Source organism: Helianthus annuus, chromosome 6, assembly GCF_002127325.2.
Source record: "Helianthus annuus cultivar XRQ/B chromosome 6, HanXRQr2.0-SUNRISE, whole genome shotgun sequence".
Taxonomy (NCBI): Eukaryota; Viridiplantae; Streptophyta; class Magnoliopsida; order Asterales; family Asteraceae; genus Helianthus; species Helianthus annuus.
The window spans coordinates 31,470,164-31,592,407 of NC_035438.2; the positions used below are offsets into that span (position 1 = coordinate 31,470,164).

Consider the following 122,244-nt stretch of genomic DNA (forward strand, 5'->3'; position numbering starts at 1 on the left):
TCGTCCGGGCCAAAAAAACGCTTATTTCTATTAGTTATTTACATTTTTATGTTTTTTTTTGAAGTATTTTGGACATTTTGTTTTTGGGCTTGTGTTTGGCCCGTTGTCTTTTTGAGGCCCATTTCGAATTTCGGTTTCTATTTATATGTCCCTCTAGTAATATGAATGGGCAGACTTGAATTTTGACATAATTGATTTTTCACTTCAAATTCCGTGCCTTTTGGGTGGAATCTTGGGGGTTGGGGAAGAACACACGGGTATTCTTTGAATCAACGTGTTTGATCTTCGTTTCCGTATCACGCGCTACATCAGTTGTCCTCCAAAAAGGACTGCTCGAGCGCCTATCCGGCGTGTGGTGGCTCAAAGCTTCGACCCACGACTCACAATCTTCTTCGGTCCACACAACGGCTCTCATCCTCGGTTTTTTTTTTTTTTTTTTTTTTTTTTGTGAAGTGGAACGGCATTGAGAGTTTGTATAAATTTAGGTGAAGTGGTGGAGTTTGTAATTTAAAAATAAAGAAGTGGGTTGTATTTATAGTGGTAAAATTAGAATTTTTAAAAAAAGGTAAGTTATTTTTTTTTAATTTTAAAAGTTAACCGTTGGGGTTAAACAAACATCCACGTCCATTAACCACATGCCACGTCGATGCCAAAAACTCTTCCACGCCGGTGGAGATTCCCTGGCCTAATCAATAACGCCGTGGACGGGACAGTGTGAACGACGTTGAGCAGCAACAACGCTTTTTTTTAAACGCCTACACCGTGTGGTCTTAGGGGTATCCTTGTATTAATTTAGGGGTATCCTTTGTATAAAACCGAAAAAAAATAAAAAAAAATGCACAACGAATATGGACTTGGGCCGTAGCCCGTGCTACGGCTAGATTTATATTAGTTCTGCCCCTGGTTGGTTTCATTTAACAAAACATTAACTTTTCATTATTATCTTCTAGTATGGCGTTTTATCAAAAATGACATGTTAAGAGACCTTGAGCCAAAAGCCTATGCCTTCCACTTTTATGTTACCAAAAAGATCAACCCAAATTTAGGACTTATTATTAAGCTACCCTTAGGGGTAGTTTGCTCGCTTTATCACCCAGGGTATTTTAATCAATTTAGTCCATTTCCGCATAATGAACGTGCTTTGGCTTGAATGACCGTTATACCTAAAATGCTAAATACATTTCACTTGGGTTAATCTATTACCCAAATTTGACTCATCCCTCTTTAGTCGAGCCATAAGCCCCTACCGAAGGCATAACCTTTTATACTTACCTGTCACGAGTCAACACCATTGACTCGTTATCCATACCTTACGACTTTTATTTCTTTCCAATTTGTGGCAATGCATGCTCGTACATTACGCTTACCTATAAGCATGAAACTTGACAAAACAATGCATTAAATAACGAGTTCAAATGGTGATCACCATTGACCCGCATGACACGTTTGTCCTTTTGACCATTCTTGATTCGCCATTTATGGCATCTAAATCAATCTTTATATTGACCCTTTTGGTTCGCGTCAGCAATTATTTACAGCACAACTCATTTCTACTAGTTTTGGTTCGTGTCAGCAAATGTTTATACCACAAACTCATTTCTATTTGTTTGAGCCGTTATGGCTTGCGTCATAAAGTAATCCTTTCAAAACTCTTGTTTACCACCAAAATACTGTTTCACACCGACTTATAAGACCCATTCTAATTAAACGCTGACTTTTATAGTAATTTGCATATTGACTTTTAAAGTAGTTTGCATACAAACATATTTGCATATTGACTTTTAAAATAGTTTGCATAAAAACATATTTGCATATTCACTTTTGTAGTAGTTTGCATACAAACATATTTCCGTATTTCGCGTCAGCGAGTATTTATACCAAAACTCATTTCTACTAGTTTTGGTTCACATCAGCGAATGTTTATACCAAAAAATCATCTTTACTTGTTTGACCCGTTTCATGGTTTACATCATGGGGTATCGTCTTAACAAACTTTCATTTATCACGGACATTATGGGGTCTCCTCTTAACATTTATTCGGCTAACCAGATCTTAACTAAAATACTTCCATCACATATATTGCGATTCTATTTTAGGAGGTGTAAGCTTTACTTATCTTGCATCTGTTCAAGCTTCCATGCGTAATTGATTTGTTTCACCCGTTCCTTTCCAAACTCTCATCTAGCTTGTCAAGAGTTAAACTGTCACACCCCGATTTCCACGTGTCTCACCGGTGGGCCCGGTGGGGGATTACCGTGACGATGTTGGCAACAATATAGTCAAACCACACAATTATATAATGCACAGCGGAAGCATAAGATAAATATATAAATTTCAACCTCTGATCGTAATATCAAAATGTATTACAGGGGTTGAATATATCCACAGTGGATCGTAAGTAAACATAAAGTATTGTTCCATCAGATACTGCAATCAAGCTTGCGAGGCTTATCCCGAAGCTAGGGAGCTAATACCAGCCAATTACGTTTAGGTACCTGCACTTAATCTTTTTGGGGAAAATACGTCAGTTTACACTGGTAAATACATTCAACTGACACATTTGAAAATGTTTATTAAAATTGATTTGAATGCACAAGGCACAAACTCTTTTATAACTTGGGAAAATTCATAATGATCTTGTGAACGTTTTACATGTTCTTTTATGCGTTCAGTAGCCCGGGTCGTGCCGGGTTAAAGATTTATAGACACACCACGTTTGCGTAAAACCGTAGTATAAAAACCAACGGCTACGTCTTTTAATTTTAATGTCGACACTTTATACCGGGTGTACGCCTACACCGGGATGTCGATGGTCGTGGCCATTTCGTAAAATGATGCCAAGGATATCCGGGACAACGGTCATTAAACCCCCCAAAGGCTTATAAGCAACAAAACTGTTTAAATGAGCCAATCATATTTAATCAATTAACCACCTAAGCGATGGAATTATATAATGCTCAATCAAGCGGTATTAATATACCGTAACCCAAGCCCATATAGGGGAAATAAGTTAAAGTATTTACCTTTGCAAGTATTAATCCTTAATTTAGATCAAGTCACCGATAGCTTTTACTGGGGCTCCTAATCTGGAACGAAGGTTTTAATTAACCTCTTAGAATCCTAACGGTCCTTGTATTAGCCGTAGCTTAAACCGGTTGATTCCGATATATAGATATGGTTAATTCGCACTAAAAGGCGAAAACCGAGAATGGAGTATGATTTGGACCCAACAAGTTCAGTGACTTGTTTTATATGGGTTTATAGTTCATACTCTGGATTTTGGGGTTCAAATAATATAATTTGACCCATATCGGCTATTGCACGAAAACTAGTTCCATGGGCCGTACCGTGTGCGCAAATAGGCGAAACGGTTAACCATAAGTGTCCTACGCTTATTTCCTAAGTCAATATGCCTTAAAAGTATTTTGGTATCAGTAGGATACCTTCCGTAATGCCCGTAACGAGTTTAAGTTAATATTATGCCCCGTAGGGGCTTTTCGGTCATTTTAAAGACTTTAAAAGGGCTTTTCGAGTTCTACAGGAAATCTGAGTTTCCCGAACAGCTTATAAAGCTTAAAATACTTTATTTATTATTTAAAACCAGTAGCAACTGGAATCGGGTCAAAAGACCTTGTAGAACTCCCGTTTTGGCAAAAAAGGGCATATTCGGTATTTACCGAACCGTAGCCATAACCGCAGGTTATGAGCAAGGTAAAAATTATTAAAAATCTTTAAAATTCCCAAAATATTATTTTACCACAGTGGGTAAAAGTTTTGGTGACGAAAACTTGGGTTAGATGGGCGTTATGCTAATTGCGCCGTTAATTACAAAACTTTCTTAAAAGTGCGCCTTTTAGCATAACTCTCATTCTAGGCCTCGGATTGACGTGAAACTTTAAGGACATGCTTATAATTTAATAAGCAAGGTTTTGGTCCGTTCACGTGTCCGAAATACTCGTTTTAATTTTAAAAGGCCGTTACGGTCAACTTTTAGGCGAATGACGGAAATACGTAAAAGACTCGGATAACTCATGAACCGACCACAGAGGCGTATACCAACATGTGACCTGGTCCTAAGAGAGTCCTAAGGTATATTTATACCTCACTAAAACGGGTCAGAACTGAAGTCAAAGCAAAAGTCAAACTTATGCGACTTTCGGCTCCGAACCGGTTCAATATAGCAAATGATCGATTCAAACGAGCGCAAACATGTTTATATACTTATTATCATGTTTTATGATTATCAAAACAGGTTCCATAACATATATATTACAGATTATGCATAAATCACTAAAATAGCTTTCTGTTGACTTTTTAACCGCACGTTTGACTCGACATTTGACATAGTTAGAGTGGTGATCAGGGGGAACCATTTTAGAGGTTTATTACCCACATAAATACCAACTCATAACCACTTTTGATTCGTCATAAGACTGAACCATTACTGATTTATTGTAAAGTCAAACCGTAGTTACGACGGTTTGGTTCTTAGCCATTTACTAAGGAAATGTGAAACCACAAAGGGTTGGATCACTTACAGAAGTTGTGTTCTTGCTTATGGAGCAGAGAAAGATGCTTGGAGCTTCTTAGAATGGTCAGTAGTTGTGTTTTGAGTTGTGTGAATGTTGTAACTACAACATTGCTATTTATAGTGCAAACCAAGCTCCAAGATCATCACACATTGGTCTATAAGTGACCATGGATGATGGGCAGGTGGCCTAGAGTGTTATGGGTCAATTGTAGGGTGCCCATGCCTCATTGATTGAGGTTTGATCGTTCAAATGGTCCAAAGGCCAAGTAGTTACAACAATTCTGCATCTGGGCACTTTACGCGGCCCGCATGGGAGTTCCCATGCAATATAACGCGGGTCGCCTAAAGTTCAAATTTCAGGCGTGTTATTTAGGAGGCTCGCGGCCCGCTTACACTTAAGCCTAACCTTCACGCGGGTCGCGAGAAGTCTGTTTTTCAGATTTTTAAAATCTTTTGTCATGATTATCAGAATCCGGTAATTAATAACGAAATCTTTCGTAATGATTTACCTGACCTTTCGGTTTTGAAGGGGTAACTTTGCGGTTTGGCCCTCGGTTATTTACCGATAGGGGCCTCGTGTTATTTACCCGCATTATTAAGTCCCCGGTTTATTTATTAATTATATTGGAAAGCCTTAACTTTCACTGTTGACGCTTTTAACCCTTCTTCTACGAATTCGATCGTAACTTTCTCGTTTCATATCGAAACTTCGCGAAATTCATATATATTATTTTAGTGAGGGTATAATACCGTTACAAAGTCTTTGGAACGTTAAAGGGTCACTCAGAGGTATTATTAAACATGTTGACACAGTTAACCCCTGTAGTTTGTAATCTCTCACTTTCTTCCGCGTTTTGTTTTTGTACGATCTATAATTTATTCGTTAGAAGGTTTAAGCATCATTTAGGGATACTATACAGTATATTTACCCTTGTTGACATTTATAACCCTCGAATTTATATACTTTCAAGGTTTGTCAAAATTAGTCCTTTATTTATTATAGATGCCACGTGTAAACAAATGACACGTGTTAACACATCATTGGACACAAAATTTCGAGGTGTTACATCCTCACCCCCTTAAAATAAATCTCGACCCGAGATTTACTCAAATAAATAGGGGTATTTTTCTTTCATTGTAGCTTCGACTTCCCACGTATATTCAGGACCTCTACGAGCATCCCATTTGACTTTTACAATCGGTACGTGCTTTCTGCGAAGCTTCTTCACCTGTCGATCTTCAATCGACAAAGGTTTTTCTATAAATTTTAAGCTCTCATCTATATGCACATCTGTGTGTGGAATCACCAATGATTCATCGGCGAAGCACTTTTTGAGATTGCAGATGTGGAACACATTGTGAATTCCATTGAGCTCTTCGGGCAAGTTTAACTTATAGGCAACTGATCCGACCCGTTCAATGACCTCAAAAGGTCCTATGTATCTCGGACTCAGTTTGCCTTTCTTGCCGAAGCGCATCACCCCCTTCCAGGGTGATACCTTAAGTAATACTTTTTCACCCACTTCGAAGTGAAAGTCCTTACGCTTTGGATCAGCGTAGCTCTTCTGCCTATCGCGGGCAGCCTTGAGACGTTCCCGGATCTGGACAATCTTGTCCGTCGTCTGGAAAACAATCTCTGGTCCCGATAATTGGACCTCTCCTACTTCCGCCCAACAAACAGGCGATCTACATTTCCTACCATATAATGCCTCAAAAGGTGCAGCCTTTATGCTGGTGTGGTAGCTATTATTGTAGGAGAATTCGATCAGGGGTAGGTTTTTATCCCAGTTACCACCTAAATCGATCGCACATGCACGTAACATGTCTTCTAGCGTTTGTATAGTACGCTCACTTTGACCGTCTGTCTGTGGATGGTAAGCCGTACTAAAGTTTAAACGCGTGCCCAAAGATTGCTGGAAACTCTTCCAGAAGTGAGATGTGTATCTAGTATCCCTGTCGGAGATAATAGACACAGGTATGCCGTGTAAGGCTACAATCTTATCCACATAAAGTTGGGCTAACATATCGGAGCTATACGTCTCCTTGATGGGTAGAAAATGAGCTGATTTAGTCAGCCTATCGACTATGACCCATATTGTATCGTTTCCTTTCCTGGTCTTGGGTAACTTGGTTATGAAGTCCATAGTTACGCATTCCCACTTCCACTCGGGAAGTTCAGGCTGTTGTAGCAAGCCAGACGGCTTTTGGTGCTCGGCTTTGACCTGAGCACAAGTCAAGCACTTTGCTACATGGGCGGCTACAGACTTTTTCAAGCCTATCCACCAATAATTTGCCTTTAAGTCTTGGTACATTTTGTCAGCACCAGGATGGACTAAGTATTTGGAACTATGGGCTTCCTGGAGAACAACATCTCGTAGTCCTCCATAAATCGGAACCCATATACGTCCGTTCAGTCTAAGAATTCCATCCTTGCTAAGAGTCAACTGCTCCTCAGTTACTCCCAGCTTTTCATTAGGATAATTAGCTTCCAACACAGCCTCACGCTGCGCAGCTAATATCCTTTCCATCAAATTATTCTTAACCTCAATGCTCTTGGCATTGATTCGAATGGGTTTTACCCTTTCTTTCCTGCTCAAGGCATCGGCGACTACATTCGCCTTACCGGGATGGTACCTGATTTCACAGTCATAATCATTCAGGGTTTCCATCCAACGGCGCTGTCTCATGTTCAACTCCTTCTGGTTGAACAGGTGCTGGAGGCTTTTGTGATCAGAATAAATCACAAATTTAATACCATAAAGGTAGTGCCTCCACAACTTCAGTGCAAATACAACGACACCCAACTCCAAATCATGGGTGGTGTAATTCTTTTCATGCACCTTTAATTGCCTTGAAGCATAGGCAATCACCTTGCCCTTCTGCATAAGCACACACCCCATGCCCGTATGTGATGCATCGCAGTAAACCACGAATTCATCTGTACCCTCAGGTAAGGTCAACACAGGTGCGTTGCTTAGCTTCTGCTTCAGTATTTCAAAGGACTCTTGCTGCTTCGGGCCCCAAATGTACTTTTCTTTCTTCTTGGTCAAGGAAGTTAAGGGCGCAGCAATCCTCGAAAAATTTTCAATAAATCTCCGGTAGTATCCTGCTAACCCCAGGAAACTACGAATCTCGGTAGGCGTCTTTGGCTCTTGCCAGTTCATGACTGCCTCTACCTTAGCGGGATCCACTTGGATACCACGCTCACTCACAACGTGACCTAAAAACTGGACCTCTCGTAGCCAGAATTCACATTTCGAGAATTTGGCGTAGAGTTTCTCACGTTGTAGTAATTCGAGAATGCAACGGAGGTGCTTCTCGTGGTCAGCTTGGTTCTTGGAATATATAAGGATATCGTCGATGAAGACTATGACGAATTTGTCCAAGTATGGCTTGCAAACGCGATTCATGAGATCCATGAACGCAGCCGGTGCATTTGTGAGCCCAAAAGGCATCACTAGGAACTCGTAATGACCATAGCGAGTCCTAAATGCAGTCTTGTGTACATCTTCATCTCTGACCCTTAGCTGATGATAACCCGACCTTAAGTCGATCTTGGAGAAGTAGCTTGCTCCTTGCAGCTGATCGAATAGATCATCGATCCTTGGTAAAGGATATCTATTCTTTATGGTAACTTTATTCAGTTCTCTATAGTCGATGCACAACCGCATCGATCCGTCCTTCTTCTTCACAAATAGGACAGGAGCTCCCCAGGGGGATGAACTAGGTCTGATAAAACCTTTCGCCAGCAGTTCATCCAGCTGGGTCCTCAGTTCTTTCATTTCCGTTGGCGCTAATCTGTAAGGTGCTCTTGCTATCGGAGCTGCTCCAGGAATGATGTCAATTCTAAACTCCACTTGTCTATCTGGTGGCAAACCAGGTAGTTCTTCAGGAAAAACCTCCGGGTATTCAGAAATGACAGGAAGATCCTCGATCTTCGGCTTTGGTTCTTCAATTATCACTTAAGCCATGTAAATTACACAGCCTCTGTTCAAACACCTTGAAGCTTTCAGCATAGATACGTCTTCGGGCAAACCGTAGTGCGTATCCCCTCGAATGGTAAGAGATTCACCACTCGGAGTCTTTAAGACTATTTGCCTCTTGCCGCAAATGATTTGGGCCTGGTTATGGGATAACCAGTCCATGCCTAGCACAATGTCAAAACCCGCTAATTTGAAAGGAAGTAGAGATAAAGGAAAAGAATGGTTCCTAATGGATATTTCACATCCTTCTAGAACAGTAGAGACGGTTTCTATCGTGCCGTCTGCTAACTCTACTTCGTATTTCACGTCAAGGGTTTTGATTGGCATATTTAGTAGTTGGCAAAATTTCTGGTCTACAAAGGACTTATCAGCGCCAGAATCGAATAGTACTCTTGCAAATATATTATTTACGAGAAAAGTACCTGTAAGCACATTGTCGTCCTTAACCGCTTCCTTTGCATCCAAGCGAAAAACTCTCGCATTTGATTTCTTTGTCTCTTCCGCCTTCTTGGCATATTTCGGGCAATTACTCTTTATGTGCCCCTTTTCGTTACAATTAAAGCAGGTTGCATCCTCTATCTTTTTGCACTCCACTGTCTTATGATCCTTGGACTTGCATAGCCCACAGGGTGAAGTCTTTTGTTGCGACTGTGAACCAGACGCAAACCTACACTTCCCGGAGTGAGGTTTCTTGCAGACCTTGCAGTGAGGTCTTCCATCAGCTTGCCCCTCCTTCTTTGCCTCCGACCCTCTCTTGCCTTCACCGTTTCCACGGTGCTTTTTCCCAGACTTTCGTGAGGTATCATCCTCACGTTTCCGCTTTTCAGCCTCCTTGCTCCTTTGTGCCCTCAGACGGACAGCATCAAGTGTAAGAGACAAGGAGAGGTCAGTAACTGACCTGAAGGTCGTCGGCCTAGAGGCCTTCACACTGGCCTTGATCGCCGGCTCTAAGCCCCCAATGAAACGGGCAATCCTTCTAGGTTCTGGTGTCACCAGGTATGGCACCAGTCGTGACATAGTGTTAAAACTTGTCAGATATGCTTGACAATCCAGGTTTGTCATCACCAGTGAGACAAAATCTGCCTCAATCTTCTCAACCTCGTGCTGAGGGCAGTAGTTTTCTTTTATGAGGGTAATAAACTCCCCCCATGACATCTTGTATAAGGCAGACTTACCTGAAGCCTGTACCAGGGCTCTCCACCACGCCAGGGCCTCGCCCTTGAACGACTGGGACACAAACTTAACCACGTCCCTCTCCGCGCACCCGCTAATGTCCACTATCGTGTCCATCTCGTCTAGCCAGGTGATACAGTCAATAGCACCTTTCTCCCCTGTAAATTCACGGGGCTTACATGATACAAAGTATTTGTAGGTGCAACCCTTAGCACTCGACGCATCAGTATATTCTCTATCGCGATGAACGCTGTGCTCAGTAGACGAATGTTTGTCGTCATCTTTCTTGGGTTCCGAGGGTGGTTTGGAGTGTGTCTTTGGTTTAGAGGGTGGTTTTGACACAGTTCTGCCTTGAGACTCAGTATGTTGACGATCAATAGCTGCCTGAACAGCATTGGCAATCAGAGTCTTCAGTTGTGCGCCTGTCAAATGCACTGACGCATTGTCATAGTCATCTTCATTCGTGTGGCTGTTCTCTCCATTGGGATCCGCCATTGTAACTTGAATCTGTTACAGAAGATAACAAAATTTTAATTTAGGAGATTATTATATGATTGTCTTTTATGACAATTTGTCAACCATGGTACAGAGACCATATTTGGTTAACTTTTTATTTCATTAAATATTAGGATTTGAATATATCCTATTTTAACTATATAAATAGTATTGGCGGCATAAAGCCTAATCATGATGATGTTTTTGTAATATTAGCCGAGATTTAAGAGAATCAAAGGCATAGAGATTCGAACCGCAGTTCTTTTATCTCTTTCTGACAGAGAGTCATAGACTACCACTGCCTTTTGTCTTTATAAGACAATTATCATGGCTCATAGGCACTACACCTCTAATGGATGTTTTAATAATATTGGCCCGTAGGCACTACATCACTAATGGATGTTTTAATAATTCTGGCCCGTAGGCACTGCATCACTAATGGATGTTTTAATAATACTGGCCCGTAGGCACTACATCACTAATGGATGTTTTAATAATTCTGGCCCGTAGGCACTGCATCACAAATGGATGTTTTAATAATACTGGCCCGTAGGCACTACATCACTAATGGATGTTTTAATAATTCTGGCCCGTAGGCACTGCATCACTAATGGATGTTTTAATAATTCTGGCCCGTAGGCACTGCATCACAAATGGATGTTTTAATAATACTGGCCCGTAGGCATTGCATCACCAATGGATGTCTTTATAATATTGATCACCTTCATTGGTGATTTAACCCACGATTTATATATCATTTAGTTGGGTTTTGAAATCCTTAAAGGATTATTGTATAAGAATGACGTGCGTGATTATAATGAATCACATCTGCCATGAATGTTAACATGCGTACAGAGGTTAACAGGGAATCAGAATCTTTTCAGTTAGGTCGTACCATCTTGACTAGATCTTAAAAGACCCCAAGCTAGGTTTCACCTTTTAAGATTCTTTATTTAGGCAGATCAATATAAAAGGAATGGTTTTGATTTATTTTATACATATTAAAACAAAACTCATAACATACATTCCAAAATCTCAAATACAATTACATATTGCCCTAAACGGGTCTTTCAAATAGTACATACCTCCAGAGAGGTTTTTAAAATAAGTGACAAGTCCACGCAGGGACTAGTACAAGATAGGTGTCCATGCAGGGACTAAAGGTAAGTCCACGTAGGGACTGAAATACGATAAGTTGTCCACACAGGGACTTATTTCAAAGTAGAAATTACATTCGTACTACTATTAAGGGCTAGTGGTCACGTTTCTTCTTTTTGCCCTTTAGTAGATTCGCCAAGCCTTTGAGAAATCCTCGGTGGCTTTTTTTTTCTTCCTCGAACTCTCTCTCCACTCGATCTAGTCGATGGAGTATTTCTTCCTGTTCAGGAGGAGAGAATCGTGGTTGTGGCGCTTGATGCGGAACTGGAGGTCTGGGAGGTATTGGATACCCATGAGCTGAGTAATCCGGTGGTCCCATGTTTCCATGTGCTCCGTCAGGGTAGCGCGCATTATATCTAGCCGACACCACATAGGGGTCGCGCTCATAGCCGTAGTTGTATTGTGCTTGTGACGGTTCGAACGGATTGTAAGCCGTTGGACCCGTATAAGCAGGTATGGGTTGGTCATACCCAAATGGTGGCGAATTTCGTGCAGTAGGTGCGGAGTTCGCCTCCTGTATAGGACTTGAAGGTCCTTCTTCTTGTAGTGGCGGATAGTGGCTACTACTAGAATGTCGAGGAGTGCTGAAGTGGATACCCCCTCCTCCTCGTGTAGACATACGAGCATTTGTCCTCCTACGCCTCGGCGGATCAGGTATTACTGGTTGCGCCGGTGGCGGAGGTGGTGGCGTAACTGCCTCAAAGCGTGAATCCTCAGAGGGATCCTGTGGATGTCTCGGTTGTTGAGATGTCTGTTGAGATGGCGTGTAGTACCACTCGTGTCGGTCAAACATCGCTTGGAAACTGTCAGGTCCTTGATAGGGCGTTCCATGGAAGGATGACCCATCAGAAACTTCTATCGGATGCGTGGGCGTACCACGAGCTGGTTCAGTAGGATCCTCATCCTCCTCCATAGGATCTTCAGAAAAATGGTCTTGTGGCCCTAGTGGAACAAAACCTGAAGGTTCCTGTATGTAGTCAGCCGGATTAAACTGACCTATGTAGTATGGAGTAGGGTCGCCATAACTTCGGTGCGAAACCGAACGTTGTAGAGGTATGAAGGAAGGTTGTGGGTTGTTGGGATCATTTTCTGAATCTGGCCCAAAGGAGTGCCGGTAGGATGGCGTCGAGCTGTGCGAAGTGGAATGCCTCGCGGGTTCGTAAAGATCTCTTCGTCGTTGTGGCTCTTCGCTCCTTGTCATCGAAGGATGTCTTGTACCAGATGGTCCAGCCTCGTTATCGTGATGTGTCACGATTTCTCCTCGGCCTCTTCTTCCCCTTCCTCTTCCTCGGAATATAACAGGTGGCATTTTCCTGCTCCAAAACTTATTAAAAATCAAATCGAAAATAAAGACAAAAATGGAGTAGTAATCCGAATTTGTCCTAAGTTCTTGTCTAGACTCAAGTATGTGCAATTGTGTCACTGAGATTAAACACAATAGGATAGTGTTTAATTCACTCAATGTTGGCTCTGATACCAACCTGTCACACCCCGATTTCCACGTGTCTCACCGGTGGGCCCGGTGGGGGATTACCGTGACGATGTTGGCAACAATATAGTCAAACCACACAATTATATAATGCACAGCGGAAGCATAAGATAAATATATAAATTTCAACCTCTGATCGTAATATCAAAATGTATTACAGGGGTTGAATATATCCACAGTGGATCGTAAGTAAACATAAAGTATTGTTCCATCAGATACTGCAATCAAGCTTGCGAGGCTTATCCCGAAGCTAGGGAGCTAATACCAGCCAATTACGTTTAGGTACCTGCACTTAATCTTTTTGGGGAAAATACGTCAGTTTACACTGGTAAATACATTCAACTGACACATTTGAAAATGTTTATTAAAATTGATTTGAATGCACAAGGCACAAACTCTTTTATAACTTGGGAAAATTCATAATGATCTTGTGAACGTTTTACATGTTCTTTTATGCGTTCAGTAGCCCGGGTCGTGCCGGGTTAAAGATTTATAGACACACCACGTTTGCGTAAAACCGTAGTATAAAAACCAACGGCTACGTCTTTTAATTTTAATGTCGACACTTTATACCGGGTGTACGCCTACACCGGGATGTCGATGGTCGTGGCCATTTCGTAAAATGATGCCAAGGATATCCGGGACAACGGTCATTAAACCCCCCAAAGGCTTATAAGCAACAAAACTGTTTAAATGAGCCAATCATATTTAATCAATTAACCACCTAAGCGATGGAATTATATAATGCTCAATCAAGCGGTATTAATATACCGTAACCCAAGCCCATATAGGGGAAATAAGTTAAAGTATTTACCTTTGCAAGTATTAATCCTTAATTTAGATCAAGTCACCGATAGCTTTTACTGGGGCTCCTAATCTGGAACGAATGTTTTAATTAACTTCTTAGAATCCTAACGGTCCTTGTATTAGCCGTAGCTTAAACCGGTTGATTCCGATATATAGATATGGTTAATTCGCACTAAAAGGCGAAAACCGAGAATGGAGTATGATTTGGACCCAACAAGTTCAGTGACTTGTTTTATATGGGTTTATAGTTCATACTCTGGATTTTGGGGTTCAAATAATATAATTTGACCCATATCGGCTATTGCACGAAAACTAGTTCCATGGGCCGTACCGTGTGCGCAAATAGGCGAAACGGTTAACCATAAGTGTCCTACGCTTATTTCCTAAGTCAATATGCCTTAAAAGTATTTTGGTATCAGTAGGATACCTTCCGTAATGCCCGTAACGAGTTTAAGTTAATATTATGCCCCGTAGGGGCTTTTCGGTCATTTTAAAGACTTTAAAAGGGCTTTTCGAGTTCTACAGGAAATCTGAGTTTCCCGAACAGCTTATAAAGCTTAAAATACTTTATTTATTATTTAAAACCAGTAGCAACTGGAATCGGGTCAAAAGACCTTGTAGAACTCCCGTTTTGGCAAAAAAGGGCATATTCGGTATTTACCGAACCGTAGCCATAACCGCAGGTTATGAGCAAGGTAAAAATTATTAAAAATCTTTAAAATTCCCAAAATATTATTTTACCACAGTGGGTAAAAGTTTTGGTGACGAAAACTTGGGTTAGATGGGCGTTATGCTAATTGCGCCGTTAATTACAAAACTTTCTTAAAAGTGCGCCTTTTAGCATAACTCTTATTCTAGGCCTCGGATTGACGTGAAACTTTAAGGACATGCTTATAATTTAATAAGCAAGGTTTTGGTCCGTTCACGTGTCCGAAATACTCGTTTTAATTTTAAAAGGCCGTTACGGTCAACTTTTAGGCGAATGACGGAAATACGTAAAAGACTCGGATAACTCATGAACCGACCACAGAGGCGTATACCAACATGTGACCTGGTCCTAAGAGAGTCCTAAGGTATATTTATACCTCACTAAAACGGGTCAGAACTGAAGTCAAAGCAAAAGTCAAACTTATGCGACTTTCGGCTCCGAACCGGTTCAATATAGCAAATGATCGATTCAAACGAGCGCAAACATGTTTATATACTTATTATCATGTTTTATGATTATCAAAACAGGTTCCATAACATATATATTACAGATTATGCATAAATCACTAAAATAGCTTTCTGTTGACTTTTTAACCGCACGTTTGACTCGACATTTGACATAGTTAGAGTGGTGATCAGGGGGAACCATTTTAGAGGTTTATTACCCACATAAATACCAACTCATAACCACTTTTGATTCGTCATAAGACTGAACCATTACTGATTTATTGTAAAGTCAAACCGTAGTTACGACGGTTTGGTTCTTAGCCATTTACTAAGGAAATGTGAAACCACAAAGGGTTGGATCACTTACAGAAGTTGTGTTCTTGCTTATGGAGCAGAGAAAGATGCTTGGAGCTTCTTAGAATGGTCAGTAGTTGTGTTTTGAGTTGTGTGAATGTTGTAACTACAACATTGCTATTTATAGTGCAAACCAAGCTCCAAGATCATCACACATTGGTCTATAAGTGACCATGGATGATGGGCAGGTGGCCTAGAGTGTTATGGGTCAATTGTAGGGTGCCCATGCCTCATTGATTGAGGTTTGATCGTTCAAATGGTCCAAAGGCCAAGTAGTTACAACAATTCTGCATCTGGGCACTTTACGCGGCCCGCATGGGAGTTCCCATGCAATATAACGCGGGTCGCCTAAAGTTCAAATTTCAGGCGTGTTATTTAGGAGGCTCGCGGCCCGCTTACACTTAAGCCTAACCTTCACGCGGGTCGCGAGAAGTCTGTTTTTCAGATTTTTAAAATCTTTTGTCATGATTATCAGAATCCGGTAATTAATAACGAAATCTTTCGTAATGATTTACCTGACCTTTCGGTTTTGAAGGGGTAACTTTGCGGTTTGGCCCTCGGTTATTTACCGATAGGGGCCTCGTGTTATTTACCCGCATTATTAAGTCCCCGGTTTATTTATTAATTATATTGGAAAGCCTTAACTTTCACTGTTGACGCTTTTAACCCTTCTTCTACGAATTCGATCGTAACTTTCTCGTTTCATATCGAAACTTCGCGAAATTCATATATATTATTTTAGTGAGGGTATAATACCGTTACAAAGTCTTTGGAACGTTAAAGGGTCACTCAGAGGTATTATTAAACATGTTGACACAGTTAACCCCTGTAGTTTGTAATCTCTCACTTTCTTCCGCGTTTTGTTTTTATACGATCTATAATTTATTCGTTAGAAGGTTTAAGCATCATTTAGGGATACTATACAGTATATTTACCCTTGTTGACATTTATAACCCTCGAATTTATATACTTTCAAGGTTTGTCAAAATTAGTCCTTTATTTATTATAGATGCCACGTGTAAACAAATGACACGTGTTAACACATCATTGGACACAAAATTTCGAGGTGTTACATAAACTATCACATAATATCCACAAGATGATTAAATTGTCATCAAATACCATGACCATCACCCTTATGGATTTATATATCACATTTACCAATCCATTCTACTTTAGGTCATCAAACTGCCAATTGACATACATGGATACAATATCAAGTTCAATAAAACTCATTTAGGCATTTTATCAAACACTTGGTGGACATCACTTTTAGGCCATCGTATTTAGCTTAATTTTCCAACCAAAATCACCATGTATATTTCAACTCAACAAGTTCATACACTTTCTAGCGTCAACTTAACATAACTTTCAATTATCATAAGCTAATTCATCCTTTTGGCCAACATAATTCACGGGTTCAACTCTTATGTCAAAACCCACTTCTAGTCATTTAAGAATACTTATCAAAATCCACAAATTATTCAAGTAATTCACACATACAAGCAAGTATGATAATTATGAACATCTATTCATCATCAATTTCATCATACTAACAAAAATATTAAACTCAAGGTTACAACCTTCAAGTTCCTCCATATACTACTCATTACCAAAACATAAATTACTACATACCTTATGATCTCCAAGCTTAAATGATCACTAATTTATGTTTATGCATGTGATTTGATCCCAATTCACCTTTCAATTTGTTAGAACAAGATGAACTAGGGTTTTTCCCCTCTTTTCTTCTCCTGGTTCGTGTGTGTGTTTTTTGTGAACTTTGCTTTTTAATAAATTCAGTTTCAAATTGCCCCACTTTAGTCACTCATGTTTTGGCTTTGTTATAAAAGACCATCACTTAGTCAATTTACTAACACACGACAGGTTTTTAACTAGGTTAATATTTCTAGTTTCCTACTTCCCGTTAATTATCAACGAACATAATAATTCTATTTACTAAGTTCGGGGATGATACAACCCGACTTAGATTATGTGTCGATAGCCCGGACCTTTTATAAACCTTAATTATATAAAAAACATTTACTCGCTTTTATATAACATTAGGTTTATTTATTTAAATCCTAATGTTTACGAGTTAACTTTTGCCACTAACGGTATTTTACCCGCTCATGCCCAATTAATTTGGTTTAATTATCAAGTCCGTTTTTTGGGTGTTACATATAATCGATTTTCATATTTCATAATGTCTCTTTCATCCCATACTTTAAGAATTATCTTCGAGAGAAAGTATATAATCGGAAGATGGTTTTTTATAGGAATGTGAAAAAACATTTTAGACATCGGATTGTAAAATAAATGACTATGATTAAATGTGTGAAATTCAACAACTAAAAAAACGTCTGCGTTTTAAGAGGTATTATGCTTTCTCCAAGTGGAATAAATTCTCTCTCCTCAATTCACAATGGTAAAACCCATATTGTATTCGAAAACCTAGGTTGTAAAACGCAATTCACAATGGAAAAACCTAGATCGTAAAGCGCAATTCGAAAACCTAGATCATAAAACGCAATTCAAAAACCCAGATCATAAAACGTAATTCAAAAACCTAGATCGTAAAATGCAATGATTAACGAAATTCTTCAAATTTCTAACACAGATTGAGGCCACTTTCTTAGGATGAAACTGACAAACATGACCAAATCTCACAGACAATTTTGGCAATTTACTATTATTTTTATTTTCATTATTAAAAAAACTATTATATCGATTTTATTATATAATTCATAAATCAAATTGTCGGAATCGGTACCAACATTTTATCGCTCTAATGGATGCTGATTTGCTTCTCCACTATCATCGTATTCATCGCGTATCGAGTATACCCGTTAGTTTTTTTAAATATATAATTTTTTTAATATTTGGTATATAAACTAGATTAATTCAACCTGTGTAATACACGGGTTTAAAAATAGCTTTTTTATTATTTACTATACAAAAGTACATTTATTCATGTCACACCCCGATTTCCATACGTTTCACCGGTGGGCCCGGTGGGGGATTACCGTGACGTAGTTGGCAACAATATAGTCAAACCACACAATATTTAAATGCACAGCGGAAGCATAAAGATAGATATATTTCAACCATCAAATGTAATATCCAAGTATCACAAGTAGTCGAAATAATCCACAGGGGATCAAAATAAAATAGGAAATATAATGTTCAACAGATAATGGCATCCAGGCTTGCGAGACTCTAACGATGCTAAGGAGTGGCCAGCCTATTTCGTATAGAACCTGCATTTAATCTTTTTGGGGAAAATACTACAGTTTACACTGGTAAATACATTCAACCGACACTTTTGTAAAAGGTTTAATAAAATGATTTAAATGCACAAGGCACAAACTCTTTATAACGTGGGATAATTAATCAATTAAATCTTGTAAAAGAATTACATGTTCACTATGCGTTCAGTCGCCCGGGTCGTGCCAGGTTTAAGGTTAATAGACACACCACATGGCATAAAACCGTGGCGGGAAAACCAATGGTTATACCTTTATAATTATGGACACATTTTCGGGTGTACGCCTACACCTACGTGTCAAGGTCGTGGCCATTTCGTAAAATGCTGCCAAGTATATCTGGGACATGGTCATTAAGATCCCAAAGGCGTAAAGCCAACAAAACAAATTTTTAAATGGGTCTCATTGATAATACCCAACTACTAATGAATTAGGGTCAATTGCCCGACCAAGCGGTATTTTATATACCGTAACCCAAGCCCGTATAACGGAAAATAAGTTAAAAGTATTTACCTGAGCAAGTAATAACCTCAATAAACAAATGCAAGTATCTTTTACTGGTCTCCTATTCTGTAACGAAGGTTTATAACAACCTATTAGAATCCTAACGGGTCTTTAATTTAGCCTTAGCTTAGACCGGTCAGTTTCAAATGATAAATACGGTTTAATCGCATGAGAGGCGAAAACCGGGAATGGAATGTGGTTTGGACCCAACAAGTTTGAAGACTTGTTTTATGTGGGTAATATAAACACATTCTGGATTTTGAAGTAAAAACGATAAGGTTTGACCCGTTTCGGCTAGTTTATGTAAACTAGTTACATAAACCGAACCGTACGCGTAAAGGCGTATCGGGTAACCGTAAGAGTCCTACACAGGTTTCCTAAGTTAATATGCTTAAAAGAGGTTGTGGTATCAGTAAGATACCTTCCATTATGCCCATGACGAGTGTAATCCCAATATACGCCCCGTAGGGGTATTTCGGTCATTTTAAAGATTATAAAAGAGGTTTCCGAGTTCTACAAGAAATCTGAGTTTTCCGAACAGGTTATAAAGTTCAAAATACTTTATTTAATATTTAAAATCAGTAGCAACTGGATTTGGGTCAAAATACCATGTAGAACTCATTTTACGTCCGAAAAGGGTATATTCGGTATTTACCGAATCAATGCCATCACCGTAGGTTATGAGCAGGGTAAAAATAATTAAAAATCTTTAAAATTCTCAAAATATTATTTTACATCAGTTTGTAAAAGGTTTGGTGTCGAAATTTGGGTTTAGATAGGCTTTATGCTAATTGCGCCGTTTAATTACTAAAGTTTCCTTAATTGCGCTATTTAGCATAACTCCTATTTTAGACCTCGGATTGACATGAAATTTTATGGACATGCTTAGAAATCAGTAACTAAGGTTATTGTCCTTTCACATGTCCAAAATTCTCGTTTTAAAGTCAAAAGGGCGTTATGGTCAACATTTAAGCATATAACGGAAATGTGCGAACGACTCGGACAAACAACGAACCGGTCACAGAGGGTTATACCATCATGTAACCTGGTCCTAAGAGAGTCCTAAGGCATATCTAAATCATACCATAACAGGTCAGAACTGAAGTCAAAACAAAAGTCAAAGTTTTGCGACTTTCGTTTCCGAACCGGGTCAAAATAGTAAATGGTCGGATCAAACAAGCTTAGACCAGTTATAATACTCAACAGTGCTTCTGTCCGACTTTTCTGCATCTGGGGCATTGACGCGGCCCGCGTAAAGGTCCTCTTAACCTTTACGCGGCCCGCCAGAATCCTTCTGACAGAGCCCGTATCTTCTACTATCATCGCGGCCCGCGTAAAGTCCTTGCAACCTTTACGCGGCCGCCCTGAGACCTGTTTGCAAGATTTTTCAAATCTTTTCAATTATTACTGTTGGCCTTTGGCGATTCGAAGGGGTAACTTTGCACTTTGGGCCTCTTTTATTTACGTATAAGGGCCTCGTGACTTTTACCCGCGCCGTTAGGTCCTCGGTTAGTTTATTACTACCCGAAAAGTCTTAACTTTTATGTTGACGCTTTTAACCCCTCGCATACGAATTTGATCATAACTTTCTCGTTTTAAAACGGAACTTTGCGAAATTTATGTCGTATATTCTAGTGAGCGTAATTTACTATTACAAAGCCTCGAGTTTGTTAAAGGGTCACTCAGAGGTATAACTTAAACATGTTGACACATTTAACCCCTGTAGTTTGTAATCTCTCACTTTCTTCCACATTTCGTTCCGTACGATCCATGATTTATTCGTGTGAAGGTGCGAGCATCATTTAGGGTTACTGTACAGTATATTTATCCCTTGTTGACATTTTGAACCCTCGGTTTCACATACTTTCTATGTTTGTCAACTTTAGTCCTTATTTAGCATTTATTACCACGTGTAAACTTATGACACGTGTCAATACATTATAGGACGCAAAATTTCGAGGTGTTACATCCTCACCCCCTTAAAAGAAATCTCGACCTCGAGATTTATTGAAACAATTGAGGGTACTTTTCTTTCATCGTGGATTCTACTTCCCATGTGTACTCGGGACCTCTACGGGCATCCCATTTTACCTTCACAATCGGTATATACTTCTTGCGAAGTTTCTTAACCTATCGATCCTCGATCGACACAGGTTTTTCAACGAACTTTAAGCTCTCATCGATATGTACATCTGTATGCGGTATAACTAGTGATTCATCAGCGAAACACTTCTTCAGATTACAGATGTGGAACACATTGTGGATACCACTGAGCTCTTCCGGTAAGTTTAATTTATAGGCAACCGATCCGACACGTTCGATTACCTCGAAGGGTCCAATATATCTCGGGCTTAACTTGCCTTTCTTACCGAATCGCATCACCCCCTTCCAGGGTGATACCTTAAGCAATACCTTGTCGCCTACTTCGAAATTGAAAGGCTTACGCTTCAAATCTGCGTAGCTTTTCTGCCTATCTCGGGCAGCTTTCAGTCGATCGCGAATTTGGACAATCTTGTCCGTTGTTTCAAAAATTATATCAGGTCCTGTCATCTGGACATCTCCAACTTCTGCCCAACAAATGGGCGTTCTACACTTTCTACCATATAAGGCCTCAAAAGGCACAGCCTTAATGCTCGTATGGTAGCTATTGTTATATGAGAACTCGACTAATGGTAGGTGGTTATCCCAACTACCACCTAAGTCGATCGCACATGCACGAAGCATGTCTTCTAACGTTTGGATTGTACGCTCACTCTGTCCGTCTGTCTGAGGGTGTTAAGCCGTACTGAAGTTCAAACGTGTGCCCAAAGATTGTTGGAAACTTTTCCAAAAGTGTGACGTGTATCTGGTATCTCTATCAGAGATAATAGACACAGGCACGCCATGAAGGGCTACAATCTTATCTACAAACAACTGGGCTAACATATCGGAGCTACGAGTCTCCTTTATGGGTAGGAAATGTGCTGACTTGGTCAGTCTATCAACTATTACCCATATTGTATCGTTTCCCTTCTTTGTCCTTGGCAACTTGGTGATGAAATCCATCGTCACCATCTCCTATTTCCACTCGGGAAGTTCAGGCTGTTGCAGCAAGCCTGACGGCTTTTGATGTTCAGCTTTTACTTGCGCACAAGTCAAACACTTTGCTACATAGGTGGCTATAGACTTCTTCAAGCCTATCCACCAAAAGTTTGCCTTCAAGTCCTGGTACATTTTATCAGCTCCAGAATGAACGGAATATCGGGAACTGTGGGCTTCCTGAAGGATAGCGTCTCGAAGACCTCCGTACACAGGAACCCATATCCTTCCATTTAATCTCAGAATTCTGTCTTTGCCATAGGATAACTGTTCTTCAGTTACTCCTAGCTTTTCGTTAGGATAGTTAGCTTCTAACACAGCTTCCTTCTGTGCAGCTAACAATCGTTCATTCAGACTGTTCTTGATTTCAATGCTCTTTGCATTGATCCTTATCGGTTTTACTCTTTCCTTTCTGCTCAAGGCATCTGCGACTACGTTGGCCTTGCCTGGATGATATCTTATTTCACAGTCATAATCATTCAGAGTTTCCATCCAACGTCGTTGCCTCATATTCAAATCTTTCTGATTGAACAGGTGCTGGAGTCTTTTGTGATCAGAATAGATCACGAATTTAATGCCATACAAATAGGGCCTCCATAGTTTTAGTGCAAATACAACGGCACCCAACTCCAAGTCATGGGTGGTGTAATTCTTTTCATGCACCTTTAATTGTCGTGAAGCATAGGCAATCACCTTGCCCCTCTGCATAAGCACACAACCCATCCCGGTGTGCGATGCGTCACAATACACTACAAATTCTTCCATTCCGTCCGGCAATGTCAACACAGGAGCATTGCTTAGCTTCTGTTTAAGGATGTCAAACGCTTATTGCTGCTTAGGGCCCCAATTAAACTTTATATTTTTTCTAGTTAAAGAAGTTAGGGGTGCAACAATTCTTGAGAAATTTTCGATGAAGCGTCTGTAGTATCCTGCTAGACCTAGGAAACTGCGAATCTCTGTAGGCGTCTTCGGCTCCTGCCAATTCATGACGGCTTCAACCTTGGCGGGATCCACTTGGATACCACGCTCACTGACTACATGTCCAAGGAATTGAACTTCTCGTAGCCAAAATTCACATTTAGAGAATGTGGCATAAAGCTTTTCTTGATGAAGCAGTTTAAGAATACATCGAAGATGCTTCTCATGGTCAACTTGACTTTTTGAGTATATGAGGATGTCATCGATGAAGACAATGACAAATTTATCCAAATAAGGCTTACAAACGCGATTGATGAGATCCATGAATGCGGCAGGTGCATTAGTGAGCCCAAAAGGCATCACTAGGAATTCGAAATGACCATAACGAGTCCTAAATGCAGTCTTGTGCACATCTTCGTCCTTGACCTTCAATTGATGGTAGCCTGACCTTAGATCAATCTTGGAAAAGTAGCTTGCTCCTTGCAACTGATCGAACAGATCGTCGATCCTGGGCAAAGGATACCTATTCTTGATTGTAACCTTATTAAGCTCTCGGTAATCGATGCATAGACACATCGAACCATCTTTCTTTTTGACGAACAAGATTGGCGCTCCCCAAGGAGATGAACTGGGTCTAACAAAACCTTTGGCTAGCAGATCATCTAGCTGCGTCCTCAATTCTTTCATTTCCGTGGGTGCCAATCTATAAGGTGCTCTTGCAATAGGCGCGGCTCCTGTAATGATGTCGATACTGAATTCCACTTGCCTATCTGGTGGCAAACCAGGCAGTTCTTCCGGGAAAACTTCAGGATAGTCAGAGATGACTGGGATGTCTTCGATCTTGGGTTTCTCCTCACTAATAGTCACCTGTGCCATATAAATGACACATCCTTTCTTCAAACATCTGGATGCCTTTAGCATGGACACTTGCGCAGGCAATCCATGCGGAGTATCTCCCTGAATGGTAAGTGGTTCTCCAGACGAAGTCTTGATCACCACTTGTTTCTTGTTGCACACAATTTGGGCCTGGTTATGCGATAACCAATCCATACCCAATACTACGTCGAAACCAGCGAGTTTAAAGGGTAACAGGGATAAAGGAAATGAGTGATTCCTAATGGATATAACACATCCATCTAAGACAGTTGAGACTGTTTCCAAAGTCCCATCAGCTAACTCTACTTCAAAGTTCACATTCAAGGCTTTAACAGGCAATTTTAATAGCTCACAAAACTTATTATCCACGAAGGATTTATCTGCTCCAGAATCAAATAACACTCTTGCGAATACATCATTAATGAGAAACGTACCGGTTATGACGTTGTCGTTCTGGATAGCCTCTTGAATATTCATCTGAAAGACCCTGGCATTGGTCTTTTTCCCTTCTTCAGCCTTCTTTACCAGCTTCGGGCAGTTAGTCTTGATGTGCCCTTTTTCGTTGCAACTATAACAAGTTGCATCCTTGAGTTTCTTGCACTCAAGAGTCCTATGCTCAGAGGACTTGCAAATCCCACATGCCTTCGGCTGGGATTTCTGTTCATACCTGCACCTTCCGAAATGGTGCTTCTTGCAAACATTGCACTTGGGCCTATCGCCCGACTGTCGGTCATTCTTCTTGGTCTCCGATCCCTTCTTGTGGTCACGATTTCCCCGATGCTTCTTGATTGACCTACGTGAATCATTATCTTCATGTTTCCTCTTCTCAGTGTCAGCATTTCTCAGAGATCTCTGTCTCACTGTATCCAGTGTGAGAGACAGAGATATATCTGCCACGGATCTAAATGTAGCAGGCCTAGAAGCCTTCACGCTAGCTTTGATCTCCGGGGCCAGACCCCCAATGAAACGTGCGATCCGTTTAGGTTCCGGGGTCACAAGGTACGGAACCAATCTTGACAGGGTGTTGAAACTTGTGAGATAAGCCTGGCAGTCCAGGTTCTTCATGACCAGTGATAGGAAATCAGATTCTATCTTCTCGACCTCGTGTTGAGGGCAGTAGTTTTCTTTGATGAGAGCAATAAATTGCTCCCATGTCATGCTATACAAAGCAACCTTCCCAGAGGCTTGAACTAATGATCTCCACCACGCTAGGGCTTCACCCTTAAATGACTAGGATACAAACTTCACCACATCCTTCTCAGCACAACCACTTATGTCCACAACAATATCCATTTCGTCCAGCCAGGTCATGCAATCCACAGCGCCTTTTTCCCCAGTAAAATCTCAGGGCTTGCTGGAAACAAAATACTTATACGTGCAACCCTTGGCGCGAGGTGTATTATCGAACACTTTATTCTTAGGACGGATACTATTCTCGTTTGATGAGTACCGATCGTCGTCCTTCTTAGGCTTAGACTGGGTCGAGGGTGGTTTGATGTGATGTTCAGAATGGGTTCTTGGTTTAGAGTGTGGTGCAGATCGGGTCCTGCTTCGAGACTCCCTATACTCTTCATATTGCCGATCTAAGGCCGTCTTAACAGCGTCGTCTACTAAAGCTTTCAATTCAGTGCCCGTTATATTATATTGGGCGTTATCATTGTCATCCTCCTTTGATTGACTATTAACTCCATTTGGGTCAGCCATTGAGATCTTGCTCTGCTACAAGGAATATGACAAAATTTTATTTAGGAGTTTATTATGGAATTGTCTTTTATGGCAATTCATTAACCATGGTAAACACAGACCATATTTGGTTAATTTGTTACTCACTTCTATTTAGGATTTGAATATAACTTATCCTATTTACAAACAATATTGTTAGTGGCACAAAAGCCTAGTCACATGGACGTTTTATACATTATTAGCCAGGATTTCAGAGAATCAAGGCATGAAGGTTTGAACCATAGTTCTTTTACCTTTTCTGACAGGGAGTTATAGGCTACAACTATCTTTTGTCTTATATGACAATAAGTATGGCACGTAGGCACTACATCACTAATGGATGTTCGATAAGTAATCATCTCAATTGATGATTTTACACCCATGATTTATAAATCATTAATTTGGGTTTTGGAATCCTTTGAAGGATTCTTATATAAGAATGACGCGTGTGATTTTAACGAATCACATCTGCCAAGAATGTTAACATGTTTACAGAGGTTAACAGGAATCTGAATCTTTTACTCAGGTCTCACCATCTTGGCCGGATCTTATAATGACACCAGGCTAGGTCTCACCATTAAGATTCTTTATTTATTAACTGGTAGGCAGATTAATTTAAAAGGAATGATTTTTGATTTATTTATTTCATATAGTTATGCATATAGTGACAGAGATGAAATTTATAAATTTAACATTCCAGTATATATAAAAAGTTACACACTGCCCTAAACGGGACTTTTAAATAGACAAAATACCTACGCAGAGGTTTACAGAAAACAAGTCCACGCAGGGACCAAATACAAGGATAGATGTCCGCACAGGGACAAAAAGATAAGTCCACCCAGGGACTGAAAGGCAATGGTCCACGCAGGGACTAAACAAATAAATGTCCACACAGGGACTAAAACAATTAAATGTCCACACAGGGACTTGATTACAATAGGAAATACAATGGTACACCTAGAGACTAATGATCTCGCTTCTTCTTCCCCTTTAGCAGGTTTGCTAGGCCTTTGAGGAATCCACGATTGTTCTTACGTTCTTGCTCAAAGTCTCGTTCTACCCTATTTAAACGGTGGAGGATTTCTTCCTGCTCCGATGGGGAAAAACGTGGCTGCTGCGACGGTTGTTGAACCGGAGGTCTAGCAGGTGCTGGATACCCATGAGCTACGTATCCTAATCCCCAAGGATTTCCATAAGGTCCTTCGGGATGGAGGGCGTTGTAATTGGCCGCTACCAAGTACGGGTCGGCATCAGCATAATTATAGTGAGTGTGAGTTGGCAACTCAAACGGGTTATATGCAGTGGATCCGGCGTATGCTGGTATTGGGTTATCATAGCCGAAAGGTGGCGGAGGTGGTGCAACTGGTGCAGAATTCACCTCTGCAGGGTGACTCGAAGGTCCACCCATTTCTGGGTCTTCTGGCAGTGGCGGAAAATGACTGCCGCTGGAGTGTCGAGGGGTGTTGAAAGGAAAATCTCCTCTTCGTGCGGATATCCGCGCGCCTGATCTCCTACGCCTCGGCGGATCCGGAGGTGCTTTTTGCACTGGTGGCGGTGGAGGCGGTGGCGTAACTGCCACTAAACGCGAATCCTCGGAAGGATCCTGCTGCTGCTGCTGCTGGTGAGGTGAAGAATGTTGAGAGGGTGTAAAGTACCACTCGCACTGGTTAAACCTCGCCTGGTAACTGTCTGGACCCTGATAGGGTGTTCCATGAAAGGATGACCCATCAGAGATCTCTATAGGATAGTTGGGGGTACCTCTTGCAGGTTCAATGGGATCCGTGTCCTCGTCCATATCTACCGCATTGTCTTCGGAGAAGTGGTCCTCTGGTCCTAAAGGGTTAAAACCTACTGGTTCTTGGACATAATCAGCCGGGTTGAACTGGCCTTGGAAGAAAGGAGTGGGATCGCCATAAGAACGGTGCGAAACAGAACGCTGGAGAGGTATGAATGAAGGTTGAGGGTTACTGGGCTCGTTTTCTGAGTTCGGCCCAAAAGAGTGATGGTATGAAGGCGTCGAACTGTGTGAGGTAGACCGTCTAGCGGGCTCAAAGAGGTTCCTCCTACGCCTCTGAGGTTCTTCACTCCTTGTGCTGGAAGGAGCTCGCATTTGTGAAGGTCCGGCCTCGTGATCATTGTGAGTGGTGATCGGCCCTTTGCCTCTTCCTCCTCTTCTGATTGCTGGTGGCATATCTCCTGCTTAACAAATATTAATTCAACAACAACAATAAAAGACAAACTAGAACCACAATTCGAAGTTGTCCTATGTTCTTGTCTAGACTCGAGTATGTGCAATTGTGTCATTGAGATTAAACACATAAGGATAGTGTTTAATTCACTCAATGTTGGCTCTGATACCAACCTGTCACACCCCGATTTCGATACGTTTCACCGGTGGGCCCGGTGGGGGATTACCGTGACGTAGTTGGCAACAATATAGTCAAACCACACAATATTTAAATGCACAGCGGAAGCATAAAGATAGATATATTTCAACCATCAAATGTAATATCCAAGTATCACAAGTAGTCGAAATAATCCACAGGGGATCAAAATAAAATAGGAAATATAATGTTCAACAGATAGTGGCATCCAGGCTTGCGAGACTCTAACGATGCTAAGGAGTGGCCAGCATATTTCGTATAGAACCTGCATTTAATCTTTTTGGGGAAAATACGTCAGTTTACACTGGTAAATACATTCAACCGACACTTTTGTAAAAGGTTTAATAAAATTGATTTGAATGCACAAGGCACAAACTCTTTATAACTTGAGATAATTAATCAATTAAATCTTGTAAAAGAATTACATGTTCACTATGCGTTCAGTCGCCCGGGTCATGTCGGGTTTAAGGTTAATAGACACACCACATGGAATAAAACCGTGGCGGGAAAACCAACGGTTATACCTTTATAATTATGGACACATTGTCGGGTGTACGCCTACACCCGCGTGTCAAGGTCGTGGCCATTTCGTAAAATGCTGCCAAGGATATCCGGGACATGGTCATTAAGCTCCCAAAGGCGTAAAGCCAACAAAATAAATTTTTAAACGGGTCTCATTGATAATACCCAACTACTAATGAATTAGGGTCAATTGCCCGACCAAGCGGTATTTTATATACCGTAACCCAAGCCCGTATAACGGAAAATAAGTTAAAAGTATTTACCTGAGCAAGTAATAACCTCAATAAACAAATGCAAGTATCTTTTACTGGTCTCCTATTCTGGAACGAAGGTTTATAACAACCTATTAGAATCCTAACGGGTCTTTAATTTAGCCTTAGCTTAGACCGGTCAGTTACAAATGATAAATACGGTTTAATCGCATGAGAGGCGAAAACCGGGAATGGAATGTAGTTTGGACCCAACAAGTTTGAAGACTTGTTTTATGTGGGTAATATAAACACATTCTGGATTTTGAAGTAAAAACGATAAGGTTTGACCCGTTTCGGCTAGTTTATGTAAACTAGTTACATAAACCGAACCGTACGCGTAAAAGGCGTATCGGGTAACCGTAAGAGTCCTACACATGTTTCCTAAGTTAATATGTTTAAAAGAGGTTGTGGTATCAGTAGGATACCTTCCATTATGCCCATGACGAGTTTAATCCCAACATACTCCCCGTAGGGGTATTTCGGTCATTTTAAAGATTATAAAAGAGGTTTCCGAGTTCTACAGGAAATCTGAGTTTTCCGAACAGGTTATAAAGTTCAAAATACTTTATTTAATATTTAAAATCAGTAGCAACTGGATTCAGGTCAAAATACCATGTAGAACTCATTTTACGTCCGAAAAGGGTATATTCGGTATTTACCGAATCAATGCCATAACCGTAGGTTATGAGCAGGGTAAAAATAATTAAAAATCTTTAAAATTCTCAAAATATTATTTTACATCAGTTTGTAAAAGGTTTGGTGTCGAAATTTGGGTTTAGATAGGCTTTATGCTAATCGCGCCGTTTAATTACTAAAGTTTTCTTAATTGCGCTATTTAGCATAACTCCTATTCTAGACCTCGAATTGACATGAAATTTTAGGGACATGCTTAGAAATCAGTAACTAAGGTTATTGTCCTTTCACATGTCCAAAATTCTCGTTTTAAAGTCAAAAGGGCGTTATGGTCAACATTTAAGCATATAACAGAAATGTGCGAACGACTCGGACAAACAACGAACCGGTCACAGAGGGTTATACCATCATGTAACCTGGTCCTAAGAGAGTCCTAAGGCATATCTAAATCATACCATAACAGGTCAGAACTGTAGTCAAAACAAAAGTCAAAGTTTTGCGACTTTCGGTTCCGAACCGGGTCAAAATAGTAAATGGTCGGATCAAACAAGCTTAGACCAGTTATAATACTTATTATCATGTTATATGAGTGTCAAAACAGGTTACACGCCATCTACATTACTGATTATGCATAAAATCGAAAGTTAGCATTCTGTTGACTTTTTCTAAGCAACTTTGACCCGACATTTGGACTAGTTAGAATGGGAATCAGAGGGTGCCCTTTTAAGGGTTAAATGCCCACATGATTACCAACATATAACTACCTTTGTTTCGATTAATCACTGGACCATTTGTGATTAACCGTTAAGTCAATCGTTAATTACGACGGATTGACTTTTAAGTTATATCTAAGCAAATACTAAACCATAAAGGGTTAAGCACACTTACAGAAGTTAAGTACACGACCAGAGATGCTAAGAGAGTATTCTTGAGCTCCAGAAGTGATCAAGAAAGCAGAATGAAGGTGTGAAGAACATTGTTGCACTAAGTGGCCTTTTATAGTAAACTACACACCTTAGATCATGTACAACAATGCCTATAAGTGTTCTTGGATGATCAACAACTGTCCCTGCGTGCTAGGGGACGTTTAGGGGGCGCCCATGCTCATAATAATGGCTCATATGTCGGTTAAAACACTCAACAGTGCTTCTGTCCGACTTTTCTGCATCTGGGGCATTGACGCGGCCCGCGTAAAGGTCCTCTTAACCTTTACGCGGCCCGCCAGAATCCTTCTGACATAGCCCGTATCTTCTACTGTCATCGCGGCCCGCGTAAAGTCCTTGCAACCTTTACGCGGCCTGCCTGAGACCTGTTTGCAAGATTTTTCAAATCTTTTCAATTATTACTGTTGGCCTTTGGCGATTCGAAGGGGTAACTTTGCACTTTGGGCCTCTTTTATTTACGTATAAGGGCCTCGTGACTTTTACCCGCGCCGTTAGCTCCTCGGTTAGTTTATTACTACCCGAAAAGTCTTAACTTTTATGTTGACGCTTTTAACCCCTCACATACGAATTTGATCATAACTTTCTCGTTTTAAAACGGAACTTTGCGAAATTTATATCGTATATTCTAGTGAGCATAATTTACTGTTACAAAGCCTCGGGTTTGTTAAAGGGTCACTCAGAGGTATAACTTAAACATGTTGACACATTTAACCCCTGTAGTTTGTAATCTCTCACTTTCTTCCACATTTCGTTCCGTACGATCCATGATTTATTCGTTTGAAGGTATGAGCATCATTTAGGGTTACTGTACAGTATATTTATCCCTTGTTGACATTTTGAACCCTCGGTTTCACATACTTTCTATGTTTGTCAACTTTAGTCCTTATTTAGCATTTATTATCACGTGTAAACTTATGACACGTGTCAATACATTATAGGACGCAAAAATTCGAGGTGTTACAATTCAACTCGTGTGATACATAGGTTTTTAAAGATATAACTTTTTTATTATTTAGTATATAAAATTAGATTGAGTAAATTGGCATTTTGGTCCCTGAGGTTTGGCCAGTTTTGCCACTTTAGTCCAAATCTCAAAGTTTTTGTATCTGGGTCCCTGTGGTTTCATTTTTGTTACCATTTTAGTCCAAAAGTGAAATCAGGCCAGATTCCCCTAATTAAACCCTCAAGTTTTGTCCTTTTGCACAGGGGTAATTTCGTCATGTGCGTTTTATTATAACTGATTATCAATTAAAATTAATAAAACTAAATTGTTAAAACCTGACCTATAAAAGCCTAAATTATTAAAAACCCTAAATTATTCTCATTCTGCTACTTCTTCACCCCATTGTTCTCTCTCGTAAATCTGGCCCAAACCACCTAATTCCGACCATTACTGCCGTCTAACACTGTTGTCCCGCCATCGTAAGCAATCTCGCTCACATGTAAGACATCTTCACCACCGCTACTTGTCATTTTTAGTACTTATTCCTGGCCAAACCATCTAACTCGGAACACAACTGCCATCTACTATCATTGTCTGCCAGTGTGGGCGACCTTCATCACTTGTTATACGCTAACCCTAGCGTTTCCAGATCTGTTAAGTTTCTGTTCGCCGGAGTTGTAGTTTCGTTTCTAGATCTGTTAAGTTTTCGATGAAAGGTGGTGTTCGGGAGAGAGGAGAGAGAGAGAGAAGAGAGAGAGACAGAGGGGTGTTAGAGAGAGTGTATGTGCATAATTTTCGTTTCAGGTTTCAGGTGATGAGAGGCGGTGGCCGGGTGATGGGGATGGTCACTCCAAACAAACACCTCTGACTCTCTCCAAACAACGCTCGTGGTCAGCGGACATCCACCGGCGGAGCAAGAGCATCGACGCTGCTGCTACTGACGTTGACGTCACCGATGATTGGAAGAGAGATATAGTGATCGGAAGAGAGAGAGAGAGGGAGAGAGAGAGAGAGTGTGTGTGACGGCGACGGTGACGTTGTTGTTCTGTGGTGGTTCCGGTGGTAGGCAGTGGTGGTTGCAGTTGCTAGAGGGTTGAATTTAGGGTTTTGATTTTGGGTGGATTTGGTTGATAGAGGGTTGTGGTTTTGGGTGGATCTAGCTGTGGTGAGAAGGAGGTGGTGGTGGCGGCTGTGGTGAGAAGGGGGGAGGAGGTGGTGGTGACGGCTGTGTTGAGAAGGGGGGAGGAGGTGGCGGTGGCGGTGGTGGAGTTGGAGACTTGGAGGTGGCTTTGGTTTCATCATCTGTCATATCTGTATATAATAAAACTCATAATGACCAAAATGCCCTTGAATAAAAGGACAAAATAACCAGCTTTCAACAGTCAAATAAGAGGTTTTTTTGAACTTTTGGACTAAAATGGCAATAAAAGGAAACCACAGGGACCCAGATTTAAAAGGTTTGAGATTTGGACTAAAATGACAAAAGTGCCCAAACCACAGGGACCAAAATGGCAGTTTACTCAATTAGATTTATGCAACCATACAATGCACGGGGTTTTTTTAAGATAAAACTTTTTTTATTATTATTTAATATACAAAATTATATTTATTCAACCCATGTAATACACATGGTTTTAAAAGATATAGTTTTTTTTATTATTTGTTATATAAAGTTATATTTATTCAACCCGTACAATACATGGATTCTTAAAGATATAACTTCTTTTTATTATTTATAATTTAAAATTAGATTTACTCAACCCGAATAAACGGGGTTTCTAAAGATATATTGTTTTATTACTTAGTATATAGAATTACATTTATTCAACCCGTGTAACTCACGGGGTTCTAACCTAGTAGAAAATATAGAATATATGGTTTCCTGAAATCTCTCAAAAACAGTTTGGAAAAAACTTGTTAATTAAATTAAATTTTATTTGAAATTACCTTATTACCCTTGATCTCTAATTTTAATTAAGGTTTTCATACATATAGCCCCTTATTAAGACCTTTTATTACATATTTATCCAACACTTAAAATCAATTACATGTTTCCCTTTTTCCTTAAGATATTACCTATTTACCCTTTTGCAATTTTTCTTAAAATAAATTACAATATTTCCCTTCTCTTAACCTTTCTTCACATTCCTTGCATCTAAACATGATTTGATTTCTCCGTCTCTATGACTGGTGGGTTTTGGGTGTTTCGGCCCTTTAACGCCGGATGCTCCACCTCTGGTTGACGTTTTGGTCAGCATTGCCCACTTGGCGTGGAGATTCTGCCTGGCGTGAGGCAGGGAGCTAGGTGACTTGGCGGGTTGTGCTTGGCTGGTTCAATGTAGGTTTTTTTAATTGAGTTATTATATTTTATCACTCTCAATTATTGGCTATTAGCCGCTGTCACCCTTAACTATCACTTTGACACCTGTCACCCTATACTTAACACTTAGTGTGTTCCGTCACCACGTCGTTAACTGATTACTAACTTTTGATTATGTTACTACACTTTTTGGGGTATCATAGGGATCTTGGAAAGGTTTTAGGGATCTTAGGACACCCCCAAAAGTATAGTAACAGGATCTAAAGTTAGTAATCTGGTGACAGAACAATATCGACTAAATTCAAGTGCTAATGATGAGGCTCTCATAAAATTGTATGTTTTAGCCTTCAGGTTACCTGGGTCTGTTTAGTTTGAATGACGACTCGCCGGAACTATTCCAATCGGTGAAATGGGTAGCGGTGGCAGCAGTTAGTTTCTCTCATGGTTCTGGTTATATGACAAGGTAGATCTGGTTCGCGTTGTTGGCAAATACTTATTAAAGAGTAAAATAGTAATTAAATGAGGATAATTTAAATGAATGGGTATATATGTAATATATATGGTTTGATAATGGGAAATATTATATGTAATAAATGATCTTAGGAAGGAGATATATGTAAATGACCCTTTTAATTAAAGACACATGTCATCACCATATTCATTCTTACACTTCTCACGCAAAGGACGTCTATTTAAAAAAAATACATCGTTCATTTTTTCTAAATACATCGAATTTGTTTTTGGAATTAAAATTTATTTATGGTGTACGTATTTAGGTAAATTACCAGCGGATTAGAAAGGGAAGAAAAACCTTAAGATAAATGATCCCGTAGCTAGATTAGGTCGATTATTTTGTTATTTATATTTACTAGCTTTCTTATGGACCACGTTATAATCACAACTTAGCACCCACTTTTGTGTTTTAAATCTCTACTATGATACTAAATCTAATCAGTTAGTTAATTTATTAAGTGGCGCACCTAAAAAAATTTCTATTAGGGTACATAATATTTTTAAAGATTTTAGGCTTTTAGATATATAAAAAAATCGGTTCATATTGGATCGGGTCATTTAAAACAAAAGAACATCAAATTAAAATTTATATAGTCATACATGTTTAAAAACTGCCCTACCGGTTTTCATTTTTTGAAATCTATGTAAAACATCATATAGAGCTATTTTCCTAATGATTCATATCACATATTAATCGATCCATAAGTTCATAAAAAAAGCACTAAACACTTAAACAAAATAAACAATCATGTTCAACCATCGTCCATAATTTTCAACCCTAGTAAAGTTTAGAACAACAAAAAAAACATCAAAATAACAAAATCATGCTACTAAAGTCTAGAACAACAAAAAAATACATTAAAATACATAAAATTTCAAACCTTTTTAACACATCTATAACTCTATTTCTCATAAAAAACGAAGGTACCTCGTTAAATTTTGGATTTCGGGTGCTGGGGTGGCCGGAATCAAGTTTTTTGGTTGAGAATTCAACCGTTGCCGTCGTGCATGTTGACTGCTTTCGTGCGCGATCAGAAGAGGGAGAGCGGGAAAAAGAATTGGAAGGGGCGGTTTGGTTAGGTTATTTTATTTTACTTCAAATTTAATTGGGTTAGGTTAATTGGGCTTGGGTTACAATGGAATGTTTATTAGGCTAGTGGCTAAATTGTTAAATGAAAGTTATTGGGTTACGTTTTTTTTTTTTTTTTTTGAAAGGTAAATTTTATTAAGAAACGAACAACGACCGACCAAAAACAACGGCCGAGCCCGACAACTACAACATATACAAAGGAAACTTACACCATTCGTCCCAAACTAAATTACAAAACTTAGACCGATTTTTCAACCAGAAAAAACCAAGAGACTTCACCTCCCTGAAGATATCTTCACTCCTATCGGACCCGTTCGAGAATATTCTGTCGTTCTTCGCTTTCCAAATGCTCCAACAAACCACTATAACCAACCCGCGGATCAATTCTTTAGCCTTTTTCTCCCCCACCACACCTAAATGCAGGCCCAAAATATCCTTGAACGAGAACGCGAAAAAAGGGGGGAGCTTAGCCCACTGACACAAGCGATTCCACACATCCAAAGCAACCTCACACCCTATGAAAATATGATCCACCGACTCCTCCATACCACCGCAAAGAGCGCAATCCCTCGACTCCAAAAAGATGTTTCTTCTAGATAACGCTTGTCTCGTTGGAATCCGATCTAAAGAAGCCCGCCACATGAAGATATCGCATTTAAGAGGGACCCACGCACATCTCCTGAACTGGCCTAAAGCACCCGGGTTCAGAGACCCCCTAACCAAGACTTTAAAAGACGCTGTAGAGAACGAACCTGAGGCTTCGGGAATCCAGATCCATTTGTCCTTGGCAGAAGAGAGATTGACATTTTGCAACTCCACCTCGCAATCCATTAATTCAGCCAATTCAGCTTCAGAGGAAGGCTGACTCGACCAGTTCCAGAGCTGATTCAGATAGCCCCTGGCAGCCGAAACCCGATCGGAAATCAAACAGTCTTTGACCAATTCCAAAGCGAAAAGACTAGGCCATCTATCCATGAGCGGGATCTCTCCTAACCAAACATCAATCCAGAAACGAATACTGGTTCCGTTACCCACCACACCTTTAATAAAACTGCGAATTCTTTTGCCGTTCACCAAAAACTTCTTATCTAAAGATGTTAAATTCTTCCAAATACCCGAAAGAGTAGGGTTAGACGGTAAACCCGACCAAGCTCTCCTACTTTTATGACAAGCCGCGACCACTTTTCTCCAAAGATTATTTTCTTCCGTTTTGAAGCGCCAGATCCACTTAGCTAATAAAGCTTCATTCACCAATTTAAGGTTGCTAATACCTAAGCCGCCGGCCTTCTTAGGACTCGTGACAACTTCCCAGGCTACCCAATGAATTTTTCTGATCTCCTCCGTGCCTCCCCACAGAAAACTCCTCATAAGGGACTCCAACTTATCGATCACTTTAGTCGGGGCTTTAAACAACGAGAAATAATAAATGGGAAGGCTCTCTAAAACCGCTTTAATAAGGATCAACCTGCCCCCAATCGACAAAGACTGAGCTTTCCAAGCGGCTAACCGACTTTGGAAAATCTTCACTATAGGCTCCCAGTTTTTAACTCTATTCATATTTGCACTAAGCGGGATTCCTAGGTATTTGAATGGAGCTTCCCCTTTAAGACACCTAATGTTTGAAGCCATAATATCGAGAGCCTCCTCGTCGATACCAACCCCAAAAATATGAGACTTGTGGAAATTAATCTTCAAACCTGAGCACGCTTGGAAAACCCGCAGAATTCTAGCCACAACTCTAATATTTTCCTTAGACCATTCACCAACTATTAAAGCATCATCCGCATAAAGAAGATGAGAAACCACTAGGCCCCCGTTAGGAAGTCTAATACCTTTCAGTCTCCCCGCATTGCACGCTTTAGAAACCATAAACGAAAAGGCCTCCAAAACAATTAGGAACAGAAAAGGCGACTGAGGATCACCTTGCCGAAGGCCTTTCTCGCCTTGAAAATCAAAGGTCGGAGAGCCATTAACCAGAATCGACGACCTCGCTGACGCCAGAACGCCTTTCACCCATTTGCACCAAAGAGGAGGAAAACCCATTTGAGCCAAAGTATCTAACAAAAAATCCCAATTGACGTTGTCGTATGCCTTTTCAAAATCAATTATGAAGATGAACGCTTTTCTCCTGTTTTTCTTTAACCACAACCAAACCTCACTGAGGATCAAAGGGCTGTCCAGAATATACCTATCTCTAAGGAAAGCAGACTGGGAATCTGACACGGCTCTACCAACAACTTTCTTAAGCCGGTTCGCAAGAATCTTCGAAATAACTTTACTAATAACCCCTATAAGGTTAATGGGCCTGTAGTCCTTCAAACTTATCGGATCCACCACTTTTGGAACAAGAGTGATGAAAGACGTACTACTCATCATGTCTATCAACCCCGACTCATGGAAGTGGTTCATAATATCTCTAAAATCCGCCTCAAAATACTTCCAGAAATGCTTTATGAACTTGAAGTTAAAACCATCCGGGCCCGGGGCCTTATCAGAACCGCATTCGAAAACCGCATCCTTTATTTCTTTGACCGAAAAAGGACAAGTTAAACCGTCCCCATCCTCCGACTCCAGCTTGCTAATACCCGTACAATCCAACCTGGGACGGTACCTAACCTTTTCCGAAAAATGATCACGGAAAAATCTAAGGACTTCTTTTTTAATATCTTTAGGATTAGAGATCCATGTTCCTCTCATGCTAAGCCCCGGAATACCATTTTTCTTTCTTCTATTATTTACGAGCCTGTGAAAAAAAAGCAGAATTCTCGTCCCCCTCAACCGCCCATCTACACCGCGATTTTTGCTTTAAGTCCAAGGCAATAAGATACTCGCGAACCCGAATATTACTTAAACATTCCTCTTTTATCCAAACTTCCTCCTCCTCCAGGTCCCTGTTTTCTACAATTTGATCCAATTTTTCTAGCTCCACTTTGTCTCTCACATAATCTTCCTTCTCTATACTTTCCTGATTGCTTCTCCACGTTCTAATGCAGTTTCTTAAATGTTTAAATTTATTGGTCAAGACCACATCAGGATTCACTCCCACATTGGCGTAAGAGGCAACTGCATTTTCCAACATCTCTTCGAAACCCACCTTTTCGAGCCAGGAATTAAAAAAATCTGAAAGGTTTGGCCCCAAAATTTCTTTTGACCGTCTCGAGGAGCAAAGGGCAGTGATCGGAAAGCGTTCTATGCAACGCTCTCAAACAGGCATCAGGCCAAACGTCAAAAAAAATCCTACTAACCAGCACCCTATCAATTTTGCTAAGTTTGTTTGAGTTCGGGGCGAGGAAAGTAAATTTTCGACCTCTCATATTATACTCCACAAAGTCGATATAGTCAATAAACTCATTAAAATCATGAGCACACACCCTGTTAAAACCTGTGTTCAATCTGTCTTCCGGACCTCTGACTGCATTGAAATCTCCCAATAAAACCCATTGCCCAGCACCTGCACTTATGATCTCGCGAATATAATTCCATAACATTTTTTTCTCCGAGTTGCTGTGAGGAGCATAGACATTCATAACATTAAGGGCTTGATTGTTTCCTTTCATAACCCCCTTAACCAAAAGGAAGTGGCGGTGTTTAGAAACCTCCTGCATCCGAAAAACCTGTGGGTCCCATATGCATAACAGCCCCCCTGATCTCCCAGCATCCCCAACTGACTCCGACTGGAATTCAGAAATACCCCAATATTTGGAAGATAGAGAAGAACTAACCTCATCAATCTGCGTTTCTTGAATCGCCACAAAGTCCACCTTATATTCCTGTCTCAACCCTCTGGCCCAAGCCGCTTTAGCCTCTGCCCCCATACCTCTGATATTAATTGAAAGAAATTTCATTGTTTACCCGATTGAAAGCCTTCGTCCCTAATTATATCCATCACCAGGTCTCTATGCATCTGAAGGTTAACTCCCACAACTTCGCCTATCTCAATCGTACCATCCACTTCCAAAACCTCCACCTCCGGCTCCCTAACTGTTTCCGCAACCTTATCCGAGCCCTCCTCCGAAATCAAAGCCTGGGGAATGACCTCATTACTTTGCGTCTCAACATCTTCGGAAGAGTGGTTGTCAACGGTAGCTTTAACATTCAGATCAAGAGGAAAACTCCAGACCCCTTGTTCAGCCGACCCCTTCACCGACCCAGAAAAATTAGAAACAGAAGAGTTGTTCAGCCTTTTCCTCTTTCTATTATTGGGCTCCTCTGGTCTCGATCCAAGGTGCTTTGGGCTTGAATTTTCTTCCTTTGATTAACCTTGTGGGCCCTTAACCCTTTATTAGGTCCACCTCCACTACCTTTATTATTATTATAAAAAAAGAAAATCCCATTAGAATTCAAATTGGGGGATAACTCTCCTGCTTCTAGAACAACGGGACCACTCCCCTCCTTCCTCGAGACGTGCACCGCAGCCTCCATAATCACATCCTCCCCCATGCACGAAACATTAAGACCATCCGAATTTTCGGTATCCACCCCATTCTGATCGCCGGCCCTTGTCTGAGTAGGGGACTTTTCAACTGCCTTTGACACCGGTGACGAATCGGAGGTCTCACCGGCCCTTGGGTTACGTTGTTACATAAAGTGGTTAAAGAATAATTATATAAACTAGGTTATATTTTAATAAAATCAGTGTTTATAATATTTTTATAAATTCATAAGTTTTTTTGAGGGGGCGGTTGAAAATTTTCAAGGGGTGTGGTTGAAAATTTCCAAGGGGCGCGGTCGGGATTTTGCGTGAAATTTTACCCTAAACCTTTTTTTCAGGGGGTGCAGCCGCCCACCCACACCAGTGGGTAGATCCGCCCCTGCATTTATCATCAAATCACCAGTGGAGGGTGTACGGTGGTGGTGGGTGTATGGTGGGTGTTCAGTGGTGGTTTGGGGTAGAAGAAGAAGTGGTGGTGGGTGATGGAGTGGGGAAGAAGGTGGGATGGGATGAGACCACTTATTTTTATTTGTTTTTTTTAAACCTTAGGGGTAAAGTGGACATTTCATACACACTTAACTTAGATATTTAACTTAGGTTAGTGATAAGGATCACACGTGTTTAAAGGTTGCAACTACTAGGACCAACTCTGTAATTATTGAACCCTTAGGACCAAGTCTGTAAAAAAATACATCAAAATACATAAAATTTCAAATCCTTTTCACACTTTTATAACTCTACTTCTCTTAAAAACCCACAAAAAAAACATAAAAAACGAAGGTACCTCGTTAAATTTTGGATTCCGTGTGGCGGGGTGGCCGGAATCAAGCTTTTCCGGTGAGAATACAGTTGTTGTCACCGTGCCTGTTGACTGCTTTTGTGTCTCGGTCGTTGCGCGATCAGAAGAGGGAGAGCGGGAAAAAGAATTAGAAGAGGCGGTTGGGTTGGGTTATTTTACTTAACTTCAAATTTAATTGGGTTGGGTTAATTGGGCTTTGGTTAAAGTGGAATGTTTATTGGGTTAATGGCTAAATTGTTAAGTGAAAATTAATGGATTAAATTGTTAAGTAAAGTGGTTAAAGAATAATTATATAAACTAGGTTATATTTTAATAAAATAAGTGTTTATAATATTTTTTTAAGGTGGGCAGTTGAAAATTTCCAAGGGGTGCGGTCGGGATTTTGCGCGAAATTTAACCCTAAAACTTTTTTTTTCAACGGGTGCGGCCGCCCACCCATGCCAGTGGGTAGGTCTGCCCCAGCATTTATTGTCAAATCACCAGTGGAGGGTGTACGTTGGTGGTGGGTGTTTAGTGGTGGTTTGGGGTAGAAGAAGAAGCGGTGGTGGGTGATGGAGTCGGGAAGAAGAAGGTGGGATGGGACCACTTATTTTTATTTGTTTTTTTAACCTTAGGGTAAAATGAACATTTCATACACACTTAACTTAGATATTTAACTTAAGTTAGTGATAAGGATCATCCGTATTTAAAAATTGCAACTACTAGAACCAACTCTGTAATTATTAAACTCTTAGAACCAAGTCGGTAAAAATGACAAACCACATAAACCAACCAAACATTTAACTCTAAATTATGTATCCCTTCCTACTCTCTGCCCCTATACATAGGTTAATAACTTGATTGTTAAGAGGTTGTTTCGCGAAGCTTCGACCTTAATTCACATCCTACAACAATAATCTACTATATGATATAGTTTTTAAGTAACATGTATGAATAAATAAATAAAATAAAAGATGGGTCCTAATATTAATACATGGCAAAACTGATGGGTCCTAATATTAATACATGACAAAACTTATTTACACATGGTGTATACGGGTCGTATACAGTTATACGGCCCGTATATAATAAAATAAAACTAACAAAGTCGATTGGTAAAAGACATAGGATGGTTTCTAATACAGGCTCTTTTAGAGAAGCGTCGGGATTCAAGGGTTTATGAGTAAAGGATGGTAGTTTATTGACAGTATGGTTTCTCGATAAATGAAGTATTATCTGTCCTTGCTGCCTCTTCGGTTGGTAAAAGACATAGGATGGTTTCTAATACAGGCTCTTTGTCAGTTGTGGTTGATTTATAGGAGGAGGTTATGAAACGAATATATGTTTATGCGAATTCACAACATCCTTGCTTTATTCTCTTTAATCTATTAGAACGATCCTTGTTTTGTCACGTAGATGCGTTTAATTCCCAACATCCTTATTGTATCAGACTATCTCACCTCTTTTTCTCTCTCTGACAACCTAGACCCAAACCACCGCAATCAACCACGTTCTGCGAAAAAAACATCATCTGTTCATCATTGTTCTTGAAGATGAAGATGAAGATGAAGAAACGAGGGTTTATTCTCATTAATCTATTAGAACGATCCTTGACTTGAATTTGTGGATTTCGGTTGGGTCAGAAAAACTTAACAAGAGAATCAACTAAAAAAATACAACTGATTACTCGGTCGAATAACCGGTCCGTTAAAGTTGAGCTTCCTGATGCAACTTTCACAGTGGTACCAATGTCCTACTACTACAGTCCTTCTAACGCCTGATTCCGATACAACCCTCGATGTTGAAACCGGTTTTACCTCATGAAAAGGAAAGAGTTAACATTCTGATTCAGATTCAGGAAGCAGATGTTTATGAGTGAAAGAGTTAACATTCTGATTCAGATTCAAGAAGCAGATGTTTATTAGTGTTTGAGAAACTAACAAGGTAAACCTGAATTTTCAAAATTTTAGATACTTACTTGAACCGTTAGTAATGCTAGACGTCATTTTGGCTGAACCACAACCTATTACAGCACTGTATGAACCTGTGTTTTGAAAATAGGCTTTGTTCTTCGTTTATTGGATCGTTCTAATAGATTAAAGAGGTTTTTACCGTTTTTTACCATGCGTATACGGGTCGTATACCGTTTATACGGTCGTATACGATTGGTAAAAAATATTTTTACCGATCGTATACTATGTATACGATGATTGTATACGGGTCGTATATTGTTATACGGCCCGTATACTATGGGTAAAAAAATGGTAAAAGTTGGTTTATTCTCTTTAATCTATTAGAACGATCCTTGTCTTGAGAACCTGATTCTGATTTAAACAATGGAATTTGTGGATCGACAGAAATAACTGAATTGTGTCCGTCGCATGGACCCAGACTCATACTACTAGCAGAACCCGACACGTCTTCTGTGATGATTCGAAATGTTCACGAACCACAATGGACTCAGACTCATACTACTAGCAGAAGAACCCGACACGTCTTTTGTGATGATTACAACGATCCCACTCACAAGTTGTTGATACATATCGTCCGGTGATTGTTGATACATGGAAAAACAAGGACCATTCACCTCTTTCAACCTACCAAAACACCAAAATCCGTACCGGTGATTGTTTATCCATACTATTCTTCATAGCCATATTCCCACTCACAAGTTGTTGATACTGAGCTTCCTGATACATATCGTTCGTAAGAAACTTTTCGTGCACTGAACCTTCAGTTGTGTACTCTTCAATCTTCTTGAGTATTTTTCTAACTTTATGCTTGCATCCACCACAGTGAATATTAACTTTGAGTGAAAGAGTTTGGAAACCGGACGGTAAAAACGAAGTAACTGTTGGAATTTGTGGATTTCGGTTGGTTCAGAAACTTAACAAGAGAAGCAACTAAAAAAATACAATTGATTTCTCTTCATGTTACGGAGAATGTTCTAGAAATTGAAGGAAAAGGAAAAGATTTGTTGAAATCAAATTCAACAGAGATAACTTAATACAACCGGTCAAATCACACACTATATAAAGATTACAGAGGTTTTTACCATATGTATACGGGCCGTATACGGTTTATACGGCCGTATACTCTCGGTAAATTTTTTTTTTACCGATCGTATACAATGTATACGAACGATGTATACGGGTCGTATATTGTTATACGGCCCGTATACTATGGGTAAAAAATGGTAAAAATTGGTTTATTCTCTTTAATCTATTAGAACGGTCCTTGTTTTGAGAACCTGATTCTGATTTAAACAATGGAATTTGTGGATCAACAGAAATAACTGAAAATAACTCGCCATTCTCTTACACCTGTGTCCGTCACATGATAGAAGACGTGTCGGGTTCTGCTAGAAGACTATCAGGATTTTGTTGGTTTGTTTCCAGGTAGGGTTTAGAATTTGAAGTATTCTTGGTTCAATATAAACTCTTCTGAAAGACAAGAATACAACGTTCATGTATCACAAGGAATGACCGATCTAAGGCAGAGAACCTGAAAGACAAGACACAAACTCCTTTAATGTGAGATTCTTCAAGTTTGCACATTTTGAGAAAATACCAATGTGTTTGTCAGCTTCGTCAACACACAAAGTGACAGAATGATGTGGAAAAAGTAGCAATCACCTCCAATCATTTCCAGATGTCGATTGTTGAAAGTTTGAACTGATTATTTGTTATCAGGTGAGTTCCAAGCATTTTATCGTGTGTTGTAATTTTAATGAAGCAATGAAGATTGAATATGCACTAGGGTTTTTTCTCTTCCGGTTACCTGGCCTATCATTTCCGTCTACGTTTAGTTTCCTCAACGAATAACCATCAGCCATTATCTGCCCTTTTTCCTTTGGTTTCTGGTTGATTTTGAGGGTGAGGGTTTTGCATTGATTCCTGCGCTCAAATCATCTGCTTCCTGAATCTGAATCTGAAAGTTAACTAGACCCCTCAAGTTGCCATTCGTAACAACTAAGCGTCTGGAGAAGAGTATGTTGATATAGAAGAGTTGAACCCGACACGTCTTCTGTGATGATTCGAAACATTCCGAATAACTAGCAGAACCCGATCCACTTACATTCGAATAATGCTGAGAATCCACAACGCTTATGGCCAGATTCTTTCCTTCAATCTTGGCAAAATCAATGTCTGCTTGTTTTATTATCACGAAAGTACTGAACAACCGAGATAGGCACAATAACAACAACAGCTTTCCATGATTTGGAGACTGATCGGAATCGAATCAGTGATTTTATTTTACTGGAAGCCGTTTGATTATTTCTTGTTTTATTATCACGAAAGTACTGAACAACCGATATAGGCACAATAACAACAACAGCTTTCCATGATTTGGAGACTGATCGGAATCGAATCAGTGATTTTACTGGAAGCCGTTTGATTATTTCCTCTTGGATCTCGAAAGGCACGTTGTCTGACCTCTTGATTTTGATTACCAACTCACCATATCAATTTCTAGGTAGTTAACAACGCTAATTAGAAAAAAACGTGATTCATATACACAACGGTCTCTTTGCTTCGTCCACTAGAACTATTTGTGTATGCATTCTTTTGGTAGTTAACAACGCTAATTAGAAAAAAATCTGTAAAATTAATCATATCGATTGCTATAACAGGATGGATGCGACACACACAGATAGATAAGCTGTCACAGTTGTCAAGACTGTTTATCGGGTTTCCAATGCTCACACAGGGTGATAAACAACGCTGATACGAACACATGTGTTTCGAAATAGGCTTTGTTCTTGGTTTAATGAAGTTACACGTAACATCTACTTATATTCAGATTTAAACAATGCCCGCCTCAACTGAGATAACGGACATCCATCAAGCTCAAAAAGAAAACTTGTGTTTCCCATAGTCACAAAAGATTGCGGTTTGTATTTCGCATAGCCACCGTTTCCGTAGTAAAAAACGGTTGGGTTTGCACATTCAATCTTCAATACTTCATTAAAATACCACTAGTAGAAGAACCCGACACGTCTTCATGTTACGGAGAATGTTCTAGAAATTGAAGGAAAAGGAAAAGATTTGTTGAAATCGAATTTGACAACTATGACAGCTTATTAAAAGTAACAATCACCTCCAATCATTTCCTGGTCAAATCACACACTATAAAGTTTTATCGTGTGTTGTAGTTTGGAAAGATGACCGAATAGAGATCTGAATAACAAACTGTGGAGAACTTGTTTGTGTCGGGTTCTTCTGCTAGTTACTTGATCAACGGACTGATCGGTAACGTTACTCTACTTGTGCTTCGATTTAAGCGGCGTGTTCCGATCAACGTTGTTTAAAGGTGATGAAGAGTTTAGAAACCCTAGAATGATGGTGTTTCTACGGAAAAAAACGTAATAATTGAAAAACATCCATCTATACGGCCCGTATACAGTTATACGGCCGGTATACATTTGGTAAACATCAAAAACCTCAGAAATAAATCCATTGAGCCGTATAGTTTTTATAAATCGTATACACTTGTATACAGCCCGTATAACTATATACGGGCCGTATATAGTAAAATCAAAAAAAACATTCTCTACGCATTTTCCTATTCAAAAACATTCTATACGTGCCGTATATTTTATATACGGCCCGTATACACTAGGGATGTGAAAATAAGATATAGGGAGTGTGGGAATAAGGGGGGCCGATATCTGTGAACACTTTATGAATTTTACAAAATAATAAGACACAGTCAAGATACAACAAACAAGGGGCGATCAACCTTTTAAACCACCATACCGTCTATTACAAGAAATAACGATTATCACAGTTCTTTGTATAATCGTTAATCAACCAAAATCACTCTTTCTTGCAAAATGTATGCCATTTTGACACTTTCACAAGAACAATGGTTAGTTCAAAAGGTAAATCCCCCTCTATATAAAAGAGCTAGATTTCCTTTTCATCACTTTTCTCTAATTTAATTTACACCAACATTGATTGCTAATCCACAAATTATAATCAAGCTTTGCACATGCAAGGTGTTAACGGGTTCTCCCATATGTCGTAGTTTGGAAACGTTGCTTCTGGAAGTCCGGTGCGCGTTTGGTGGGTGATGACAACGTCTTCAACGAATGTAGCCCAACCCATGTATGGGTCTCCTAAAGATTTCGAAAGCAGGCCTTTATCGGGCTTTATGGATTTTTGGTGGTGGCCCATGTACCTTCTTGCACCGATTATTAGTTTTGCAAAGTTGCCTCCATGAGTCATTACAAAAACATCTGATTTCAAGCATACCAAGAAATCCAATGCAGCCAAGCTTGTGACGTGCTTTCTGAAGCTGTCTAATTCGTCTTTTGTTGTTAGCTCTTCCTTCGTTACCTGTGACAAACCGTCCAAAACAATCAGATTTATTGAAAAATTAGGTTAGTGTCGATTTGGCCTCAGTATTATCTCAAACCAGATAAATGAGTCTACTCAATAAATTTATTTAGTTAAGAGAGGAATTGAGTTGAATGGGTCAGACAAGTTGCAAGTCATCCACAATATTTATTATTTAATGCAGGTCTATGCTCTTAATCTTATTATGTAATATATAATAAGCAACAAATTGCATACTTCAGTAAGAAATGATAAGTATCTTGCCTTAAATGGTTAAAAAGATGCCTCAACTATAACAGTGTGAATACATTGCATTTCCTTGACGTTTGCCCTTTTATAATCATAGAGTAAAATGCCAAAAATGGTCCTTGAGTTTAGGCTACTTTTGCCACTTCAGTCCAAAAGTGAAACCTTTTCTAGCTGGGTCCCTAAGGTTTCATTTTTGTTGCCATTTTCATCCGATTAGCAAACTGGGTTAGAATTTTCTGTTAACTTCTCCCCTTTTTGTCGTTTTCCTCATTTAAATGAAGGGTATAATTTCATTGTATGCCATAATATATTTTAATTAAACGAGGAAAACGACAAAAAAGGGGAGAAGTTAACAGAAAATTCTAACTCAGTTTGTCAATTGGATGAAAATGGCAATAAATTGTAACCTCAGGGACTCGAATACAAAAAGTTTCATCTTTGGACTGAAGTGACAATTGTGCTCTAAACTCAGAGACCATTTTGGCATTTTACTCATAATCATAACAAGAGTAAAATGTCATTTTCGTCCCTGAGGTTTGCGACTTTCGTCCAAAGGTTTATTTTTCCACATCCGGATCCAAAAAGTTTGAAATCTTGCCATTTTCATCCGGCTTGTTAACAACATCCATTTTCTCCGTTAAGTCAGGGATACTTTCGTCTTTTTACCTACTTGTCTTATTTAGCAAGGGTATTTTGAATACTTGTACATTATGCTAAATGCTAGTACATATAGTAAAACAGACCGAATTACCCTTTAAGTTAACAAAAAAGGTGGAAATACACTTGACTTAACGGAGAAAAATGGATGGAGTTAACGAGCTGCATGAAAATGGCAAGCTTTCAAACCTTTTGAATCCAAATGCAGAAAAACAAACCTTTGGATGAAAGTTGCAAAACTGGCCAAACCTCAGGGACGAAAATGGCATTTTACTCTCATAACAAAAATATTTATAGTTTATAAATAGATCTTAAAAAATTGACGTGTGGTTAGAAGAGGTACTTACAAGATTAGGGAACATGTTCCTAAGCGGTGCCATTCGGTTCTGTCCACCATAAACCTGACCAGAAGCAACATATATTTGAGTCTCTTTTGGATAGCCCATTGCCCGGAGCATCACCGCCACTTCACCGGGCTCAAGAGGGCACCGTCCTTCTTTCCTTTTTTGTAGGGCCAGAGGCCATAAATGTGAACCATCCTGCATTACAAGACCGAATAACCTTTTGTAAATCCAATACCCTCTAAAAAAGCTTCTAATTACAGTATCATAACATCATAGCAATAAGCAGATAAACCATTTTGAGCAGTAGCTCTAGTTAAAATTGCCGATTTCAAACCGTTTATTTGAAACTGGTCGATTTGGGTTGTAGTTTAAATCCAACAGGTCAAGCGGGTAAAATTTTAAATTTTAGCTACGACTGAAATGGGTCAGTATGTTCACGCAAAGCGCAGTTAAATGTTTAAAACTAGAGGTGAAGAATGTATGGGTTGTGCCGGGTAACGGGTCAAGATGGGATAAAATCAAACAAACAAGTTTGAAATGGATCAAATGGGCCTGGTCGTGTTGACTTGTTAATAACCTCTTTCTTCCGACTTCTATAAACAACTAATATAATAACATAATGATTAAAATGTCATTTTCGTCCCTGAGGTTTGGCCACTTTTGCTACTTTCATCCAAAGGTTTGTTTTTCCGCATCTGGATCCAAAAGGTTTGAAATCTTGCCATTTTCATCTGGCCCGTTAACTCCATACATTTTTCTTCATTAAGTCAGGTGTATTTCTGTCTTTTTTGTTAACTTAAAATAGCAATTCGGTCTTTTCAGAAGTATTTGGTCTTTTTAAATAAAGTGAAAAGACCGAATTGCCCTTTAAGTTGGCAAAAAAGACGGAAATACCCCTGACTTAACGAAGAAAATTGGATGGAGTTAACAAGCCTGATGAAAATGGCAAAATTTCAAACCTTTTTGATCCAGATGCGAAAAAACAAACCTTTGGATGAAATCGCAAAACTGGCCAAACCTCAGGGACAAAAATGGCATTTTACTCTTAACATAATTATAGAAGTTCTTTTATTATAATAAATAAAAGATAGGCTTGATTTATCAACAAAAACAAAGTTAAATTTCATCATTTCATTAATAAGTTTTGTGTATCAACATTGTTAACTGTAAAGAAAAACTAATAATTAATAAACAGAAATTATAATCCTGGTCACTACAAGTGGAATCTTACATAAATAGAGACCGATATTTAAAAAAAATATATATATGTTCTAATCCCAGATATATAGAATGACATCTAAGTATCTAACCTTGAAACGCCTAGGCCATTCTTTTAACCTGTATAATCCCATCAAAGCTTTCTCTGCTCTTGTCCCCACAAAGTCACAAAACGAAAGTCCTACCATCCCTTTTTCAAATCTAAGATGAAGAGCCCTGTTCAAAAAGATATTGTTGCAACTCTTTAAGCAGTTGTTCGTAACAAATTTAATGGAGTGGTGTGTGTAATATGATATTCAATAATTAGAAACAGATAAGCAGCTGTAATAAACCAAGTTAGAAAATAGTGTTTGGATATGCTTTTACTATTTGAAGTTGTTATAATCAGATAATAAGAAGTTTGACTTACATAAAAGGATTTGGGCTGCCGGTTCGATTCCTCATCCTTGCTACAAGTTGATCAGCCATTTCATCAATCTCGGGAAGAAACTTGAGAGCATGATAGTTAACCCTGCACCTTAATCTGTTGATTTCTTGAGGGGCGTTATCATAGCTGGAGATGAACAAACACATAAAGTTATGAATTAATAATGAAGCATATTTCAATTCATTAGAATACAATAGCCACAAGTCCACAACATACCCAAGTCGATCAACAAAAGGTTTTAATGACATTATCTTCTTCTCTTTAATCCGTGGCAAGACATTGTCAATGTAGAATTGTGCTGGTGCGTATTTGGGGATGTTTTTCACCGTCCGTCTATCATGCGTTAACACGAAATTTAGATTCCCATAACTAATTAGTGCATCAAACATAATTTACAGAAACTACATTATTTCTGTAATAACTGAAATTTTTAATAAAGGATTCAGGAGGGCTGGTGCCTTATAAATACACTTTGGGCGACTCTCGGCCCATTTGACATGTTTCCTTTTAAGCTAAGTTTAATGATTTTACCAGTTTGACCAATCAGATTGTGCATATTGCATAACCATTTCAACTTCATCAGCTTGAAAGAAACATAGAATATAGGTTCCTTCGTGAAATTCTGTCCATGCACTAGTGCATGTGTAAAGAGAGAATGAGAGAGAACCTTATGCTTGTGAAAAGCTCCGACTTGTCAGTAAACCATGATGGAATATCACGAACAATTCGCACATCGTCCTTCAAGTAGTCAATGAAATGGTCCACATCAAATATGTCCTCAAATTTTCTGGAAAAATAAATGTTAACCGCATATAAAAATATAGAACACGCCTAAGTCTAATGAGTATATAAAAGACAAAAGGGCCAACGTTGATGATGTTTGCTTGGTCCAACTTTCATTGACACACAAAGTATAAAGTTTTCTGGTAAAGACAACTCACGTTTGGTCCTTCCAGATCTGGTCTTGCTTTAACACAGGCAAAATAAGAGTGGCATTCATGATTTTGGCAACAGCAACGGCATTGCATATCTACAGGCAAAAGACATTAATAAAAAGCTTAGTATTTTACATGATTTTGGCCAGATCAATACAAAGAAGAAGATTTGTGCAGAGACATATGATTACATTTTCACGAATTACAATGATACGAACATGATGTATAGAATAGAACATACCGCAATTCTTTGCTGATTTAGCCCACCCTCAGCATGAATAAAAATATATCCATTTGTTTCATTTGCCTCAGGAAGATCTGCAGAGAAGCAAGAATCATATATGACTTAACAAAAAGGACAAACTGTAGCAAAACTGGAAGTCAGGTGTAGGAACTTATAGCTTTTTTTTCAATCTCAATAGTTGCATGCAAGGATTCAAAGGAAAATTAGATACAAATAGCAGACATTTCAACAGTCTAGTTTCAGACGAGCAGAGATAAAGTTTTATGAGATGAAATGTTGCTACTTGACCTACTGGCTTGACGAGAAGAATGAAACTAAGCTAATCTGATATCTATGTAAATAAAATTTGTGAAGTTCCCACATATTCAACAAAAAAGGTACAATTTTTCTTAGGGGATAACAAAATGCACAGAAAAGGTATATTTAGTATTTACCAACAGGTGTTAACTTGTTATGTTAGTCACTGTTTTTGTAACTTTGTAAGTCAATAATCATTTTCTGGCAATCTGCATGCCAATCAATACTTTGTGTAATTTGTACCTTCTCTACCTTAATTATCATTTCTCTTATATACCAACTTCAGATCGATACCTTAATATATATCAACCTCAGTTTATCATGAAAAAAGGGCCTACAGAGAAATACAAAAATATGCTGGGTTTTACCTGAAATTGCACCAATGCGTTTTTCAGCACATGGCTTCCAAGAAGTGGTGGCCGCTAATGGATTCTCCCACAACGAAGGGGGTTCCTTGACCTACCAGTAACAAAAACCAAACACAACTTTAGAGTTCTAATATGATCATGATCACATATGTATAACAACCAAGGTAATCCAGTATAGCTTACACGAGGGCAATGAAGTGTAATGCCTTCTTTCGTGCACATGTATGGGGCATTCTACAAAAGAATATAATAAAGTTCAGCAACATTAGTTCGAGTTTACAAACCAGCTATTTACTATACTAAAGAGTAACTAAACCAGAAGAAAAAAATAGTTACACTAGCTAAAAGTCACAAGCATTGTAAATTAAGCCAAGAGTTTGGGGAAGTTTTCTGATTCTCCTTAACTACAAACAATGTTACAAGTAACAATAGTATGTATATACACAAAAGAAACCAAGCATACGTAACTTGCTCAACTAATCCGTAACATTAGTTGATCTAGAACTACAATGCATAACATGAGTAACCAGATCCGGATAACAAGCATTACCAATTTACCATCACATGCATGACGCAACACTAACAAAACTCTCAACTAACAAGCTGATTCAATTTGCAACAGCACAATGTAACCTATGTCCAGACTAAAACAAATATGCCAATAAGTTTATCGGATCCGATACAAATAGAATTAACCTACTAGACATACTAATAACTAGAATTATTCTCATTTGAACTAGAGTAATTATTATTAATCTAGTTGTATCGTAATAATAACTACTCTAGTTCAAAACGCTACAACTAGATTAATAAAATTACTCAGCACTTTCATTACGATAAAACCTATTTGTATCTGATCTAACAGTAACACCAATGCTCCAGATGACCGGCATCCTAATTCCGTCAAAATGTGAATACAAATCATATATGAAATTATGAATAGTTTACTAGTGTAAACAGAAATTGAGATTGAAACACTCACGAGATGACTAATGACGGAATAAACGGTAAACATGCCAGCAAATGCGAGAACAGTGATGAAGAACAACAAGATCTTGAAGTTGTTCGAATAAACCCTAGCACTGTCATCTAGTAACTGAAAGTGATTTGAGAAGAGTGAACGGAACCGATCTCGATGGTGACGATCTCGATCGCCGTCGTCGTCGTCGTCGCGGAGAGGATGATTGTCGGAGGAGAGAGGTGAAGTGACGTCATCGCGTTTTCTAGGTGACGGTGTTGCTCTGCCGCCGATGGAGGTAGAGTGGCGGAGCTCCGCCATGGCTCGCTTCGGACTATAGGCCAGCTTCGGAGTGGTTTTGGTTACTCGCGTTTAGGTGTGCGTGGTGTCTACTCTATTACAATTTGTGTTTTGAGTAAACTACAAAAGCAGTCCCTAGACTTGTGTTCAATTTTCAATTTTAGTGACATAGTTTCAGCCTGATAAAGTGTGACTATTCTTGGTTTTAGTTAGTTCTTGGGATGTAGGAATGATAGAATGAAAAAAAAAATGTGTTTGGCTGGTCAAGGAAATGAAATCATCAATTACAATAAGATATTTTATTCCCTCAAATTCACTCCATCCACACCCCTTGTTTTTTCTACATTACATTCCCTCTCTAACCTTCATCACCAACACCTCCCACCACCTCCACCACCCACTGCTACCATCACCACTCGCCGCTCCACCCTACGCCTTCGACCACCGCCACCACCCACCATGTCGCTGCCACCCGTCATCGCCACCGAACACCAAAGCCACCACCACCTGTCGTCGTCGTCGTTGCCGCCACCGTCACCACCGAACACCATCATCACAGCTGGCCACCACCACCGCCACCGCCACCCACCACCATCACCACCCTCCTCCACTGAACACCGTCGTCATCACCGTCACCACCCAAGGTAGCCACCCACTGCCACCATTGACCACCGCCACCAGCCACAACCGCCAACCATCACCAATTTTATTCTTTCTTCTTTTCCTGCCAACCAAACAACAAAAATTAATGATTTATTCCATTCCTACATGGTAACCCAACAAGACCATGGAATGGTAAAGATCCATTTTATTCTTTTGTCCATTCTATTACTTCATCCATTTCATTCCCTCGTTCATTCCATTACCTCGTCCATTTCATTCCTTTGTCCATTCTATACCCTCGTCCATTTCATTACCCCATACCAAACATACCCTTAATTTTCTTGGCGATAGGCCTAGGGGTAGCTCGTGCTACCTCTCAATTTTTGGCGAAATATATTTTTTAGGCACAATATTTTTTCTTCTTCGTTTATGCATTAACTGCTCATAAGAAAAAAAAATAGCATGTGCTACTTCTCAACTTTTCTTCTAGATCCGTCATTGGGGGAGAGACACTTTACTCGCCGCCTCCCCAAGCAGCACAGAGTTGAGCAAGTAAATGGGCGTAAGTGGGGCGAGTAGAGGGTGTGGGTTTGTTTCGTTAGTATAGGGATATGGAGTAACTCGGATGATAAAGAAAGATATAAGGTATTAGGTACTGGGTTAAGCTAGGTAAAATATTATTAAACAGTAGGTGTGAGTACTTATGGGTTAAATGTTAATTACCCTCACCATTTTAAGTACTTTTTGGTTGAATTGCTTTAATTGATGTGACATAATTTTCTAACGCTAGCCTTCACCAATCTCGCATTGCCATGTTAATTCTACGCCCAATGTAACAACTAGGGGTGCAAACGAGCCGAGCCCGAGCTCGACCAGGCTCGCGCTCGAGCTCGTTTAACATATGAAAGATCGAGCTCGGCTCGATTCGAACTTTATTTCTAAAGCTTGAGCTCGGCTCGAAGGTAATTTTTCAAGCTCGGGCTCGACTCGTTTAGTATTTATTAATTAACACATGTTAATTATAATTATTATTATTACTATACATATAATTTAGTTATTTTTTTATATTTATATAAATGGCAATTATTATTATATAAATATATGTTGAATATATTAATAAAAAATACATAAACATAAAGCTCGTTTAGGCTCGTGAGCCGGCTCGAGCTTGATAAGCGAAGCTCGGGCTCGGGCTCGTTAACTAAATGATATTGTTTTTAGGCTCGGGCTCGAGCTCGTTTAAGCTCGACTCGTTCGAGCTTTTTTTCGAGCCGAGCTCAAGTAGCTCACGAGCAAGTCGATTTGTTTGTAACCCTAGTACCAACACTAAAAAAATTTTCCCGACAACAACCTGTAATCAAAACCCCCAAGTGGGCATGACGAAACTCAGAAAATTCTGCGGTTAAGAAAACTTGACACTTGATGAACCAACCCGCACAAAAATACCCTTACTAAACTCTTAATTAAAAACTGAACCATTTAGGATCAAGACCCGAGCATACACGATAAGAACCAGCATGAAAATCTAGACAAATGCGCAATTGGACGAAAAAGGCGGCCGAGGACACGTGTCACACCCATGCGCCACGTGTCAGACATATGCTAGACACGTGGCAGGTCTGGGCCAGACTGATCTCCCTGGCGCAACGCGGGAGATTCCATGTCTCCTCTCGCGACGCACGGGAGAGGTCCACCTGGCCTATATAAGGTCTGGGACGGAAACATTCGCGCATTTTCGACTTATGAATCGATCCTCTGGTCTCTCGTTACTCTGTTTCTCTGTATTCTCGTGTATTAAACCCTAATAACTGAAACAATACAATGTCCGATTGATCGATAAACCAATCAAACGGATGCCAAAGTACTGCCTCTATAAGGCTCCACTTTGTTAACTACGTTGAGGTTTTGATCTCGTGATTATCGTTAAAGTTTGAGTTTGGTTTATACACTAATACGGATTACATTCTGGAAATTACGGGTTAGAATCAGAAGGCTTAAAACTATAAATTCACCTATAAAGTAGACGCTTAATTATAGAAGACTTGGAACTATAAACTTACTGTTAATCAAGAGTCTTAGTAACAGAAGGCTTAGAATCAGGAGACATGTTAAAGGAGATTAGGAGAACTATAGATTTGCAAAGTGAGTCATTATCTTTTACTCAAATGATTTCGCAAAACCCTAAATGTTTTCCAAGTTGTATTTACAGTGATTAACTCTTTGTATTCTGAAATTATTGCAGGTATGTAGGGTTTTGTATACACTACTAGTCAAGCGTTGCTATTGGACAAAGAGTTAGCCAATAGTAATATGACCACAGTCACAGGAACTGCCACCGTGACAAATAATGATTTGAGTAATTGAAAGATATAAACAAATGTACAAACTCTTGATTCTGTAAATTACAATATTGTGTCTTTTTATACAAATGAATGATCTCACCAATAATTTTCGCTGATCAAATGTTTTTAAACGCGTTTCAGGTGACTTAATGTGAAAGTAAAGGAATATACTATGAAGCATTGAATGCTTAAATAAAGTGGCTATGCTGTCAGAATAAAGAAAAGAAAAACGTGTTTTGTAAAACTAGGGTTTATCCCTATAAAAATCTTTGTTTGTAATATGGGGTTTATCCCACTTGTTCAATATTAAAACTTGGGTGTTTTTACAACTCTGAAATTTTCATAACTACGGTCCCGATGAAGTTTTCCTCTGCGAATTTAACAAACATCGGTACCACTGCTGTAACTGCTCACGGCTCCCATCCAGGGTGGGTCGGGGGTGTGACACCCAAGGTACCATAGAACCACAAAACATTGGGCGACGCCTACCCATAAGTAGTGGTGAAGCTTGAAAATTTCTACCGGGGGGTCGAAAGTCACCGAACCTAAAAATTCTTGTAAATATTTTATTATAAAACCGGGGGGTCGAAAACGTATATACCTAAAAAATTCTATACGAAACGTACATACATAACACCATTGAGCGAAAAGTTCGGGGGTCGGGCACCCCTTGAAAACTACGCCCCTGCCCATAAGTATTCTAGAACCATGGACCATACTGTTTTACTCCACCTATCAATCACACAACCTTAAACACCCCAACCTTCAAACCTTTACACTTTTTAGCGCGGGTAGGTAAACCCGTGACCGGAATCCGCATGGGCTACCCTAGGGAGTGGCGGCAGTATTACCATGCGAAATACCTTACCCGCATACTCCTACCCATGAAGTGCCCCAGCCACCCTGAGTTATAGATTAAAGACCCCCCCCCCCTCTCCACCTTTAGTGGTGATTTGTCGATTGTCATAACGTAAAGGGTGTTTTGGTCTTTTGGGTGTCCAAGTTAAATGATTATGCGACTTAAATAAGTATTATTTAAAGCTAGTATCTTCATATGTGAATGGACATATCTCATGTTGATTTGTTGATGTAAACATATAAATATTAAAGATACATTTAACCATCTCAAATGTTTATTTAGGTGTGTGTTTGTGGATTCAAGAATCTCCAATAGTGGTTAAATAAGTATGAATCAGGTTTGGTTAAAAAGCTAGCCAACAATCTCATATAATTAATTTGCTTTTTTAAGAAAAAATATATATTCTAGTCATAAAAGAGAAAAACAGTTAATATGCTAAATAACAATGTGACTTCCTAATGTTAAGCAAAGTATATATTGTATTGTTTTCTTTTAGAAAAAAAGTTGTAAATAATTGACATACTATCTATATATACTTAAAAATTTAGTTATATCAACTCTTTTACAACCTTCATTATGAGCCTCTTAAATACAATTGTGTCTTTATAAAGCATTTCCTAAGGATACCTGTAAAAAGTAAATAATTACAATTTATAGTGCTTATAGTACAACACTTGATTACCTTAATAAGGGGGCATAATTGTCCTTCTCCAATTAATAAAGAAAAAAGAAAATGATTTATTAATTGTGTTTCTCATTCAAGGACCGCAAACCCAACTAATAAAGAACATAAAAATTAAAGCATTTAATTAAATTAATGAATATTCAATATACACGTCCATTTGAATTCTTACTACAACTAACCAATATGTTTTATTAGTGAATGAATATAAATTCTTCCGTCTATTTGAATTCTTACTGCAAGTAACCAATATGTTTTAATTAGATAAAGGAACAACTCACCAATATTTAAACCACATTAATTCAGATACTCCGAACAGTCATCATCACATGAAACTGTTACCATTTATTGAAGAAACTTCAATGGCCATGATTGGATTAGCCAACTAAACATTTCTTAAAGACCTGAAATGAGCCACAAATGCAGGATCACTACTTCATTTCTCCCTCTCGCACTCTCTCTTCCCGCATACCGTACCCGGATTCAACAACACCATTGTCATCGTACGACGACAACACGTCTTTTGTTATCATGAATCAAACTTTGAGTGTTTCATACAGTTGTGCACCACCACCCACCAACCAACCGTAACCTAATTCAACAACACGAAGGTCACTTTTTTATACGCGACAGAGGTAAGTCACCAACTTCAGTTCCCTTATTTTCTTTTATAGATGAATCCAACTTTGAGTATTTCATACAGTTAGTGCATTATATGATTTTAAGTTAGGATCATTTCATCTGTTACTTTATATATGATGAGGTATATAAAAAAGAAATCTCGAAATAGAAAATAAAAAAAATCTTAAAGGTAAAATTCATCATCTAAATAATAATAAAGAATAAAAAATATGAACTTTCAGATGAGAAATAATAAAGAACAAAAAATATAAACTTTCAGATGACAAAAAACACAAAACTGAAAATTCATCATAAATACTCCCGTTCAAAAACAAAAACAATAAGCGGATACAATATGGGAACCGATTTAATACCTTGAAACCAAAAATATTACTACAGTATATGATCATAAAAATAGAGTGAATATTATTTAACTTAAAATTATTAGAAACTTAAAATTGTTAAAAACTTTGAATTATTCAAAGTGTAATTGATCAGTATATGATAAATCAAACATATATGTTTTTTAATGTGAATTTGATATCATATTTTAGGTAATAAGAATTTCAGGTTGTAACCATGTAAGATTTTAAACGAGCATATTCAAAATTCAGAGAACATGATGACGTTGAATATAAAATGAGTGTAGGTTTAAGATCAATGATTAACCCTTGAACATGCTTCCATAAAGTTCACATTTTCAAGAAAACCTATTTCAAAAATCACACTCTCTCTCCCTTAAACAATCTCGGTCGAACACCCCCTAATACACTATCACTTTCATTTTCAAATACAAATCTTGAAGAATCATGTCAACATGAGAAAGTAGTAAGGGCAAAATGGTCAAAATCATTTTTTTGTTATTGTATGACAAGAAGCAACCCCCCCCCTGATTTTTGTACGAACATAACCTTTATAATACTCTAATATTTTTTATTTAAAAAATGCATCATAATGTTTAATAATTGCAAAATTTTTAAGTAAAAAGGAATAACATGAGAGAATGCGTCTACATAAAGGTTATATCATCATATATATCGTCTTGTGAATTATTCATAACAATCTAAGCATCTTAACTATCATGATAGAGGGGCTTCGCTTAGGTTACACCATCTTACTATCATATGAATCATTGATAAACATTTACTCAAATAGCACATAGGTTTACATTATGCCTTTTGACTTATCCATGTCATCTAATAACAATAATAACAAAAATAATATTGTTAATAATTATAACATAAGAGACAATCATAATAATTGTATATGTCACCTAATTTACTATGTGTTCTTAACCATATTTTAAAAATACTCAATAGTTAATGTTACTTAGTGATATATTGTTATACATGTTCCTTACAGTATGTATGGTTTCTAATTTAACATGACATTAAATTATATTCTAACCATACATTAATTAAAGGACATTGATTCCAGACCCTAATTACATATTTACCTTCATAAATACAACTTTAATGATGTTTTTAATTCTACTTTATTATATTAATATGGCTATAATTGTTATGTCCCTTTATATGCAAACCCCTAACTTCTCTGTTTCACTCTAATAAAAGTAAGTGACTTATCATTTTCCTATAACAATCATCATTTAAATGTTGTGTTAATTAATGTTGTCCATTCCAAAAGACCATCTAAATGGCTTTGTAAATCTTTGTCCATATTGCAGCCCATACCCGCCTTCTCTCCAACAACCTATAACCGCTCTGTCTACACGTGTGGCCATGGCAAGGAACGATTCTGTTGCTGGGTATTCAGAAAAATGGACCACACTAGAAGCCATCTTGACCCACGGTAGAAGAAACAAGCATCACATGGTACGCCCCCTACAAACTACATTGTATATATAGAATATTCATTTTAGATTATGCATCTTTATCGAAATCGAAGAGTAAGGACAATATATCTCTATCTCTACACATAATATTATGGAGGACGCATGACACGATTCCAGCCTCCGTAATTTGTTATCTCGACCGTCTCTTTTATAAAATTATAATGTTAAAGAAATATATACTTTTAAATTAAATATTAACTTAACTATATATGCTAAATATTTAATTATGGATAATTATAATATGATTACCCAAATGAGTTTATATATTTTTTATTTTGATCTTAAGTTAATTAATTTAATTTTGTTAAAAGGATACTTGAAGGATTATTTACAAAGGTAACCCAATAACCAAAAACGCATTTAGTGGGATCTTGGTGCTAGATTTCTATCATACATTTTGGGTTAGACAGCAAGATTGCCACTAAATAAAGATGGATGTTTTTGATTAGTTAAGACTCAAAAAGAACCATATGTTCAGTATAAATATACATTCATCCTTTTATGGTATTATTATAAATCAAGAAATGACTTCGTGACAGGTTAATTGCTATTACATATGATCATACAATTTTCATATGCGGAGTTGATTGTTATATGAAGGCACAAGCTTATTTTTTTAATACATTAAATCAAACATCTATTTGGACTTACATTCGTATGTTAAAACATAACAGTCAGTTTACGAGTTTGACAGGCAATAACCAAATCCAAATTCGTATAGTTTGTGACGACCAAGCTGACCCCACACGATTGTTGGTTGTATCCACATCACATCGGAGGACTATATTGCGGTTGAAAAAAAAATTAATTTTTTTTTTTGAATACCGAAATCTATTTTTTACACGGAATTCATATTTATAGATATTTATAAATATTTTTTAACAGTTATAAGTATTTATAAATATTTTTTAATACCGAATTCACATTTTTAATACCAAAAAAAAGTAATGGTTTTTTTAATACCGAATTCACGTTTATAAATATTTATTGAAAACATAAAATGTAATTTAAATATTGGGTAGATAAACAGTGTACGTAGTTCGTGGCGAACCAAGCATATGTAAACGTTGGTCATTTTGGTTAAGATCAAATCAGGTTTGCATTAGAATGTAACATACACTTAAGATATGTCATTTTGGATAAGCACAATATTGGTTATCATTTTTGAATCAAATGGTTAAAGTTTATAGTTATGCTGGTAATATATGCAGAGTGCTGAATTCACCTGTCGTGTTGAAGTCAAACGCATACGCATACGCAATAGCCAAGAGTGGTTCAGGCTGACATGTGGCGGTGGGAATTGCATGAAAGGTGTGGGGCGTGAAGACAAGATATGTGGTGTGATGGGTGCGAAAACCCCGTTGTCTTCCCGAGAGGAAGGTTTGTTTAGTTGTATTAATTTGTAGCCATTCTCATGCAGGCTTATAACTGAAAATAAATTACAAACCTTGCACAGTTTTAGGCTAGAACTCGAGGTGTTTGACTCAACAGCCGAAGCTGTCATTGTCTGCTTTGATGACACCGCCCAACGCTTGACAAAGACCACTGCTTATAGTATACTCACAGCAGAGTGTGGCCTGTCACGCGTCTACAGCCTTTATTCCACTAACATACAGGATAAGTTCACTCCAGTGATGGTAAGGAACGCTGATGGAAGCATTTCAACACTGCCGAATTATTTCACTGCAGTCAGTTGGCTGGTGATGGGATTAAGGATGACGGTGGAATGCGTTAGCTAAAGTTTGGTCTATGTGTTATCCAATAAGATAGGAAGGCGTGCGAGAGTTTATGCGTTTTTTCTTTTTCTGTTTCATGTTTTTTTTCCTTGGAAGACATCTTATTTTCACTTCTTTTTGGCCGGCAAGTTTTGCCAAGGAAACAACTTATGGTCCATGGTTTAATAAAGTTTAAGCACGCCCCTTTGTAGCCGTATTGTGTTACATGTTCTGCACCGGCCGTGTCAGACGTCTTACCACGAACAAACAATAGCTATTATGCATGCCGTGCATCGCGCGGGCTTTCTCCCTAGTGTATAGAAAAAAGTTGTAAATAATTGACATGCCATGTAGCCTTAGAATCGGTGTTGAAGGTGCTATAAAGATGATGTAGCAAGAAGCGCTAAATACATCATGTAACCTAAGACTATGTGTGGTGGGTTAATTAAGCTAACTACCGCATCATCTCACGTCATTGCCACTAGGGGTGAGCAGAAAACTGAAATAACCGAACCGTAACCGAAATAATCGACAAAATCGAACTGAAAAAACCGAACCGAAACAATAACCGACGGTTTAGTTTTCAGACTTTTAATAACCGAAAATTTCGGTTCGGTTTTTGGATAACCATTTTCAATAACCGAAAAAAACCGAACCGAACCGATAAGTTACAATCCATATATTGTTATGTTTAAGTTTAAGTTGTTTAAATGTTTAACCCAATGCTAGTAGAAATTATTAATTTTATTCTTGAATCTTAAGTGTTTATAATAAGAACATTACATGGTTATTTATAATTGAAGTAATCTATTTATTACCTATAAGAAATAACAAAATTTTATATAAAATTAAATGATCTTCAAATTATTATAAAAGAAAATGTCTTAATAAAAATTTTAGAGAAACATAAAAATAGATTAGAATGTTAGGTTTATGTAACCAATATTAGTTAAAGAAGTTAACTATAATAACTTAAATGTAAACATATAATAAAGATTTTTATATTTTAAATTATACTTTATATTTTTTGAATCTTACATAGTTTTGTTCCAAAAACCGAAATAACCGAAAAACCAAACCGAACCGACATAAAAACTGAACCGAGCCGACATAAAAACCGAAAAAACGAAACCGAACGGTTTTAAAAAGCCAAAAACTGATATTTCGGTTTCGGTTTTGATTTTACCCAAACACCGAACCGAACCGAACCGTGCACACCCCTAATTGCCACGTAAGAACTTGACTATTAACTAAATAGCTATTAACTATGTGTTGTGGATTAAGTAAACACCCAATACCAATAACATAAAATTAATAAAAAAATAAATAAAAAGGTGGCATGTGAGTGGTCCACCTGGCCTATATAAGGGCCATGTCTGGGACGGAAACATTCACGCATTTTCGACTTATGAATCGATCCTCTAATCTCTCGTTACTCTGTTTCTCTGTATTCTCGTGTATTAAACCCTAATCACTGAAACAATACAATGTCCGATTGATCGATAAACCAATCAAACGGATGCCAAAGTACTGCCTCTATAAGGCTCCACTTTGTTAACTACGTTGAGGTTTTGATCTCATGATTATCGCTAAAGTTTGAGTTTGGTTTATACACTAATAAGGATTACATTCTGGAAACTACGAGTTAGAATCAGAAGGCTTAAAACTATAAATTCACTGATAAAGTAGACGCTTAATAATAGAAGACTTGGAACTCTAAACTTACTGTTAATCAAGAGGCTTAGTATCAGAAGGCTTAGAATCATGAGACATGTTAAAGGAGAACTATAGATTTGCAAAATGAGTCATTATCTTTTACTCAAATGATTTCGCAAAACCCAAAATGTTTTCCAAGTTGTATTTACAGTGATTAAGTCTTTGTATTATGAAGTTACTGCAGGTATGTGGGGTTTTGTATACACTACTAGTCAAGCGTTGCTATTGGACAAAGAGTTAGCCAATAGTAATATGATCACAGCCACAGGAACTGCCACCGTGACAACTAATGATTTGAGTAATTGAAAGATATAAACAAATGTAAAAACTCTTGATGCTGTAAATTACAATATTGTGTCTTTTTATACAAATGAATGATCTCACCAATAATTTTCGCTTATCAAATGTTTTTAAACGCGTTTCAGGTGACTTAATGTGAAAGTAAAGGAATATGCTATCAAGCACCGAATGCTTAAATAAAGTGGCTATGCTCTCAGAATAAAGAAAAGAAAAACGTGTTTTGTAAAACTCGGGTTTATCCCTATAAAAATCTTTGTTTGTAATATGGGGTTTATCCCACTTGTTCAATATTAAAACTTGGGTGTTTTTACAACTCTGAAATTTTCGTAACTACGGTCCCGATGAAGTTTTCCGCTGCGAATTTAATAAACACCGGTACCACTGCTGTAACTGCTCACGGCTCCCGTCCCGGGTGGGTCGGGGGTGTGACACCCAAGGTACCGTAGAACCACAAAACATTGGGCGACGCCAACCCATAAGCAGTGGCGAAGCTTGAAAATTTATATCGGGGGGTCGGAAGTCACCGAACCTAAAAATTCTATATAAGTAAATATTTTATTATAAAACCGTGGGGTCGAAAACGTATATACCTAAAAAATTCTATACGAAACGTACATACATAACACCATTGAGCGAAAAGTTCGGGGGTCGGGCGCCCCTTGAAAACTACGCCCCTGCCCATAAGTATTCTAGAACCATGGACCATACTGTTTCACTCCACCTATCAATCACACAACCTTACACACCCCAACCTTCAAACCTTTACACTTTTTAGCGCGGGTAGGTAAACCCGTGACCGGAACCCGCATGGCCTACCCTAGGGGGTGGCGGCAGTATTACCATGCGAAATACCTTACCCGCATACTCCTACCCATGAAGTGCCCCAGCCACCTTGAGTTATAGATTAAAGACCCCCCCCCCTCCACCTTTAGTGGTGATTTGTCGATTGTCATAACGTCAAGGGTGTTTTGGTCTTTTGGGTGTCCAAGTTAAATGATTATGCGACTTGAATAAGTATTATTTAAAGCTAGTATCTTCATATGTGAATGGACATATCTCATGTTGATTTGTTGATGTAAACATATAAATATTAAAGATACATTTAACCATCTCAAATGTTCATTTAGGCGTGTGTTTGTGGATTCAAGAATCTCCAATAGTGGTTAAATAAGTATGAATCAGGTTTGGTTAAAAAGCTAGCCAACAATCTCATATAATTAATTTGCTTTTTTAAGAAAAAAAAATATATTCTAGTCATAAAAGAGAAAAACAGTTAACATGCTAAATAACAATGTGACTCCCTAATGTTAAGCAAAGTATATATTGTATTGTTTTCTTTTAGAAAAAGAGTTGTAAATAATTGACATACTATGTATAGAAAAAAGTTGTAAATAATTGCCATGTCATGTAGCCTCAGAATCGGTGTTGAAGGTGCTATAAAGATGATGTAGCAAGAAGCGCTAAATACATCATGCAACCTAAGACTATGTGTGGTGGGTTAATTAAGCTAACTACCGCATCATCTCATGTCATTGCTACTAGGGGTGAGTAGAAAACCCGAAATAACCGAACCGTAACCGAAATAATCGACAAAACCGAACCGAAAAAACCAAACCGAAACAATAACCGGCGGTTAAATAAAGTGGCTATGCTATCAGAATAAAGAAAAGAAAAACGTGTTTTGTAAAACTAGGGTTTATCCCTATAAAAATCTTTGTTTGTAATATGGGGTTTATCCCACTTGTTCAATATTAAAACTTGGGTGTTTTTACAACTCTGAAATTTTCTTAACTACGGTCCTGATGAAGTTTTCTGCTGCGATCCGCTGCGAATTTAATAAACACCGGTACCATTACTGTAACTGCTCACGGCTCCCGTCCAGGGTGGGTGTAACACCTCGAATTTTTGTGTCCAATGATGTGTTAACACGTGTCATTTGTTTACACGTGGCATCTATAACAAACAAAGGACTAATTTTGACAAACCTTGAAAGTATATAAATTCGAGGGTTATAAATGTCAACAAGGGTAATATACTGTATAGTAACCCTAAATAAATGCTTGTACCTTCAAACGAATAAATCATAAAACGTACGGAAGCGAAACGCGGAAGAAAGTGAGAGATTACGAACTACAGGGGTTAACTGTGTCAACTTGTTTAATATTACCTCTGAGTGACCCTTTAACGTTCCCAAGACTTCGTAACAGTATTATACGCTCACTAGAATATACCGTATAAATTCCGCGAAGTTCCGTTTTAAAACGAAAGAGTTATACTCAAATTCGTATAAGAAGGGTTAAAAGCGTCAACAGTGAAAGTTAAGGCTTTCCAATATAATTAATAAATAAACCGGGGACTTAATAATGCGGGTAAATAACACGAGGCCCCTATCGGTAAATAACCGAGGGCCAAACCGCAAAGTTACCCCTTCAAACCCGAAAGGTCAGGTAAATCATTACGAAAGATTTCGTTATTAATGGCCAGATTCTGTAATCATAACAAAAGATTTAAAAATTCTGAAATCTTAACCTCTCGCGACCCGCGTGAAGGTTATGTTTAAGTTGAGGCGGGCCGCGAGCCACCTCAATTACGCATCTGATTTATTAAACTCAGGCGACCCGCGTTATAGTGCATGGGAACTCCCATGCGGGCCGCGTAAAGTGCCCAGATGCAGAATGTTGATGTTTTCTTGACTTTTGGAAGCTTGAACGATCAATAACCAACAAATGGGGCATGGGCACCCTACACTTGACCCATAACACTTAGGGGACACCTACCATCACCTCTGGTCTGATTGTGAGTGTTGTAATGATCATGTTTACTTGGCATTGGCTATAAAATAGCATGCCTTAAGCTCATAACAATTCACACAACTCAAACTCACATCTTTGATCATCCTAAGTGCTCTCAAGTCCTCATCTCTGCTCCATAAGCAAGAACACAACCTCTGTAAGTGATCTAACCCTTTGTGGTTCCACATTTCCTTAGTAAATGGCTAAGAACCAAACCGTCGTAACTACGGTTTGACTTTACAATAAATCAGAAATGGTTCAGTCTTATGACGAATCAAAAGTGGTTATGAGTTGGTATTTATGTGGGTAATAAACCTCTAAAATGGTTCCCCCTGATCACCACTCTAACTATGTCAAATGTCGAGTCAAACGTGCGGTTAAAAAGTCAACAGAAAGCTATTTTAGCGATTTACGCATAATCTGTAATATATATGTTATGGAACCTGTTTTGATAATCATAAAACATGATAATAAGTATATAAACTTGTTTGCGCTCGTTTGAATCGATCATTTACTATATTGAACCGGTTCGGAGCCGAAAGTCGCAAAAGTTTGACTTTTGCTTTGACTTCAGTTCTGACCCATTTTAGTGAGGTATAAATATACCTTAGGACTCTCTTAGGACCAGGTCACATGTTGGTATAAACCTCAGTGGTCGGTTCATGAGTTATCCGAGTCTTTTGCGCAATTCCGTCATTCGCTTAAAAGTTGACCGTAACGGCCTTTTAAAATTAAAACGAGTATTTCGGACACGTGAACGGACCAAAACCTTGCTTATTAAATTATAAGCATGTCCTTAAAGTTTCACGTCAATCCGAGGTCTAGAATGAGAGTTATGCTAAAAAGCGCACTTTTAAGAAAGTTTTGTAATTAACGGCGCGATTAGCATAACGCCCATCTAACCCAAGTTTTCGTCACCAAAACTTTTACCCACTGTGGTAAAATAATATTTTGGGAATTTTGAAGATTTTTAATAATTTTTACCTTGCTCATAACCTGCGGTTATGGCTATGGTTCGGTAAATACCGAATACGCCCTTTTTGGCCAAAACGGGAGTTCTACAAGGTCTTTTGACCCGATTCCAGTTGCTACTGGTTTTAAATAATAAATAAAGTATTTTAAGCTTTATAAGCTGTTCGGGAAACTCAGATTTCCTGTAGAACTCGAAAAGCCCTTTTAAAGTCTTTAAAATGACCAAAAAGCCCCTACGGGGCATAATATTAACTTAAACTCGTTACGGGCATTACGGAAGGTATCCTACTGATACCAAAATACTTTTAAGGCATATTGACTTAGGAAATAAGCGTAGGACACTTATGGTTAACCGTTTCGCCTATTTGCGCACACGGTACGGCTCATGGAACTAGTTTTCGTGCAATAGCCGATATGGGTCAAATTATATTATTTGAACCCCAAAATCCAGAGTATGGACTATAAACCCATATAAAACAAGTCACTGAACTTGTTGGGTTCAAATCATACTCCATTCTCGGTTTTCGCCTTTTCGCGCGATTAAACCATATCTATATATATCAGAACCAACCGGTCTAGGCTACGGCCATTATAACGACCCGTTAGGATTCTAAGAGGTTAATTAAAACCTTCGTTCCAGATTAGGAGCCCCAGTAAAAGCTATCGGTGACTTGATCTAAATTAAGGATTTATACTTGCAAAGGTAAATACTTTAACTTATTTCCCCTATATGGGCTTGGGTTACGGTATATTAATACCGCTTGATTGAGCATTATATAATTCCATCGCTTAGGTGGTTAATTGATTAAATATGATCGGCTCATTTAAACAGTTTTGTTGCTTATAAGCCTTTGGGGGGTTTAATGACCGTTGTCCCGGATATCCTTGGCATCATTTTACGAAATGGCCACGACCATCGACATCCCGGTGTAGGCGTACACCCGGTATAAAGTGTCGACATTAAAATTAAAAGACGTAGCCGTTGGTTTTTACACTACGGTTTTACGCAAACGTGGTGTGTCTATAAATCTTTAACCCGGCACGACCCGGGCTACTGAACGCATAAAAGAACATGTAAAACGTTCACAAGATTTTATTATAATTTACCCAAGTTATAAAAGAGTTTGTGCCTTGTGCATTCAAATCAATTTTAATAAACATTTTCAAATGTGTCAGTTGAATGTATTTACCAGTGTAAACTGACGTATTTTCCCCAAAAAGATTAAGTGCAGGTACCTAAACGTAAATTGGCTGGTATTAGCTCCCTAGCGTCGTGATAAGTCTCGCAAGCTTGATTGCAGTATCTGATGGAAAAATGCTTTATGTTTATTTACGATCCACTGTGGATATAATCAACTTCTGTAATACATTTGATATTACAACCAGAGGTTGAGTTTATATATTTATCTTATGCTTCCGCTGTGCATTATATAATTGTGTGGTTTGACTATATTGTTGCCAACATCGTCACGGTAATCCCCCACCGGGCCCACCGGTGAGACACGTGGAAATCGGGGTGTGACAGTGGGTCGGGGGTGTCACACCGCAACCGATGGCGGAATCATCGGGGCGCGACACTGAGCGAAACAGATTGTTCAGAAGTTTCCATAACAACTATATTTACCAAATATTTAAAGCAACACGTCCCATACCATGTCATAAATGATAATACAATTATTACAGAAAAGATCTAGTCAAATTGTTCTGTTCCGACAACTCAGATTTTTATTACAGACAATTGTTTATTGTTGACCTAGGTCTTTCCTAGCCTCGATTTCACAGCAAAGTAAGCAAATAAGCATCCTAAGCACCCGTCACATACGTTAAAATAAAAGTCAATACACGTAGTGTAAAGGTGAGCATACAAGTTTAGTATATATAATAGAAATCGAAATCGATTACGCATAACTAGCACGTACACAGTGTGAAATGAGGCATGTTAGTTATCGACATGAACCTATCGATACCAATGACTACGGGTTGACTGCCCAAGGCAGTTCGCGATACACACTCACCACTGTGAGCCATGTAACTAATTGTCCTTTAACAACCCCTGAGTGAATAGGTGTTGTGTCCAAACTATAGTACTATCGTTGCTAAGGCAGGTAGACAGCATTCCATGTGTAAACATAACAAACAAGCATTCATTAAGTCACGTATAACATGCGATAACGGTTAGCGTTTTGAAGTATTGCGTAGTGTGTTTGATGTGATTTAGAATAAGTAACGTATGTAACACCCAAAAGTGCGTAAAGCAAAAAGGGATCGAGTATACTCACATCGATTGATGGATTGAAGGGAGCGCTAGAGAGTAGTGTTAGCCTGACCAGAACGATAGCATAACGATAGGCGACGCGTAAAACGATAAGGAGTGCGAGTGGGTCGGACAACAGTTCGATCGGATGGTAGTCCGACCGGACAACTGATCGTGCGAGTGACAGTCCGCTCGGATGGTCATCCGATCGGGTGGCCTTTCGTGTGGATTGTTTCTTCCTTTAGGAAGGATGTGTTTGTGTATGATGGCTTGACTTTTGAAGTTTTCGTTGCAGTATTTTGAAAACATAGAAGTATCACTACTTTTCAGGTCGGTCGATCGGACGAACGTTCGATCGGACGACAACCCGATTGATTGGACACTTTAGTGAGAATAAGTTCACCGCAGTTTGCCATTCGATCGGATAGTAGTCCGTTCGGGTGGCAATCCACTGACATTGAACATGTTGAAAATTGTTTAAGTGTTGAAGTCTGATCATTACATGGTTGAGTGGTAGTCCGATCGGGTGGTAATCCGATCGGTCAGCCCTTCGTTCAATGTTCATTCTTCAAGGTTTGAAAAAAAAAAGTTAGGTGTGGGGCCAAGGTGTAAGTCGATCGGGTGACAACCCGTTCGGATGATAATCCGATCGGACGGTAGTCCGATCGGACGGCATTCCGTCCTGGTCGTTCCGAACGTCTTACACTTGGTTGTTTTGATAGTTTATCGTTTTATCGAGACGGTGTGACAAAGTGTTAATCAACAGAACCCCATCTTGACTCTAGTGACCCGATTGAACAGGAATCACCCAAGTTCAACCAGTTAACCGGTTCAAGATGGTTGTTCTTGGTTAGCCCGAAATCGGTTGTCTCGTGGATAGAATCCAGATCTTGAACCAACACATCAACAAGAAGTAGTAGATGGTTAGAACAAGCTCCGATTCCGTCGGTTTTGAGTGCATTGAGTGTAAAAGAGTTGAAAGAAAGTTGGAAAACCATCTTTCAATCCTTTTTACCGTGAATATGTTCAGATCTATGAGAGATCTTTGTTTGTTTATGTGGAAATCAGTTAGATCTAAGTTGTTCTCGGTGGATTGATGCCCAAACATGAAGTTCTCAAGAACACCATGATGACATCATCCTAGAACACCTCAAATCTAGTGATTTCACGGTTAAAAGTTAAGATTCAAAAGATAGAAAGGTGTAGAATAAAGTGTAGATCAAAGAAGTACAAGATTTAGGTCGAAGACTTATAAGATTTGAGAGAAATCGGAGAAAGAAGCTTAAGTGCGGCTGGTTCGAGCAGAGGGTGCCAAAAGTGGTAAGTTGTGATGGTGACATGGGGTATTTATAGGGTTTCCCAAAGTGGAAAGGGTAGATCGATCGAGCGACAGTCCGGTCGACTGGCTGATCGATACCGCTCGATCGAACGGCTGGTCGATCGGCTGGTCGCTTGGTCGATTGGCCAGTTAGTTCGCGTGTCCGGTGCGACGAGTTTTGTTGTTTCGATTGCGATTGCGAGCGTTGCGATGCGATAGAGTTTCTCATTCAAATTACTTTTAATCCCAACTACTATATCTAACATACAATCATCCTATTTCACTTGCGTTTAGCGTTTGCGATTGAGTTTCGACTGCGTTTCGATTAATCACCACAACACAATATAGATAACATGCACAGGTAACACATTAAGGCACATACACGTATAACCATAACCAAAATTCGTAGCTTGAGTTACGAGTGCGGTTGCGATAAGCGATAACATATGCGATAAATAGTGAATAATCCTCGATTAGTAATAAGTACTCCACATAATACAACTAACGTTAAGCATAAATTAGACTATCTACGAGTTAAAGAAGTCAAAACAGAAATTGAGCAAGGAGTGACAGATCGCAATTAGCAGTCTTGTCTCCCTTTGACTTCAATCTTGACTTTGACTTTGACTTTCGAAACATGGGGTGTTACAGGGGGTGTGACACCCAAGGTACCATAGAACCACAAAACATTGGGCGACGCCTACCCATAAGCAGTGGCGAAGCTTGAAAATTTCTACCGGGGGGTTGGAAGTCACCGAACCTAAAAATTCTATATAAGTAAATATTTTATTATAAAACTGGGGGGTCGAAAACGTATATACCTAAAAAATTCTATACGAAACGTACATACATAACACCATTGAGCGAAAAGTTCGGGGGGTCGGGCGCCCCTTGAAAACTACGCCCCTGCCCATAAGTATTCTAGAACCATGGACCATACTGTTTTACTCCACCTATCAATCACACAACCTTAAACACCCCAACCTTCAAACCTTTACACTTTTTAGTGCGGGTAGGTAAACCCGTGACCGGAACCCGCATGGCCTACCCTAGGGGGTGGCGGCAGTATTACTATGCGAAATACCTTACCCGCATACTCCTACCCATGAAGTGCCCAGTCACCCTGAGTTATAGATTAAAGACCCCCCCTCTCCACCTTTAGTGGTGATTTGTTGATTGTCATAACGCCAAGGGTGTTTTGGTCTTTTGGTGTCCAAGTTAAATGATTATGGACTTGATAAGTATTATTTAAAGCTAGTATCTTCATATGTGAATGGACATATCTCATGTTGATTTGTTGATGTAAACATATAAATATTAAAGATACCTTTAACCATCTCAAATGTTTATTTAGGCGTGTATTTGTGGATTCAATAATCTCCAATAGTGGTTAAATAAGTATGAATCAGAGGTTTGGTTAAGAAGCTAGCCAACAATCTCATATAATTAATTTGCTTTTTTAAGGAAAAAAAATATATTCTAGTCATAAAAGAGAAAAACAGTTAATATGCTAAATAATAATGTGACTCCCTAATGTTAAGCAAAGTATATATTGTATTGTTTTCTTTTAGAAAAAATGTTGTAAATAATTGACATACCATGTATAGAAAAAAGTTGTAAATAATTGACATGCCATGTAGCCTTGGAATCGGTGTTGAAGGTGCTATAAAGATGATGTAGCAAGAAGCGCTAAATACATCATGTAACCTAAGACTATGTGTGGTGGGTTAATTAAGCTAACTACCGCATCATCTCACGTCATTGCCACTAGGAGTGAGCAGAAAACCGAAATAACCGAACCGTAACCGAAATAATCGACAAAACCGAACCGAAAAAAACCGAACCGAAACAATAACCGACGGTTTAGTTTTCAGACTTTTAATAACCGAAAATTTCGGTTTGGTTTTTGGATAACCATTTTCAATAACCGAAAAAAACCGAACCGAACCGATAAGTTACAATCCATATATTTTTAAGTTTAAGTTTAAGTTCTTTAAATGTTTAACCCAATACTAGTAGAAATTATTAATTTTATTCTTGAATGTTAAGTGTTTATAATAAAAACATTACATGTTTATTTATAATTGAAGTAATCTATTTATTACCTATAAGAAATAACAAAATTTTATATAAAAATTAAATGATCTTCAAATTATTATAAAAGAAAATGTCTTAATAAAAAATTTAGAGAAACATAAAAATAGATTAGAATGTTAGGTTTATGTAACCAATATTAATTAAAGAAGTTAAGTATAATAACTTTAAATGTAAACATATAATAAAGATTTTTATATTTTAAATTATACTTTATATTTTTTTGAATCTTACATAGTTTTGTTCCAACAACCGAAATAACCGAAAAACCGAACCGTACAAACATAAAAACCGAAAAAACGAAACCGAACGGTTGTAAAAAGCCAAAAACCGATATTTCGGTTTCGGTTTTGATTTTACCCAAAAAACCGAACCGTGCACACCCCTAATTGCCACGTAAGAACTTGATTATTAACTAAATAACTATTAACTATGTGTTGTGGATTAAGTAAACACTCAATACCAATAACTTAAAAATAATAAAAAAATAAAGAGTAAATTACAAGTTTTGTCCTTTATGTTTGTACCAAATTACAGGCGCTGTCCTTTACCTTTAAAATTGATGAGTTTTGTACTTAATGTTTTAAAATCTTGCACGTTATGTCCTTTAGCCCTAACCAAGTTAATTTTTTTTGTTAAATCTAATCATGTGCAAGGCACATAAGGGCATTTTTGTAATTTCATTTTTTAGGCAAATTTATTTTATGTAATTAGCTTAAAATAAATAACTCACCATCTTCACAAGTTGCAGACCATCTCTCTTTCTACCCTCTCTCACTAAAAACCACAATCACCTCCACCTCTATCTCCATAGCCACTGTCACCACTCCCCACCACCACCGCCACCATCACATTCACCTCCACCTCCACAACCGCTGTCACCACTCCCCCCACCACCGCCGCCATCACCTTCACCTCCGGTTCCGGCGGTCTTTGGGTGCGTTTTCCGGTGAGGTAGAAAGGCGGGAAAGTGCCCTAATTTGCTTCAGAGTAGAAAGGAGGAGGGTTGATACCGTTCTTTTCTAGAGCCGATATCACGTCATCCGTCTGTGTTTCTCCATCCCTTTTACCAAACTCAGAGGTGATTGATTTAAGCCCCTCACAAAGTCATAGTTTGTTAACTAGGTCAAACATATAAATTTCAAAGGTCAGAGGCCTTGACCAATAAACAACTAACGGACTTGGTATGCATTGAACGGCAAATTTTTTTTATTAAATCTGATAATAAAGAGCCGATATAGTTTTTAATTGATTCTTTCTTATTCACTATATATAACCTGTAAGAAAGGCACCATTCTACCCGTTTCCTCCTCATTCAAAATCACTCCCTCCTCTGTTGTCATTGCCGCCGCTGCAACCTTTTCCGGCGAGCCGCCGTTGTAATCTGTGCACCGATTTTAGGTAAGAAAGCCACCATCCTACTCGTTTTCATTTTCCATTCAAAAGCCCTAAGGTTTTATTCGTTAATTGTGATCATATAACTCAAATTTGACGTGAAACATGATGCTCAAATTAGGGTTCATATTTGAGGAAGATGATGACTGAAACTAGGTTTATGTATATAACATATAATAATAATTATATTTTGTTTCCATTTATTAAAAAAATGAAATTACAAAAATGCCCTCATGTGCCTTGCACATGATCAGATTTAACAAAAAAAATAACTGGGTTTGCCTTAAAGGACATAACGTGCAAGATTTTGAAACATTAAGAACAAAACTCATCAATTTTAAAGGTAAAGGACAGCGCCTGAAATTTGGGACAAACATAAATGACAAAACTTGTAATTTACTCAAAAATAAATAAAAAGGTGGTATGTGAGTGGTTCCCACATCAATGACCCCAACCACTGTTCCCATTAACATAATTAACAGGTTAACAAATTCACAATTCCACTCCCATTCACGGTAGCCATAAACTATCCTACGTGACATCGTTTGCTTTTCTTGGAGGTCCTGGGTTCAAACCTAGGTAAGGGGTGATTTTAATACTAACTTGATGAATTAACATACTAACTACTAACACGGTTAACGACATCCTAACCACATGCGGTTAAAAAAAAATATAGGTTTTTTTCCTTTTTCTTCACTCCCCTTCCTTATTCATCGGTTACAGAACTCTTCGATCATAATCACTCTCATTCATGACTCTGGTGACTGGTTCACTATGGTAGGGTTTTAGAGGGACAGCAGTGGTCGACTGGTCGTCTCTTCCTCAACGCTTTCCCCAATTTCCCTCAAAACATACGTCTCTCTCTCTAGTGTATGTGTGTGTGTTTCTGCATGTAAAATGGGGACACCATCGTTAAGACTCCGTCTGGTGTTCGAAGATCGTTCGATTCTCAGCAAAACACAGCGATCGGACGGCATGAACCACAGCTGGCTTCTCCTCAAATCGCAACAACACCCAACAATCTCCGATATCTGCTCACATCTTCTCCGCATTTTCAAACTCCATCGCTCTTGCCCTAATGGGATCCTCCTCTCTGTAACTCTCTTTTTCCCTTTTTCTATGTTTCTTTTCAAATATATGTCATAAACCCTAAATTTATTTAACATGTTTTTTTTTTTAAAATTCCATATGCTAATTTTGCTTACATCTTTTATATATACTTTTTTTAACATTATTTGTTTTACATTTACCTTGGAATGTACTAAACTAAATAGTAACGGCATTTGATGTTGTTATCCCCATAATTTTGATTTTTAACTTCATTGTTTTGAAATGCTAATTGTTCTCTATGTGTTTCTTGTTTTACTAGCAAAGCTTTAGAATTTATGTAAATCTTGAAGTTTAAATCAACCCATTTTACTTTGAAAACAAAGTTAAAACCTTTTCTATTACAATTTACAAGTGTAAGTGCTATATAATCATATGATTCATTTTTTTTTACTCTTTAGTCCCAAAATGATTTATTTGTAGTGTATTTGGGTTGTTCTTTTTGTTTTTGGTTAACATGTATGCAAGGGATTTCTTGGATGCTTGTGGTTGTAAATTTTTGTACTTTACTATAGCAAAACAGGCAACAAATATGTAAACAAAGATAATAACTTTACCTGTATTGGTCATGTTTCTGTTACTCTACCGTATGTTGGTTGTGTTTCTGTTACTCTACCGTATGTTGCTCATTTGGGTATTTTGTTTGATCTTATTTAGTATGTTACCGATCTTGTAGCTATTGGAATGACATATTATAGGTAACAGATATTCAAGAAAGGATGATAACTCTCGCCAAACTGGTCGAGTTTCTGTTACATAACCATATGTTGTTCGTTTGTTTATTTTATTTGATCTTATTTACTTCCTTACCATTATTGTAGCTATTGGGGAAGATCCATTTATTGTTATTTGCAATTAAGTGTTGAGTTGACGCGGAAAGTTACCATACTCTCCTCACATCTGGATGTTTTTTGCGGTGCAGATGGAGGGATTTACATTGCCACCTTTTGAGTCAACTGAAATCTTGAAAGACAAGGAGATTATTTGGTCAGTTTAACTTTCCGTTTCATATTAACCATAATACGTTACTATCTACTTAACAAGCATGCGTTTTCTGTTGTTTAGTGTGAAAAAGAAAGGCGGCACGACACCTGACGCAGGTAATTTGATCGATGAAGATGAAGATGACGTGTCGGAACCAGGAGATGACGGTTTGCTACTTTTAGAAAATAATAAATCCGTTAAGGCTGGAGAAGACCAAAGTACATCTGTCGAGTTTGATGAAGAACAGTCACACGATGAAGAGTTACCCGAAGAAGCAGTTTCCAAAAAAAGAAAAGCCTCCACAAATCTTCCGAACTCGAAGTAAGACGTATTTTGTGTACCCTCATATTGGTATAAATATTTATTACTTGTTTTTTTTTTGTGTCTGTTTTTGTTTTTGCTTTTTGAATCACAGAAAAAAGAGATTACGTGTGGGGGTGTCGGATGACGATGAAGATGAGGTTGAAACAGAGGAAACTGAAAACGTTGACGACGATGCATCTCGTCCCATGAAGATCAGTAGTAAGAAGGGGACTGATATAAAAGCTGCAACAAGTAACAAAAAAGTTAAATCTCCTTCCGTTGCAAAACGGTAATAATAATATTATTATCATATGTATGCACGTATCCATTTTCTGGTAATTTAATCCATGGTTTACAGGAGTGAAGATCTTCAAGAGAATGCTAAAGAAGTCAATCAAGCATCTGATGCTCCTGTGGCTAAAAAGGTTTGTAATAATGATTGATGCGCGGCATGATTTATAAATGGCGACAACAATTATTTTACCTTTTATACGTTTCTATAGAATTTGTGGTTGATATAAATCATGTCCTTTTTGACATTAAACATCATAATATCAGCTCCCTAGTAGAAGCGCTAGACGGAAAAAGGCTAAAAGACAATGGATGCGAGAACTTGCTAAAATAGGAAAAAAGAAGGTATTACTTCGTTAAAACTTGTGAAAGAATATCCGTAAATGTTGAAAGTTATATATACACATTTCTTGTCATTTGTAAATTGCAGCCGCAAGCAAATTCAAAGCCTGAAGTAAATAAACGTAAGAACGAAGAGGCTAATGGTCAGCCAAAGGGACTAGTAAGTAAATAATCGTGTACCAGAAAATTCCCGTATCTCTTAAGTATTACGTTTATCGATAATTCTTTTTCATTTGCACTTTGCAGCTATACTGGAAACAGGCTTCTGAACAGCCTGTGCAGAATGGGGATGTGGGTCCCGTTGTAACCCGGCCCGGGCACATTCGGTTTGAAACACCCGCCAGAGGTATATGCTATATAGTTTAAATGTTTTCTTTCAAATTTTAACAATGTATATGTACGATATTGTTATTTATGTATAATGTTACCACATACTTTATAAAGTACATGGATGGCCCTGTGGATTTCCAAATTTTAGATTTGGTCCCTAGTTTTCCAAAGGTACACGAATAGTCCCTATGGTTTGGACTTTGTGACGCATTTAGTCCCCAGTTTTTTCCAAAGGTACATGGATGGTCCCTGTGGTTTGTACTTTGTAACGCATTTAGTCCCTAACTTGGACATGCTAAAACCTTTAGATTTGTTGGTTGTGGACTAAATGTGTTACAAAGTGCAAACCACAGGGATCATCTGTGTACTTTTGGGAAGCTAGGGATCAAAAGCAAAATTTTGGTAAACCACAGGGACCATCCATGTACTTTACTCTAATTTATAAACTCGAGATCCATTTTTATTTATAACTTTTTAGATCAGTCGCACCTATTCTTGTATTTTGCGGTATCTCGGGATCGGGTTACCGGTGCCGTTGCACAGTGCTAAAGTTCATCTCTGTTTCATGCAGATCGAGCTGCAAAACAGACTGGAGTATTCAGTGTATGTCTCCCAAAGTTAATAATATTTTCGTACTTTATACGATAACATGGCTATTCATATGTTTCTCACGTTCACGGGTTTTCAATTTCATCTCCATGCATGTAAAGTAACACAACTGCATCGTGTATGCACCAGTGTGTCATCATATATAGCAACATGTCATATATTTAGCTAATTTCACTTGTGTTTTTTGGCTTTTATACGTTTCCATACCATGAGTTCTTGAGTTGTGCTCCAGGAAACTTGTAAGCGGAATAGTGGTAGTAGCAGCAAGAGAAAAGGTCAAAAATGGAGTAGAGAAAAGTTCAAAAAGGACGAGGCTAAAATAAGAAATAAAGAATTATTCAAAATGTTGTTTAAAGATTCGCAAGTACCTGTAATTGACATTAACGACTTTGACAAGCTTCCTCCTTGCTCCGAACCAAAGGTCAAACATGTGTTTCAATGTGTTATTTGTGTTTTGTCATTTGTTTATCCTTTATTAAACCCTAGTTCATCTTAGCCAATATTTCGTTTGATTCACAGGAAGGTGATGTGATTGCATATCGTCTGCTCGAGTTAAACTCTTCGTGGATCCCCGAGTATTCATCGTTCCGGGTAACTTTCTTCTCAGAAAAAAATAGACGTAGCGGTGGGGACCCATTTACTTATGAACAAGATTTGCCTTGTTTTTGTTTTTTAATCTCAAAATGGGTCAAATAAAAAGTTGCGCTAAACGGGGATCAGGTTAAATAGACAGAAAGTTTCCCAAAGTCTTGTAATGCGTACAACCTCCTAAATTGTTTTATTCAAATGTATAGATTATTATCGTAATAGTGATGTAAAAAGTGTGTTTACATTTCAGGCTGGAAGGATATCTTATTATGATGCCAAGGACATTGTCTTGATCCCCGTGCCAGAATATCCTATCGTTACGGAACAGATTAATGATAACGGGCCCAACGATCCTCTTTACGGAGAAGATGGTAGTTTAGAGGTAGTTATTAGTTAAACCTTTCAGCATTGACTAGTCAAATGCGTTAAAACTGTGGATTATTAATTTATTACAAACATCTATTTTTGTGCAGATAAATTATTCAGCCCTTGTTGATGTTCGCAACATCATGCAACATGATCCAGATGCCATGGAAATAGTCAATATTGGTACTAGTCAAAGTCAAACTCCCCCAAGCAAGGTTGCTGCAAAAAATTTGGTGTTTAACGTTAATGACAACAACATAGATGTGACAAAAGTCAACAATCCAGGTATATTGACTTTCTAATTTTCTATCACTATATATATATATATATATATATATAGCTATTCGTATTCTCACAATCATATTGATGTTTGGTAGGAGAAGAAGTGAGTCCATGGGACCGTTTCAGCTCTAAGATCACAGAAACGCCCAAGCCAAATGGCCCAAATCATTCTGGGCTGAACCCATCTTCATACAGTGGGCCTGGCCCAAGTACAAGTACGGTTCCAGATGCTGATAAACCAGAGTCGTCCGGGGTGAAAGAAGGGCAAAAAGGTAATTCTTCTGATCCATGGTCAGCTGCTAGTAAGCCTGATCGTGTTCAAGAGAATAACGCCAGCTGGTCAGATGCAAAGCAGAAGGCCCCCACCGAGAACAATTGTGAGAATGGAAGTTCATGGGGAAGACCATGGTCTGCGTTTGTCGTCTCTAGGGCTAGTTCGGTCATTCAACCAGACAAAGAAAATGACTGGCACGCAGGGAGTTCTCGTGGCAGTGGGAAACCATGGTCACGTGGGGCTCCGAGAGGTCGAGGACGTGGTCAAAACCGTGGCCGTGGCCGTGGTCGAGGGCAAAATGGGTAATTTGACATGAATGAAAGGGTTGGTTTTTTAGCCTGTGTTTCAAGATGTGGAAGCTAAGGCAAATTTTGCGGTATGCAACCCGGTGTCCGCTATTATAAACTTGCACCCTAACCCTAGAATATATATGTTTGTATAAAGATTGTTTTCTTTTCCAGTATGTGGTGGAGTAAACTATCTATCTGCTAACTCCTTTGATTTTCTGAGTGTTTAATGAGCTAATCTCTTATATTAAACTAGAAGAAACTGTTTGTTATATAATTGGGTGACATCAGAAAGTACATTTTTAGAGCTTAGAAACTGTACAGGATCTCACATAATGGGAAAAAAAAATTAAACCATAATAATAATAATAATTATATGATGTCACATTTGATCTTTCACTACAGTGTTCTGGAATGAGAAACAATGAAGATGCTTCCATAGTTGCTCTGGTTCTTCCCCTTCTTTAACTATCTGTGTATTAGATAAAAGAAATACTTCGTAATATGGTTTAAGAATAGACAAAAATGTTGCTTATACAGTTATACGCGTCCGTTATTACCTTAATAATTGAGCTTGTTTCCAGACCTTCGTTGAGTAGAAAATCACGACCAACCGATTGCCAGTTGATATCGTCATCCCCTTTGATACCCGAGAAATCATGGCCTACCCAGATGTACAAAACATCTGTTACATAAGTTACATATGCGCCTTTGGACTCGGGGATTCCCATACTACCCTTCTCGACTTTCTCCATGGTAGGCCATTGATAAAGAGCGAAGTCAGGGTCATTTTGGTCATTGTTCCGGGCCTGGTTATCCTGTTCGTCGTTATCATCAAAATATTGCAGGGTCTGGTCATCTATAGAAAACGACCAGGTTCTGGCTAGAGTTTTCTGGGTCTCACTGCCCCCATCGATAGATGGCGTAATGTTTCCTAATTCGGTGTTTAGATTAGCATTAGGATCTGAGGTTTCTAATACCGATAAATCAGACCAATTAGACGATGTGGGTGAAAATGAGAATGAATTTGAGCAATCAGATGTTGTAGGTGAGATCGACGGTGATGAATTACCAAACTTTCTTGAATCATCAACAAGAAAAGACGAAAATGAATCCGACGACATACATTCATCGTCATTGTCATCGTCTTTGTTTTTTACCCAGTTTTGATCGGAAGAAATAGAATCTAGTGATTCTACTTCTTTAGATGATGTAATCAAATCCTTCATTACTCCAGTGGCAAACTTCCTTCTCAATATTTCCCACCCGCTTCGCCTAGCTGGCAAACACGTCTCGGACACATTTCCCGAGATTGACAACGGTGGGACCACCCCGCTATTCACCGCCTTATCGAAAACCTCAAAATCTATGTCGTAGTCAACAACCTTCCTTTGACCAACAATACCTCTAGTTACCATGTTATGTTCTCGATCTTGATCGTTCCCAAGTGCATTCCAGAATTCGCTCAATTCTTCCCCTTCTTTAATTGTCAAAGCGGGCCCGTTTGCTTTCTCGTATCTAATAACCTGTGACGCTGCTAATCTTGCACTTTCATACATTAATGCATCGCATTTCTTCCCAACCCAAACATAAATCGCTGAAGGAAGATTAACAATAAACGCACCACGAGAATCCAGAGCCATTGCATTAGGCCGAGCCAATAGTTTAGGCACAAGGTGAAGCGGTGCATAAGACGAGTGTGGTGCGATCCGATACATTCTCAAAACAGAATTCGGGCTCACGGGCAAGGCGTGGACCCGTTTTTGACACTGTAGAAGCTGGCTCGCAAACCCCATGTTGGGGTTGGTTACCCCTCGGGCCGCTTTGACTTGTTGAAATGCGGTTTCAAAGCTCTGACCATCTCTCCACATAATGTAAGCTATGACCAAAGATGTTGACCTCGACACGCCTTGACAACAGTGCACGAAAACCCGTCTGTTTTGCTCACGGACATCCTCAAAGTAATCGAAAACATCGTATAGGATGGAAGTAATATCCTCCGACGGGATGTCTTGAAGCCAAAGTGTTTTGTACACCAAGTCCTTTTTAAAATACTCATGACACACGAACCCGACACAGTTTAAAACATGTGTGATCCCATTTAGGCGAAGAACATCACGATTCTTCGCGACTGCATCGCTTCCAAGAAACACATGGTCTATGATCCTCGAACACTCTTTATCGAAAAATGCGAGTTTATCTTTCTTGAACTCAAATTCTCTAGGGGGCTTCCCTAGTTTTTTGTTTAAGTTCAATGGCAAAGCTGGTGGTTTAAGTCTAGCACCGGGTGTAGCGGCCGCGATATTTGGCCAAACACCGAGATCGTCAGAGCCCGCCCTCGGCCACTCCTCGACTCTGGGCCGAGAAACAGATAGTGGCTGAAGAGGGGGCAAAGACGCTCTCGCCTTGCCAGCAGCCCATGAAACCGACCGCGAATATATTCTTCGATTGTCTCCTGCGGCTGGCGGCTGCGGCTGTGGCAGTGGTTGTGGATTGTCTTCTTCTTCTTCTCCCAACATCTTTGAATTATTGGTTTTGGAACTAAAATAATGAGAATTTGATTACATACCCATGTGAGGTTGCTAGAAGAAGAATGAGAAACTCTATAAAAGTAGGTGATAATAAAAGATTGAATAACATAAGGAAGGAAGATGTTGGCCATTTTTGACCGGTAAACTAAGAACCAGTCAAAGTGCAAGCGTCATCGTGGAATATCTGTTGCTATATGTATAGTGACTGACTACTATGCTTGACTTTATTCGTTGCTGCTACAGAGTTCTGTTAAATAACGGTTTTATTTATATTTTATTTCATTTTTTTTTTTCAAATGGATTAAATTTTCTTTTGAATGTCCAACAAAGTCCAGGTACCCGCTACACTTATAGGCAAAAGGCTACTCACGCACGTGATCGCAAACAACGTTGATGACCTGGGTTGTCATCAATTCCAGAGGAAACCCACCGTCCGAAGAAAGCCCACACTGTGGTAAAATCTCTGGCTCGCGCATGACATTTTGTCACGAGCGAGACACCAACCAGCGACCTTCCCTAAAGAAAGTCAACGGGTACCACTAGAGCAATGCCGTTTTGTTCACATGGATTAAATTAGCTACTTATGTTTTTATAAATATTCAATAAATTAAATTAACTCATTTTTATTTTGGTTAAAAAGTTATAATTCAATAAAAATGTATAAAAATCAAGAGACATAAATATCCAAATACAAATACAAAACCAATTCTAAATAGAGCTGAGATAATTAATGCCTAAATATATTTTAAGTTTTAACAAATACAAGTTGTGTTAGTTTAAGGGGAATTATTTAAATCACCTTTTAACCGTAATTGATTTTAGTAGAATTGATTAGTTTATATAGTGGGTTGCTTTTAGTGTTTTGGCATGAGTGTTTGTCTACATGCAACTAGAAACAAATTATTGATTCACATTTTTTATTGGTTTGTTACAACCAATATTCTAGGTCTAATATAGCACTACCGAACACTTGCCTTTCCAAACCTACTAATGTATTATGTATGTTTTGAATTTAGAAAAAAGCCCGTAACTACCATTTTTATTACACGTCAAAACAATTTGGGCCCCTTTTTTGCCTAATTGTTTTTGGATTTTTATAAAGGATTGATGTGAAACTATAATTCTTTTGTCATGCTAGGGCCAACCAACACGTTTTATTTGTAGTTAAGTTTTCAAATTTTATGGCGAATTTAATCTATTAGTTTTAAATTATGATCCTGATTGACGCGTTTCACGTTGGTAGATTGAATTTGACGCGTTTTTATGTTAGTAGATCGAATTTGTCACTTTTACGCTCAGACGATCATGGTTTTATTCTTGATTTTCTCCAACTTTTAGAAGACCAAAGATTATTTTGTAATAATTACGCTTACTTTTTGTTAATATCCAAGAGTCTCGTTATTTTTTTTGAACGGCAAAGAGACTCGTTATTTTATTGGTTATGTATAACTTTAATTTTTTATGCATTAAAAAAACTTTAAACTGAAAAAAATAAAATAAAACAATAAACATGCTTTCTGTGTTGGCTTGCCTCGTGTTCAAATAAACATCGACACAGGCCTGATGATTGCAATTAGAGATGAGCATAATAACCGGTTCCAAACTCGAATCCGTAGAACCGACCCGTACCCGGTTCCGGTTCCAGTTCCAACCCGATGTATAGAAGAACCGGTCCCGGGTTCAAAATACCCGGAGGTTCTTACCCGGTTCCATATTTCTTGATAATAAACGGGTCGTACCCGGTTCCTAACCCGTACCTGGTTAGTACCTGTACCCGGTTCTTCCAGTACCCGGTCCAACTGTACCCGGTAATAAGTTACCGTTAGAACCGGTTACTAGCCGTTAGGATCGATTCTTGGAGGTTGCAAAAAGCATTAAATGCCAAATGTGACCGTTGGAACCGGTTACTATCCGTTGGACCCGGTTACTAGCCGTTGGAACCGGTTATTATAAACGGTTACATCATAACTAAACAAACATAACACACCAAACATAACTAAATATAACACACCGAACATAACTAAACATAACACACCAAACTTAACTAAACAAACGGGTTACATCAAACACAATAAACATTTGAAGAACCGGTCCCGGATCCTTCACCCTTTTCATTTTTCGACTTGGTCACGGGGCAATGGCGGTCGATGTGTTTCTTTAGCGTCGAGTTGGCGGCCGCTTTCATGAACTTTCCACAACCTTTGCACCTAGCCATCTCATGGTTATCGGTTATCAAACACAAATCGAAATGCTTCCAAATTGACGGGTTTTGTCACACCCCAACCGATGGCGGAATCATCGGGGCATGGCACTGAGCGAAACAGATTGTCCAGAAGTTTCCACAACAACTATTAATACTATTTAGTTAAATGATATGTCCCATACCGTATCCCAAATAATACAATCAATTATTACAGATAACAACTAGTCAAGTATTTCTGTTCCGACAACTCAGATTTAAATAAATAACATAAATATTGTTCAAATGTTCCTAAATAAATAACTCAGATTTAAATAAATAACATAAATATGCTAGCCGATCGGCTGGCCTGGTCGATCAGCTGGCATGTCCGATCGGTTGGGCTGTTCGTTCGAATAGCCAAACCGTTCGTCCAGCATCCTGACCTGGTCAGCCTGTTCGTCTAACACTTGGCTGTTCTGATTATTTGACATTATATTGAGGTAGTTTGACTACGAGCTGAACCATGACACTTTCGTTCTTACTTGTTTCTCCTGCTTGGACAGGAATCACCCAAGTCCGGCCGGTGAACGGTTCGGAACGGCGGTTTAACGTTAACCCAAAATCGGTGAACCTCGTAGATAGAACCCGAATCTTGAACCACACAACCATTAGAATGATTAGTGAGTTGGCTCAAGCTCCGTTTCTACTGGTTTGAAGGCGTTGAGTGTAAAAGAGTTGAAAGAAAGTTGGAAATCCTTCTTTCAATCCTTCACATCATGTAAATGTTTAAATCTTTGGTAGATCTTAGCTTGTTTATGTGGAAATCGGTTAGATCCGAGCTATTCATGGTGGGTTGAGGCCAAAATATGATGTTCTTGAAGAACACCATGATGACATCATCCTAAAATGCTTAGATCTTGATGATTTCACGGTTAGAAATCAAGATTTGAAAGATAGAAAGGTGAAGGAGCATGTTTTGATCAAGAAAGTACAAGATCTAGGATGAAAACTTACCGAAATCGGAAGAAATCTGAGAAAAGGTGAGGAGCACGAGCTGGTCGGTCAGAGAGTTTCCAAAAGTGGAAAGAATGACAATGACAGCCCTATTTATAGGCTCCAAAAGAGGAAAGGGCTGGCCGATCGGCCAGGCATCCCGATCGAACAGCCTGCTCGATCGAACAGCTTGTTCGATCGGCTGGGCTGTTCGATCGGCTAAGAGCCTGATCGATCAACAGCCTGGTTCGAGTGCTCGGTGCGACGATTTTTGATATTTCGATTGAAGACGATACGAGTACGATAGAGTTTCCTATTCAAATTACTTTTAATCCCAACCACTATATCTAACATACAATCATCTATATGTCATGATTCGATTTCGATTGCATTCGATTTGAGATTCGAGTTTCGATTGATTCGATTGAATACCACACAAAACATAAAGTAAGCACGCACAGGTAACACATAAGGTACACACACACGTATAACAACATAACACCAAATTCGCATAGTTCGAGTCTCGAGTTCGATTGATGATTCGATTAGCTTGATTACTGATTGGTTAACTTTATCGCATTGTTACTTCCTACTATTCACAGTCGTAAGTCGGTTCGCGTCGATCAAACATTCGATTACTTCGATTCTTTCTTGATTACAACACTTACTCCACATAATAAAAATAAAACATAAAATAGACTAATTATAGTCAAAGAAGTCAAGTTGACTTGGACTTTGACTTTGACATTCGAAAACACGGGGTGTTACAGCTTCCCCTTGTTTAGGGAATTTCGTCCCGAAATTAGGCTCGAAGCTGCTGATCTTCATTCAAACGACAGCGGGTACTTAGCCTTCATGTCGCTTTCGAGTTCCCAAGTGAACTCTGCGCCTCGTTTGCCTTCCCATCGGACTTTCACGATAGGGATGCGCGAGCGTCTGAGTTGCTTGGTTTGTCGATCCATGATCTCGACAGGCTTTTCCACGAAGTGTAGCGTTTCGTTGACTTGAAGATCGTCGAGAGGTACAATCAAATCATGGCCAGCTAGGCCCTTTCGGAGGTTTGACACATGGAAAGTCGGGTGTCCGTTACTGAGTTCCTCCAGTAGTTCGAGTTTGTAGGCGACTTTTCCGATTCTTTCCAGAATCTTAAAAGGTCCAACATATCGAGGCGCTAGTTTCCCTTTCTTGCCGAATCTGACCACACCCTTCCAAGGTGATACCTTTAGGAGTACGTAGTCACCAACGTCAACTTCAAGGGGCTTGCGTCTTCTATCGGCGTAACTTTTCTGTCTATCCCTGGCTTTCGACAAGTTGTCTCGAATCTGGAGGATTTTGTCAGTCGTTTCTTGTAGTAACTCGGGACCGGTTAATTGCGAGTGACCGATCTCGTGCCATACAATAGGCGAACGACATCTTCTTCCATATAAAGCCTCGAATGGTGCCATTTGTATGCTGGCATGATAGCTGTTGTTATACGAGAATTCGACTAACGGCAGGTATTTGTTCCAGCTACCACCGAAGTCTATGACACACGCGCGGAGCATGTCTTCAAGAGTACGGATCGTTCTTTCAGTCTGTCCGTCGGTTTGGGGATGGAATGCAGTACTCAGGTTAAGCGACGTACCAAGGGCCGCTTGAAACGTTTCCCACAATCGCGAAGTAAAACGAGCGTCACGATCTGAAATGATGTCACGAGGCGTACCATGATTACAAATGATCTCGTCGGTGTAGATTCGGGCTAGTCGTTCTACCTTGTAGTCTTCCCGTATTGGTAAGAAGTGGGCTGATTTGGTCAGACGATCAACTATAACCCAAATGCTGTCGTGACCTGATGGCGTGGGCGGAAGTTTGGTTATGAAATCCATAGCTATACTCTCCCACTTCCATATGGGGATTGGAGGTTGTTCGAGTAAGCCAGAAGGTCGTTGATGTTCAGCCTTAACTCTCGCACAAGTCAGGCAACTTCCAACATAGAGGGCGATGTTCCGTTTCATACCCGACCACCGGTACTTGTAACGAAGATCCTGGTACATTTTATCGGCATCGGGATGAATAGAGTATCGGGACTTGTGGGCTTCGTTCATTATAATCTTTCGCAAATCGGTCCGCTTAGGGATACAAATTCGGTCCAGATAAGAAGATCCCATCTGCCTTGCTTACAAGCTGAGCTCCATCGTGATAGATTCTCTCCTTCTTCAAAGTGCGTTCATTAAAACAAGCATGTTGGGCATCGCGGATGAGGGCTTCGAGATCTTGCTGGGCTTGGGTATTGCGAATACTGAGCAAATAACTCCGTCTGCTGAGCGCGTCAGCAACAACATTTGCCTTGCCCGGGTGATAACGAATCTCACAGTCGTAATCGTTAAGAAGTTCTACCCATCGGCGTTGACGCATGTTAAGTTCTTTCTGATTAAAGATGTGTTGTAAACTCCTGTGATCGGTGAAGATCGTACACTTGGTACCATACAGGTAGTGTCGCCAAATCTTCAATGCAAAAACAACTGCGCCTAGCTCGAGATCATGGGTTGTATAGTTCTTCTCGTGGATTTTGAGCTGACGAGATGCGTAAGCTATAACCTTGTCCCGTTGCATGAGAGCACAGCCGAGACCCAGGTTGGAAGCATCACAGTAGACAATGAAATCGTTGTTTCCGTCTAGCAATGTGAGAACGGGAGAATTGCAGAGCTTGCGCTTAAGGGTTTGAAAAGCAGATTCTTGTTCAGTTCCCCAAACAAAAGACCTGTCTTTATGGGTAAGGGCGGTAAGCGGCACTGCGATCTTAGAGAATCCTTCGATAAATCGTCGATAATAGCCTGCTAGTCCAAGAAAAGATCGGACTTCAGACGGGTTCTTTGGCGTAATCCAGCTTTTCACTGCTTCAATCTTCGCGGGATCGACATGAATACCCTGACTATTCACGATGTGACCCAGAAACTGAACCTCCTCTAACCAGAATTCCCACTTGGAGAACTTGGCGTAGAGTTGGTTCCCCTGGAGTACCTCGAGAACCAAACGTAGATGTTGCGCGTGTTCGGCTTTCGACTTGGAATAAATCAAGACATCGTCGATGAACACGATGACGAAACGGTCAAGATAAGGTTTACACACGCGATTCATCAGGTCCATAAAGACCGCAGGTGCGTTGGTTAAACCAAAAGGCCTAACAACGAACTCATAGTGGTCGTATCGAGTGCGAAAGGCTGTTTTTGGTATATCTTCCTCTTGTATGCGTAACTGATGGTAGCCTGAACGTATATCGATTTTCGAGAAACACTTGGCACCTTGCAGCTGATCAAACAAATCGTCGATTCGAGGAAAAGGGTAACGGTTCTTGACGGTCAGCTTATTCAATTCCCGATAGTCGATGCACATCCTGAACGACCCATCCTTCTTTTTGACGAAAAGGACTGGTGCGCCCCAAGGAGAGGTGCTCGGGCGAATAAAGCCTTTTTCGAGTAATTCCTGGAGTTGGTTTGAGAGTTCCCTCATTTCGGATGGCGCGAGTCGATAAGGGGCTTTGGCAATAGGGTTAGCTCCAGGAATAAGGTCGATACGAAAGTCGATATCATGACTTGGTAGAAGTCCAGGAAGATCGTCAGGGAACATCTGAGGAAATTCACGGACCACTGGAACGTCTTTGACTTCAACCTTCTTTTTCTTTTCCTTCTCCGCTACTACAATGTTGGCCAAGAAAGTGTTGTATTCCTTGCGGAGATACTTGCTAGCTTGTACGCATGACATGAGTTTGAGACCTTTCAAGGCTGTTTCACCGTACACACATAATAAATCACCATTCGCGAGCGAGAATCGAATCATCTTTTCAAAACACACAACTTCAGCATGGTTTTCGCGAAGAAAATCCATGCCTACTATGATGTCAAAACTTCCGAGTTGCATTCGAATAAGGTCGATTGGGAAGATGTGATTGTTGAGCTCGAGGGTACAATCACGGAGAACAGAGTTAACGGCGACAGTTCTTCCTGTAGCAACTTCGACTTCGAATGACGAGGGGAGATAAGAGTGCTTACGACTAAGGAGCTTCTCGAATTCAAACGGCACAAAGCAGTTATCGGCTCCAGTATCAAACAAACATGATGTATAAATACCATTCACAAGGAACGTACCATTAACCACGTTGTTGTCAGCCTGGGCTTGACGGGCGCTGATGTTAAAGTTTCTGGCACGGGCTGCTTGCTGTTGCTGCTGAGGCTGCTGCTGTTGCTGCTGCTGCTGGGGTTCTTGTTTCACAACCCTGTTCGGGTACATGTTTGCAAAGTGGTTAGGGTCACCACATGCAAAGCAGACTCGAGCATTGACCGCGGGTGCTTGAGCTGCAAGTTGGCCCTGAGGGGCTGGGAGTAGAGCTTGATGAGCGGCGGCTTGAACTTGGGTTTGACGGGGACCATAGCGACAATTCGCAGTGAAATGCCCGTAGAGGTTGCAGTGGGCACAAAAACGACAGGCGATTCCCACCAGGTGATGGTATGAGCATGTCGGGCAGAGCGGGTGGGGACCTGTGTAAGCGCGCTTGGCTGGTGGCGCATTGATCACTGGAGCTTGTCGGTGGTGAGACTGCTGCTGAGCCTGTACGGCTTGCAGAGGGGCAGCAGTCGTTGTAACAGCACAATTCTTGTTGCTGGAGCTGTTGTTGTTGTGTTTCTTCTTTCTTCTTGATGACTTGGAGGGTTGAGCAGTGGTGGTGTCGACGGTCGATGCGGTGGTGACTTGATGCAGAGACTTGGTATGCTTATCCCAAAAACCAGACTTTACCCGCTTGTCATTGATCTCAGCGACAAGTAGGTAGGTCTCCTCAATCGATGATGTCTTGGCAGCATGAACAAAATCGGCAACACAATCGGGTAGAGCTCGAATATACTTCTTGATGGCCATGTCTGGCGTCTTTACTTGATCGAGACAGATAATGCTAAGCTGTTTGAAGCGAGCAGTTAAAGCAGCGTTGTCTCCATCCTTCTGCTTTATGTTCCAAAACTCGTCCTCCAGCTTCTGGCGTTCATGGGGAGGGCAAAATTCGTCCATCATGATGGCCTCCAGCTCCTCCCAAGTCAGCTCATAAGCTGCATCATTTCCGAGCTTGTTTCGTTCGGCCGTTCACCAGTCTAGAGCTCGGGACTGGAAGACGCCTGTAGCATTGAGGGTGCGGAGATTTTCAGGACAGCCGCTTTGGCGCAGAGTGACTTCGACCGAATCAAACCATTGAAACATGGCGGTAGGGCCATCTTCTCCGGTGAACTCTTTGGGTCCGCATGCTTTAAACTGTTTGAAGCTGAAACCAGTCTTGTTGGCATCCTTAGGAACTTCAGTTCGCGATTCCTCAGACGACTTGCTGACGTTTTTATACACCTCGCTTACAGCTTTTGCCACACTCTTGGCACTGATCGCGGTGAGACGCTTGTCTCTCTTCTCTTGGCGAGTCAGAGGGGTTCGGTGTCCAGATGACGACATGGTCTGCAACAGACATCGTTGTATGTCTCAGACACAACAAATCGAATCTCACCTCACACGTCTACTACTTTCTAAAGCTTAGGAACACGTCGAAACACGTACCACATAAACACATATGCACATAACCACAGATGCACGTAATCACGGAAGCACATAGGCACGTAGAGCACAGAGACACATAAACACAGAAGCACATAAGCACATAGGCACTTAATCACAGATGTAGTCAGAATACAGAAACCTATCGTTCAAAGCTCGCGTGTCGTTCGTATAGCATATCGAGTAGTATTGTATAATCGTTTAGCATATCGAGTATAGCATAGCGTATATCGTAGCATAGTATCGTCTAGAATTGCAGCGACTTGTTAGCGTTTTGAGATAGGATAGCAATACGAGTCGTGTGTGTCGATCGAAGTGATAGCAAAAATCGAGCGAACATCAAAGTTAAACACATAAAATAGGTAAACAAACTTAAAACACATAAAATCGACGAATCATCAGAGTCGGCAGTTGCGGGCTCAGAATCGGAACACATAGAATCGGGAAATAGATTGTCTGCGGCTACTAGACATCGACTACCCAAAGCGATTCGACTATTCACAATAGACTTGTCGTCACCTTTCAACTTTCGGGATCGTGTTTCTGCCTCGATTCTTGGGCATCAATCACGCACTCCCTAGGTCATACTCGTGAGTTCAGGTCGTTGGAGTCCGTCGAGGCTTGGTGAGATAAATAAAATCCCGGAACAAGTTGTCAAGGTTAAGGTTTCACCCCTAGCTTAGCAACTTCTTCCTTGTTTTAGTAAAACTTGAGGAGATTATTCATCAAAATATGGATTTCACTCCTGATTTGGTATAATTCTCCTCGTTTGTTATTGAAATATATATTGATAAAATTGGCATTGATCAGGCAGTTTAGTCGGGAGTTTGCGGTTTTCACACCTAATCCTGAATAAATCGCTTGATTCTATTTGAAAATTTGAGTGCAGTGATAGTGCAGGAAATGGCGTTAGGTAGCACATAAACTTGGTCTGTTGGTTCCTAACTATAGTCTAGGTCTCTAAGACAGCGACCCGGACTAGGTCGTGTCTAGCCTAATTACCTATAGTTATGGCTCTGATACCAATCTGTCACACCCCAACCGATGGCGGAATCATCGGGGCATGGCACTGAGCGAAACAGATTGTCCAGAAGTTTCCACAACAACTATTAATACTATTTAGTTAAATGATACGTCCCATACCGTATCCCAAATAATACAATCAATTATTACAGATAACAACTAGTCAAGTATTTCTGTTCCCACAACTCAGATTTAAATAAATAACATAAATATTGTTCAAATGTTCCTAAAGACCAGGTCGGACAAGATCTACAGACAACTATGCTCTAGACGCTTGATCATGACAGACAACTATTTGTTGGGGGCCTCTAGAGCTTTATTCTAGCCTCGCTTTCCTAGCAAGCAAACATCTTAAACACCTGTAACATACGTTAAAATAAAGTCAATACATATAATGTAAAGGTGAGCATACAAGTTTGATAATAGCATATAGAATTCGAAATAGTTTACGCATAACCAACACGTACACAGAGGAAAACGAAGCATGTTAATTATCGACATGGACCTATCGATACCAATGACTGCGGGTTGACTGTTCGAGACAGTTCGCAATACATGATTACCACCGTAATCCATGCAAGTAATTGTCCTTAACAACCCCCGTGTGAACGGGTGCTGAGTCCAAACTATAGTACTATGTCGTTAAGGCAGGTAGACAACATTCCACGTGTAAACACAATCAACAAGCATTCATTTAGTCACGTAATACATGCGAATCGGTTAGCGTTCAGATAATTGAGTAGTGTGATCGATTGTGTTTTGATATAAGTAACGTATGTAACACCCAAAAGTGCTAAAAGCAAAAAGGGATCGAGTATACTCACAGCGATTGATTGATGGATTGAAGGGAGCGCTTGAGAGTAGGGTTAGCCTGAACAGTTCGATAGCATAACGATGAGCAATACATTCTACGGGTTGCAGGTTAACAAGTGATGAAAGGGTCGAACAGCCTGGTCGATCGAACAACAGGTTCGATCGAACGGGTTGTTCGTTCGGCTAGACAATCCGTTCGGACAGTCTGTTCGGTCGGCCGGTAGGCTCGATCGACTGGACTGTTCGAGTGGATTGTTTCTTCCTTTGAGTAAGATGTGTTTGTGTATGATGGTTTGAACTTTTGAAGTTTTCGTTGTAGTATTTGAGAACACTGAAGTGTTCTTACCTTTCAGGTCGATCGATCGAACGGTCTGTTCGATTGGCCGGCTTAACCGATCGGTTAAGAACTTCAACAGTGAGTCCTCAGCTGGATGTCACTCGATCGAACAGCATGCTCGATCGGGTGGCACTCCATACTACGAACGAGTGGTATAATCGATTAAGTGTTGAAGCATAGTATCTCATGATCCGATGAGTAATGTCACCAAACAGCTCGTTCGACCGAACATCACCTCGTTCAATACCATACTTCATGAAATTGTCAAAGTGTGGGGCCGTATGCTAGCCGATCGGCTGGCCTGGTCGATCAGCTGGCATGTCCGATCGGTTGGGCTGTTCGTTCGAATAGCCAAACCGTTCGTCCAGCATCCTGACCTGGTCAGCCTGTTCGTCTGACACTTGCCTGTTCTGATTATTTGACGTTATATTGAGGTAGTTTGACTACAATCTGAACCATGACACTTTCGTTCTTACTTGTTTCTCCTGCTCGGACAGGAATCACCCAAGTCCGGCCGGTGAACGGTTCAGAACGGCGGTTTAACGTTTAACCCGAAGTCGGTGAACCTCGTAGATAGAACCCGAATCTTGAACCACACAACCATTAGAATGATTAGTGAGTTGGCTCAAGCTCCGTTTCTACTAGTTTAAAGGCGTTGAGTGTAAAAGAGTTGAAAGAAAGTTGGAAATCCTTCTTTCAATCCTTCACATCATGTAAATGTTTAAATCTTTGGTAGATCTTAGCTTGTTTATGTGAAAATCGGTTAGATCCGAGCTATTCATGGTGGGTTGAGGCCAAAACATGATGTTCTTGAAGAACACCATGATGACATCATCCTAAAATTCTTAGATCTTGATGTTTTCACGGTTAGAAATCAAGATTTGAAAGATAGAAAGGTGTAGGAGCATGTTTTGATCAAGAAAGTACAAGATCTAGGATGAAAACTTACCGGAATCGGAAGAAATATGAGAAAAGGTGAGGAGCACGAGCTGGTCGGTCAGAGAGTTTCCAAAAGTGGAAAGAATGACAATGACAGCCCTATTTATAGGCTCCATAAGAGGAAAGGGCTGGCCAATCGGCCAGGCATCCCGATCGGACAGCCTGCTCGATCGAACAACTTGTTCGATCGGCTGGGTTGTTTGATCGGCTAAGAGCCTGATCGATCAACAGCCTGGTTCGAGTGCTCGGTGCGACGATTTTTGATATTTCGATTTCGATTGAAGACGATACGAGTACGATAGAGTTTCCTATTCAAATTACTTTTAATCCCAACCACTATATCTAACATACAATCATCTATATGTTATGATTCGATTTCGATTGCATTCGATTTGAGATTCGAGTTTCGATTGATTCGATTGAATACCACACAAAACATAAAGTAAGCACGCACATGTAACACATAAGGTACACACACACATATAACAACATAACACCAAATTCGCATAGTTCGAGTCTCGAGTTCGATTGATGATTCGATTAGCTTGATTACTGATTGGTTAACTTTATCGCATTATTACTTCCTACTATTCACAGTCGTAAGTCGGTTCGCGTCGATCAAACATTCGATTACTTCGATTCTTTCTTGATTACAACACTTACTCCACATAATACAAATAAAACATAAAATAGACTAATTATAGTCAAAGAAGTCAAGTTGACTTGGACTTGGACTTTGACTTTGACTTTGACATTCGAAAACACGGGGTGTTACAGGTTTCGTTTGGTTTCCAAAACCATAACAACCTCGTCACTGCATGCCATTGTATCTTCGAAAATATGAAATCAAATGTTGAAGTGTTGAATGTTTGTAGTAGTAAGGAAAGGGAATGGAGAAGATGGGGTATATATACAAAAAAACCGATTTTTATATTATTTAATCGGTTTCCAACGTTATTATATCCGTTGGAACCGGTTCCAACAGTAAGTGGCAGCTTTTTGGTTTGAAAAAACCGACAAAACCGGTTCCAAACAGTACCCGAAACCGGGTCCACGTACCGTAACCGGTTACATCGGTTCTAGTTTTATTGACGACTACCTGGGTTCAACCCGGACCCGGTTCTTCAGAGAACCCGGTTCCCCTAACTAGTATCAGTACCCAGTACGGGTAGGACCTGGTTCCGGGTATTAATAATACCTGATTATGCCCATCTCTAGGTGCAACAATATCCATCATTATTCATTAGCCCTTCAACTGTAGCCACCTCTAGGAATCTCTCAGATAATGCCTCTCTCTAACAAGATTTACGTTACATTACATTACATTGTTGATCAGTTCTGTTATAAGCATAATGGAAAACGTGAAAACATACCTGTTACAGCAGACATGGCAGTGGAGAATCCAGTCAGAGATGCAGCCATTGAGTTCGACATTTGTCAGGATGATCTGGTTCCTCCTTAGGGTGCAAACTAATGATAGTGATGATGAAAACCGAATAGGGAGTTCGGTTATGGAGAGGAGGTCGAATGATGTTATTAGTAATTAGGTTATGTGTGTAACCCTTTAACCTCTACATAAGTCTCCTTATATATGCACCCGAGAGGAAACCTAATTAGTTAATAAGGGTAATATGGTCCATCAACAATTACCAATTAATTATTTAATAGGTTATTATATATTTTGATCTATATTATGTAAATGATTATAATGGCTACTAGATTAAATATTATATCATAACTGTTGGTTCAGTTCTGTTTGTTCATGAAGAAAAACAATATAAATCATACATGTCACAGCAGATAGGGCAGAGGAGAATCCTGTGAGAGAGTTCGACATGCCTGTCATCTTGATCTGGTTCCTCCTTAGGGTGCTGACTGATGATGGGGACTTAGAAACCGAAAAGGGTATCGGTTATGGAGAGGAGGTTTCGTGATGATGTTATGGCTAATGGGGTGGTGTAATTGTGTAACTGAGTAACCCTTAAACCTCCACATAACTCTCCTTATATAAGCACCCAGGAGGAAACCTAATTAGTTACTAAGGGTAATATGGTCCATCAACAATTACCAACTAATTATTTAATAGGTTATTATATATTTTGATCTCTATAATGTAAATGATTAAGATGGCTATAGATTAAATATTAAACATAATATATTTAATCTTACATTCTCCCACTTAGCCGAGTAATCATTTACTATGAGTATTAGATAAGCCTGATCAGGAGTTAACACTCATTTTAGCCTTAAACAAGTACTATAGCAGAAAAATACAGCCGTTGAATCATTATGCGACTCAGGACCCCCATTAATCATACTATAGCCTTACTTTAAAACCTAATCGTCATGATCAAAATACGCGTAAGCCCTTTGTTTGATTTGTAACCTTTTATTTGTCTATATGCCATTATACCGGTTGAACATATTCTAACAGACATACAAAATCAAACTTGAGGAAATTTCATTAATCATAAAACATAAGCTAGTACAATATGCTCAAATAAGGTCTTTACATAATCCCATATTCCGAACATGTTCTTCATAAACCTTAGGAGGGAGACCTTTAGTCATCGGATCCGCAAGCATATCCTTAGTACTAATATACTCGATACAAAGATTATTTTCCTCAACACGTTCACGTACAAATAGATATTTCGTATCGAGATATAAACCAGCTCCAGTCGAACTGTTACTGTTCGAGAAACTAACGACAGCTGAATTATCACAGTAAAGCTTCAATGGTCTAGAAATGGAATTAACGATTTTGAGTCCAGTGACCAGGTTTCTAATCAACATTCCATGACAGGTTGCGTTATAAACAGCAATGTACTCTGCCATCATTGTGGAAGTTGTGGTCAACTGTTGTTTGTGACTCTTCCAAGAGATAGGGCCGCCTGCTAACATAAAGATATAGCCCGAAGTGGATTTCTTGTCATCTTTGCATTTGGCAAAGTCAGAATCAGAATAGCCCACCACTTCTAAATGATCACTTCTTCTATAAGTCAGCTTATAGTCTTTCGTCCCTTGCAGATATCAAAGTACCTTCTTAGCTGCTTTCCAGTGATCTAGGCCAGGATTAGTCTGATAACGGCCTAGCATTCCAGCAATATAAGCGATATCTGGACGAGTACAGACTTGAGCATACATCAAGCTCCCGACTACTGACGCATAAGGTATCTGGCTCATTTGCTCCTTCTCAACCTCTGTTGTCGGACACTGAAACGAACCGAAAACATCTCCCTTAACTACTGGAGCGACGGAGGGTTTGCACTGTTGCATGTTATACCGTGTAAGGACACGATCTATGTAGGCCCTTTGGGACAATCCTAAGATCCCTTTGTTTCTATCTCGGTGAATTTCGATGCCAATGACGTAAGATGCATCTCCGAGATCCTTCATGTCGAAGTTATGCGAGAGTAACCGCTTCGACTCATGCAACATGTCTAAACTATTACTTGCCAATAGAATGTCGTCAACGTAAAGCACAAGTATAGTAAAGTTACTCCCACTCATCTTGAGGTAGGTGCATTGATCCACTTGATTCTTCATAAAACCTTGCTTCTTCGTGACTTCATCAAACTTGAGGTACCACTGACGTGATGCTTGTTTTAACCCGTAAATGGATTTCTTCAGCTTACAGACTAGATGCTCCTGACCTTCAGGCTCAAAGCCTTCAGGTTGCTTCATGTAAACATCTTCGTCCAAATATCCGTTAAGGAAAGCGGTTTTAACGTCCATCTGATGCAGCTCTAAATCGAAATGAGCTACTAGGGCCATGACGATCCTTAATGAATCTTTACGAGAGACAGGTGAAAACGTCTCTTGATAATCAATTCCCTCTTTCTGAGTGTAGCCCTTTGCAACCAATCTCGCTTTGTAGCGTTCAACGTTCCCATTCGGATCCAGTTTCGTTTTGAACACCCATTTGCATCCTACGGGTTTGACTCCGTTGGGTAATTCTACCAAATCCCAAACGTCATTTTTCTTCATGGATTCAAGCTCATCAATCATTGCTTTATTCCATTCAGAAGACTGATCACTGCTAATGGCTTCATTGTAAGAGATAGGATCATTGAGCTTTCCGGGATCCATTTCAGTCAGGTAGGTAACATAATCATCCCAATTAGGAGGCCTTCTTTGCCTGGATGACCTCCTGAGTGGATTATCGGGTTCAGCGTTGTCTTGGTTTTGAGCGTTTGATGTGCCTTCGTCATGAGGTATAATGGGTTCTGATTGTAGAGGTAAATTTGCAGTTGGTGCAGTAGCTTCAGGAACAATAGTTGCATTGGGTACAAGAGGAGTAATCGGAGTAATGGTAAGCGACGAGTCTCTCCCCCCCGCGTCTTGTACTTCTTGCAATTCTTCGTAAGGGTTGGTACTGCTCCCACTGACCTTGAAATCCTCCAGGAACGCAGCACGCTTGGTTTCAACAATACGGGTGACATGGGAAGGACAATAGAAACGATAACCCTTAGAGTTCTCAGGATACCCGATAAAGAAACAGGTAACTGTCTTAGGGTCAAGTTTCCTTAGGAAAGGATTGTAAAGTTTTGCTTCAGCAATGCAGCCCCATACTTTCATATATTTAAGACTCGGTTTCCTTCCTGTCCAAAGTTCATAAGGAGTTTTAGGGACAGACTTAGAAGGAACTCTATTGAGTATATGAACAGCTGCTTTTAACGCTTCAGTCCAGAGGAATAATGGTAAGTTAGTGTTGGCTAACATACTGCGCACCATGTTCATAAGGGTACGGTTTCTTCTTTCAGCGACACCGTTCTGCTGAGGTGTACCAGGCATGGTGTATTGGTTCACAATCCCCTGGCCCTTACAAAACTCATAAAATGGACCAGGAGCTTGACCCACATCAGTATGTCTTCCATAATACTCACCGCCTCTATCTGATCTCACAACTTTAATCTGACGATCTAATTGCTTTTCAACTTCAGCCTTATAATCTTTAAAAGTTGCTAGAGATTCAGATTTCTCCTTAATAAGATACAAGTACATGTAACGAGAATAATCATCAATAAAAGTGATAAATGAAGTATGTCCTGTTATGCCAGCGATTTGGTAGGGACCACTAATGTCAGTGTGAATGAGTTCTAATAAATTAGAGCTCCTAGTGGAACCTTTCTTATTCGCTAATGTCATTTTACCTTTAAGACATTTGACACATGTTCCAAAGTCAGAGAAATCGAGAGGAGGTAAGACTTCGTCCTTTACGAGACGATTTAATCGCTCTTTTGAAATGTGGCCTAAACGCTGATGCCACAACATGGATGAAGTCTCTAAGTCTCGTTTCTCTTCCATCTTTGTGAGTGATTCATTAATGTTATATGACAACAAAGATTTGGAAAAGCCATCATCTAGTTCTAATCTATAGAGACCTCCATCCAGAACACCAGTACCATAAAGAACAGAATCATAATGGATAGAGAGTTTGCGATGACCATGGGAAACAATAAAACCGTCCATGTCTAACTTTGGTCCTGATACAAGGTTCCGAGTTACCTCAGGAACATATAAGGTATCATAAAGTTTAATACATAAACCAGTTTTCATAACTAATTGTAATGTTCCAATGGCCTTCACTTCTAATTCTCGATCATCCCCAACCTTAAGCGTTCTTTGGTTTCTTTCCAGCTTCCGGATTGAAAGGAATCCCTGAGTAGAATTGGTAACATGAACCATAGAACCAGAATCAAACCACCAAGAATTAGCAGGAACACTTAAATTATAGGACTCAAGTATCATAAAATAATCGTTACCTTTCTTAGCCAGCCACTCCTTAAAGTCAGGGCATTCCTTCTGCATATGTCCTGTCTTTTTACAGAACTTGCAGCGGATACTGCCTAAGGAGTTCTTAGAGCTGGAAGGTGCACTTGTATTAGGGTTAGGATTAGACTTATGGACTTTGGAAGCATCCTTCCTCTGATAATTGTGCTTCCTTTTCTTAGGATTGGAGGTAGTGAAATTGGCAACATCAGTAGTGCGATCCATCCTCATGCGCTCCTCCTCCTGTACGCACATAGCGACCAGCTCACTCATCGTCCACTTTTCCTTCTGAGTGTTGTAGTTGATCTTGAATGCTTCAAAAGAAGAAGGAAGCGAAGTAATGATGAAATGAACAAGGAAACCATCACTGATTTCCATTTCCAGCCCCTTCAGCTTATTGGCCATGTCATTCATCATCATGATGTGCTCGCGAATGCCGCTCCTCCCATCATACTTAGTTGTCACCAGCTTGAGAATAAGAGTACTAGCGTGCGCCTTAGACGTCCCTTTGAACTGCGCCTCCACATGTTCCAAGTAGGTTTTAGCATCTTCAGAATCAGGAATAGCTCCCCTGATTGCATTGCTTATGGATTGCTTCATAAACATGAGAGACATGCGGTTACACCTAGTCCACTTTTCATGAGTTAACTGCTCAGCAGCAGTACTTTGAGTGGTAAGGTCCGCTGGCTTTTTCTCTCTTAGAGCATAATCAAAATCAAGCAATCCGAGAGTAAGCATGAGAGCATCCTTCCAAGCAGCAAAGTTATCACCAGTCAAAGGTGGAATCCCGCAGTTGGGTGCTGATAGTGGAAATAAGATGAGCAAGTTATGATACTAAGGAAGAAAAACTAATGTGATCTATGGGCACGTTAAACTAAGGCAGGCAAAATAATGACCATTTTACATAATGAAGCTGTGATAATGTCTATTACTAACATCAAAATAATAGACTTAACTAAAAAAAATTCTACTTAAACGAAGACAAAACAGCTTTGGCCAGAAGTGTAATCATTTAAGCATATGTGCAAAGTGGTTGTAACAAATCAGCTTTGGCCAGAAATTGAAACAATCACTTTAGTTATGCACTTACTAAGTATGCCATCTATGAAAGAATTAAATCAGCTTTGGCCAGATATTAAAACATTCATGCTTATGATGCACTCTTAGCATAGCTTTCGTAATACTTGAATGATAAGTAGATGTATCAAGTCAGCTTTGGCCAGAAATGATATATCAAAAGCTCATTCAAGTTAAGCTATTCTGGTTTTGTAAAACATTACATTATCTGATTCTGATTAATTAACTAAGTAAATTACAAAACCATTTATTTAATAGCAAACTACCCGTTAGCGCGGATCGAACTCCGCGGTGAGTTCGCTGGGGGTGCGGGGGACAGCGTGCCCCCGCCCGGGGTTCGGGGCGAGGCCCAGTACCATAAAGAACAGAATCATAATGGATAGAGAGTTTGCGATGACCATGGGAAACAATAAAACCGTCCATGTCTAACTTTGGTCCTGATACAAGGTTCCGAGTTACCTCAGGAACATATAAGGTATCATAAAGTTTAATACATAAACCAGTTTTCATAACTAATTGTAATGTTCCAATGGCCTTCACTTCTAATTCTCGATCATCCCCAACCTTAAGCGTTCTTTGGTTTCTTTCCAGCTTCCGACTAATGACGTTATGGTTGCGAGTCGCAACTACGGTCTCGACTAATGACGTTATGGTTGCGAGTCGCAACTACGGTCTCGACTAATCACGTTATGGTTGCGAGTCGCAACTACGGTCTCGACTAATCACGTTATGGTTGCGAGTCGCAACCTCATGGTCTCGAGTGATGACGTAATGGTTGCGAGTAGCAACCTCATGGTTGCGGGTGATGACGTTATGGTTGCGAGTAGCAACCTCATGGTTGCGAGTAGCAACCTCATGGTTGCGAGTAGCAACCTCGTGGTCTCGAGTAGCAACCTCGCTAACAGCTGTTAATTGTGATATCATAACCGAAAATTCGAAATCTAAGGGATTAAGAGATATTCTTTCCTGTTTTAAGCTGATCTAATTTTGTCAACAGATTTCGAAATTGTAATCTGTTTATCTTTTAACAGTTTTCTAAAAAATTTAGAGGACAAAATTAGATCAAAACCAGGAAAAACACTTAATAATCCAAATCATAACAGAATACTTCGAATTTTCTCAAGAACATGATGAACCCTAAAACATAAAACATAAATTCTGGAACCCGAAACCTGAATTTTAATAGTTTTACTAAACAGATTTCGGCTAAAAATATAATCCAGTTAATTTCGAATAAACATATGATTGATCCTTTCCGAAAACAATGATCTCGAGTCGATATTTATGACTCGAAACCGGCTGTCACGTTCATAAGGTTTTAAAATTCCGTTTTCCAAGTTTCAATCCCAGAATTATGGATGCAAAACAGAACTGACTAATCAACATATGCTCTGATACCACATGTTGGTTCAGTTCTGTTTGTTCATGAAGGAAAACAATATAAATCATACCTGTCACAGCAGATAGGGCAGAGGAGAATCCTGTGAGAGAGTTCGACATGCCTGTCATCTTGATCTGGTTCTTCCTTAGGGTGCTGACTGATGATGGGGACTTAGAAACCGAAAAGGGTATCGGTTATGGAGAGGAGGTTTCGTGATGATGTTATGGCTAATGGGGTGTTGTAATTGTGTAACTGAGTAACCCTTAAACCTCCACATAACTCTCCTTATATAAGCACCCAGGAGGAAACCTAATTAGTTACTAAGGGTAATATGGTCCATCAACAATTACCAACTAATTATTTAATAGGTTATTATATATTTTGATCTCTATAATGTAAATGATTAAGATGGCTATAGATTAAATATTAAACATAATATATTTAATCTTACAATAACATATTTAATCTTACATACATTACATAAACATCCAACATTTAGACTTTATATTTTGATATTGTAGATTAAGATACAGGCTTAACCCAATTATATAACTATATATAGCGGGTAGGGCCGGCCCAAAGGTAAGTAAAATAAGGCCTTTGCTTTGGGTCTCCACTTAAACAGGGCCTCAGTTTCTGTTTTTTTAAAGGTAAACTGGGCCTGAAATAAGTCTGATACTCGGTTTCAAAGAGAATCGTAAGCGACGATGAAGGATCTATTAGAAAATCGAAGCGTCATCTTTGCTGCCATAGTGCCAATCAAAGTGTCACCTCTGCCATAATACACCACTAAGCTGTTATGATTTCGAAGTTTGTTTTGATAACCGAATGTTCTGTTCTGATGTTTTGATGGAGCTCTAATACTAAGTTTAGGCTTTCAGAATACATCATTATGTTATTTTTTCTTAACTTTGTAAGACCATGTGTAGTCGTTTGTTGAATAATGCCCCCACTCTGGGGCGTTTTCTGCCATGTGGCAGTCCAGTCAGCATGGGGGCATTATCGGGCGTTTTTGCAAAAGTGGCGTAGTGGGAATAATGCCCAATAACGCCCCATCCAATCATTACACAATTATTTATTTTTTAAATTAAAAACTTAAAATACTTCATTAAATTAAAAAAATTACAATACTTAAAAATTACATTGCAAAATTTTAAGTTTTATAAAAGATCCAAATGAGACATTTAATAAACAAAACTTTAGGGACTGATATAGCATTTTTGAAACTTAAAATATTAAAGATATTGAAGTTTAAAACCACAGGAGCCTAATGTGACAACTGAGCAAACTTTTAAAACCCTTCTTCTTCTTCTGATCTTCTTCTTCTTCTGACCTCCTTCTTCTTTGTTTGACCTGCAAGATATCCGGCCAAACCCAAAAATTCCGGCCAAACTCACAAAAAATGTAAGTGGTCAACCTGAAAGAATCAGCTGTGATTGGTCGAACCTTTGCCCCATAGCGTGATTTAAACCACGCCAAATCAACATTTCCTGCCAAACACGCCCTGGGGGTGGTGGGGCGGCGTGTTTGGGCGTTTCCGGCGCAAAAAAACGCCCTTTTGGGCACGACTACGGGTGGTCTAAGAGATCTTAACGTTGTTATTTATAAGGTTAATCTCTTTCTCTCCTTTGTTGGTCACATTTAATTTACATGGTTGATTTTCAGTTTACAGAATAAGAAAAAAATTATTTTTTTAAGATTCTTGTAGAAGAAACTTTATTATTTACATTGCAATTGCTAAAACATACATATTTTTTAAGACGTTAATGCTTTATGCGTTCCATGTCTTATTGTGTTTACTGAAGGTTGGATTTCATTGCTGGTAGTGGGGATGTTGCTTAAACATGAATCCCATGCATTGCGGGATTGTAAGTTTTATACTTATTGTTGCGGAGTTTGATTTTTGCAGTTAATTGTCATTCTTTAACTACAATATTTACATCGCTTATCGAAACCAAATAAACTATTTTTATTATATGAAGGGTCTTAAATTTCTGATTCGTTTTAGACCCCTCAAATGGTTGAGCCAGCCCTGATAGCGGGCTCAGCCAGCTCATTAGTATCTTTTCATGTATATTTATGTTAAAGATAGAGTGACTTGAGTTTTTAAAAGTAGTTAAAACATGTGATTGATTCGTACGTACATGAAATATCTACAAATAATGAAAGAAGGCATCAAGAAACTTTGAGCTTCATGACTTGATCAGTTCAAGCCTTTTTCTTTAACAAAATATTTTCTTTCAATCGTTTTTTTTAACGACAAACAAAAACTCCTACTTCGAGATAACAAAACTTGAATCTACCTAGCAGCGGAGCTTAGTGGGGCCGGATTCTAAAAACCCAATATTTTACACTAGATAAATCGAAATTTTTGGTTAACATAACACATCGGATTTTTTTAAATAACGTGCCCTAAAAATATCGGGCCCTGGCCCCTCAGGGCCGGCCATGCGTTCGACCCACATATTTCATCACCTCTAGTGCGAGCCCATAACTACGATGAGACATATTGAACTTTGGGACTGAGATGATGAATGAAGTTTGCCCGGGAAGATGTTTAAAGATACCTAATCGTCTCCACTAATATATAAAGGTTATATTTCCAGAATATGTAAACCATTCTTCAAACTTTAATCCAACAATCTTTAACACAAATAGATGGCAAACAACATGATTTATCGTCATTAAAATGCAAGTTCAAACATGGTTGAAAACTCAAGCAACTGATTCTAAAACAGTAGAGCATAACTTGCTGAAGTAAACCTTACAAGTAACAAACTTATTCCTCCATGGCATCTCCTCCTCCCACTTGAACTACATCCACCAGTTCCTTCAGTGGTGTAATCTTCGTAAGAAGAACCTCTGTGGACATAGATCAGATTATCAGAATCAAATTATGCATAGAAGCGGAACCCTATGTATTTTTCTCTATTTCCTTTTAATTAACATTTAAAAAGAAACAAATAGTGACAGATCACGATTAACAAACCTGTCTTTTTGGAAAAGGTGTAGCCTTTGGAACTGATGTAAGTGCGGGGATTTGGAGTCAGATGATTCCTCAGATATTCCTTCTTACCCTGATATATTATCAAAGGCGATTAAAAAATTTACAATATGTTAATATGTGCTGATATATTGTGACCAAATGCGAAAACAAACATACCTTCTCAATCACACAAACATCTACATTGCTACCACTTCCCAGATCATTAAATATGCCAGAGCATATAGCCTTGGTCACCAGGTTCACTCCTTCTTCCCTCTGTTAAAAGATAACACACGTTAATCATCAAAATGTGTGACAGTTAGATCTGTAGCTGTGAAAACTGAAAACTCACAGTAAGCCCTTCACGATACTCTGACTCAAAGATAGCCATTGCAGCAAGAGAACCAGAACCCATTGTAGCAAATGGGAGTGTGTCTGTTGATCCATGAGGATAGATCTAAAAACAGTGATTGAGAAGCATTAGCACATTGTCTCAAAAGTTGAAATTTTCTGACATGCACAAAGATGAAATAACTCACGGTATGTAGATGTGGGCCAGTCACATCAACTCCACCAAGTACCAAAGCAGCAGATACATGACCTTGGTAACTACGTGAACAACATCAAAGTAAGATACAATTACGAAACCATCGATATCCCAAAAGAAGTTGAGATTAACACTTGAGCTTACCGGAAAAGATGAGACTTTAATAGGGTAAGTGCGGTTACAACCCTTGATTCACGTCCGGTATGATATCTGTGCAGTTTCAGTTGAGAGCTGATGTTGTCTACCAAAAAGAGATATCCGATCATTAAGTTATATTGCACAGGATCCTTAAAAAGGAGTGATAACATGGAAAAAAATTGACTTGAAGAGTACCTGTGACGGCTTCTGTATCAGCGGCAGTTCCAGCTCCACAGCAGTAGATGTTCGGAGCCATGTAATGAATCTTTTCACAGTTTTTGTCGGCAACGATGGGACCTTCTGTGGCTCTGGTGTCCGCCCCAAGAATGACACCATTCTGAAGATGAAATGAAAATAATCAGAGATTCAGAGTTCATCTCAATTCTTAACAGAAGCTATTGTGATCATATCAAGCTTTTTTGTAATCAAATATCATGTAATACATATAATAAGCAACTTGTATTCATCAATCAACTTTCAGGCCCTGGGCACATTTTTCAGGCCAAGTTCCAATGAAATCCCGGCCAAAAAATCGTCTGAACAGGTTCAAACAATTATACCAACCCAAACACAAGCCTGAAATCAACCTAAAACAACCTATACAACCCTGAAAAAAGCCTAAAGCATGTCTAAAACCCCTAATATGCCTCGCCTAAAAAAAGCCCCGCCCAAGGCTCCTTGGCGCCTTAGATAACTATGGTTCAAAATACTTTTTCCAACTAAAATCAAGTATATAATGATTACAAATCTCAAATTACTTTTTAGAACAGTAACCAAGTGAAACACTCTTAATGCCTAATCCATCTACGTATACAAACAATCTACGAAAACACCTAATCACAGTCTAGGGTTTGGGTTTAATACAAACAATCTACAAAAATCATCTAAAACAAACTACAGATCGAAACGCCATAAGCTTATTTCAAATAACCCTAATTCAAACAAAACACAACGATTACACAATCAAACATAACTGAAACAAAACAAAACATACCTCAAAGATCAAGCCGACAATAGTGGTTCCGGTTTTAAGATAACCTGGAGATTTTAAACCTTTTTTCGTCAGCATCTCGTTTCTCCTACACAGATCGAAACTGAATCCGGTTTTCGGAACATCCATTGCTTCAGTCGACATCTTCAGATACCTAGATTTCAATTGAAACAAAAAATACTCTGGTTATGAGAAATTAGGGTATTATTACTGATCGAAAACTATACGAAAGTATGCAAATGCATGTGTTGATGATTGCATTTGATGGAAATTTGTTCTTACGATTTGTGGAGAGAGTAATCGATTTGAAGAAATATGAAATCTGGAAAGTGGTTTTTGAGAAAATATAGAAGAAATCTTGGGTTGCAAGACAAGAGAATTGGGGTTTTCTCGCTGCGATTACACAGGTTTTTTGAAATAACAGTTTCGCCCCATGAGTTTTCTGATTTGTCAAATTAAGTACTTAGACTTCTCACTTTTAGTTAACTACTTGAAAAAGATATTACTTTAGTTTAGTTCATAAAGTCATTAAATTGACCCGGAGAGAATATTAAGTTCTTTTAGATATATTCGTTGTTACGAAATCGGTTTCTGTTCGATTCGGTTTAACTAATTTTGATAAAGGAGCTCTCGAACAGATTACAAACCAATGTTCGTTTTGGTAGCTATCCAGTTTTTGAAACAGCTCGGTTTAAGTCCAGTTTATGAACCAGTGTTTTTCCCATGACAAGTGTGGGTCAAGAACATTTTCAGGGGATGCATATGATTAGGCCTGTTGCCCGGCCCAAGTACAACGGGTAGCCCGTAAAGTGTATTGTCCATTAGAATCTCATACATTCATGACAAGGGAGATCAAAAGACGTGCCACTAAGTGATTACGCGTAAACAAGTCGAGACAAGTCTAAGATCGGCTTGTTTAACTTATGAGACTTCGAGCTTGCACTTTGCTTATTTTCGAGCTCTGTATTTATGGTCGACATTTGCTCATACACCAAAACAAGCATAGATAATTTCATTATTTTACATATAAATATAACTTTCAACTCTAATTAACCAATTAAATTGGTAACCATTACAACAAAGAAGAAGCAAGCATCAGCCCGGCCCAATGTCAAAATTAACATCAATTATCTTTTTCCCTAGGCTCCATTGTAACCAATAATCCATGCTTCATGTAAAGTGTAGTGTTTACTTTTGGACACACTACATGACCTTCAACAACTTTCAATCTATACCTTAATAAAATCGAAGCAGCCACCATTTTCATTTGTGTATATGCAAACTTCTTGCCCACACACAACCTCGGACCCGCATTAAACACCGTGTACTTGAACTGGCTTTCGCTCACAAACTTGCCATCTTTAATCCACCGTTCGGGCCTGAACTCGCGACAATCTTTACCCCAAAGGTTCTCCATCCTAGCCATGACGTACATGCAGTAGACCACTCGTGCACCCTTTTTTACTCGTGTTCCATCAGGAAATATGTCATCTTCTTGGGGCTCTTTGTGGTCGTATGAAACCGGAGGGTACAAACGTAAAGACTCGGATATTGCTGCATGTAGATACACCATTTTGTTAAGCTCTTCTTCTGTAAAGGCTATGTTTTCATACATGTTCTTCGGGTTTTCTCGTTGTTGTAAGATGTCGTGGATTTCGTCGAGGATTCGGGTTTCTACGTGTTTGTTTTTGGTGATTAACCAGAAAAACCATGATAATCCCACTGAGCTTGTGTCTCTACCTGCTAAAATGAAACTTATGCAAAAATCTTGAAGCAATTTATCATTAAAAAACACATCTTTTTTATCTTGTTGCATCAAGATAAGCCTTGACAAAAGGTCAAATCTTGGAGTACCATTTATGCCTTCTTTGTTAGATAACAATTCCATTTTTCTCTCTTTTACTATTTTCTCAGAAAAACCATGCACAATTTTAAGTGCATCATGTAGTTTTTTCTCAGACCCTAATTTAAAAAACCTCATTGGCTTCCACACAAAATGAGGGATCAAGAACCTTATCAAACTCGCGATAGTCGCTATCTCAAACGCCTTCGCGAAAGGCGCTTCTGGCAACTCAACCTCCAAACACCCCGTATCGACACCAAACGCTATAGCGCAAGTATTCTCAAACGTAAAACGAAGAAGCACATCTTGCAAATCAATAACACACCCTTTTCTAGCCTCTAAAAGCTTCAACAACTTATCATGCACTAGCTTTTTAACAGACTCCATGGAGAACCGCATGAAGCGAGCAGAATGCATTTCGGAGTTTGCCACACGACGCTGCATCCTCCACAAATCGCCATCGGCATTAAAGATCCCATCTCCAAGAAAATCATATAATCTTTCTTTGTAAGCTTTCCCTTTTGGGAAGTTGTTAAAATTTGTCTTGAGCATGTATTCAATTTTAACAGGATCACTTGTGAGAATCCCATGAGTACCACTCATCCATAAACCTCTAAAGTAAATGGTTCCACCATAGTTGATCAAAGCATTGCCACCCTTATCATAAATATCATATGCATATAAAACCGCCGTTGGAAGTATTCCAAAAACCGGCCAAATCATAGGACCCTTTGAGGTGAGTCTTTGAAGTATCGAGTTGAAGACAAAGACGATGAAGAGCACCGTGACTACGTCTGAGAACCATAAATGGGAATACAACCATCTTGTTGAAGAGAAAATGAGGTTAATGATCATGTTGTACACCATCTTATGTTTTTGTTACATGAAATGTTCGGTTTTGTTAAATAATACACGAGGGATTAAAAGAGCTCAATCAAGTTTAATGTACCATGTACATTTTTAGATATAAGTTATAGATTGATGACTCTTTTTGTAAGTAATGAATCGTTTTGTAACATCCATCTTACCACACAAAATGTGTGTGATTTTTGTACAAAACTTGTGAATCTTACGTGTGGAAAAACGTTTATCCAATCATACCAAATCACTTGAAAAGAATTGAAACACTATAAGAAAAACTTATGCTAGCAATGTTTTAAATAAATTAGTTGTGAAAGGTGCTACATTACGTTGCTAACTGCAATTGCCAACGGTATTAACAACACAATAAGCTGGCGTCTCAACTCAGCTTCATATTGGTAAACTCATTTACATCGGATTTTTCGCATCCTGCAAAATTACCAATGGGAAAAATTGGTAAATTTATGATTTAAAATCCTTACATTTGTTGGTATGTTAAACAGTGAATTAGAAACAGATTATATAGTTTACTATTTTATGCATTATATATCATTAATAAAACTTTTGTGATGCATGGTGTTCATTCCTAGACCAACCTGCTTGGTACAAAACTTACACATACAAGTTTAATGGGTTCTATTTGTACTTTTAAAATCATAGACAAATTTAAATATGTACAAATGATTATTGAAATCGACATTAGCTAATTAGACTAACCAATTAATTCAATAATATGTGAGTTTATATTGGTATAAAAATTATTTTCATCAAGTATCACTATTTTCACAATTTAGCCATGTATTTTGATTTATACTAATCCCGATAGTGCTTTTAGTTATGAGTAAACTGCAGTTTTCTTCCTTGAGATTTGCTCAAATATCAGGTTTCGTCCACCATTAACACTCTCTGTCCCTAACTTTTCGAGTTTTAAAACTTCTAATCCATCTCAATAACTCTGACAAATTTTTTCTATTGGTTTATGTCAAATGACCAAAATGACGTTGTTAATAATAATATAAAGAGTTAACTTCCGTTTTGCTCTCTGTGGTTTGGTCACTTTAACAGTTTTGCCCCAATCATTTAAAAAAGGCCATTTTCCTCCTTGATGTTTCGATCTTGTCGACAGTTTGCTCCCCGGCTCTAACTCCATCCATATTGTATGTTAATTGGAAGGGTATTTTGGTAATTTCAAGTATAACATAAGGGTACTTGGATCTTGTATGTTAACTTGAAATTACAAAAATGCCCTTTCAATTAACATATAATATGGATGGAGTTAGAGCCGAGGAGCAAACTGGTGACAAGATTGAACATTAAGGAGGAAAATGGTCGTTTTTAAATGATTGGGGCAAAACCATTAAAGTGAGCAAACCACAGGGAGCAAAACAGAAGTTAACTCTAATATAAAACAAGAGTAAACTGCAGTTTTGGGTCCCTAAGGTTTGCCCAAAACATCAGATTTCGTCCACCTTTAAAACTCTTTGTCCCTGACATTTCAAATTTTAACACTTTCCTTCTTCGATTCTCGATATCTTGATTCATCGCAATTAACAATTGGAATTCTTCGACCATTCGAATCAGCCTCTTCATTTTCACTTTAAAAATGTTAAAACTTGAGATATCATGGACGAAGAGTGTTAAAGATGAACGAAACCTCAGGAATGAAAACTGCACTTTACTCTTATTTTTATATTATAATCAAGGGTATTTTGGTGATCCTTTGGCATAAACTAACAAAAAAATCTAACAGTGTTAGTAAATTGGGTTAAAAAGTATTAAAGCTTGAAACGTCAGAGACGAATAGTGTTAAAGGTGGACGAAACCTGATATTTTTAGCAAACTTATGGACGAAAACTGTAGTTTACTCTTTAGTTAATCATATCAATGATATTTAAAACACAATTTTACTCAAAATCTCACTTTACGTCAAATTTAGTCAAAATTCATGAAGAACTCATAACCAAATAGACTACAGAATGTTTGTGTAATTGTGAATTTTGTTACATAAAATAGGGTTACAAGTGAAGGGCGAGGAGCGATTAGCGACTAGTAGTTTAAAATGTTAAAGTGATGCGTGTGTAGCGTTATATGTTTTTGTTGATATTTTAAGCCCTTTTTAACACATTAGTCAAGTTTTAAATTTATAAAACACGATATTTTACTAACACTAAACACACATATGGGCAAGTGCACCAATCGTGAGCGTAGTATAGCGTTGGTAAGATATCGAGGTCGTCCAAGGACACAAGATCTTTTAGTACCGGTTTATCCTCAACGTCTAATCAAATCAAAAGTTTTAGAAAAGGTTTTAAACATGAAAAATAAAAACTAAAAATGCTGAAAAAAATAAAAATAAAACAAAAACAGATAGACAAGATGAATCACTTGGATCCGACTCGCCTTTAATGTAACCTTTGATGATTTCCGCACTTTTGCACTTTTTAAGAGATTATCTTAGTTATAGTAGTAGGCCCCTCTTTTGAAGGTGACGTTACCCTCAACCTAGTGGTTTGAGTCCGCAAGGATACAATCCCAAAGGGTCGGAATATTGAAAGATAATTAATTAAGTTATTAATGCGTAATGTGGTAGGCCCCTCTTTTGAAGGTGACGTTACCCTCGGCTAAGTAGTTTGAGTCAGCAGGGATACAATCCCAAGTAGCCGGGTTAATGTATTAATAGTAGTTTACATATGAGGGGATCAAGCCATTCGCACCCCCGCCATCCAATACCAGTGGGTATCGAAGGAGGTCCTAGTAAGCTTGACTCAGGTCCTTGCAGGATCTATACACTGAACAAGGCAAGAACCTTACCAAACCATTCCCTTAACCCCCGACCAGGTAGCCAACATATCTCTATATAGATCGTAGAGATATGAATGGTGAAAATCTTTTATTTTATATAGACAGTAAAATAACGCCAAGACACCACGGACAAATGATAAGGAAGTTTCACCTTCAACATAAGAAACTAGTTATTAAAGTTATTAATACAAAACCAAATAAAAAGTGCGAAAAGATTAAAAATCAAAAGTATTACATTAAATGCTTGTCTTCACCAAGTGATGTAAGAGACTTAAGCAAATATGACCTTTGATTGTCAAGAACTCTTACTATCAATCTTGGATCCTGAGACTACTACACACACTCTAAGGTGGATGATGGATGATGGTGGTGGATGTAGGTGTTGTAGTGGTGGTGGAGTGGTGGTGGAGTGGTGGTGAAGTGGGAGAGAGGTGGTTTGCCAAGGGATGCCTTTGAAGTGAACCAAACACCCTTATTTATAGCCTGTACAGAAGCCCGGACACGGCCCCATGGCCATCCACTTTCTCTTTCTTCATTAATTGCAATTGTCTGCATTAGGCTCCACACGCCCCCGTGTTCGCTGGGCACGGCCCCGTGTGCAGAAGCGTATCTGTACTATCAAGATTTGCAAGATTCTGCGAATCTTAGCGTTGACCACGGCCCATGTTGAGATGGGCACGCCCCCGTGCTGGGAATAGAAGCTTCTACAAGTTTGCCATTTTCTGCAGACACCTGGCCACGCCCCCGTGTCCGCTGGGCACGGGGCCGTGGTCAGCCATCTGTTTCTTGTTTTTGCTTGGGAAGATGCTGTCGAGGGGTCGGGCATGCCACATCTATTCCTTTTCTTTGTATTCATGTTAGATTTTGTTGCATATTTGTTCCTTTTGTTCATTTAAGCTCATTTGGTCCTGAAAATACAAAAGGAAGACAAAAGCACACTTTTTCCAACATTAGTACTAAAAAAGGGTTAGTTTTGTGCCTCATTTGATGTAATTTATATGTTGCATTTTACACACATCAAAAAACATGAAATTTTAGTCGAAAACTATTTTATGAAGATGTCTACAATTTGTTCCCATGTAGATATAAACTGCGAGTAAACTGCCATTTTGGTCCCTGTGGTTTGGGCAGTTTTGTCATTTTAGTCCAAATCTCAAACTTTTTAAATCTGGGTCCCTGTGGTTTCGTTTTTGTTGCCATTTTGGTCCAAAACTCAAATCAGATCAGATTTAAAAAAAACCTGATTTTTGTCCTTTTCCTCAGGGGCATTTTGGTCATTTTGCCCAACTACCCACCCCACCCCCACCCTCTCTCCCTCTCCTTTTCCTCTTTCTCTTTAAAAGAAACTGATACCTGCTTCTCACCACCACCACCACTCTCTCCTCTCTCTAGCACCACCGCCACCGCCACCTCCTCTCCCTTCTCACCAGCGCCACCACCACCACCTCCTCACCGTACAAATCTCCACTCACCACCTTCATCCCCACCCTTTAAACCCTAGCTCCACCACATTCTACCACCAATGGATCCCTGCCGGAAATCCCGCACCGTCATCGACCCCAAAGTCCGTCACGTCGGCTTCTTCGCACCACAGGGATCGATCGGTGGTGATTGTGGGTGTTTATGGAAGATGGAGTTTGGGTGATTGTGGGTGTTTACGAATCCCCTGCAACGAATCCCCTGCAACGAATCCCAACGAAGCACAAAATCGGAGATCTCGCACCACCATTCCCGAACGAAACAACAGATTCAACGCTCCACCACCATAACCACCGCTCTCTCTCTGGCTTCACCACTTTGAACAACATTTCTAGAGAGAGAGCTTCAAGCTGCATCAAGGGCGTTCTTATCGTTCGTAGGTTGCGTTCTCTTCGTCTCCATCTTCGTTTTCTCCGCTTATCTTGTTCCGGTTCTCTTATTTCAGATCTTTCTCGTTTGAAAATAAGTTTTGTAGCTTTGGATCTGTATGTTGAATTGTGTTTTAATGTGGATGTATGTGTGTTAGTGTATTAACCATTGGAGAAGATGATCTCAGTGGGTGATTTTGGGGAGGGTAGGGATTTAAGATGAAGATGAAGATGGGGTCTACAGTGTATAGTTAGAGAGAGAGAGAGTACAAAGTTTATATAAATTGAGATGGACAAAAATGCCCTTGCATAAAAAGACAAAACAATCAGCTTTCAACAGTTAAAAAAGGGGGTTTTTGAGTTTTGGACCAAAATGGCAACAAAAACGAAATCACAGGACCCAGATTTAAAAAGTTTGAGATTTGGACTAAAATGGCAAAACTGCCCAAACCACAGGGACCAAAATGGCAGTTTACTCTATAAACTGCACATGAAGCTTTCCCTTTGCAGCCATTTCCCTGACAAAGTGAAAATCAACCTTTAACATGTGTTTGTTCTAACATGAAACACAAGATTAGCTGCAACATAGGTTGCTCCAAGATTATTACACTAAAGAGTGGGAGTGGGATTAGATGTGGTTTCGATCCAAAGGTCCTTTAGAAGAGCTTATAAATAGGTCAATTCAATAACACTACCAGCCATGGCTTTGTATTCTGACTTTGTGGATGACCGAGAGACTGTTTTCTGTTTTTGTGCAATCCAATAAATAAGGTTAAAGCCCATGTAGATGGAAAATCATCTAGTGGAGCGACGGTCATTTGAATAACCAGTCCAATCAACATCTGAGAAGACACGAATGCAAGAGTGCCATTGCTAGCAAACATCAATAAACACCTAAACATTGGACCTAAAAGTATGATGAATTAGTAATCCATGATCGATGGTGCCCTTTAGGTATTGGATAATACCTTTGACTTTTCTGACATGGCATGCATATATGACAACTTTATTGATTGCAAATGTAATGTTTGGTCTAGAGAGAGTAGCATATTGGAGAGAATCAACCAGCTGGTGAAACTTAACATGTTCTGAAAATAGGGGTTGTCCACAAAAGATAAGACCTAGGAAGTGCTCATTGAAAAAGAAACTAGTTTACAATCCAAAAGACCAGCTCGTTTAAGGACCTCTAAGATGTATTTCTTTTGCGATAGAATTGTATTCCATCCTTGTGGAATAATTTCAATTCCTAGAAAGTATTCAAGGTTGCTAAGATCATTTAATGCAAAGTCATCCCCGAGTTGTTGTATAACTCCGTTGACTACTGTAGGATCATTATCGGTGACAATAATGTCATTAAGGTAGACCAAAACGTATATAAGAGTGTTCCCAGAATTGGACTAAATAGTGAAGGATTCGTTTTGGAACCAGTGAAGCTTAGTGTATGAAGAGCATGTGACAGATGATGAAACCACGTATGTGGAGCTTGTTTGAGGCCATACAAAGATATGAAAAGTAAGAAGGCAAGATTCAGATCGTTGTGATTAGCGAAGCCCTAAGGATTGTTGATGTAGACTGTCTCCTTAAGGTCACCATGTAAGAATGCATTGTGAACATCTAGTTAACAAAGTAGTCATTGCTTTGTAAAAACAAGGGATAGAACCACCCTATCATGGTAGATTTGATCACCAGACTGAAAGTTTCATGAAAGTAGAACTCTAATTGTTGGTGAAAACCCTTTGCCACAAGACGAGGCTTGTAGCGAGTAATATCACATTTTAGTCCTTCTTTAACCTCTAAACCCACTTGGAATCAGTAACATTAGTATTTGGAACATGGGGAAGTAAAGACCCTGTACCATTTTTAACAAATGTAGTACTTTTTTATACATGGATGGACACCATGTAACACCCCGTGTTACCGAATGTCAAAGTCAAAGTCAAAGTCAAGATTGACTCCTTTGACCATAGTTAGTCTATTTTATGTTTGCGATTACGTTAGTTGTATTATGTGGAGTAAGTGTTATTAATCAAAGTAATCGACTGTTCAAATCAATGCGAAACGCTAAACGACTGTGAATGATAGGAAGTAACAATGCGATAAAGTCAATTAATCAATAATCGAGCTAATCTAATCATCATCGAACTCGAGACTCGAATTACGCGAACTCTGGTGTTAGTATACGTGTGTGTGTGCCTTATGTGTTACTTGTGCGTGTTTACTTTATGTTATGTGTGGTAATCAATCGAAACTCGAATCAAAACTCGAAACTCAATCAAAATCGAATTATAATAATTGGTGGCGAAAAGACAGCACGAGACATAGGTGATTATATGTTAGATATAGTGGTTGGGATTAAAAGTAATTTGAATAGGAAACTCTATCGTATTCTCATCAATCGCAATCGAAATCGAAATACCGAAAAACGTCACACCGAACGCTCGAATCAGGCAGCTGAACGATCAGGCTTCCAGTCGAGCGAACAGCCCAGCCGATCGGACTGCTGTCCGATCGGACAGGCTGTCCGATCGGGGTGCCTGACCGATCGACCAACCAACCCTTTCCTCTTTTGGAAGCCTATAAATACCCCTGTCATTGTCATGCTTACCACTTCTGGAAAGCTCTGACCGACCAGCTTGTGCTCCCCTTCTTTTTCTCAGATTCCTTCCGATTCCGGTAAGATTTCATCCTAAATCTTGTACTTCCTTGATCTATACACACTCCTACACCTTTCTATCTTACAAATCTTACTTTTTAACCGTGAAATCATCAAGATTCAAGTGTTTAAGGATGATGTCATCATGGTGTTCTTGAGGAACTCCATGTTTTGGCTCCAATCCATCAAGAATCACTTGGATCTAGCCGATTTCCACATAAACAAACAAAGATCTATCATAGATCTAAACATTTACACGGTGAAAAGGATTGAAAGAATGTTTTTCCAACTTTCTTTCAACTCTTTTACACTCAATGCCTTCAAACCGGTAGAAACGGAGTTTGAACCGACTCACTTATCATCCTAGTAGTTGTGCGGTTCAAGATTCGGGTTCTATCCACGAGGTTCACCGACTTCGGGTTAAACGTTAAACTCCGTTCTGAATAGTTCACCGGCCGGATTTGGGTGATTCCTGTCCGAGCAGGAGAAACAAGTAAGAACGAGGGTTCTATGGTTCAACTCGTTGTCAAAGTACCTCGATATAACGTCAAACAATCAAAACAGCCAAGTGTTAGACGAACAGGCCGACCAGGTCAGGAAGCTGACCGATCGGGCTGACTGTCCGAACGGACAGCCCAGCCGATCGGATAATGTCACAACCCCCGATCCCTAGTTCCCGGGAACGGGTGGCCGTGAGCCAGTTTCGGTGGTATCACATTTATTTATCCAATTTGGCAGCGGAAATTTTCATCAGGACCGTAGTTAGGAAATATTTAATCATAGTAAACCACCATGTTTTATAACATTAAACATATGGGTAAAACCCAAGTTTTCAATACACACATTTCATAGGAATAAATCCTATTTATTTAATAAAAACATCCGTTTTATTTTTAGGTAACTTTATTGCCACTTTTCCAAGCCTCCAGTGCTGTCCAGCTGGCTTCTATTTGGCTTTCACATTTTGTTACCTGAAACGCGTTTTAAAAACATTTTGTCAGTGGGAAATACTGGTGAGTGAATCCCAGTTTAATCAGGTTTAAATAAAATTCACAGTGAACAGTATTGAGGGCGATCCCGCAATTACATTTGTTTCCAAGTTATATCAATTATCACCCGTTGGTACTGTCGACACCCGACTTGTGGAAATGTTACTCCTTAACCAGGTTGTAACCAATTTTGTATACAAAACCCCAACATACCCACGATAATTGTATTCTTACAAATACTCAATAACTGTCATTCGCATGAAAAGGTATTTAAGGTTTTGTAAAAACAGTTAACAAAAAGAGGATTACTCACATTGCTGTTTTAGGTTATTCTTTAGGGTTTCCTGGTGAATATCTATAATTTACACAAATGCACGTGTGTTAGTATAATAACCCATTTTAACATTAGTAATACCCTCCCCGAGACGGCATTCCAACGACTACGTCGGGCAGAACCACGACAGCCGTTACGGAACCCTAGATCAATCGGGCAGCGTATCTAATACGTCTCCAGGGGTTATAATACTTACATCGTAGCAGAACCTCGCTATTTTAGGGGGTATAATGCCCGGGTATAGTGTACACTACTTCAGAATTTTAAGAGAGAAAGAAAGAAAATGAACGACGGGCTGAAGGCCTGTTGCCTTCTACTTATAGGGCTGTAATCGAAGGTTCTCGCGGCCCGCGTAAAGGTAAGGCAAGGCTTAACGCGGCCCGCGTCAATGTGGGTCAACGGCGTAGCTTGGCCCGGTCATCACTAGGCTTGACACGGTGCTGACACGTGTCAGCTCAGGGCAGCGCCACAATACTGAACACTCGCGGCCCGCATGAACTTAGACTATCTTATACGCGGCCCGCATGAACTTATGATTTCAGCGGAGTCCGGTTCACACCCTGATGCGGCCCGCGTTAAGTTGAGGTGAGGTCCCATGCGGCCCGCCTCAACTTATTATTTATTGTTTTTAATTTACTATACATATTATAATCTACTTTGGGGCTCGGTTTTCACATATGGGGTGCATATAAAGACATATTGGGATATTTTTAGGATATATTAGGGTGTCAGAAATATTATGAGGGTGTCGGTTTTACCGAGGGTTGTTATATCCTCCCCACCTTGTTTTAGAGCTCGTCCTCGAGATCTACTGAAATAAGTGTGGATATTTCTTTTGCATTTCTGATTCAAGCTCCTATGTGTATTCAGGTCCTCTTTTGGAGTCCCACTTTACTTTGACCAGAACTAATCTCTTATGCTTGAGATTTTTAATTTTTCTATCTTCAATCTGTAGAGGCCTCTCTACAAATTTGAGTTGTTCATTAACCTCTATGTCTTTGAGAGATACTACGAGTGATTCATCAGCTAAACACTTTTTGAGATTAGATACATGAAATACATCATGTATTCCTGCCATTTCCTCTGGCAGTTGTAGTTGATAGGCTACAGGTCCTATTCTTTTAAGAATTTTGAAAGGTCCAATATACCTGGGACTAAGCTTTCCTCTCTTGATGAATCTTACCACTCCTTTCCAGGGAGAGACTTTTAATAATACTTTATCTCCTACTTGAAATTTTAATGGTTTGCGTCTGTTATCGGCATAGCTCTTTTGTCGATCACGTGCTGTTTTCAGTCGTTCCCTGACTTGAATGATTTTGTCAGTTGTTTCTTGTACTATCTCAAGTCCAGATAATTGCTTTTCCCCAATTTCTGCCCAACAGACTGGGGTTCTGCACTTTCGTCCATAAAGTGCTTCGAATGGTGCAGCATTGATACTTGTGTGATAACTGTTATTATATGAAAATTCTATTAAAGGTAAGTGTTCGTCCCAATTACCTCCAAAATCAATTACACAAGCTCTAAGCATGTCCTCCATTGTCTGAATTGTCCTTTCGCTTTGCCCGTCTGTTTGAGGATGATAAGCTGTGCTTAGATTTAACCTAGTTCCCATTGCTTTTTGGAAACTTGACAAAAAATGAGAGGTAAAACGGCTATCCCTATCAGAAACAATTGATAAAGGAATTCCATGTAATGAAACAATTTCATTTACATATAATTTGGCTAATTGTTCCATACTAAAGGTTTCCTTCATTGGTAAGAAATGAGCTGACTTGGTTAACCTATCTACAATCACCCAGATTGTATCATTACCTTTCCTTGTTTTGGGCAGTTTGGTAACAAAATCCATTGTTATCAATTCCCATTTCCAGACTGGCAATTCTAATTGTTGTAACAAACCTGAGGGTTTGTGATGTTCAGTTTTAACTTGTGAGCAAGTTAAACATTTAGAAACATAGGCTGCTACATCCTTTTTCATTCCTATCCGCCAGAAATTTTTCCTTAAATCCTGGTACATTTTATCACTTCCTGGATGCATCGTATATTTAGACTTATGAGCTTCTTCTAATATACGGTGACGTAAATTTTCTAATTTAGGTATCCACATTCTCTTTTTATGGAACCTCCAAATTCCATCTGTTCCTTGTTCTAATTCCTTAATCATTCCTTTTAATTTTTTAGTATCCTCCTTGATTACTGATTCTTGTGCTTTTCTAATCTGATTGTTTAAATCTACTTGTAGATTGAATTTAAGAGAACGTACCCTTTTTGGCTTTTCGTGATATTTTCGACTTAAAGCATCAGCCACTACATTGGCTTTTCCTGCATGATACTGGATATCACAATCATAATCACTAAGTAACTCCATCCATCGTCTTTGCCTCATATTCAGTTCTTTTTGCCCGAAGACATATCTTAAACTCTTATGATCTGTGAATATGGTAAACTTACTACCATAAAGATAATGTCTCCAAATCTTAAGGGCAAAAATTATGGCTCCTAATTCCAAATCATGGGTTGAATAATTTTCTTCATGACTCTTAAGCTGTCTAGAGGCATAAGCTATAACTTTTTGACGTTGCATTAATACGCATCCATAACCTAACTTAGAAGCGTCACAAAAGACTACAAAGTCTTCAGTTCCTTCTGGTAACGCTAGTATGGGTGTATGGGTTAATCTTTGCTTAAGAATTTTAAAGGCTTCTTCTTGTTTTAGTCCCCATTCAAACTTAACAGATTTACAAGTTAACTTAGTTAAAGGAATCGCTATCTTAGAAAAATCTCGGATAAATCTTCTATAATAACCGGCCAATCCTAAGAAACTTCTAACTTCAGTTGGTGACTCTGGGGTTTTCCATTTGGTAATTGCCTCGATCTTTGTTGGATCTACATGAATTCCTTCATGGTTAACTAAATGTCCGAGAAATTGTACATGTTCTAACCAAAACTCACACTTTGAAAATTTAGCATAAACCTTTTCCTTTCTCAATAAACTTAAAAGTAAGTGCAAGTGATTTGCATGCCCTTCTTTACTTTTAGAGTAAATTAGAATATCATCTATGAAAACAATTATGAATTTATCCAAATATGGCTTACATATTCGGTTCATCATGTCCATAAATGCGGCTGGGGCATTGGTTAAACCAAATGGCATGACAGTAAATTCATAATGACCATACCTTGTTCTGAATGCGGTTTTAGGAATGTCCTCTTCCTGTACCTTTAGTTGATGATATCCTGATCTTAAATCGATTTTAGAGAAAAATCGAGCTCCTTGAAGTTGATCAAACAAATCATCGATTCTCGGTAATGGATACCGATTCTTAATCGTGACTTTGTTCAATTCACGGTAGTCAATGCACATACGCATTGATCCGTCCTTCTTCTTGACAAATAAAATCGGTGCTCCCCATGGCGATGAGCTTGGCTGTATGAATCCTTTCTCCAACAATTCGTCTAGCTGTTTATTTAGTTCTTGCATTTCAGCGGGTGCCAAACGGTAAGGTGCTTTGGCAATCGGTGTTGTCCCTGGTAACAGGTGAATTCTGAATTCAACTTCCCTGTCGGGTGGTAGTCCTGGCAATTCTTTTGGAAAGACATCTGAAAACTGGGACACTACTGGAATGTCTTTTAATTCTTTTCCTTTCGTTTTAGTGATTATAGAAATCAAATACACTATAGATCCTTTCCTTATACAAC

The 122,244-nt window shown here is 39.1% G+C and overlaps 7 protein-coding genes across 7 annotated transcripts; 2 read left to right on the forward strand and 5 right to left on the reverse strand.

Moving 5' to 3' along the window:
* Positions 1 to 37,843: 37,843 nt before the first annotated feature.
* LOC110887826 lies at positions 37,844 to 38,927 on the reverse strand. Its single transcript, XM_022135391.1, has 2 exons — positions 38,358 to 38,927; positions 37,844 to 38,206 (listed from the first exon to the last, which is right to left on the reverse strand). Exons 1-2 carry the CDS (start codon positions 38,925 to 38,927, stop codon positions 37,844 to 37,846), a joined length of 933 nt encoding a protein of 310 aa, XP_021991083.1.
* A 7,065-nt stretch (positions 38,928 to 45,992) lies between these two features.
* LOC110889692 (protein PECTIC ARABINOGALACTAN SYNTHESIS-RELATED) lies at positions 45,993 to 52,741 on the reverse strand. Its single transcript, XM_022137256.2, has 11 exons — positions 52,385 to 52,741; positions 51,586 to 51,636; positions 51,403 to 51,493; positions 50,735 to 50,811; positions 50,500 to 50,588; positions 50,226 to 50,345; positions 49,775 to 49,891; positions 49,541 to 49,684; positions 49,224 to 49,347; positions 47,917 to 48,108; positions 45,993 to 46,663 (listed from the first exon to the last, which is right to left on the reverse strand). Exons 1-11 carry the CDS (start codon positions 52,679 to 52,681, stop codon positions 46,304 to 46,306), a joined length of 1,662 nt encoding a protein of 553 aa, XP_021992948.1. The 5' UTR covers positions 52,682 to 52,741; the 3' UTR covers positions 45,993 to 46,303.
* A 168-nt stretch (positions 52,742 to 52,909) lies between these two features.
* On the forward strand, positions 52,910 to 53,308 carry LOC118479536 (synaptic defective enhancer 1-like). The gene has a single exon (XM_035974095.1). The coding sequence runs from the start codon at positions 52,910 to 52,912 to the stop codon at positions 53,306 to 53,308; it is 399 nt and encodes a 132-aa protein (XP_035829988.1).
* A 21,578-nt stretch (positions 53,309 to 74,886) lies between these two features.
* Positions 74,887 to 80,199, forward strand: LOC110889690 (coilin). Its single transcript, XM_022137254.2, has 14 exons — positions 74,887 to 75,273; positions 76,208 to 76,272; positions 76,351 to 76,590; positions 76,685 to 76,861; positions 76,931 to 76,997; positions 77,131 to 77,208; positions 77,294 to 77,365; positions 77,452 to 77,551; positions 78,107 to 78,138; positions 78,377 to 78,565; positions 78,664 to 78,735; positions 78,983 to 79,114; positions 79,206 to 79,383; positions 79,476 to 80,199. Exons 1-14 carry the CDS (start codon positions 75,076 to 75,078, stop codon positions 79,958 to 79,960), a joined length of 2,085 nt encoding a protein of 694 aa, XP_021992946.1. The 5' UTR covers positions 74,887 to 75,075; the 3' UTR covers positions 79,961 to 80,199.
* Positions 80,189 to 82,573, reverse strand: LOC110889691 (protein-tyrosine-phosphatase MKP1). The gene is made up of 2 exons (XM_022137255.2): positions 80,502 to 82,573; positions 80,189 to 80,413 (listed from the first exon to the last, which is right to left on the reverse strand). Exons 1-2 carry the CDS (start codon positions 82,458 to 82,460, stop codon positions 80,324 to 80,326), a joined length of 2,049 nt encoding a protein of 682 aa, XP_021992947.1. The 5' UTR covers positions 82,461 to 82,573; the 3' UTR covers positions 80,189 to 80,323.
* Positions 82,574 to 105,153: 22,580 nt separating this feature from the next.
* On the reverse strand, positions 105,154 to 107,656 carry LOC110889689 (proteasome subunit beta type-7-B). Its single transcript, XM_022137253.2, has 9 exons — positions 107,499 to 107,656; positions 107,220 to 107,370; positions 106,421 to 106,562; positions 106,232 to 106,328; positions 106,080 to 106,149; positions 105,893 to 105,997; positions 105,718 to 105,816; positions 105,544 to 105,631; positions 105,154 to 105,416 (listed from the first exon to the last, which is right to left on the reverse strand). Exons 2-9 carry the CDS (start codon positions 107,358 to 107,360, stop codon positions 105,334 to 105,336), a joined length of 825 nt encoding a protein of 274 aa, XP_021992945.1. The 5' UTR covers positions 107,361 to 107,370; positions 107,499 to 107,656; the 3' UTR covers positions 105,154 to 105,333.
* Positions 107,657 to 108,256: 600 nt separating this feature from the next.
* LOC110887824 (cytochrome P450 86B1) lies at positions 108,257 to 110,003 on the reverse strand. Its single transcript, XM_022135390.2, has one exon. It carries the CDS (start codon positions 109,924 to 109,926, stop codon positions 108,340 to 108,342), a length of 1,587 nt encoding a protein of 528 aa, XP_021991082.1. The 5' UTR covers positions 109,927 to 110,003; the 3' UTR covers positions 108,257 to 108,339.
* Between the last annotated feature and the right edge of the window lie 12,241 nt (positions 110,004 to 122,244).

Excerpts from the sequence above, each read along its gene's own strand:
- LOC110887826 (XM_022135391.1), bottom strand. The coding sequence starts at position 38,927 with ATGGGGGCAGAGGCTAAAGCGGCTTGGGCCAGAGGGTTGAGACAGGAA. Across the intron at positions 38,207-38,357 it reads GCAAAATTGATAGGGTGCTG|GTGGGTTTCGAAGAGATGTT; the intron begins GTTAGTAGGATT and ends TGGCTCGAAAAG.
- LOC110889692 (XM_022137256.2), bottom strand. The coding sequence starts at position 52,681 with ATGGCGGAGCTCCGCCACTCTACCTCCATCGGCGGCAGAGCAACACCG. Across the intron at positions 51,637-52,384 it reads ATTCCGTCATTAGTCATCTC|AATGCCCCATACATGTGCAC; the intron begins GTGAGTGTTTCA and ends ATTCTTTTGTAG. Across the intron at positions 49,685-49,774 it reads CCTTTTGTTGATCGACTTGG|CTATGATAACGCCCCTCAAG; the intron begins GTATGTTGTGGA and ends GTTCATCTCCAG.
- LOC118479536 (XM_035974095.1), top strand. The coding sequence starts at position 52,910 with ATGTGTTTGGCTGGTCAAGGAAATGAAATCATCAATTACAATAAGATA.
- LOC110889690 (XM_022137254.2), top strand. The coding sequence starts at position 75,076 with ATGGGGACACCATCGTTAAGACTCCGTCTGGTGTTCGAAGATCGTTCG. Across the intron at positions 78,566-78,663 it reads CTCCTTGCTCCGAACCAAAG|GAAGGTGATGTGATTGCATA; the intron begins GTCAAACATGTG and ends TTTGATTCACAG. Across the intron at positions 78,736-78,982 it reads CCGAGTATTCATCGTTCCGG|GCTGGAAGGATATCTTATTA; the intron begins GTAACTTTCTTC and ends TTTACATTTCAG.
- LOC110889691 (XM_022137255.2), bottom strand. The coding sequence starts at position 82,460 with ATGTTGGGAGAAGAAGAAGAAGACAATCCACAACCACTGCCACAGCCG. Across the intron at positions 80,414-80,501 it reads AAACAAGCTCAATTATTAAG|ATAGTTAAAGAAGGGGAAGA; the intron begins GTAATAACGGAC and ends TCTAATACACAG.
- LOC110889689 (XM_022137253.2), bottom strand. The coding sequence starts at position 107,360 with ATGTCGACTGAAGCAATGGATGTTCCGAAAACCGGATTCAGTTTCGAT. Across the intron at positions 106,563-107,219 it reads TTGTCGGCTTGATCTTTGAG|AATGGTGTCATTCTTGGGGC; the intron begins GTATGTTTTGTT and ends TTTCATCTTCAG. Across the intron at positions 105,817-105,892 it reads AGTATCGTGAAGGGCTTACT|AGGGAAGAAGGAGTGAACCT; the intron begins GTGAGTTTTCAG and ends ATCTTTTAACAG.
- LOC110887824 (XM_022135390.2), bottom strand. The coding sequence starts at position 109,926 with ATGGTGTACAACATGATCATTAACCTCATTTTCTCTTCAACAAGATGG.